Source organism: Oncorhynchus kisutch, linkage group LG14, assembly GCF_002021735.2.
Source record: "Oncorhynchus kisutch isolate 150728-3 linkage group LG14, Okis_V2, whole genome shotgun sequence".
NCBI classification, from domain to species: Eukaryota; Metazoa; Chordata; class Actinopteri; order Salmoniformes; family Salmonidae; genus Oncorhynchus; species Oncorhynchus kisutch.
Window position 1 is genome coordinate 48,402,089 of NC_034187.2, and position 144,179 is coordinate 48,546,267.

General features: G+C 42.7%; 3 protein-coding genes and 1 long non-coding RNA gene across 18 annotated transcripts; all 4 read left to right on the forward strand.

Moving 5' to 3' along the window:
• Positions 1–6,801: 6,801 nt before the first annotated feature.
• Positions 6,802–35,884, forward strand: LOC109903790 (pygopus homolog 2-like). Of its 2 annotated transcripts, none has more exons than XM_020500741.2 (3): positions 6,802–7,771; positions 32,567–32,616; positions 32,985–35,884. In XM_020500741.2, exons 1-3 carry the CDS (start codon positions 7,714–7,716, stop codon positions 34,587–34,589), a joined length of 1,713 nt encoding a protein of 570 aa, XP_020356330.1. In that variant the 5' UTR covers positions 6,802–7,713; the 3' UTR covers positions 34,590–35,884. The 2 variants fall into 2 exon arrangements, with proteins under 2 accessions (XP_020356330.1, XP_020356331.1); XM_020500742.2 differs by having other exon boundaries at positions 6,802–7,030.
• A 5,041-nt stretch (positions 35,885–40,925) lies between these two features.
• On the forward strand, positions 40,926–53,634 carry LOC109903797 (uncharacterized). 2 transcript variants are annotated; one of them, XR_004202816.1, is made up of 6 exons: positions 40,926–41,556; positions 42,035–42,095; positions 45,157–45,222; positions 49,681–49,871; positions 50,298–52,554; positions 52,861–53,634. It is a non-coding gene; the product is annotated as an uncharacterized LOC109903797 (long non-coding RNA). The 2 variants fall into 2 exon arrangements; XR_002257076.2 differs by lacking the exon at positions 52,861–53,634 and having other exon boundaries at positions 49,376–50,460.
• A 6,650-nt stretch (positions 53,635–60,284) lies between these two features.
• LOC109903788 (ubiquitin-associated protein 2-like) lies at positions 60,285–113,115 on the forward strand. 13 transcript variants are annotated; one of them, XM_020500732.2, is made up of 30 exons: positions 60,285–60,369; positions 72,035–72,160; positions 75,491–75,568; positions 77,515–77,625; positions 77,821–77,995; positions 78,251–78,346; positions 79,045–79,099; positions 80,621–80,665; positions 81,739–81,845; positions 83,313–83,375; positions 83,468–83,520; positions 90,728–90,813; positions 92,485–92,653; positions 97,603–97,804; positions 98,065–98,366; positions 98,599–98,768; positions 98,948–99,047; positions 99,254–99,290; positions 99,621–99,810; positions 99,926–99,992; positions 100,119–100,446; positions 100,703–100,803; positions 101,029–101,082; positions 101,305–101,386; positions 101,718–101,938; positions 102,277–102,382; positions 108,408–108,533; positions 109,895–109,965; positions 110,119–110,322; positions 110,430–113,115. In XM_020500732.2, the coding sequence occupies exons 2-30, from the start codon at positions 72,077–72,079 to the stop codon at positions 110,526–110,528; spliced, it is 3,582 nt and encodes a 1,193-aa protein (XP_020356321.2). In that variant the 5' UTR covers positions 60,285–60,369; positions 72,035–72,076; the 3' UTR covers positions 110,529–113,115. The 13 variants fall into 13 exon arrangements, with proteins under 13 accessions (XP_020356321.2, XP_031644331.1, XP_020356320.2 ...); XM_020500731.2 differs by lacking the exon at positions 60,285–60,369 and adding an exon at positions 60,376–60,548; XM_020500733.2 differs by lacking the exon at positions 60,285–60,369 and adding an exon at positions 60,376–60,548 and having other exon boundaries at positions 110,122–110,322.
• A 25,351-nt stretch (positions 113,116–138,466) lies between these two features.
• aqp10b (aquaporin 10b) lies at positions 138,467–141,232 on the forward strand. Its single transcript, XM_020500751.2, has 6 exons — positions 138,467–138,689; positions 139,618–139,744; positions 139,861–139,998; positions 140,087–140,205; positions 140,398–140,615; positions 140,828–141,232. The coding sequence occupies exons 1-6, from the start codon at positions 138,603–138,605 to the stop codon at positions 141,045–141,047; spliced, it is 909 nt and encodes a 302-aa protein (XP_020356340.1). The 5' UTR covers positions 138,467–138,602; the 3' UTR covers positions 141,048–141,232.
• Positions 141,233–144,179: the final 2,947 nt, after the last annotated feature.

Sequence of the window (144,179 nt, forward strand, 5' to 3'; positions counted from 1 at the left end):
CCTGGGATGACAACTGCACCGTCCGCAACCACAGGGCTCTCCAGAAGGTGGTGCGGTCAGCCCAACACATCACCGGGGGCACACTGCCTGCCCTCCAGCACATCTACAGCACCCGATGTCACAGGAAGGCCAAGAAGATCATCAACGCCCCTATCCATCTGAGCCACGGCCTGTTCACCCCGCTACCATCTCGAAGGCGGAGACAGTATAGGTGCATCAAAGCTGGGACCGTGAGACTGAAAAACAGCTTCTATCTCCAGGCCATCAGGCTGTTAAATAGTCACTACTAGCCGGCCTGCGCCCAGTACCCTGCCCTGAACTTTAGTCACTGTTACTAGCCTTTACTCAACTCTGCACCTTAGAGACTGCAGCACTATGTACATAGCCATTGAACACTGGGTTCTTGAATAATGTTTACAACTGTTTACCCATTTCATATGTATATACTGTATTCTAGTCAAGGCTCATCCTATATAACTACTGCTGTACACACATATATGGTCCATAATGTCTATAAACATCATTATATGCATAAATATTTCTATTCCTGCCTCTGACATAGTATTATTTAGACATTTCTTAATTGCTTTATTTTTATTTGTTGGATCTGCGTGTATTGTTTTGTATTGTTAGGCATTACTGCACTGTTAGAGCAAGGAACATAAGCATTTCGCTCCACCCGCGATAACATCTGCAAAATATGTGTACGCGACCAATACAATTTTATTTGATGGAAGAGCATATAATGCGTATGTCTAGCAACCCAAAGGTTGCGTGTTGGAATCTCATTTATGACAACAACATTTTAGCTAACTTTACAACTACTTACTATTTTTTAGCTAATTTGCAACTACTTGGCATGTTAGCTAACCCTTCCCCTGACCTTAACCTAACTCCTAACCCTAAACTTAATCCCTAACCCAACCCCTAGCCACCTAGCTAATGTTAGCCACAACAAATTGGAATCTGTGACATGTCCACGTATTGCAAATTTGTAACATGTATTACGAATTGCATATACGAATTGCAATTCGTTACATGTCATTATTGGTGTGTATTCATGGATGCCAATGGAAGCCAGAGTTCCCCAGAAAATTTACAACAACAAAAAAATACAGATATATCTTTCTTCTGTGTTTCATAATTTTCCTTCAATTCACAAGAGGCTGAACATATCCCACCAGAAAAAGCTAAACTGGAATTGTTCCATCTCATTGTGTTGTTGTCCTAAATTAGCCATGGATGGAGATAGGGATTTGGACTTGTGGTTTTATTTAATTCTCAGTACTTGTCAATGATTATAATGACAATTATGATTCAACCCTAAATTAATTAATTGTGCCTCTGGCCTGAGAGGATGGAAGTTCAATATGTAGCTAGATGTAGTAAGCTAATGTTAACTAGCTGGCTAATTGTTGCCCATGAAAGGAAGTTAGTCTAGCGAGCAAGCATTTTAGCCAGGTAGCCTAGCACAACCAAAACTAAAAGCATATACTATATGGCACAGACATAGACCGTAATGGCAACATGAAAGAGAGGTGGATGGCATTGGTGTTTCTCTACAAGTAGGGTGAGTCCACATGTTTTTTCTACTTACACACACACACACACACACACACACACACACACACACACACACACACACACAAAGGTATGGTTGAATTTATTCTGCCACTGTGTTTTCTTATTGTCTCGGCCTTAGACCTTTATGTCACGGTGGCAAGGCATATGAACTAACAGTATTTATAGAACAAACAATGCAATTATCACAACACATAGATTGTAAAACGGCTTTTCTTTTCTGGCTTGGCTTCCCCAGTGATTTTACCCACTCACCGCTACTGCGTGTCATACAAATTGTAATTAGTAACATATCATACGAAATTGATGATGGACATCCACAAATGGACATCCACAAATTAGTCCATACCATATGATATACTAATATACTAAATATACTAAATGGAGGGAGAGAGATTTACGTGTACTAGGTTACCTCTACCCTTGAGTCCAGCATCACATCCTGTTGAGAATAGAATTAGCCTACAATTTCTAAAGTGCTTCAAAATGTCTTACCATCTCTGTTTTGAGTACCACTGGGCTGCTGTGGAAGTTCGGGTTCTTGTCCTGCTTTTCCACTTTGATCAGACGACTGATCATTTGCAGAACCAGTACTTTTCAGTGGCCAGTGCTCATCAAAAACCGGTGACTCCGCTTTGGAATTGTGCCATTCCTTCCCAATTCTATGGCAGAATTTTGAGAATTGCTATCCACTTTGTGCGCTGGTTGCTTTGGTGCCAATGCCAACTCCCTGTCCAGGTTAACCCTTGATAGGGAGTGTGATTCTGAAGCAGAGAGGATCCTTTTGGTACCGTTCTTTAAATTGATGGGGAATTCTTTGAACCACTTTGCCATGATCTCTGTATAAAGCTAATACTCTCTTTGGTCCAAAAACGATATGTACCATGCACTGTGCCAGCCCCAAAGACGCACATTTAGAAATCACAGTAGACTATTCTGAAACAAAAGACTTCCATTGCTTTAACACAAGGCTCTTTTTTTAGATTCTCTGCATGTAGTCTAAAGCCTCCACTAGATAATATTTTACTTTTTTTAAACAGAGGATATTGTTATTATAGCCAAATTGTCTAATTATAGGTTATAACCAATTCCAAATGAAATAGAATATGATTTTCATTTGATAATCATATATAATATTGATTAGGCTAACTTAATCATAATGTTCAATTTAATTTTCTAATAAAGACCACAAGGTAAAAACGAAATGAAAGAAATAATAAATGCCCTACATGTGATAGCCTATACCAAAATAAAGGCGTACCTGTAGCCTATATTGGAAGATTTCTCCCTACTTTAACCCATTGTTGATTATCTTTAAGTCAGGTCCTATCTCGGCCTCTTCCATTCAGCTGCATGTAACAGTTATTCCTTTTGGGTGAAGAGAAGTCTTTGGAGTGGGAAAACTTGAAAGAATCAAAACTTTTTCTTAGTTCTTATTCGTGATCCCATTCCCAGACTGTCCAATCTTCTTGGCTGTCTATTCTTGTGATGTAGCTCGCTGACTGTGGCACGAAGTTGAGAGGGGTGGGAAAGAAGGGTGGGGAACACACTAGAAACACAGACTAGCGTACAGTGGGAGGTGATTATTTCTAGTGGGGTCTACTATCATGGATGCAAGATGGGGAACAAAGGTAAGGCTACAAAGGTAGCCTGGAACAAAGGTAAGGCTAGGCTATTCATATAATATGTTACGAATTTACAAATCGTGTATGATATGTTACGAATTCCAAATTGTTGTGGCTAATGTTAGCTAGGTGGCTAACGCTGAGGGGTTAGGGGTTAAGGCTAGGGTAGGGTTAAGGTTAGGGGAAGGGTATTGGTCACATACACATGGTTAGCAGATGTTATTGTGTAGCAAAATGCTTGTGCTTCTAGTTCCAACAGTGCAGCAATATCTAGTAAGTAATCTAACAATTCCACAACGACTACCTAAAACACATAAATCTAAGTAAAGGGATGGAATAAGAATATATACATATAAATAAATTGATGAGCAATGACTGAACGGCGTAGGCAAGATGCAATAGATGGTATAAAATACAGTCAACACATGAGATGCGTATCGCAAGATGATGATTTCAAGTCTGTATGTAGGCAGCAGCCTTTCTGTGTTAGTGATGGCTGTTAAACACTCTGATGGCCTTGAGATAGAAGCAATTTTTCAGTCTCTCGGTCCAAAATTTGATGCACCTGTACTGACATCGCCTTCTGGATGGTAGGCAGTGAACAGGCAGTGGCTCGGGTGGTTGTTGTCCTTGATGATCTTTATGGCCTTCTTGTGACATCGGGTGCGGTAGGTACCCTGGAGGGCAGGTAGTCTGCTCGAGGTGATGCGTTGTGCAGACCGTACCACCCTCTGGGAGCCCTGTGGTTGTGGGCGGTGCAGTTTCCGTACCAGGTGGTGGCACAGCCCAACAGGATGCTCTCAATTGTGCATTTGTAAAAGTTTGTGAGGGTTTTAGGTGACAAGCCAAATTTCTTCAGACTCCTGAGGTTGAAGAATGCGAAGGGCGCCTCAACCTCAGGAGTCTGAAGAAATTTGGACCATTTCAGTTTGTCCATGATGTGTACGCCAAGAAAATTAAAGCTTTCCACATTCTCCACTGCTGTCCCATCGATGTGGATAGGGGGGTGCTCCCTCTGCTGTTTTCTGAAGTCCACGATCATCTCCTTTGCTTTGTTGACGTTGATTGAGAGGTTATTTCCTGACACCACACTCAGAGTGCCCTCACCTCCTCCCTATAGGCTGTGTCATCGTTTTTTGGTGATCCAGCCTACTACTGTCGTGTCATCTGCAAACTTGATGATTGAGTTGGAGGCGTGCATGGCCACGTAGTCATGGGTGAACAGGGAGTACGGGAGGGGGGGCAGTGTTGAGGATCAAGTGGAAATGTTTCCTACCTTCACCACCTGGGGGAAGCCCATCAGGAACTCCAGAACCCAATTTCACAGGGTGGGGTCGAGACCCAGGGCCTCAAGCTTAATGATGAGCTTGGAGGGTACTATGGTGTTGAATGCTGACCTGTAGTCAATGAACAGCATTCTTACATAGGTATTCCTCTTGTCCAGATGGGATAGGGCAGTGTGCAGTGCGATGGCATCGTCTGTGGACCTATTGGGGTGGTGTGCAATTTAATGTGGGTCTAGGGTGTCAGGTAAGGTGGAAGTGATATGATCCTTGACTAGTCTCTCAAAGCACTTCATGATGACAGAAGTGAGTGCTACGGGGCAATAGTCATTTAGTTCAGTTACCTTTGCCTTCTTGGGTACAGGAACAATGGTGGCCATCTTGAAGCATGTGGGGACAACAGACTGGGATAGGGAGAGATGGAATATGTCCGTTAACACACCAGCCAGCTGGTCTGCCATGCTCTAGGGATGTGGCTAGGGATGCCGTCTGGGCCAGCAGCCTTGTGAAGGTTAACACGGTTAAATGTCTTGCACTTGAAATTTTCTGGATTGACTGACCTTCATGTCTTAAAGCCATGATGGACTGTCATTTCTCTTTGCTTATTTGAGCTGTTCTTGCCATAATATGGACTTGGTCTTTTACCAACTAGGGCTGTCTTCTGTATACCACCCCTACCTTGTCAAAACACAACTGATTGGCTCAAACGCATTAAGAAGGAAAGAAATTCCACAAATGAACTTTTAACAAGGCACACCTGTTAATTTAAATGCATTCTAGGTAACTACCTCATGAAGCTGGTAGAGAGAATGCCAAGAGTGTGCAAAGCTGTTGTCAAGGCAGAGAGTGGCTACTTTGAAGAATCTCAAATATAACATCTATTTTGATAAGTTTAACACTTATTTGGTTACTACATGATTCCATATGTGTTATTTTATAGTTTTGTTGTCTTCACTATTATTCTACCATGTAGAAAATAGTAAAAATAAAGAAAAACCATTGAATGAGTAGGTGTGTCCAAAGTTTTGACTGGTAGTGTACATCAAATGATAAATCAGTGTCACAAATGTGCCTTATGCGAAGGAGTTGGCTATATGGTAAACTATTTTTTAATGAAGGTGTATGATAGCTGTTGAAATGAAGAAAGGCATTTCCCTCCGTTTCTTTTCTATACGCCATTGCCATCTTTCTTAAACAAAACATCCAAAAAGGAAACATGTCCTTATAGGACAGCCTACTAACATACATTTAATGGACGGCATCCTGGAATTCATGTAGCCTATGTAAAGAATTACTGCGATTTAAGATCATCACCTGACCAAATGAAAAAAATGTAATCAATATATCTCATAAACAATTTAATAAACGTAGAATAGGGATTATTATCATACACGATGTCCAACTCAAATTTCTCTATAAATATATTTGCATAATTGGGCGATCCCATGGCATTTAGGTAATGACATCATAATGTATTTGTAATGCTTGTGTTTATCTTTATTGGATTTTCATGTTTCCCCCACAGCTCCCTCTGCTGGGATCTCTTGATTGAGCCAATACTGACTGTGAATGTATAATTAACTACGCCCAAGAGGGATTGTTGTTGTGACATTGATTGACATTGCCCTTAAACGCTTAAAAAGGGCTAATACCCAAAACGTTCATGAGGATGTATTTACCGAGTGCTGTCCTATTTCTGTTCTTTGGATTATATATGAGGATACAGCACCCGATTTAAGTTTATATAAAGTGGAGTCGAGCATGTTGTTTATCTTTTCAAACACTATTATTACAAACAGAGGGAGTCCATGCAACTAATTATGTCACTTGATAAGCACAGTTTTACTACTGAATTTATTTAGGTTTGCTATAACAAAGGGGTTGAATACTTGACTCAAGAAAGACATTTAAGCTTTACATTTGTTATTGATTTGTAAACATTTCTAAAAACCTATTTTCACTTTGACATTATGGGGTATTGTGTGTAGGCCAGTGACACAAAATTTCCATTTAATCCATTTGAAATACAAACTGTAACACAACATTTGGAAAAAGTAATGGGATGTGATTACTTTTGTGTCCATCCCTACTTCAGCGTTGAAAGTGGTCCGTTCTAGACTGCTCCATAACCTGCTGTTAAATAAAGGTGAGGTAATTCACAAATTACGTAAACAATGTGTGCCATTTCTTGCACAAAATGAATCGGTAAAACTACAGCTAGAAGTATTATGAAATGTAATAACGTTTATTATCAACCTGGATGCAGAGAGTGACTGATTTAGAAATCTCGTTTTAGGACACCCCTACTTTCCCTCTGAGTTGTAATGTTCCCGGGTGCGCGTCTCCTGCCTGGCCCTCTTTGTCCGGCGGCGACAGTAGAGGCCGTGATTAATATGGAAAAATTTGCGTTTTTGTATGAATTATTATTTTAAGCTGTATCACAACATAAAGCATATACCATGTGAGGACTGGTATATCGGCAATGACACACCGGAGATGTTCATATTAACGGACTGCAGAGCAAGCAACGCCGGAGAAAGGGTATAGTTTGCTTCCCAATAATGCTAGCAAGCTAGCTAGCTAGCTTTTCGTAGCTAACTAACTCAAGTAGCTAACATTTTACTAGAGACCGGTTATTTTGTACCGCTTGCTATGAAGGCGAAACTGGTCAATTAACCAAATTGAATGTAGATGATTAATTATTATAAATCATAATCTACATGTTATCTATCACAAACATAGTAACTAGCTAGCGACTAACGTTACCCAAATGCGATAGCAAACGTTGCTATCCAGCTAGCTAGCCAACTATCTTAATTGCTAACTTAACTCATCTGTAACTAAGTTATTATTTTTAGAGCGAGGAAGGTAGTGTTATGCAACTTGCATTCTGGCAAACATTATCCACAGTTTCATTCAGCCCGGCTCTTCATTTTTTGCAAGGTGGCTGCTGAAACTAACCCTGGCTAGCCACAGTTGTTGGCCACCGAACTCCGTGACAGTCAAAGCGTTGTGCGCAATATATCTAGCTGTAAAACGAGTTGTGAATTGCAAGGGGATACACATTACCTATCTAACTATAGAAACCGTCCTCCTATCCAAAGACCGTGTATGACTCTACTTGCGAGTATTGCTCAGGTCCAAATTATCAAGACTTTTCGTCATTAAAAAAAAATCTTACATGATATGAACGGTGAAATTTCACCGCACCGACAGTCATATTAATGGCTGCCGAATCGGGGAGACTACTGGCGGGACAAGGCCAAGGAAAGCGAGGCAAAGGTAGGTATATGATAATTCATTCATCCACCCCCGTCTGTCTCAGATCAGAACTAACCATTAGTTACCACTGCTGAAAATCCACGTGTCTACAGGACTGTAGACAGTTGTTCTGTCATGTAGTTTGTCTGACCTGCTATTCATGTTGGTATTCGCCTGCCTTGTAATAATTTCATTTCTACGTTCTCATGATGTGTCCATTATTTCCCTCTGTGTCTCATAATCAACCAAACCTGTCCCCCTGCTTGGTGATTTGTTGTGGCTGTTCAACACTCAAATTAAATCTAAGTTTATCGGTACATACACAGTTCAGATATTATAGCGGGTGTAGCTCTTGAAAATCCATCTCCATATGTAGTGTTTTCAACCATTAAATTCGCCTCCATGTAAACTACAATTTAGTCATTTAGCAGACTCTCTTATCCAGAGTGACTTAGAGTTGTGAGTGCATACATATTCATTCGTACTGGTTCCCCATGGGAATCAAATCCACAACCCTGGCATTGCATGTGCCATGCTCTACCAACTGAGCCACATGGGACCAATTGTGATGCTGTGTTTTTTAAAGGTCCCAAACAGTCATTCAGATTCCCATGTATAATAGCCTTTTGAGTGACTGAAATATCACCAATAATATTTTTGAGGGGTAGAAATGTATTAACATTTTAGAAATTACTTTCTCTCATGGCTTACTAGCAGGAAGTTTGAAAATACAGGCTGAGTAGGCAAGGAGCTTATATTCATGAGGTCACCTTTACTGACATGTCTTTGACACGCCTATGTCAATAAACTTGGATGCAGTGTTGCAGGAAAATCATCTCAAGCAAATTTGGTGATACACAAAGCAACTCAAACAATATTGAAGTTCCATCAATGGTGTAATTTTTATTTATTTATTCATCTCCCGATTGGCATGTCTCTTGTGATGCAGTTCACAGCAGCACTGATGGATGTGTTGACATGACAACTGTCAGTTTTGACCCCCCCCCCCCCCCCCATCTTCTTGTTCCATGCTGGCTCAAGAACTAACTAGCCAATAACTAGCTAACACCAGACGCAGATGAAAGGGAAGACATGTAAGTATCTTTGCCATAGATGAAGTGTAAACTTTTAAATAATAATGGTATTTGCTGACAACCTACAGTCCCAATTTGGGCACTAGTAGAGTAGCCATCTAGCTATATAAATCACGCCCCTCCGCAAACATGCCTTCTCCCCGATGTTGGTTATAAGGTGGTACTTATTTCAGTTGGGTAAGAGAATATGTTACCATTGGTGTATTAAAATGAGTTAGGGTGACATCCCCCTATCCCCTCAATAATCCCGCCCTGTGAATCCATGTGGGAGAGGACCAACAATTTATGATCAAACTTTATCAATGTAGATGCAAAAGTCATGTTTCATACTTTGGTCATATACTTTGATCTGGTTTCATCCGAATATCATCACATTTAATGAGAAACATAATTTTGACTGTTCATGACCTTTAGAGACGTCAGTCATAGTTTTCTAAACATATTTATCTTTCATGTCACCGAGAAATAATAAAAAAGACACTTACTGTAGCAGTTTTGCACAGATCTTCACTTCCTCCCCAATTAGCTTACACATGGGTGTTTGGAGCATGCTAGATGGCTAATTAGCACAAGTGACGGCCTATGCCTTCCGTAAACAAGCGCTGTAACATGGAGATATGTGACTCGTTTCAGGAAACTAGGTTTATGTCACTACTTCACAGAAGAGCCATTTGAACGTACATTTACATTTTTTATATTTTTTATGTAAATGTTTTTTGGGGGCTGAAATGCTTTCTTGGAAATGATGTGCCTTAATTAAGAGAGATGAGTTTGGATTTGTCTGCCATGTAGCACGCTTCTGTCTATAACGTGAGCTGGTCAGTATGTGTAGGTAATCCTTTCTAACGCAGCTTTTTTGAAAGATATCACGTAGTAGAACTGTGTTGCTCTCCGTTTCTGGAGGACCGAGTTTTGAAATCAGTGGAATTCGTGTAGGATAGCTAAGGAGATGGAGAAAATTCAGGCGTTTGATTGCAAATATGCAGACCGAGTCGAAAAGAGAACATTTATACAACCAGAAGGCTGTTGTATAAAACACCTGTCTCCAGATAACATCTTCAAACTAAGGGAAACCATGGTATCCATGACAGAGAGGGTGAAGCGTCCATCCATGTATACAGGTAAGATAGTCTAGCTAGCTACATTTTCAGATATTACACCTTTCACATTTTGTCAGTCGTTTTCATTTGAAGTTAGTGTACTGTTAGCTAGCTAACGTTACGTGTATGATCTGTGTAGTTTCTTGTATCTCAGAGCCATTTGCGTAACGTTATCCGTTGGGATGATGTCACTGCGACAACTGTCAATAGACGTAGTTGGCAAATACGGTCTGGTGATCTACTCTGATTTCAGAGCACTCTCGTCAGTGTGCCAGAGCGCAGAATAACTGACACATTTACGAATGCTCAACACCAGTTGAATATGGCCGGTGTCAGTTAAAGTTGGCAAAAAAACGTAACTAGATTGTTGCCAGCAGCACAGTTGCAGTCACCAATGCCCTGAATAACATAAAAACAGCCTAACCAGCTCTGCTAGGGTGAGTAAAATGGTCAGTGAGCTGTTCTCTCATTTGTGTCTGGAAGTAGCTAGCCAACGTTAGCCAGTTAGCTTGGGTGCTTGACTGCTGCTGTTAGGTTGGAACGCTCGGATCAACCCTACTCCTCGGCCAGAGCGTCCAGTGTGCACTCAACACTCCTAGAGCAAACCACTGAGTTTACGAACGGACAATCTGACAACGCTCTGAGTTTATGAACGCCCAGAGCGCACTCTGAGCACACTCTGACACTCCAGATTAAATTTACAAACACACCCATAATATAAATCAGCCTTTAGTCTTGAAATCTTTGGTTGTTTAGTACAAGTTCTCACATGTGAATCCTAAAGAGATGGGTTGGGCTAAGGCTTTAGATGGTGTGACCGATACTGAATGGGTGTAGATAAAGAAGGGCTGTTGAGTAGTGTTGCACATTTTGGGGAATATATGGGAATGATCGGTAATATATGGGAATTAATGGAAATGTATGCAAATTATTATTAATAACATTTAAATGTAAATGTATATATTTACTATATCATATGGAGACATAATTGCATGTTATTAAATCCTTCCAATAGAAATAAAAAAAAACTATTTAGTTACGAATTGAACTCTAATTAAATGAGTTGGCTGAACATCAACAAAGGGAATATTGAATGATCCCCAATGATCCATCACATCTCTAAAATGATAGTCTAGAAACCTAAAGCTTTAGTTGTCTTCCTCTCAGGCTTCCATGTCTTCTCCCTGAACCTCATCAATGTCCACCACTTGTACATCAGACGGCTCATTGTCAGGCTCAAAAAGCGACAAGTTTGCCCGGATGGCCACCAATTTTTCAACCCTTGTATTGGTCAGCCTGTTGTATGCTTTGGTGTGTGTGTTCCTAAAACAAGGACAAGTTGCTGGCGGCTGGTGTTTTGGGGATTTGGAGGATGATGGAGGCAACAGGGAAAAGAGCCTCAGATCCACAAAGTCCCTTCCACCAGGTGGCTGATGAGATGTTGGCACGACTGCCATATTGCATCTCCATCCCAAAGCCCTTGCTTGGAAGTGTACTTCGCCAGACTGCCAAGAACCTTGCCCTCATCCAGGCCTAGGTGGCGAGACACAATAGTGATGACACCATAGACCTTATTGATCTCTGCAACAGACAGGATTCTCTTTCCAGCATTCTTGGGGTCCAACATGTACGCTCCGGCGTGTATGGGCTTCAGGCTGAAGTCGTCAGGCTTTGATGTATTTCAGAACTGCAGTTTCCTCTGTTTTGGAGCAACAGTGAAGTGGGCAGGGCAGTTGTTACTGTAATTTAATTATGCCAATGTGCTTTCATGAATTGAAAAACCTTAATCTATTTTATGAGAATTTGTAAGATTCTTGTTTGCATTCAAATAGACGGAGACCAGTCTTTTCAATAATGGGTAACAGAATTTATTCTCGGAGTGCTCTCCCACTTCACCACGAGCAACAGTTTATATACAAATCATGACGTCATTTCATTGCTTTAACAGAATCCCCTCTCGACCGGGACGAAGTGAGGTGAAAAGTTCATTCTAACTTACTAACACACTCCCAGGTAACTTTTGACCCCTCAACATTATCGATCACCACTGAGCTGACAGTTCTAATGAACAGAAATCATTTAAAATGATTTGTTCAGTCATTTAATCATAATTTTACCAACAGCAGTATAGGTTTCTTAAATACATCTGCAAGCAGAGTCTGAACATCAGACAGGATGGCATTGTCTCCATCAATCTGTGCAATGTCTACTCCTATAGGTTTCAGGCTGCTTACCACTCTCTCCCAAAATACATCATCCAGGAGGATCCTCTTGATGGGGCTGTCCATATCAACAGACTGTGATATGGCCATTTTCTTGGAGAGACTCCTTCCCCTCCAGGAGACTGTCAAACATGATGACAACACCACCCCAACGGGTATTGCTGGGCAGCTTCAATGTGGTGCTCTTATTCTTCTCACTTTGCTTGGTGAGGTAGATTGCTGCTATAACTTGATGACCCTTCACATACCTAACCATTTCCCTGGCTCTCTTGTAGAGTGTATCCATTGTTTTCATTGCCATGATGTCCTTGAGCAGATTCAATGCACAACTCCTCCACTTTGGACCATGCAGCCTTCATGTTTGCAGCATTGTCTGTCACCAATGCAAATACCTTCTGTGGTCCAAGGTCATTGATGACTGCCTTCAGCTCATCTGCAATGTAGAGACCACTGTGTCTGCTGTCCCTTGTGTCTGTGCTTTTGTAGAGTACTGGTTGAGGGGTGGAGATGTATTTAATTTTTCCTTTCCCAAGAACATTCGACTACCCATCAGAGATGATTGCGATAGTCTGCTTTCTCTATGATTTGTTTGACCTTCACTTGAACTCTGAACTCTGCATCCAGCAAATGAGTAGGTAAAGCATGTCTGGTTGGAGGGGTTTTATGCTGGGCGAAGAACATTCAGAAATATCTTCCAATACACATTGCCTGTGAGCATCAGAGTTTTTGAATAAGTTGCATACATTTTGAGCAAGACATTCATCAGCATTTTTCTGGCTACATTCCTCCATTGAGTCAAACTTCGGATTCCAGGAGAACCATGAACTGTTGCTATAAGGTGTCTGATTCATCAGTTTCACTTCGAATAGAAGTAGATGGACCTTTGTCAGAGGTTGCTTGTTGTGATCACTGAGGGAACTTTATGCACTTGGCCAAATGATTCTGCATCTTTGTTGCATTCTTCAAATGATTTGAAACGGTATTTGCAAATGTACCCAGATTCTCCTTCTACATTAGCTGCAGTGAAATGTCTCCGCACATCAGAAAGTGCCCGTGGCATTTTCCTTTAAAGATTAGAAAAACAAGTTACAAAAAAAAACATTCCATCTATAGATACATAGTTAAGGGTTTAGATTAAACAACTCCTTTTGTAAGATAAATGTTTTAAAATGAAACATGTAAGGAAAAAGGTGAATTAACAATCCTCCGTTAGCAGGCTCAAACAAGATAAAACCCACATGGTAGCAAAAACTAACTAGCAGAAATTGTTAACAAGTTAGAAATGATTGAACCTTTCTAGGGCAGGCGTTCCGCTAGCGGAACCCCTCAACAACATTCCGCTGAAAAGGCAGCACGCGAAATTCAAAAATATTTTTTTGAAACATGTATCTTTCACACATTGGCCTCTTGTGCCTAGGGGGCAGTATTTTCATTTTTGGAAGCATGATGTTCCCAAAGTAAACAGGATATTTTGTCAGGCCAATATGCTAGAATATGCATATAATTGACAGCTTAGGATAGAAAACACTCTAAAGTTTCCAAAACTGTAAAAATATTGTCTGTGAGTATAACAGAACTGATATTGCAGGCGAAAGCCTGAGAAAAATCCAATCCGGAAGTGCCTCATGTTTCGAAAGCTCTGCGTTCCAATGCGTCCCTATTGAGCAGTGAATGGGCTGTCAACCAGATTACTTTTTCTCCGTATTCCCCAAGGTTTCTACAGCATTGTGACGAAGTTTTATGGCTTTATGTTGAAGAATACCCGTAAGCGGCTACATTGCGTAAGTGGTCACCTGATGGCTCTGAGTGATTCTCGCGTAAAATACAGAGGTAGCCATTTTCCAATCGGTCCTACTGAAAAACCAATTGTCCCAGGGGATATATTATCGAATAGATATTTGAAAAACACCTTGAGGATTGATTATAAACAACGTTTGCTATGTTTCTGACGATATTATGGAGCTAATTTGGAATATTTTCCGGCGTTGTCGTGACCAAAATTTCCGGTCGATTTCTCAGCCAAACGTGAAGAACAAACGGAGCTATTTTGCCTACAAAAATAATATTTTGGGAAAAAAGGAACATTGGCTATCTGGGATGGGGTGTCACTAGAGGTTAACAAGTCCAATACAGCAAATGAAAGAAACGTCTTGTTAATCTACCCATCGTGTCCGATTTCAAAAATGCTTTCCAGCGAAAGCACAGCATATGATTGTTAGGTCATAGCCAAGTCAATAAACCACAGCCAATTTTCCAGCCAAAGATAGGAGTCACAAAAAGCAGAAATATAGATCAAATTCATCACTAACCTTTGATCTTCATCAAATGACACTCATAGGACATCATGTTACACAATACATGTATGTTTTGTTCGATAATGTGCATATTTATATCCAAAAATCTTAGTTTACATTGGCGCGTTACGTGCAGTAATGTTTTGATTCCAAAACATCCAGTGATTTTGCAGAAATTCTCATAAACATTGATAAAAGATACAACTGCTATTCACAGAATTAAAGATAGACTTTGCCTTAATGCAACTGCTGTGTCAGATTTTGAGAACTTCACGGAAAAAGCATCATCTGAGAACGGCGCTCAGAGCCCAATTCAGCCAGATAAATATTTGAGTCAACAGACTCAAACAGGTCTCATGAGCCCCTCCTTTATAGTAGAATCCTCATTCAAGTTTCTAAAGACGGTTGACATCTAGTGGAAGCCGTAGGAAGTGCAACTTTATCCATATCCCACTGTGTATTCGGTAGGCCAAGCTTTGGAAAAACTACAAACCTCAGATTTCCCACTTCTAGGTTGTAGTTTTCTCAGGTTTTCGCCTCCCATATGAGTTCTGTAATACTCACAGACATTATTCAATCAGTTTTAGAAACTTGGGTGTTTTCTTTCCAATACTAATAATAATATGCATATATTAGCATCTGGGACAGAGTAGGATGCAGTTGACTCTGGGCACGCTATTCATCCAAAAGTGAAAATGCTGCCCCCTATCCCAAAAGAGTTAAACACACTTTGCTGTAGGCTACTATTTACTAGTTAACAAAAAAATGATGCATGTCCTCATATAAAAAAAAAAAAACTCGAATGAGTAGGTCTTCAAACCTTTGACTGGTACTAAACTCAGCAGAAAAAGAAACCTCCCCTTTTCACGTCTCTCAAAGATCATTTGTAAAAATCCCAAACTTCACAGATCTTCATTGTAAAGCGTTTAACTTTTTATGGCTGCAGGGGCAGTATTGAGTAGCTTGGATGAAAAGGTGCCCATATCAAACGGCCTGCTCCTCAGTCATAGTTGCTAATATTTGCATATCGTTATTAGTATTGGATAGAAAACACTCAAGTTTCTAAAACGTTTTTAATGATGTCTGTGAGTATAACAGAACTCAATATAGCAGGCTAAAACAAAACAACAATTTATTTCTGGAGGTGGCAGATTTTCAGCCAATGTCTCATTGAAATTACAGCGAGATATGGATGAGTTTTCACTTCCTACGCCTTCCACTAGTTGTCAGCAGTCAATAGAACTTTGTCTGATGACTCTAATGTGAAGGGGGGTCGATTGACACAGAAATAGTCACCACAGCCATGAGTGGACCATGCTTTCATCGGGCTCGTTCACAGATGGACCTGCGTTTCATCGCTCATCTGAAGTCATTCTAATTCTCCGTTTGGAACGTTATTCGAGATGTATGTAAACAACATTCTAAAGATTGATTCAGTACATCGTTTGACATGTTTCTACTGACTGTTACGGAACTTTTGGACATTTCGTCACGTTATAGTGGACGCGCTTTGTGACTTTGGAATTGTTTACCAAACGCGCTAACCAAAGTAGCTAATTGGACATAAATAATGGACATTTTGGAACAAATCAAGCATTTATTGTGGACCCGGGATTTCTAAGATTGCATTCTGATGAAGTTCATCAAAGGTAAGGAAACATTTATCATGTATTTTCTGGTTTCTGTTGACTCCAACATGGAGGCTAATTTGGCTACTGTTCTGAGTGCCGTCTCAGATTATTGCATGTGTTGCTTTTTCCGTAAACTTTTTAAAAATCTGACACAGCTGTTGCATTAAGGAGAGATATCTATAATTCCATGTGTATAACTTGTATTATCATATACAGTTATGATGAGTATTTATGTTGAAACAATGTGGCTATGCAAAATCACTTGATGTTTTTGGAACTAGTGAATCTAAATAGCCAATTTAAACTAAATGTTTTAAATATAAATATGAACTTTATCAAACAACATGCATGTGTTGTGTATAACATGAAGTCCTGTGAGTGTTATCTGATGAAGATAATTCAAGGTTAGTGATTTAATTTTGTCTTTATTTATGCTTTTTGTGAATGCTATATTTAGCTGGAAAATGGCTGTGCATATTGTGGTTTGGTGGAGACCTAACATAATCGTTTGTAGTGCTTTCACTAAAAAGCCTATTTGAAATCGGACACTTTGGTGGGATTAACAACGAGAATAGCTTTAAAATGATATGACACGTATGTTTTAGGAATTGTAATTATGAGATTTCTGTGGATTGAATTTGACGCCCTCTATTTTCAGCGGCAGTGTAGCCTAGTGGTTAGAGCGTTGGACTAGTAACCGGAAGGTTGCAAGTTCAAACCCCCGAGCTGACATGGTACAAATCTGTAGTTCTGCCCCTGAACAGGCAGTTAACCCACTGTTCCTAGGCCGTCATTGAAAATAAGAATTTGTTCTTAACTGACTTGCCTAGTTAAATAAAGGTAAAATAAATAAGAACAATTTCGATCCCGATGTCGGGATTGCAGCCATAACAGGTTAAACACCGTTTCCCAAGCTTGTTCGATGAACCATAAACAATTAATGAACATGCACCTGTGGACCGTCGTTAAGACACTACCAGCTTACAGATGGTAGGCAATTACGGTCACAGTTATGAAAACTTAGGACACCAAAGAGGCCTTTCTACTGACTCTGAAAAACACCAAAAGAAAGATGCCCAGGGTCCCTGCTCATCTGCGTGAATGTGCCTTAGGCATGCTGCAAGGAGGCATGAGGACTACAGGGCAATAAATAGCAGTGTCCGTACTGAGACGACTGACAGCGCTACAGGGAGACAGGATGAACAGCTCACCTGCGGGACAGGTACAGGACAGGTACAGGATGGCAACAACTGCCCGAGTTAAACCAGGAACGCACAATTCCCCCCATCAGTGCTCTGACTGTCTGCAATAGGCAGAGAGAGGTTGGACTTAGGGCTTGTAGGCCTGTTGTAAGGCAGGTCCTCACCAGACATCACCGGCAACAAGTGTGCTTTTGTTAACTTGACGCTACCAATCCCTGTAGCGGGATAATTTCCGTCTGCAACCGCTGAATAGCATAGCGCAACAGTCAAATAATATTACTAGAAAATATTCATATTCATGAAATCACAAGTGCAATATTTTGAAACACAGCTTAGCCTCACCCTGTCGTCTCAGATTTTAAATTTGACTTTACAGCGAAAGCAACCCAAGTGTTTGTAAGTTTATCGATAGCATAGCATTATGTACACTTAGAATCAGGAAGCTTGGTCACGAAAATCAGAAAAGCAATCCAATTAACCGTTTACCTTTGATCTTTGGATGTTTTCACTCACGAGACTCCCAGTTACACAGCAAATGTGCCTTTTTGTTCCATAAAGATTATTTTTATTCCCAAAATACTGATGTTTGTTTGTTTGTTCGCGTTATGTTCAGAAATTCATAGGAAAGAGCGGTCACGACAACGCAGACGGAAATTCCAAATAGTTTCCATAATGTCCACAGAAACATGTCAAACGTTTTTTTATAATCATTCCTCAGGTAGTTTTTAAAATATATATTCGATAATATATCAACCGAGTGTGTAGCCTTTTCTATAACAGCGGGAGGAACAATGGCCGGTTTACTCAATTGCGCACCATCTCACTCGGAGTGCCCCCACCTCTCCACTTACGCAATGTGTTCCTTCACGCTCATTTTTTCAAAATAAAAGCCTGAAACTGTGTCTAAAGACTGACTTTAGGGAAGCCACAGAAAAAGGAATCTGGATGATATCCCTTTAAATGGAGGACAAGCACGCATAGGAACACAGACGTCTCAAAATAAGAGGCTCTTCCTGATTGGATTATCCTCGGGCTTTCGCCTGCAATATCAATTCTGTTATACCCACAGACAATATTTTGCCAGTGTTTTCTATCCTCATCTGTCAATTATATGCATATTTTAGCATCTGCTCATGAGAAATAGGCCGTTTACTTTGGGAACATTATTTTCCCAAACATAAATAGTGCCCCCTAGCTTCAAGAGGTTAATTAAATCATCCCCCAGCGTTGCATCGATTATATGCAACGCAGGACGCGCTAGATAAACGAGTAATATCATCAACCATGTGTAGTTATAACTAGTGATTATGATTGCTTGATTGTTTTTTATAAGTTAAGTTTAATGCTAGCTAACAACTTATCTTGGCTTCTACTGCATTCTCATAATAGGCAGTCTCCTCATGGAGTACAATGTAATCAGGTGGTTAGAGCGTTGGACTAGTTAACTGTAAGGTTGCAAGACAGGAGCTTCCGAGCGGACAAGGTGAAAATCTGTCGTTCTGCCCCTGAACAAGGCAGTTAACCTCTTAAGCCTACGGGGGCGCTATTTCATTTTTGGATAAAAAGACGTTCCCGTTTTAAGCGCAATATATCGTCACAAAAAGATGCTCGACTATGCATGGAATTGGTAGCTTTGGAAAGAAGACACTCTGACGTTTCCAGAACTGCAAAGATTTTCACTGTGAGTGCCCCAGAACTCATGCTACAGGCGAAACCAAGATGTTTCTGCAACCAGGAAATGAACAGGATTTCTGAGGCTCCGATTTGCATCATCTCCTTATATGGCTGTGAATGGGACAGGAATGAGCCTACCCTTTCTATCGTTTCCCCAAGGGGTCTGGAGCATTGTGACGTATTTGCAGGCATATCATTGGAAGATTGACCATAAGAGACTACATTTTCCAAGTGTCCCGCACGGTGTCCTGCGTGGAAATTGATGCGCAAAACTCAGGTGCTGGTATTTTTCCATGGGATTCTGAGAAAAACCATGCTTCCACGAACGGCATATCAATGAAGAGATATGTGAAAAAACACCTTGAGGATTGATTCAAACAACGTTTGCCATGTTTCGGTCGATATTATGGAGTTAATTCAGAAAAAAGTTCGACGTTTTGGTGACTGAATTTTCGGTTCGTTTCGGTAGCCAAATGTGTAGTAACAAAACGGAGCGATTTGTCCTACACAAAGAATCTTTCAGGAAAAACTGGACATCTGCTATGTAACTGAGAGTCTCCTCATTGAAACATCTGAAGTTCTTCAAAGGTAAATTATTTTATTTGATTACTTTGCTGGTTTTTGTGAAAATGTTATGTGCTAAATGCTACGCTAAATGCTAAGGTAGCCATCAACACTCTTACACAAATGATTGATTTTCTATGGTTCAAAAGCATATTTTGAAAATCTGAGATGACAGTGTTGTTAAGAAAAGGCTAAGCTTGAGAGCAGGCATATTTAACGTTAACGTTGAGTTATGGTAATGAGCCTGAGGGTGTAGTCACGCTCCCGGATCCGGTATCGGTAGTTCAGAAAGGTTAACCCACCGTTACTAGGCAGTCATTGACAATAAGAATGTGTTCTTAACTGACTTGCCAAGTTAAATAAAGGAATAAAAAAAATCTGCGCCCAAAAGTACCGATTTCCGATTGTAATGAAAACTTGAAATCGGCCCTAATTAATTGGCCATTCCGATTAATCGGTCGACCTCGAGTCTCAGTGGTTGAATCTTATGTTCATACAAATATTTACACGTTAAGTTTGCTGAAAACCTACGCAGTTGACAGTGAGAGGACGTTTCTATTTTTGCTGAGTTTATATGCATCTACTGTTGGTCCTAGGATACAACAATGAATAATGTGGAACAAATAAATACCTTCAAAGGATACCTTATTACCTTAACATCTTGTGAAACAGCTGTGAAAACCAAACTGGAAATATTTAAGGTTTTAATACATAAACTTTGATATTTTTTTGTACAGTTGTGTCATTAATTTATTTTCACAGATTTTATGTACATTCACATGGCTATCATAGACTAAAATACTGAAATCTGGTGTGTGTGTGTGTGTGGAATATAGAGGAAGTGGTTGCTGTGTGGTTGGGAGGTTCTGCCTGTCACTGGTTCTCAAAAGGCAGCCAGTCTCGAAAGGGGAACTTGAAGAGCAAAAAAAAATGTCTTAGCAGATAATGATTAGCTGTAGATGATGTAATGAAAAGTTGGAGGGGGGGTTGGTAATGGAGGACATCAGGTGGATCCACGTCTGGGTGTTGGGCAGAACCCCTAGCTCCTAGAAAAACCGGTCCAGAGTTAAAGGGAACAGGGTAGGAGACCGAGGCAAACACACAGGTTATACTTTACTGTGAGAGAATTTTATTGATTAGTGGGGTATTATAAATGCGAGATATGTACTTTTCAACACTTTGGAAGAAATAGCCTACCTCAAGCTGGTCCCTCTTTGACTCAAGACTGATCCGAACTCACTGATTCTGGTGGATGGGATACCTCCTGGGGTACTTGGACAGTCAATGGTCCTAAAGTAATTTGGAGAGGTAAATTAAAGAAGTACATTTTTATAAGCTCCGCATAACTAAAATGTATTGCTTTCTCAAATGTCAACCAAAGCTTAACATACTTTGTCTATCGGTCTTCACTGAAGTGAAGGGCTTCAGTGCTTTCAGTGGTCGACCATCCAACTGCTCTAACTGGAGAAGAATGTTGGCTTCCACCGAGGTAACCCTAGAAAAACAAAGGGAAACACATCAATGTTAGGGAAACTAAAACTAGATTCAGGCTTTTTTTTTATGTTAACTTTAACAGATGGTGACCCCAGCCTGGAGCGAATGAGTAGCGAAGTCATCGCCTTTCCCAGGTCTCACCTTCCTTTCGTAAATGCAGTTGTATTACAAATACATTTCTTTAATATCTCTCGGAGGGCCAGAAAATAAATGAACAGCGAACAATCAGTTTTACCTGGTCTAAAACCTCCTCATCCTTAGTGCGTGCCTGAAGGTGGTCCTCGAAGGCGTTCTGATCTGGTTACGACAACTTCCACCACATCAGGTGGGGTTTCAGTGATCTGGAAGTACATTATACATAAACAGCAATAGACAAAAAACAATACAAAATCAATCACAAATTTGAAAGACTACAGTATATGCAATACTTGCATTGTTTACCTCAGCTGCGGCTTCTGTCCGTACTCGGTGGAGGCCTGAATGCTGCTGTTGTGTGCAAAGATAATTACTTAAAGGTTGTTCTCCCACCCTTCCTGGTACCAATCAGGGGACTTGCCCATGGCATTCTTGAGGGTCTGGTTGGCCCATTCACCAAACCTGGAGGAGGGGGTACGAAGCGATATATCTAGTTAAAATGTAAAATATTGAAATATGTCTTATGTACCATGGAAAAACAAATGGTAAAAAATAAAACAAACCATTGGTGACAGAATATAACCTCTAACATCCGTACCTTGTTCCAGCGTTCATGACCTTAGTCACTCAAAATTACCTCGGGAGAACCATGGGCGTTGAAGATGTCCACCATTGCCTTGAAGGTGGCCTCGCCAATCTCGTCCTTGATGGGTATCATACAAAGCGAGAATCTATTTTTGGTTCCAAGCACCTTTTTTAAATTGGTTACAGAGGGGAATTTAGAGATAAGCACGTACTCTTCCTTTACTGACCTTAATGGGTATTGCCTCCATCCACTTGGTAAAGTGTTCGGTCGCTGTCAGACACCAGTTGTTGCCATTCCTTGATTTCGTGACAGGTCCGATGAGTTACACTCCTAACATTTAAAGTGTTAGGGAGAAGATGACTATATTCTTACCTGTATCTGTGTCATATAGTATGCAGATGTTCATATTTGTAAGGATACTGACACACACACGTTCTATAATATTAAACTTTGCTGTGGTCAAAAAAATAAACCATTACAAAACAACAACAGAATTTGAGACACAGATCATGTACCATGGTGAAACAATTTTGATGGGCTTCAACTCTGGTGCCACAGGCTAACCCTCTCAATCATCTGGCAGACTAGACAGGGTAATGAACTTTAAGCAAAAAGTGACCAATTGAAACATGGTGTTCTCTCTGATATGACATTCATTGAAATCATAATATTTCAGATATAATAGAATGATTGATAAACAAAAGGTTATTTCACTTGCCCAGCTGTCCACCTTCTTGACAAGTCTACGTCAGAAGAAGCGTAGGGAAGAAGCGTAGGGTGATTTTGGAAATCATGGGCTTCGCTTCGAAATGGCCAGCATGCATCTCGGTCAGCACGGCATCCCTTCTCCTTAGTAAAAATGTGTGGCTGGCCATCCTTCCCCCATAGGTACATATGATTTCCTAAGGAGTTGGGAGAGAAGAGTTGTTAAAATACTCAGTCTTAAGTTTTTTAAAACATTTTAATTTCACCTTTATTTAACCAGGTAGGCTAGTTGAGAACAAGTTGTCATTTGCAATTGCGACCTGGCCAAGATAAAGCATAGCAATTTGACACATACAACAACAGAGTTAGACATGGAATAAACAAAACACAGTCAATAATACAGTAGAAAAAGGAAACCAAGTCTATATACAGTGAGTGCAAATGAGGTAAGATTAGGGAGTTAAGGCAATAAATAGGCCATGGTGGCGAAGTAATTACAATATAGCAAATTAAACACTGGAATGGTTGATGTGCAGAAGATGAATGTGCAAGTAGAGATACTGGGGTGCAAAGGAGCAAGATAAATACAATATGGGGATGAGGTAGATAGACCATCTGTAAACAGCCCATCTATGTACAGGTGCAGTGATCTGTGAGCTGCTCTGAGAGCTGGTGCTTAAAGCTAGTGAGGGAGATATGAGTCTCCAGCTTCAGTGATTTTTGCAGTTCGTTCCCGTCATTGGCAGCAAAGAACTGGAAGGAAAGGTGACCAAAGGAAGAATTGGCTTTGGGGGTGACCAGTGAGCTATACCTGCTGGAGCGTGTGCTACGAGTGGGTGCTGCTATGGTGAACAGTGAGCTGGGATAAGGCGGGGCTTTACCTAGCAGAGACTTGTAGATGACCTGGAGCCAGTGGGTTTGGCGACGAGTATGAAGCAAGGGCCAACCAACGACATCATACAGGTCGCAGTGGTGGGTAGTATATGGGGCTTTGGTGATAAAACGGATGGTACTGTGAAAGAAGCATCCAATTTGTTGAGTAGAGTGTTGGAGGCTGTTTTATAGATGACATTCCCGAAGTCGAGGATCGGTAGGATGGTCAGTTTTACGAGGGTATGTTTGGCAGCATGAGTGAAGAATGCTTTGTTGCGATAGAGGAAGCCGATTCTAGATTTAATTTTGAATTGTAAATGCTTAATAGTGACTCCCCATCCCGCATGAGGGAGCGTAATCATCGACTGACACTAATTAGCATAACGTAACGGACATAAATATTCCTATTCATGAAAATCACAAGTGAAATATATTGAGACACAGCTTAGTATTTTGTTAATCACCCTGTCATCTCAGATTTTCAAAATATGATTTACAGCCAAAGCTAGACAAGCATTTGTGTAAGTTTATCAATAGCCTAGCATAGCATTTTGTCCAGCTAGCAGCAGGTAACTTGGTCACGTAAATCAGAAAAGCAATCAAATGAAATCGTTTACCTTTGAGCTTCGGATGTTTTCACTCACGAGACTCCCAGTTAGATAGCCAATGTTCCTTTTTTCAAAAAATATTATTTTTGGAGGCGAAATAGCTCCGTTTGTTCTTCACGTTTGGCTGAGAAATCGCCCGGAAACGCCCGAAAAATATTCCAAATTAGCTCCATAATATCGACAGAAACATGGCAAACGTTGTTTATAATCAATCCTCAAGGTGTTTTTCAAATATCTATTCAATAATATATTCACCGGGACAATTGGTTTTTCAGTAGGACCGATTGGAATAATGGCTACCTCCTGTATTTTACGCGAGAATCACTCTGAGAGCATCAGGTGACCACTTGCGCAATGTTGCCGCTTACGGGTATTCTTCAACATAAATGCGTAAAACTCTGTCACAATGCTGTGGGCACCTTGGGGAATACTGAGAAAAAGTAATCTGGTTGATAGCCCATTCACTGCTCAATAGGGACGCATTGGAATGCAGTGCTTTCAAAACATGAGGCACTTCCGGATTGGATTTTTCTCAGGCTTTCGCCTGCAATATCAGTTCTGTTATACTCACAGACAATATTTTTTACAGTTTTGGAAACTTTAGTGTTTTCTATCCTAACCTGTCAATTATATGCGTATTCTAGCATCTTGTCCTGACAAAATATCCCGTTTACTACGGGAACATTTTCCAAAAATGAAAATACTGCCCCCTAGTTACAAAAGGTTAATGTGATTCTGGAAGGGAGAGTTTAGTCTAACCAGACACCTAGGTATTTGTGGTAGTCGACGTATTCTAAGTCAGAGCCGTCCAGAGTAGAGATGCTGGACAGGCGGGCAGGTATCGGTTGAATAGCATGCATTTAGTTTTACTTGCGTTTAAGAGCAGTTGGAGGCCGCGGAAGGAGAGTTGTATGGCATTGAAGCTCGTCTGGAGGTTAGTTAACAGTGTCCAAAGAGGGGCCAGAAGTATACAGAATGGTGTTGTCTGCGTAGCGGTGGACCAGAGAATCACCAGCAGCAAGAGTGACATCATTGATGTATACAGAGAAGACAGTCGGCCTGAGAATTGAACCCTGTGGCACCCCCATAGAGACTGCCAGATGTTCGGATAACAGGCCCTCCGATTTGTCACACCAAACTCTATCAGAGAAGTAGTTGGTAAACCAGGCGAGGCAATCATTTGAGAAACCAAGGCTGTCGAGACTGCCAATAAGAATGTGGTGATTGACAGAGTCGAAAGCCTTGGCCAGGTTGATGAATACAGCTGCACAGTAATGTCTCTTATCGATGGAGATTATGATATCGTTTAGGACCATGAGCGTGGCTGAGGTGCACCCATGACCAGCTCTGAATCCAGATTGCATAGCGGAGAAGGTACGGTGGGATTTGAAATGATCGGTAATCTGTTTGTTAACTTGGCTTTCGAAGACCTTAGAAAGACAGGGTAGGCTAGATATAGGTCTGTTGTAGTTTGGGTCTGGAGTGTCACCCCCTTTTGAAGAGGGGGTTGACCTCGGCAGCTTTACAATCTATGGGAATCTCAGACGATACGAAAGAGAGGTTGAATAGGCTAGTAATAGAGGTTGCAACAATTTTGGCAGATAATTTTAGAAAGAGAGGGTCCAGATTGTCTAGCCCGGCTGATTTGTAGGGGTCCAGATTTTGCAGCTCTTTCAGAACATCAGCTATCTAGATTTGGGTGAAGAAGTGGTGGGGGCTTGGGCGGGTTGCTGTGGAGGGTGCCGGGCAGTTGACCAGGGAAGGGGTAGCATTTGCACTACTCTGGCTTCTCTCTCTCAATCTCTCGGTCAGTCTTCCACTCTCTCCTTTTTCTCACATCCTTTTTCACTCTGTCTAGCAAAGACACCTAGTTAAAGGCATTTGGAATTGCCATAATTGCTTACACCTATCCACTTGATTGATCAGGTTTCATTTATAGCTAGTGTCATGACGTTGCCCTCTTTGGGTACAGTGAGCACCATCCCCCACTCTCTGTTTCTGCAACCAGACTGCTGTGGTCAGTGAGGTCGTAAACGTTTATGTTCCGGAGAAGGTATAAAAGATCGGTGAAGAATCCAGCTACGAACTGGTCCGTTTGTTACAACTTGGGGAAGCTCATGGGAGACGGTGCTTCCACATTACCATAACACTGTTTATATAATAGCCTCAGATATGAGGTTTACATCTAATTGTCGCCTCGTCGCATAAGAATCCATTGTTCTTCCGTTTTCAGGGAATTTGGAGAGGTCGGGTGGATGGAGAGTACCCAGCAATTCGTATTCCAAAAGTTTTAACCGGGTGTGTGTAGTAATGCACGAAACAAACTGATAAAGAAAATGGGAGGGAAGCACTAGTAGAAACCTGCAGTGTTTTATCGGGGCTCAAGATGAGGCGCCATATAGATAATTCTTATTTTATTTATTTTATTTATTTTTTATTTAACCTTTATTTAACCAGGTAGGCTAGTTGAGAACAAGTTCTCATTTGCAACTGCGACCTGGCCAAGATAAAGCATAGCAGTGTGAGCAGACAACAAAGAGTTACACATGGAGTAAACAATTAACAAGTCAATAACACAGTAGAAAACAAAGGGGGAGTCTATATACAATGTGTGCAAAAGGCATGAGGAGGTAGGCAAATAATTACAATTTTGCAGATTAACACTGGAGTGATGAAGGATCAGATGGTCATGTACAGGTAGAGATATTGGTGTGCAAAAGAGCAGATAAGTAAATAAATAAGAACAGTATGGGGATGAGGTAGGTGAAAAAGGGTGGGCTATTTACCAATAGACTATGTACAGCTGCAGCGATCGGTTAGCTGCTCAGATAGCTGATGTTTGAAGTTCGTGAGGGAGATAAAAGTCTCCAACTTCAGCGATTTTTGCAATTCGTTCCAGTCACAGGCAGCAGAGTACTGGAACGAAAGGCGGCCGAATGAGGTGTTGGCTTTAGGGATGATCAGTGAGATACACCTGCTGGAGCGCGTGCTACGGATGGGTGTTGCCATCGTGACCAGTGAGCTGAGATAAGGCGGAGCTTTACCTAGCATGGACTTGTAGATGACCTGGAGCCAGTGGGTCTGGCGACGAATATGTAGCAAGGGCCAGCCGACTAGAGCATACAAGTCGCAGTGGTGGGTGGTATAAGGTGCTTTAGTGACAAAACGGATGGCACTGTGATAAACTGCATCCAGTTTGCTGAGTAGAGTGTTGGAAGCCATTTTGTAGATGACATCGCCGAAGTCGAGGATCGGTAGGATAGTCAGTTTTACTAGGGTAAGTTTGGCGGCGTGAGTGAAGGAGGCTTTGTTGCGGAATAGAAAGCCGACTCTAGATTTGATTTTCGATTGGAGATGTTTGATATGAGTCTGGAAGGAGAGTTTGCAGTCTAGCCAGACACCTAGGTACTTATAGACGTCCACATATTCTAGGTCGGAACCATCCAGGGTGGTGATGCTAGTCGGGCATGCGGGTGCAGGCAGCGACCGGTTGAAAAGCATGCATTTGGTTTTACTAGCGTTTAAGAGCAGTTGGAGGCCACGGAAGGAGTGTTGTATGGCATTGAAGCTTGTTTGGAGGTTAGATAGCACAGTGTCCAAAGACGGGCCGAAAGTATATAGAATGGTGTCGTCTGCGTAGAGGTGGATCAGGGAATCGCCCGCAGCAAGAGCAACATCATTGATATACACAGAGAAAAGAGTCGGCCCGAGAATTGAACCCTGTGGCACCCCCATAGAGACTGCCAGAGGACCAGACAGCATGCCCTCCGATTTGACGCACTGAACTCTGTCTGCAAAGTAATTGGTGAACCAGGCAAGGCAGTCTCCCGATAAGAATATGGTGATTGACAGAGTCGAAAGCCTTGGCAAGGTCGATGAAGACGGCTGCACAGTACTGTCTTTTATCGATGGCGGTTATGATATCGTTGAGTACCTTGAGTGTGGCTGAGGTGCACCCATGACCGGCTCGGAAACCAGATTGCACAGCGGAGAAGGTACGGTGGGATTCGAGATGGTCAGTGACCTGTTTGTTGACTTGGCTTTCGAAGACCTTAGATAGGCAGGGCAGGATGGATATAGGTCTGTAACAGTTTGGGTCCAGGGTGTCTCCCCCTTTGAAGAGGGGGATGACTGCGGCAGCTTTCCAATCCTTGGGGATCTCAGACGATATGAAAGAGAGGTTGAACAGGCTGGTAATAGGGGTTGCGACAATGGTGGCAGATAGTTTCAGAAATAGAGGGTCCAGATTGTCAAGCCCAGCTGATTTGTACGGGTCCAGGTTTTGCAGCTCTTTCAGAATATCTGCTATCTGGATTTGGTTAAAGGAGAACCTGGAGAGGCTTGGGCGAGGAGCTGCGGGGGGGGGGGGGGGGGGGGGGAGCTGTTGGCCGAGGTTGAAGTAGCCAGGCGGAAGGCATGGCCAGCCGTTGAGAAATGCTTATTGAAGTTTTCGATAATCATGGATTTATCAGTGGTGACCGTGTTACCTAGCCTCAGTGCAGTGGGCAGCTGGGAGGAGGTGCTCTTGTTCTCCATGGACTTCACGGTGTCCCAGAACTTTTTGGAGTTGGAGCTACAGGATGCAAACTTCTGCCTGAAGAAGCTGGCCTTAGCTTTCCTGACTGACTGCGTGTATTGGTTCCGGACTTCCCTGAACAGTTGCATATCACGGGGACTATTCGATGCTATTGCAGTCCGCCACAGGATGTTTTTGTGCTGGTCGAGGGCAGTCAGGTCTGGGGTGAACCAAGGGCTGTATCTGTTCTTAGTTCTGCATTTTTTGAACGGAGCATGCTTATCTAAAATGGTGAGGAAGTTACTTTTAAAGAATGACCAGGCATCCTCAACTGACGGGATGATGTCAATGTCCTTCCAGGATACCCGGGCCAGGTCGATTAGAAAGGCCTGCTCACAGCAGTGTTTTAGGGAGCGTTTGACAGTGATGAGGGGTGGTCGTTTGACTGCGGCTCCGTAGCAGATACAGGCAATGAGGCAGTGATCGCTGAGATCCTGGTTGAAGACAGCGGAGGTGTATTTGGAGGGCCAGTTGGTCAGGATGACGTCTATGAGGGTGCCCTTGTTTACAGAGTTAGGGTTGTACCTGGTGGGTTCCTTGATGATTTGTGTGAGATTGAGGGCATCTAGCTTAGATTGTAGGACTGGCGGGGTGTTAAGCATATCCCAGTTTAGGTCACCTAACATAACAAACTCTGAAGCTAGATGGGGGGCGATCAATTCACAAATGGTGTCCAGGGCACAGCTGGGAGATGAGGGGGGTCGGTAGCAGGCGGCAACCGTGAGAGACTTATTTCTGGAGAGAGTAATTTTCTTAGAGCAAGCGTCGAGGCTCTCAAAAAAACTCACCCATTGAGATGATACTAAAGTAGTTCGCATCGATGAATGGGTGTAGCGGGTGCAGCAAAATGCTTATGTTATTAGCTCTTAACAATGCTGTAAAATATCAATCATGAATACAAGTAAAATAAAATGTTGTAACCAATCTAACCCAAATAGCACTAGAACAGTAATCCAAATGCAATCTATGTATGTACACAAATATATATGAATTTATGAGATAAAAAAAGTATGCTATGTACAGCAGTAGATAGTGCCTTCAGAAAGTATTCATACCCTTTGACTTAGTCCACATTTCTTTACAGCCTGATTTGAAAATGAAATGCTGAAATATATTATTTACATAAGTATTCACACCCCTGAGTGAATACTTTGTAGAAGCAACTTTGGCAGCAATTACAGCTTTGAGTCTTTCTGGGTAAGTCTTTAGACAGGGGTACTCAGGAGCCTGCTGGTTTTCTGTTCTACCTGATAATTAATTGCACACACCTGGTGTCCCAGGCCTAAATCAGTCCCTGATTAGAGGGGAACAATGACAAAATGCAGTGGAACTGGCTTTGAGGTCTAGAGTTGAGTTTGAGGGCTCTAGGAGTATTCCACACCTGGGTTGTGCAACATTTGCCCAAAATTCTTTACAATTATTCAAGCTCCGTCAAATTGTTATATTTTCAAGTAGATTTAAGTCCAAACTGTAACTCTGCCACTCAGGAACACTGTCTTCTTGGTTAGCAACTCCAGTATAGATTTGGTTTTGAGGTTATTGTCCTGCTGAATAGTAAATTAATCTCCCAATGTCTGGTGGAAAGAAGACCGAACCATGTTTTCCTCGAGGATTTTCCCTGTGCTTAGTTCCATTTTTATTTTTTTCATCCTGAAAAACTCCACAGTCCTTAATCGATTTACAAGCGTACCCCATAACATGATGCAGCCACCACTATGCTTCAGAATATGCAGATTGGTACTCAGTAATGTGTTATATTGGATTTGCCCCAAACATAACACTATGTATTCAGGAAAAAAGTTAATTGCTTTGCAGTATTACTTTAGTGCCGTGTTGCAAACAGGATGTATGTTTTGGAATATTTATATTATGTACAGGCTTCCTTTTCACTCTGTCAGATTAGTATTGTGGAGTAACTACAGTGTTGATCCATCCTCAGTTGACCTCACCATTGACCTCATTGTGGTTTCCTTCCTCTCCGGCAAGTGAGTTAGGAAGGACGCCTGTCTCGTTGTAGTGACTGGGTATATTGATACATCATCCAAAGTTGAATTAATTACTTCACCATGCTCAAAGGAATATTCAATGTCTGCTTTTATGTTATTTTTTACCATCTACCAATAGGTGCCCTTATAGGCCTTGGAAAACCTCTCTGGTCTTTGTGGTTGAATCTGTGTTTGAAATTCACTGTTGGACTGAGGGACCTTTACAATTCTGTATATGTGTGTGGTACAGAGATTGCGTAGTCATTCAAAAATCATGTTAAACACTATTAGGCCATGTGACTTGTTAAGCACATTTTTACTCCTGTAATTATTTAGGCTTGCCATAACAAAGGGGCGGAATACTTATTCATGAAAGACATTTTAGCTTTACATTTTTTATTAGTTCCACATTGACCAATATTGGGTATTGTGTGAAAGCCAGTGACAAAATCTCAATTTAATCCATTTTAAATTCAGTCTTTACCAACAACAGTGGAAAAGTCAAGGGGTGTGAATACTTTCTGAAGGCACTTTAATATTAGAGTTGGCTACGTCAAGAATCCAGCATATATACAGTACATTCAGAAAGTATCCAGACCCCTTTTTGTTACGTTACAGCCTTATTCTAAACAGGATTAAATAAAAAATCTTCAATCTACACACAATACCCCATAATGACAAAGTGAATACAGGTTTAGACATTTTTGCAAATGTATAATAAAATAAATATAGTATTCATACCTTTTGCTATGAGACTCGAAATTGAGCTCCGGTGCATCCTGGTTCCATTGATCATCCTTGATGTTTCTACAACATGAATGGAGTCCACCTGTGGTAAATTCAATAATTTGGAAAGGTACACACCTGTCTATATAAGGTCCCACCGTTTACAGTAAATGTCAGAGCAAAATCCAAGCCATGAGGTCGAAGGAATTGTCCGTAGAGCTCAGAGACAGCATTGTGTCGAGGCACAGATCTGGGGAAGGGTACCAACAAATGTCTGCAGCATTGAAGGTCCCCAAGAACACCGTGGCCTCCAGAAGTTTAGAACCACCAAGGCTCTTCCTAGAGCTGGCTGCCTGGCCAAACTGAGCAATCGGGGGAGAAGGGCCTTTGCAAGGAGGTGACCAAGAACCCTATGGTCACTCTGACACAGCTGTGGAGATGGAAGAACCTTCCAGAAGGACAACTATCTCTGCAGCACTCCACCAAACAGGCATTTTATGGTAGATGGAAGCCTCTCAGTAAAAGGCACGACAACCCACTTGGAGTTTGTCAAAAGGCACCTAAAGGACTCAGACCATGAGAAACAACATTATCCAAATCGCCAAATATTGAGCGATTTGGCCTGAATACCAAGCATCACATTTGGAGGACACCTGGCACCACCCCTACAGTGAATTATGGTGGTGGCAGCATCTTGCTGTGGGGATATTTTTCAGCAGCAGGGACTGGGGGACTAATCAGGATCGAGGGAAAGATGATGGAGCAAAGTACAGAGAGATCCTTGACGAAAACCTGCTCCAGAGTGCGCAGGATATCTCTGGAGAAACCTGAAAATAGCTGTGCAGCAACGCTCCCCATCCAACCTGATAGGATCTGCAGAGAATAATGGGAGAAACTCCCCAAATACAGGTGTGCCAAGCTTGTAGCATCATACCCAAGAAGACTCAAGGCTGTAATCGCTGCCCAAGGTGCTTCAACAAAGTACTGAGTAAAGGGTCTGAATACTTATGTGATATTTCAGTTTATTTTTAATAAATGTGCAAACATTTCAAAAAATAAAAAAACTATTTTTACTTTGTCTTATTGGGGGATTGTGTGTAGAATGATTTTAATTATTATAATTTTTCATTTTAGGATAGGGCTGAAACAATGTGGAAACGGTCAAGGGGTCTGAATACTTTGTGTGTATAAACAGTAACTAAAATGTAATGTACAGTAGAAGTATTAGAATGAGCTATGTGGGTTACAGGTGTTGGTATAAAAATAGATAATGTATGTTCATCTGTAAACTGGAAAGATAAGGCTAGAATCTCATGTCCCTGCTCCTCTCCCTCTTCCCCTCTTTAGGTGGACAGATGAAGAGTCCAGAAAAGAGGAAGAGAAAATCCAACGCTCAGGTAACTACTGCCTTCAACACATTGCTCTCCATAATGTAAACATTTTCGACGTGTTTGACTGGTGGCTTCTTCTTCTTTGTCCTTTTACTGGTCTTGTTATGATGGTTGCACATTTAAGCATGGTCTAAACACCTCAAGTTAACATTTTACGTTGTAACATGGTTGACGACTTGTTACATCGATCAGTGGACTGCGCAAAAATGCAAATGCTTTCCGTTTGAGTTATATTAGGTTTTATTTTCAACTATTTTCACTAGTTGACTATTCAATCATTCTATACTACATGTAGCTTCTCTGCTCTTATCAAACTCATGTTGTTCAATCTCAAAAATCCATTATCTCCTCTCTCTCCTGATCGTGTGTTTCAGGGGGCCGGTGCCGCGTTCTCCCACCTCTCTGAGTTTGCGCCCCCTCCTACCCCCATGGTGGACCACCTGGTTGCCTCCAACCCTTTTGATGATGACTTTGGCCCCCCATCGTTGCCGTCCCGACCTGGTGGGGCTGGAGTTCCAGGAGGGGGTCCATTCCTCCCGAGCCCCGGGGCAGGTGGAGGAGGGGGGCCTTATGGAGGCAGGATAGGCCCCGGGGGCATGGGCTTCATGGGGGGCCCTGGGGGAGGCCCTGGAGGACCAGGACGGAGACCGCCCTTTGGCCCAGGACCACCCAACGCAGGACCGCACCACCAGCTGGGCTTTGGGGGGATGCCTGGCTTTGGGGGTGGAGGTGGCGGAGGAAGTTTCCCAGGACCCGGGGGTACTTCACAATTTAACATGCCCCCCAATTTCAGTCCGCCCATGCACCCGGGACCGGGGTTCAACCCTATGCTGTCCCCTGGTGGTATCGGGGGTCCTGGAGGAGGGCCACCGCACCCTCGGTTTGGGATGCCCCCGCAGCAACAGCACGGACAGGGTGGGCACCCCTTCAACAGCCCCCCTTTGCCCGGAGGTGGAGGACCCAGGGGACCCCCCCATGGCCCCATGAACCCCATGGGGGGCATGCCTGGTGGGATGAACATGATGGGGGGCATGGGTGTTGGCCCAGGAGGAAGCATGGGAGGGATTCCAGGTTTACCCCCTCAAGGACAGTTCCCTCCCTCACAGGATGGCCCATACCCAGGCCTCAGCCCCCCGGGCCCAGGGAACGATGAGGGGAAGAACTTTGGCGGAGGTGGGCCCCAGTCTGGGCCTCCGCAGCAGCTGCCTAACTTAAACACATCTGGTCCACCGGGTCCCAACAACACTCCCCCCGGGCCCCCCAACTCTGGCCCTTCCCAGCCTGGAGGAGGCTTCCCTGACCAGCAGCCCAACACGCCCGGCCAGCCCCCCTCAGCACCGCCCCAGTCCAACCCCAACTCCTCCCCCACCGGCCCACTCAACGGCTCCCAGCCCCTGCAGCCGCCACCCAATCAGCTGCAGGGGCCCAACTCTGCCAACGCCCCCTCCTCCAATAACCCATCCCAACAGCAGTCAACTCCGCCGAATTCTTCCCTTGGATCCACCCTTTACAACCAGCAAAACAACACCCCTGGTGGAGGCTCCATGCCAAACGCTCCCCCCAACTCTGCCCAGAACAACATGACCAACAACAGCAGTGGGGGTAACACCCCCGGCAGCAACCCCAACCCCCCTTCCAACTCTACCCCCAACACTCAGTCTCCGCTGCCCCCCGGCCCCGCTAACCCCTCCACCGGCCCAGGCTCCGGTCCAGGGAAGCTGGGCGGCCCGGGCATGGTGTTCCCCTGCGGCTTCTGCCTGTCGGAGGTGCACGACGACCAGGATGCCATCTTGTGTGAGGCGTCGTGCCAGCGCTGGTTCCACCGTGACTGCACGGGCCTGACGGAGCCAGCCTACGGTCTGCTGACCCGAGAGAGCTCTGCTGTCTGGGCCTGCGACTTCTGCCTCAAGACCAAGGAGATCCAAGCTGTGTATGTCCGCCAGGGCTTGGGCCAGCTGGTGGCTGCCAACGAGGGCTGAGGAATGGAAGGTGGAGGAGAATAGACTGGGAGGGAGGAAGGGGTGCAGGGGAAGAGGCATTGACTGCTCTGATCTCTCTCGGAATGGCTTTGGACTGGGTTTCCCAAAAGAATCGTAGCGCTAAGATCATCTTAATTCCATTGAAACTCAATGGACGAAAGATTATGTCAGTGCTACATTGCTTTTGGGAAACCCAGCCCTTGTCTACCCACCAGCTACTCACCCAACCTTATCTGACAAGCTTTTTACAATGCTTTATTAAATACATAAACACACACTTACATGAAGCACTTTTAGTGACTCTTTTGGACTGAACAACTGATTTTCCCCTACATGACAAATGTCCACTCCACATGAACCCCCCCAGACATCCGGCCTGCCGACCAGCAAAGCACTGACACCAACACACTACCTCATACTTTGTGACTGACTGGCAAGGGCCCCTCGCACTGACACACTGACTGACTGACCCCTGGTGAGAGCGTGGTCACCACACATACCCCTGGTTCTGACCCAGAGCAGATGAATCCAAAGGTGATCCAAACCGCCCCTCAATGTACTTGACTGCCCTCCCTCCGACACCTCCAGAGAGCAAATGAATGGCGCCACAGAAAAGTGTAGATATACAGCCTGAACATTTGCCCAAAACACGTGTCTGTCGATCTTGGAATGCAGGAGAATCAACCAATGAACGAAAAAAATTAACTATATTATGTCTAGGTTCTGTCAATGGACTTTTTGTTTTTATACATTGAATCAACCATTTTTTTTATATATTTTTTTTCACTGGACATGGAAGTTGTGATATCAGTGCTGTTTGGATGGTGTTGGCATAGCTACAAGTAGTGACGACATGGTCATATCCGATGTGTGTACTAGTCTTTGGGGTTGCATGTGAACCAATGCAGTAACTTTGTCCGATCTGTTTTTATTTGTAATTTGGTCTCTGCTAGAGGCCTCAAAGTAGACCAAATAACGGCGCGAAAATTATCCGTTTTCATATTACTGTCATGGCAGGTGTTTCTAATTTTTCTTAAAAATAAAAAATCTGTTCAATTTGCCTTTTTCTCAACTGTTCCCTTTGCACTGATATGTGCTCTGTAATAATGTGCTCTATTCTGGTGCCCTCTGGCTGGAACCTGGGGGACTGACCAGCAGCCCACACAGTGGGGGAAGGCACTAAACCCTGAAGTAGTAAATTTAATTGTTTTTGTACTCGTCCTCTTCAAAAATATATATATTTGTGGCTTTTTTGGAATTAAACATGGGGATATGCTAAACCCACTAAAAACAGATATGGTGCTATCTTAGTCCAGTTTGTTCAATTTGTCTAATGACCGGAGCAGAGTTGTTTCTTACATTGTTAGCCCACATAATCTTAAGCATTATTACATACAGCCAGGAAGAACTATTGGATATCAGAGCGACGTCAACTTACCAGCACTATGACTTTCCCGAAGCAGATCCTTTGTCCGAAACACCCAGGGCATTTGAACGGATTCCAGAGGCTGACCCAAATGTGTTAATTTAAAAAAATCTATTTAACCTTTATTTAACAAGGCAAGTCAGTTAAGAACAAATTATTATTTACAATGATGGCCTAGGAACAGTGGGTTAACTGCCTTGTTCAGTGGTAGAACGACAGATTTTTACCTTGTCAGCTCAGGGATTCGATCTAGCAACCCTTCGGTTACTGGCCCAATGCTCTAACCACTGGGCTACCTGCCACCGGAAAGAGGAAGACGGAGCGGCCTTCTAGTCAGACTTCAGAGGAGCGCACACCACCCATCACTTCCGAGTATATTACTTGCTAATGTCCAGTCTCTAGATAACAAGGTAGACGAAATTAGGGCAAGTGTTGCTTTCCAGAGACATCGGGGATTGTAACAAACTCTGTTTCATGGAAACATGGCTCTCTCGGGATATGCTGTCGGAGTCGGTACAGCCACCTGGATTCTTTGTGCGTTGCGACAGGTATAAACATCTCTCCAGGAAGAAAAAGGGTGTGGGGGTATGTTTCATGATTAATGACTCATAGTGTAATTGTAACATACAGGAACTTGAGTCCTTTTGTTCACCTGACCTAGAGTTCCTCACAATAAAATGCCGACCTTATAATCTCCCAAAGGAATTCTCCTCGGTTATTGTCACAGCCGTGTATATCCCCCTTCAAGCCGATACCACGACGGCCCTCAATGAACTTTATGCAAACTGGAAACCGTATATCTGGAGGCTGCATTTATTGTAGCTGGGGATATTAACAAAGCAAATTTGAGAACAGGACTATGTACATTTTTATCAGCATAATGACTAGCACTCGCTCTGGAAAAACACTGGATCACCGCTACTCTAAATTTCGCGATGCATACAAGGCCCTCCCCTTGACCTCCTTTCGGCAAATCTGAACACAACTCCATTTTGCTGCTCCCTTCCTAAAGGCAGAAACTCAAACAAGATGTACCCGTGACAAGGACTATTCAATGCTGATCTGTCCAATCGGAATCCACGCTTCAAGATGGTTTTTATCATGAGGACTGGGACATGTTCCGGGTAGCTTCAGAATAATATACACGTCCACGCTGATTCGGTGAGTGAGTTTATAAGGAAGTGTATAGGAGATGTACCTACTGTGACTATTAACCTACCCTAACCAGAAACCGTGGATAGATGGCGGCATTCACTCAGAACTGAAAGCGCAAACCCTGCATTTAACCATGGAGAGGTGAGTTTGAATATTGCCAATACAAACAATGTAGTTATTCCCTCTGCAAGGCAATCAAACAAGCGAAATGTCAGTATTGAGACAATGGAGCCGCAATTCAACGGCTCAGACACTAGGCGTATGTGGCAGGGTCTACAGACCATCACGGGCTACAAAAGAAAAACCAGCCACATCACGGACACAGGAGTCTTGTTTCCAGACAATCAAAACACCTCTGCCCGCTTTGAGGATAATACAGTGCCACCAACGCGGCCCACGATCAAGGACTGTGGTCTCTCCTTCTCTGTGGCTGATGTAAGACATTTAAACGTGTTAACCCTAGCTAGGCTACCAGCCCAGATGGCATCCCTAGCCGCATGCACAGACCAGCTGGCTGGTGTGTTTAAGGACATTATCTCTCCCTATCCCAGTCTGCTGTCCCCACATGCTTCAAGATGGCCACCATTGTTTTTGTACCCAAGAAGGCAAAGGTAACCGAACTAAACAACTATCGTAGCACTCACTTTTGTCATAATGAAGTGCTTTGAGAGACTAGTCAAGGATCATATCACCTTACCCAAAGCGTACTGACCCAATATGTCCACAGACAATACATCGCCAACCCACTGCACACTGCCCTGGGCAAGAGGAATACCTACAGTTGAAGTCGGAAGTTTACATACACTTAGGTTGGAGTCATTAAAACTCATTTTTAAACCACTCCACAAATTTCTTGTTAACAAACTAGTTTTGGAAAGTCGGTTTGGACACCTACTTTGTGCATGACACAAGTAACTCTAGCAGCAATTGTTTACAGACAGATTATTTCACTTATAATTCACTGTATCACAACTCCAGTGGGTCAGACGTTTACATATACTAAGTTGACTGTGCCTTTTAAACAGCTTGGAAAATTCTAGAAAATGATGTCATGTCTTTAGAAGCTTCTGATACGCTAATTGACATCATTTGAGTCAATTGGAGGTGTGCCTGTGGATGTATTTCAAGGCCTACCTTCAAACTCAGTGCCTCTTTTGCTTTTACTCAAGTGTGATTTTACTGGGTGACTAACTTTTACTTGAGTCATATTCTATTAAGGTATTTTTACTTTTGCTCAAGTATGACAATTTGGTTTATTTTTCCACCACTGGGAATTTGTCTATTTCCTGAATTGAGTAGTCTCCCTAGGCCAGGGGTCATCAACTTCATTCAACCAGGGCCCTGGAACATAATTACAAATAATTTGTAGACTGCAAATTGACCGCAAGAAGCCGAAACGGATATATTTTACTAAAACAACCATTTCAAACCTTGCTTACATTTGTATACAATCACATATCTCCATGTGGGAATATTTTGGAAATGTATTTGGAGCTGATTTGCTGGTGTTTTAACAGTCATGTCCAACAACTAAAAAGTATTTTGATCAGAGAACATGGGTGGCCAAATAATATCCCCCATGGGCCAAATTCGTGCCGCGTGCCGCCAGTTGGGGAACCCTGCCCTATGCAGGCAGGTTGCCTCCCACATTAACATTTTGACATACACTGAGTGTACAAAACATTATGAACACCTGCTTTTTTCCATGACATAAACTGACCAGGTGAAAGCTATGATCCCTTATTGATGTCACTTATTAAATCCATTTCAATCAGTTTAGATGAAGGGGAGACCGGTTAAAGAAGGATTTTTCAGCCTTGAGACAATTGAGAGAGTGATTGGATATGTGTGCCATTCAGAGGACAAATGGGCAAGACACAATATTAAAGTGTCTTTAAACGGGGTATGGTAGTAGGTGCCAGTTGCTTCGGTTTGTGTCAAGAACTGCAACACTGCTGCGTTTTTCACACAACAGTTTCTTGTGTGTTTCAAGAATGGTCCACCACCTTAAGGACATCCAGCGAACTTGAGACAACTGTGGGAAGCAATGGAGTCAACATGGCCCAGCATCCATGTGGAATGCTTTTGACACCTTGTAGAGTCTGTGCCCTTACAAATTCAGGTTGTTCTGAGGGCACAAGGGGGAGGGTGGGGTGCAACTCAATATTAGGAAGGTATTCTTAATGTTTTGTACACTGTATAGCGCTGTTGCCCTAGGTCTGGGATTTCCGAGACAGATTTGAGTGAATTGAAATGATTTTGACCCAAATCCCGAATGGTACTGACATGAGCATTGATAACCATTATGCCAATTCCATCTTTCAGTGTCTGTCATGGGGATTATATCCATCTAAATGCATTGTTGATGTCTGAGAAACAGAATTTTGTTCTGCTCTGTAGAAATGTACTGTTGGGGTCCTCATCAAGACTTTCCACTGATACACTGTAACAATCCAACATAACTTGTTTTTGGTCATAGACGAGCAGTGAGCTATGAAGAAAATGTATCTTCTTAAAGAAAATGAGTTATTACCATGGCATGATGCAAGTAGTCTTTCTATGGGCCAGGAGAAACTGCACTCCAACCACTGTATTACCATTCATGACCAAAAACCGAATGGATCCTTGGTTGCATTAATTCACAAATCACCTCAAACCAGTCATCAAACAACATGATCAATCTTATATAGTCACACAGTGGAACTGCAACTTTATATAATTGTGTAGTGTAAACCTATATGTTAGGCTGCCAGATTTCTCTTGTGGTAGTCAACTGTGATATTTAATTACCATATTCATTGTGATCAATCCATGATAATTTATCTCTAGACTATTATTTTATTCTTTTTAGAATAGCCCTAAATTCTATTGAAAAGAAACTGGGTTAATGTACTCAGGTAGCCTATAGCAAACATAGCTATGAAGCGCAAATAATCGTAATCGCTAGACCATTGATTGGCAGCAATGTCCCGCCAATATCGAAAAGACCGTGCCGCCTTCCCCGGTATCCTGCGCCAATTAGCTTGTTTCGAGGGCGGGACGATAGTTATCTGACGTACCCGCTGTCAACAGGTTGCTCTTGTAGCAGTAGTGGGAATTTGTTTGTCTACAGTATAAGTGAAACAATTCAATTCAAGGGGCTTTATTGGCATGGGAAACATATGTTAACATTGCCAAAGCAAGTGAGGTAGATAATTTGTATTGTTTATTTCACTTTGGTATATTAACAGTAAACATTTAGAAGTTTCAAAAGAATAAAGACATTACAAATGTCATATTATGTATATATACAGTGTTGTAACGATGTACAAATGGTTCATGTACAAAATAGAAAATAAATAAGCATAAATATGTGTTGTATTTACAATGGTGTTTGTTCTTCACTGGTTGACCTTTTCTTGTGGCAACAGGTCACAAATCTTGCTGCGGTGATGACACGCTGTGGTTTTTCACCCAGTAGATATGGGAGGTTATCTTAATCGGGGTTGTTTTCGAATTCTTTGGATCTGTGTAATCTGAGGGAAATTTCTCTCTAATATAGTCACACATTGAGGCAGGAGGTTAGGAAGTGCAGCCCAGTTTCCACCTCATTTTGTGGGAAGTGTGCACATAGCCTGTCTTCTCCATCAGTGTTTTGTTCTAGGCAACTACACTGCGAGAGCAAACACACCTCTCGAAAATCAAAGGAGACTTGATACGGCACTTCTGATATCTCGCCTGGAACTTCCTCTTTTATAGCAGGTAGACTACAGTAGGCCATTAACGCGCCTGTATATGTCGTTAACAGCTACTTATTTGCCCCAGTATCTGTGCGCTAGAGATGTCGACGATACACGTAATACTCATCGTCGACATCTCTAACGCACAGATACTGGCGCACTATCCGAGTTATTATTTGCTTATGCTACTCTCTATTTGTTCTTGCCGTTGGTCGGTGTCAGTAAATGATTGCCAAAGGGAATTGTTGAATCGTATTAAATAGCTTCTGCATTTCGCTGAGCCAACGTTTTTTGGGGATATGCTACCTGTGGCTTTGTGGTACGTTGGCAGCAGTTTTACTTATACTCTGCTTTTCCTGGCCACAGTAATAACCTACAGCGTGGTGATATAAAATGTATTATAGCCCTGTAATTGTATGGATATTAACATGTAGCCTTTCAGCGTACCCTGGACATTTTGTATAATATAATAGTAAACACGGGATATCTCATAGTGTCGGTTTATAGATAGAGAAGTAGGTTGCAGATCTGCAGACAGCATTTCGCAGAGGCAGACTTCGCGATGAAGGACATTTCGAGGGTTATGGTGTAGGGGTTACCGACCGACCATCATCAAAAGCGACTGAACGAAGGAGGCCACGCGAGTCAATGCAATGGAGCCCCAGAGGTAACGTTAACCGGTCATAACTGTGGTTGATTAGGCTAGCGTTAGACACTGGACAACTTTGTTGCAACTCCAGTCGAAGGTAACTAGCTAATTACATCTGAAGTGTTTTGTGTAACACCCCCCAGCAAATAAGGTTAGCAAGCAACTCAACTGCAACTAAAATTGCAACAGTTTATCCGTGTACCCCTGTTATTAGGTATCGTTAGTTACTGTAGTTAGCTCCCACCTCAGACAAGTACTGTAATACATTTTGTTGACAGATTTGTTTTTGTAATGTTTTGTTAGCTCCACCTCATTTAGCTAGACTGAAGTTGACATAGCTAATGTTTGCTGATAAATACATGTCCCTGTATTTGCTGTGTGTGTGTGTGTGTGTGTGTGTGTGTGTGTGTGTTGATAAAGCATACAACAGATAGATTGTTAATACCAACTGATATGTGGGTTCAGTTGTCTTAACAAAACGTTTGCTTGTTTTCAGGATGACATTTTCATCCCTGAAAATGTTTTCATCCTGGAGGAGGAGACTGTGCAGGAGGCAGGTGGTACATGCAAATCCATGTTATTTCTAAGGCTATTGTTTATGTCAAGTATATGCAGTGATTCTTGAATATAACTATAGCCAAATAGATTCCTTAATTGTTTTCTACCAAAAGGAAAGAACGGTTCGTACAAGCATGCCGAACTGACCCCTGGGTGCCAGAGTGTTCCTGTGCTGTGGTGGAGAAGAGGTCCACCGGGACCATCACTAAAGAACTCAGGGCCCAGCTAGATTGCGCTCACGACCATCAGTATACAATCGAGTCCTGCCCCTAGTCGCCACAGATGGAGCTGACGGAGAGTGAGATCAGTGAAGACCATAACTCGCTACATCAACCTGAGAGCTCAGAAACACACTCATCACTGTGCGAGCTAAAATATACTATCGATCACTCTGGGGGAGCGGGATGGTGTTCTGAAAATGGAGAAGGAGCAGGCCATTCAACAGCGAATTCAAAGATACACCCATCCATAAAGGGAATTGGAGTGGAATTGTTTTTCCAAATATTTTTTTTTTACCAGTTTCAATGGATGTGCTTCCTTGTCCTGGTTCTGCTGTTTCGACTCTCTCTTTCAACCTATTATTGCTCAGCTATGAAAAGCCAACTGACATTTGCTCATGAGCTGTTGAACTATTACACCCTCTATAACCACTGTGGTTATTATTTTGACGTAAAAAGGGCTTTTGTCTATATATTTGATTGATTGATTGATGTGCTGGATGCTGTGTATTCACTAACTGTCTGAGTGATGGGAAATTTTTATAGTATCTGTAACATATTTTGGTGTGTATATAATGCATTTTAACTTCTTTCCTAATTTTATATTATTTATTGACTGGCTATGGCTTTCCAGATTGCCCAACACTGCTATTTGTAAGGTTAATTTTAAGTGCATGTTGTGATTTCTTTAACCATTCCTGAACCTGTGACCAGAAACAAGCTACATAGGGGCAATACCAGAATAAGTAATCTACTGATTCAGTCTCTTCACAACCAAATCTACAGAGCTGAGATTGTTGTATGCCCCATACATATAGCATTCTGTTGATAGCAATAATTTAAATAATCATTTTAATTGATAAAAAGTGTCATGTCAAGTGTGGTTGTTTGTACCAGTTCATAAACCATGTTCCATGGAATTGGTACATTGAAAATCTCCTCCAGTTTTTTTGCAACCTGTATGGCGCAGCTGTCAACATTTTTTACCCCAGATGAAACACTTATTTGTCTATTTATGCCAGTTCCTTTCATCCAATTTGTATCTTTAATATATGGCAGGCAAACAAGTTCCCTACCTTCTCCCTTTTCCACTTGTCTCCTCCATTGTTGTGGTAGTGCTGCAATCAGTTGGTTGTAAATTTGGATTGAGCAGATATTCCCATATATTTTCGATAACTGCATGTGACATACAGTACTTGTGCATTGATTTTAAGAAAGGCAATGATGTTTATGGTTAGGTACACATTGGTGCAACGACAGTGCTTTTTTCGCGAATTTGTTAAATCATCACCCGATTGGCGAAGTAGGCTGTGATTCGATGATAAATTAACAGGCACCGCATCGATTATATGCAACGCAGGACAAGCTAGTTAAACTAGTAATATCATCATCCATGTGTAGTTAACTAGTGATTATGTTAAGATTGATGGTTTTTTATAAGATAAGTTTAATGCTAGCTAGCAACTTACCTTGGCTCCTTGCTGCACTCGCGTAACAGGTAGTCAGCCTGCCACGCAGTCTCCTCATGGAGTGCAATGTAATCGGCCATAATCAGTGATTTACCGATTGTTATGAACTTGAAAGCGTCCATAATTATTCGGCCATTCCGATTAATCGGTTGACCTCTAGTATGTACGTAGGGTCACTGTGGGGACGATGTTGTCGGTGCACTTATTGATAAAGCCGTTGACTGAGGTGGTATACTCCTCAATGCAATTGGATGAATCCCAGAACATTTTCAAGTCTATGCTAGCAAAACAGTCCTGTAGAGTAGCATCCGCATCATCTGACCAGTTCTATATTGGGCAAGTCGTTGGTACTTCCTGCTTTAGCTTTTGCTTGTAAGCAGGAATAAGGGGGATAGAATTATGGTCAGGTTTAACAAATGGAGGGTGAGGAAGAGCTTTGTATGCGTCTCTATGTGTGGAGTAAAGGTGGTCTAGAGTTTTTTTCCCTCTGGTTGCACATGTGACATGCTGGTAGAAATGAGGTCAAACGGATTTAAGTTTGCTTGCATTAAAGTCCCCTGCCACTAGGAGCACCGCTTCTGATTGAACATTTTCTTGTTTGCTTATAGCCTTATACAGCTCATTGAGTGCAGTTTTAGTGCCAGCATCGGTTTGTGGTGGTAAATTGACGGCTACAAAAAATATAGATGAAAATGATCTTGGTAGATAGTGTGGTCTACAGCTTATCATGAGATACTCTAGCTCAGGCAAGCAATATCTCAAGACTACCTTAATATTAGACATCGCTCACCCTGACCCCTCGTCTTACCGGACGTAGCTGTTTTGTCCTGCAGATGCACGGAAAACCCAGCCAACTGTATATTATCCATGTCGTCGTTCTGCCATGATTCGTGAAACACAAGATATTACCGTTTTTAATGTCCCATTGGTAGGATAGTCTTGAATGGAGCTCATCTAGTTTATTCTCCAGTGATTGCACGTTGGCCAAAATAATGAATGGTTGAGGCGGGTTACCCACTTGCCGACACATTCTCACATTTTCCGCCCCCTGTATTTCCATATTTTCTTCATGTGAATGACAGGGAATTGGACCTGGTCTGGGACCAGCATTATATTCCTCGCTTTAGACTCATTAAAGAAAAATTATTTGTCCAGTTCGAGTTGAGTATTCACTATTCTGATATCCAGAAGCTATTTTAGTTCATAAGAGGCGGTAGCATCAACATTATGAACAAAATAAGTCACAAACAATGCAAAAAAAAGGAGCCCGTATATCGGCAGCCGTTTCCTCCAATTCCATTCCAATCAAAGTATTTCTAGTGTGTGTGTGTATTTTTGATGTCAATTCTTATGTGTGGTGTCTTTCTCTTTAGGTTCGGTACTGTTTGAAGACTTTGAGGGAACAGATGGTCGCCAGACAAAATAATAACAACAATAAGGTAGCTAAGCCAGTCAAGGTGCGTTCACATTACAAATTAGCCCAGGGCTAAGAGCCTCCTTAGCCCTGTGCGAAGGGAGATTTTAGCGCGGAGCCAAGCGAGTGTTCACACTTGCACATTCTGAAGTGTTCACTGTCTGAAGTGTTCACACTTGCACATTCCTAGAATGCTCACTGTCCAATCACAAATGTGACACTTTTACTTAATTGACATAGGCTTGTGATGCCTGTAATGCATTCTGCATGTAAATTCATACTATTTATTCCTTGATTGGAGAGAGAACAACTGTGGTCGAGCGAGCAGAGGACAAGTGCAAGCCAGCGTGTTGCGCACAAATTAAACTTAAGAGGTTGCGAGTGTGACTTTGAGCAAGCAGAACTGAATTTCCACACGCAGTAAATTAGAAAGCAGAGATGTTTGTTTGCCTAAAGAAATACTTACTACATGTCAAGACTCAGAAATTACTGCACTCACAGAAATGTTGTGTCCCATCATGGATGTCTTTTCTCCCTGTCACACCAATTTTTCAGTTTGCTCTCCAAAATCCATTTTGCTCTCACAACTGCTTACTATAATTTTAGAACGGAAATTCTAGCCAATGATCATAGCCTGTAACAGTCTACTGAAAAACGCAATTGGTCAGGTATTTGGACCAATCACAGCTTGACTGCTCTAACTGGATTTTTAACCATAGAGATGAAAGGGGACAGTGAAAGGTGAATGATGGCTGAGAGAAAGGATAGGTGGCAGCAAGACAGCCCGCCTTGCCGCTTTGTGGACAACGACTCCCATTGTTAGGGCGGAGAAACATGTGTCTTGTCAGTATATCTATAATCTTTGGTACTGTCTTAGCCCGCCGATCTAGTTAGAAAGAAAGGCCTCCTGTTGTGTTGGCTTACGAACAGTGAAGAGTTGTATCTGTATGCACTGCAGTGTTTTATATGCCAAAGGATGGGACATGTAGCTGATCAGTGTAAAAGACAGAAAAGATGTGTAGAGTGGATTTTGGTTAACTGGATTTTTAACTGGATTTTTAACCATAGAGATGAAAGGGGACAGTGAAAGGTGAATGATGGCTGAGAGAAAGGATAGGTGGCAGCAAGACAGCCCGCCTTGCCGCTTTGTGGACAACGACTCCCATTGTTAGGGCGGAGAAACATGTGTCTTGTCAGTATATCTATAATCTTTGGTACTGTCTTAGCCCGCCGATCTAGTTAGAAAGAAAGGCCTCCTGTTGTGTTGGCTTACGAACAGTGAAGAGTTGTATCTGTATGCACTGCAGTGTTTTATATGCCAAAGGATGGGACATGTATCTGATCAGTGTAAAATACAGAAAAGATGTGTAGAGGGAAACATGTGTCATGTCTTTGGCTATGCCGGATTAAGTGATATGACATGCTATCCTATAAAATTACTTCTCCGTTATTAATATTACCTGATTGAGCTAATCATGTAAATGTAATTAACTCGAGAGTCGGGGCACCACGAAATAATATTTATAGAGCTGTTATCTTCCGAATAAACTCTTAAAGACCTAGTAATATTTTACATCAATAGCAGTCAATATTAATCATCACCATAATTCAGTCTCATCTGAAAGTTGTAAATTATTGGTTATCTTCATGAACCCTGGCTAACAAGTTGAATCAGCAATACAAAATTGGGTTTAATTATTTATTTACTAAATACCTAACTAATCACACAGAATTACACACACACATAATTAATCATAACTTGATTACAAATTACGTCATAAAGGAAAACGTCCCTAGCGGGCGGAGCAGATATGACAGCTTGTTACACAAAAGAAAAGGGGCTGGGTTTGAGTGAAAGAGCGGGAAGGCTGAGTAACAAAGGAAGAAGCTGTGCTATCGTAAATACAGTATCTTATGCATTCTGAATTACCGGCCATTTGGAAAAGGAAAATGCAATAAATATTTACTCTGAGCTGCGCTTCAGTAGGTTGGTGGTAGATGGAAGACCGTGTTGCCAAACCGAGTCCTTTGAAGAATGTCTCTGGTGGTCAATTGGAAAACGTTGTAGTAACGTTGTTGTGTGATAGACGGATACTCTGTCTGTTCCTTCCTAACCCTCGTTTGCAGCTGCTGTTGCTAACTCAACGGCTAGGAGGTACACCTCTGTAGTGAATAAGAGTTAAAAGTTCATACCATTCGCAACCAAAGCTCACGCTGATGTTGGCTTCGTTCTGTAGTTATTTTCTGAACCATTCTGACATTGGACCGTCATCCTCACATCCTCGGAACAGGAGGTTACATTTTCGTCAAGGCTTTATATAGTGGAGCGAGAAGGGTGTGTCTGAAAAGTTTTATAACCCCTGTCTCTTCACAGGGGCGGGCCACTGATTGAGCAGAGCCCTAACCTTATGAAAACCCAAATCTCACATTTTAGAAGCTAAAATCACATTTCATCCCATCACAAATAATTTCATATTCAAACATTTAAATTCACATTCCATGTGAATCCGATAACTCTGATGTGTAGACTTTCCACTGTAGAGTTGATGTCATCTTATCATTGACTGACATCATATTCATTAAGTACCACCGCATATGTTCAATTGGCCGGATTACCAGAATATAGTTCATTTCCCCCCACCTTCTGATGTTCCCAGAATCTCTATGTTAACCAAGGGGTGTGCAAATGTAACATCAGTAGGGTAGAGAGAGGAAAAATTTGGACTAATTTTTCATTATCGAAACTAGTTAACCAACTACCTAGCTAATCAATTATGATTTTGAAATTGAAGTCGGGGATTATAATGTGATTGGCATGAGGTTGTAAGTAATAAAAAACATTCCCAGGACATTGACATATCTGATATGGGCAGAAAGCTTACATTCTTGTTAATTTAACTGCACTGTCCAATTTACAGCAGCTTTTACAGTGAAATAATACCATGCTATTGTTTGAGGAGAGTGCAAAATTATGAACTTGATCAGTTATTAATAAACAAATTAGGCACACTTGGGCAGTCTTGATACAACATTTATTTTACAGAAATGCAATGGTTCATTGGATCAGTCTAAAATTTGGCAAATACACTGCTGTCAGCTAATGGCCAAAATCTAAATTGCATCTGGGCTGGAATAATACATTATGAACTTTTCGCTTGTATTTCAAAGATGATGGTACAAAAAATGTTTTTTTTTCTTTGTATTATCTTTTACCAGATCTAAAAGGTTATATTCTCCTACATTCTTTTCCCATTTCCACAAACGTTAAAGTGTTTCCTTTCAAATGGTATCAAGAATATGCATATCCTTGCTTCAGGTCCTGAGCTACAGGCAGTTAGATTTGGGTATGTCATTGTAGGTGAAAATTGAAAAAAAAAGGGTCTGATCCTTAAGAGGTGTTATTAAAGCAGGCTATTGATGAGTCAAGCTAGGTGAACGTCAGGTAGCTAGGAAGCTAACTAGATAATGTTAGATAGCGATCTATTGTTTAGCCATGTGGTTTAACCAAAGCTGCTGTCTATCGGTTAGAAAGATGTTTCTGTATTGAATGTATGTGATAGTCATTGCTAAACAATATGAGTAGTGTAGGTAAGGTGAACCTATAGGAGGATAGTTCTCCACGAGCTGGTTGGGCATGAACTGACAGCATACTGTTCAGTACTGAGCCATGCTGACTGACAAGTGGCATGGATAGGTACAGGGTAATTCCATGGTAACGGAGTTATGCGGAGACTAAGATTTTTCACTTTAAAATGCATGTCAGACACACCGATGATGCAAATTGTTAAAAGTAGTCCATGTGCATAGAGTTGTATCGTTTGTTTCACTCTGAAATCATTGGTTTCTTTTTGACATAATCTGAGATCAGAATCACTCTGCTACAGTGGAATTGCCCTATAGCTCAGCTCAGTCCAGTCCCACATCTTGTTATCACCTATTTGGCTAAATGATTAACCATTGTTGCCTCTTTTGATACAGCCAGAGCAGTCTTAAAATAGACTGTTGCCTTGAATGAAACATTAAAATGTTAAAACATTTAAACTCCAATTGAACTCTGTGACATTTCCTGACATCTTATTTTCCTCTCTCACTCACTCACTCACTCACTCACTCACTCACTCACTCACTCACTCACTCACTCACTCACTCACTCACTCACTCACTCCAATTGTTCTCAGGAGACAGGTTAGTGTGTGTAGAGGGAACACATTTGAGCAGGTGGAGTCAGGCTTCTACTTCATCTCCCTGGCCACTACACCAATGAGGCTGAGGACCTCAAGTTTGGACCAGTGGGCCACCAACTCATCTTATGCCTATCACAACGCGGCACATATGTATCGTTCCACCTTCCTCAAACTCTAGTGCCATGCTTTTGATGACCATTTTACCAATGTCTATGGATTGTACAAGGATTTTATGTCAGGACTTCCAACTCCACACTAAATCTAATTCCATCTCCTGTATTGTTCTGCCCTCTCTATAGATTATGCTAACGCCCCACTGTAAGAACCTGGAGATTTTCACTGGTTCTGAGGGAGGTGACGTGGCCACAAACAGTGCATGGGACACCTTCCAGCACTACCTCTGTCTAGAGAACAGCCAGAGAGGGTGGTCAAGACATCTGCCGTAACTTCATCTTTAGTGTGTCAGCTCTGCTGTACCTGGGAGCTAAAGGTATGGCACAGCACTGCCAACAGTCATGTATGCTTAAACATACTAGTATGCTCATTTATCTGTTTTTTAAAGCGGCATTCAGCAGTTGAAACAATAAGAAGTATACTCCCCACCCCTGTTTGATAAAAAACTGAGGGATGGGGCTGGAGAAATGTAACCACTCTCAAATTCATAGACAGAGCTATGGATGCAAGAACTGACCATCACGCCTCCTAAAACACCATTGGAGGAGACGACCCAAGGTTCCTCGCCTTAGACCTCCTCCAATGGGTTTCGAGATGGATGCGAGTGGAGAGGAAGTGAGGAGTTGAGCAGAGATCAATTGTGACAGAGCTCATGTCATCGTTTTAGTTGGAATTTTATGTTGAAGGATACATTCATTCTGTTTGCACTTATATCTTGGTTTTACCTGTGCTCTTTCCACAGATGGCTCTGGCTTGCTGATGTCATCTGATCTGATGAGATTCCTTATGGGATTTGACTCCTGTATCACTCAAATCAAATTTATTTATATAGCCCTTCGTACATCAGCTGATATCTCAAAGTGCTGTACAGAAACCCAGCCTAAAACCCCAAACAGCAAGCAATGCAGGTGTAGAAGCACGGTGGCTAGGAAAAACTCCCTAGAAAGGCCAAAACCTAGGAAGAAACCTAGAGAGGAACCAGGCTATGTGGGGTGGCCAGTCCTCTTCTGGCTGTGCCGGGTGGAGATTATAACAGAACATGGCCAAGATGTTCAAATGTTCATAAATGACCAGCATGGTCGAATAATAATAAGGCAGAACAGTTGAAACTGGAGCAGCAGCACAGTCAGGTGGAAGTTGAAACTGGAGCAGCAGCATGGCCAGGTGGACTGGGGACAGCAAGGAGTCATCATGTCAGGTAGTCCTGGGGCATGGTCCTAGGGCTCAGGTCAGTTGAAACTGGAACAGCAGCATGGCCAGGTGGACTGGGGACAGCAAGGAGTCATCATGTCAGGTAGTCCTGGGGCATGGTCCTAGGGCTCAGGTCCTTCGAGAGAGAGAAAGAAAGAGAAGGAGAGAATTAGAGAACGCACACTTAGATTCACACAGGACACCGAATAGGACAGGAGAAGTACTCCAGATATAACAAACTGACCCCAGCCCCCCGACACATAAACTACTGCAGCATAAATACTGGAGGCTGAGACAGGAGGGGTCAGGAGACACTGTGGCCCCATCCGAGGACTGACTATCACTGACTGTATTAAAAAAGAAAAACATCCAATGACAAATATAATTGATAGTCGATGATGTCAAATCCAATTCAAAAGCATGAGATGGCACGCGCGAGCAAACACTGAGTTAAGAGAGAAGAAATGTGGTCCAGCGAGAGGAGGATGGGTCCCCTGCACAGGCCAGTCAAGAGTGCAATTTAAACTTGCAAGTGTGACTTTGAGCAAGCAAAACATTATTGTCACACATAAAAATAAATCTTAAAAAGTACATAATATGTTAATAAATGTCTTATTACTTGTAACATAGGTTGCGTGTAAGAGAGAGAATGTTGCTCGCATGTTGTTTGTCCGTTAGCCCAAGGCTTTGGAATACAAGTGTGAATCCTTAGCCCAGGGTTAAATCATAGCCCAGCCAGGGTTAACAATGCTTGTGTGAACATAGGCTAAGCTAGCCCAGGGACAAGTATAGCCTGGGGCTAAGAACAATGCAGTGTGAAATGGCCTTCAGAGGCTCATCTCAAGCTCTTTCTAATACTCAAATGCAAACAATCCAGCATCGTCAGTATTTGTATCTGTTTTACTCCACTAACCCCTTCACTCTGCCTCAGTTTCCAGCCAATGTTTACATAGACACCCTGCCTACCAACCAAACATTTGTCACCAATCATAACATTGTTGGGACAGAGTCATACACAAATGTAAGACCATATTTGCATGTCAACACCCTCTAACTTTCGTTATCTAAAATGTTGTGGTTTTTGTTTTGCATCAGTTTCACATTAGTGCTTTTTATATAAAGAAAGTATTAAATTACTGTGGAGACAATTTGAGTATGAATTTGAATTTGAACATGAACTGAAAATTACATTTATATTCAAACTATAAAAGTATTTGCCAAGTCATATGTGTCCACTCACCACATCACTCTGTTCTGTGAAAAGGCTGCTGGTCTCAGTTTCACGCAGACTGTAGTGATACAGACCAAATATATCGAGAGATCTCGCACGCAACACACACACCTTAGCACAACATATCCAATTTCCCACCACATTATCTCAGGCTCTATGACCTGTCTGTGTATGCTAGAGTCCTGTTACACTGGCCTCCATTCTAAGAAGGTGTCATGTTAAAGAAAACGATACATATAGTGTTACATATATGATCTTCTACTGGGAAAACCAGTGTGTATTCAGCTGACAGACACATGACATTCACCTGACGCACCAACCTATTTAGGTGACCTTTTACCTCAGGCAATTACGGAAACACTTATTTGCAAATGGTATGCAAATAGTATGTCAGCACCTAGCACTCTCTATTTGTTTGTTTACTCTATGTCCAGGTTCATTGAGCTTGCTTTTTCTCTCTCGCACATGTCAGGGAGAATTCAGAGGGCAGTGCTAAGTATGGGAGGTGAGCAAGCGCCTGAATGCTCAGCTGAAAGAGTCTGAGAAGAGACACCAGGAGGAGAAGGACTGAATGCAGGTCAGTGTTCACCAGATGATGAAGAATATTCATCCCCCTCTTTCTCTCTCTTTTTCATCTCCCATCCTTTTTTTTACTCAACTTGTCTACTGTCTCATCGGTCTCCCTCTTTCTTTTCCCCATCCCTCTCTCTCTATCATCCTCTATCGTTTTGTTCGTTCGTTCATTAGTTCCAGTGTCATCATGATGCATATGTGTTGCATAATATTACATCCCAGTCCACAATTGAATATGCACTGATTAAGACATTTGAACTATTTCCTGACCATTACTGTAACTAGATGTAATTGGGAACTCCCCCTGCAGACTGAAAGCGGTGAGTTCAGCCGGCGTCTTGACAAGCAGTCGAAGCACCTGCAGCGAGTGGAGTGGAGTGGAGGGGTAGGCGGAGGAGCGAGGTCAGAGGTTGGAGGAGTTGGAGCGGCTGCTGGGGGGAATGGAGCTGGAGGGTGTTGTCCTGAAGGACAAAATGGCCGACAGCGAGGCTGAACTGCTGTAGCTGAGAGCAGCCAAGGGGGGGGGGGGGGCAGGAGAAAAGGCAGAGGTGAGGAGGATCTGTCGCCATAATGACTACAAATCAGTCATACAACTGAAACGTAGACTGTCTGCACATAGTATCTCATATACAACTCTACATGAGTATACAACAATACAGTCCTCAGCAACAGACATTGAAACATTGCTACTCAAGCCTACAACGTTCATGAATTGCCATACTTATAAATCCAAAGTTTGAAAAGAGTATACAGCATATTTTTTAAGATACTAAAAAGGAAACGGTATACTCCCTTTAAAATGTGGACCCATAAATATGGCATGTTCATACACAGTGTAGATATGATGGTAATTCTGTTTATGTAACCACTGGGTTGTGGTGTGAGAACTGAGGAGCTGGAGAAGGAGCTGGCTGTCCTGAAGGAGAAGATCCATCATCTGGACGACATGCTGAAGAGCCAGCAGAGGAAGATCTGCCACATGATCCAACAGCACACACACACACTCGGATGCACGTACACGCATGCGGCAGATACACACACACACACATACAGTGCATTCTGAAAGTATTCAGACCCTTTGACTTTTTCCAAATTTTGTTACGTTACAGCCTTATTGTAAAATTGATTACATTTCCCCCATGAATCCTGGCTTAGGAAGACCACCAAAAATTCTGAAATCTCCATTCCGAACTACAACATTTTCAGACTAGCTAGAACGGCCAAAGGGGGCGGTGTTGCAATCTACTGCAGGGATAGCCTGCAGAGTTCTGTCCTACTATCCAGGTCTGTACCCAAACAATTTGAACTTCTACTTTTAAAAATCCACCTATCTAAAAACAAGTCTCTCACTGTTGCCACCTGCTATAGACCACCCTCTGCCCCCAGCTATGCTCTGGACACCATATGTGAACTGATTGCCCCCCATCTATCTTCAGAGCTCGTGCTGCTAGGCGACCTAAACTGGAACATGCTTAACACCCCAGCCATCCTACAATCTAAGCTTGATGCCCTCAATCTCACACAAATTATCAATGAACCTACCAGGTACCACCCCAAAGCCGTAAACACGGGCACCCTCATAGATATCATCCTAACCAACTTGCCCTCTAAATACACCTCTGCTGTTTTCAACCAAGATCTCAGCGATCACTGCCTCATTGCCTGCATCCGTAATGGGTCAGCGGTCAAACGACCTCCACTCATCACTGTCAAACGCTCCCTGAAACACTTCAGCGAGCAGGCTAATCGACCTCATCCCGTCAGTAGAGGATGCCTGTTTATTTTCTTAAAAATGCCTTCTTCACCATCTTAAATAAGCATGCCCCATTCAAGAAATTTAGAACCAGGAACAGGTATAGCCCCTGGTTCTCTCCAGACCTGACTGCCCTTAACCAACACAAAAACATCCTATGGCGTTCTGCATAAGCATCAAACAGCCCCCGTGATATGCAACTTTTCAGGGAAGCTAGAAAACAATACACGCAGGCAGTTAGAAAAGCCAAGGCTAGCTTTTTCAAGCAGAAATTTGCTTCCTGCAACACTAACTCAAAAAAGTTCTGGGACACTGTAAGGTCCTTGGAGAATAAGAACAACTCCTCCCAGCTGCCCACTGTACTGAGAATAGGAAACACTGTCACTACCGATAAATCCCCTATAATTGAGAATTTCAATAAGCATTTTTCTACGGCTGGCCATGCTTTCCACCTGGCTACCCCTACCCCGGTCAACAGCACTGCACCCCCACAGCAACTCGCCCAAGCCTTCCCCATTTCTCCTCCCAAATCCAGTCAGCTGATGTCCAGAAAGAGCTGCAAAATCTGGACCCCTACAAATCAGCCGGGCTAGACAATCTAGACCCTTTCTTTCTAAAACGAAATTGTTGCAACCCCTATTACTAGCCTGTTCAACCTCTCTTTCGTGTCGTCTGAGATTCCCAAAGATTGGAAAGCAGCTGCGGTCATCCCCCTCTTCAAAGGGGGGGGACACTCTTGACCCAAACTGCTACAGACCTATATCTATCCTACCCTGCCTTTCTAAGGTCTTCGAAAGCCAAGTCAACAAACAGACTCTGTGTTGTTGTTCGTGTCGAACTGCTTTACTTTATCTTGGCCAGGTCACAATTGTAAATGAGAACTTGTTCTCAACTTACCTTCCTGGTTAAATAAAGGTGAAATTAAAAAAACATTTTTTTTTAAATCTACTCACAATACCCCATAATGACAAAGCAAAAACAGGTTAAGAAATTTTTGCAATTGTATTAAAAATAAAAAACTGAAATATGACATCACTGTTCAGACACTTTACCCTTTGTCATTATGGGGTATTGTGTGTAGATTGCAGAGGATAAAAAAAAAATCCATTTTAGAACAGTAACAAAATGTGGAAAAAGTCAAGGTCTCTGAATACTTTCCGAAGGCACTATACAATACAGACACACAAACCCTGCATGCTTTGCAGCCATCAATAGGGAAATGATATCGAGATGGAGGGAGTAGAGGGTTCCTAATTGCTTTGGTTTGTAAAGGTGGTAGGGGAGTTACTGTAATCCACGCAAAACTGTTTGCTGAAACAGACTACTCATCATGAATAAGTGATGATATAGCCTCTTCTGTGAAAGTTACAGTGAATGTTAGTTTTCCTCTGCAGTATCTATAGTGGAAAGAAAAAGTATGTGAACCCTTTGTAAATATTGTACCTGGATTTCTGCATAAATTGGTCAAAACATTTGATCTGATCTTCATCTTAAATTTATTAAACATCTTCAACTCCAACCATCTGCCTCCTATGTCTGCATTTGGGTCTTGCCTAGTGTCATGATATCTACACTGTGAATGTTTAAATGATGTATTCAATAAAGACAATTTCTGTAAAGAGGATATAATATTTGTAAAGAGGAATGGTCCAAAATTCCTCCTGACCGCTGTGCAGGTCTGATCCGCAACTACAGAAGACGTATGGTTGAGGTTATTACTAACACACAATACCCCATAAAGACAAAGCAATTTTTTTGCAAATGTATTACAATTAAAAAAACATAAATCCCTTATTTACATAAGTATTCAGACCCTTTTCTATGAGACTCTAAATTGATTTCAGGTGCATCCTGTTTCTGTTAATCACCCTTGAGATGTTCCTACAACTTGATTGGAGTCCACCTGTGGTAAATTCAATTGAATGGACATGATTTGGAAAGGCTCACACCTGTCTATCTAAGGTCCCACAGTTGACAGTGCATGTCAGCAAAAACCAAGCCATAAGGTCAAAGGAATTGTCTGTAGAGCTCCGAGACAGGATTGTGTCGAGGCACAGATCTGGGGAAGGGTACCAAAAAATGTCTACAGCATTGAAGGTCCACCAAGAGTTTAGAACCACCAAGACTCTTCCTAGAGCTGGCTGCCCGGCAAAACTGTGCAATCGGGGGAGGATGGCCTTGGTCAGGGAGGTGACCAAGAACCGGATTGTCACTCTGACAGAGCTCCAGAGTTCCTCTGTGGAGATTGGAGAAACTTTCAGAAGGACAACCATCCCTGCAGCACTCCAGACTAATGCCACTCCTATGTAAAAGGCACATGACAGCCCTCTTGGAGTTAGTCTTTAGGTGCCTCTTGGCAATCAGGCAATGAGAAACAAGATTCTCTGTTCTGATGAAACCAAGATTGAACTCTTTGGCCTGAATGCCAAGCGTCACATCTGAAGGATTTCTGGCACCATCACGACGGTGAAGCATGGTGGTGGCAGCATCATGCAGTGGGGATGTTTTTCAGCGGCAGGGACTGGGAGACTAGTCAGGATAGAGGGAAATATGAACGGAGCAAAGTATAGAGAGATCCTTGATGAAATCTCCTCCAGAGCGCTCAGGACCTCTGACCAGGGTGAAGGTTCACCTTCCAACAGGACAACGACCCTAAGCACACAGCCAAGACAAAGCCGGAGCGGCCCGGACTTCAACCCGATCATACATCTCTGGAGAGACCTGAAAATAGCTGTGCAGTGATGCTCCCCATTCAACCTGATAGAGCTTGGGAGGATATGCAGAGAAGAATGGGAGAAACTCCCCAAATACAGGTGGGCCAAGTTTGTAGCGTCATACCAAAAAGGACTTGAGGCTGTAATTGCTGCCAAAGGTTCTTCAACAAAGTACTGAGTAAAGGGTCTGAATACTTATGTATATGTTATTTCATTATAAATTATATTTCATTTAAAACATTTTTTTTTAAATAAATTAACAAACATTTCTAAAAAACTGTTTTTTGCTCTTCATTATGTGGTATTGTGTGTAGATTGTTGAGGGGGAAAAACAAATTAATCCATTTTAGAATAAGGCTGTAATGTAACAAAATGTGGAAAAAATCAAGGGATCTGAATACTTTATGAATGCACTATAATAGCTCCAGGGTGCCTATAATTTGTCCATACCATTTGTCTCTATTTTCTGCATTAAAATTGCGAACTTAAAAAAATAAAATAGGTTCTTCCTTGCTGAAAATCCAAGAATAGGGTGTCATACTGATTGATCACCCGGCATACTGTACTTTACAAGCCCCTTTCCTTGAATAAATGCAGTGGACCAAGTCGCTCCCCAACATGCTAATGCCATCTAGTGGAAGAATCAAAACACACCAATGGTGTATTCCATTTGGTCCCATTCCATGTTTTAATCAGAACACAAGAGCACATCACTACATAATTGAAAGAAAAAATAATTGAAATAAATCATGAAATTCATATAAATGTATTTTCTTAATCTATACAAATAATTATTCAACACAAATATATACACACATGTGAAGTTGACAATTGTAAATGAGAACTTGTTCTCAACTTGCCTACCTGGTTAAATAAAGGTAAAATAAATAAATAAATAAAATTCCCCTCTCCACTGGGATTCTCTGCCTCAAACCCCATTACAGAGGCTGAGTCACTGGCTTACTGGTGCTCTTTCATATCGTCCCTAGGCGGGGTGCATCACTTGAGTGGGTTGAGTCACTGATGTGATTTTCCTGTCCGGGTTGGCGCCCCTCCTGGGTTCGTGCCATGGGGGAGATCTTTGTGGGCTATACTCGGCCTTGTCTCAGGATAGTAAGTTGGTGGTTGAAGATATCCCTCTAGTGGTGTAGGGGATGAGCTTTGGCAAAGTGGGTGGGGTTATACCCTGCCTGTTTGGCCCTGTCCGGGGGTATCGTTGGATGGGGCTACAGTGTCTCCCAACCCCTCCTGTCTCAGCCTCCAGTATTTATTCTGCAATAGTTTATGTGTCAGGGGGCTAGGGTCAGTCTGTTAGCTTTACGCCTCACCCTGGGGATTATTAGGTGACCGTGATGGTTTGAGGGCCAGATTGGGAATTTAGCCAGGACACCGGGGTTAACACCCCTACTCTTACGATAAGTGCCATGGGATCTTTAATGACCTCAGAGAGTCAGGACACCGTTTAACGTCCCATCCGAAAGACGGCACCCTACACAGGGCAGTGTCCCCAATCACTGCCATGGGGCATTGGGAAAAAATTTAGACCAGAGGAAAGAGTGCCTCCTACTGGCCCTCCAACACCAAATCCAGTGTCCTGTGTGAATTTAAGTATGCCTGCTCTAATTCTCTCTCTCTCTCTCCCTCTCTCTCTCTCTCTCTCTCTCTCTCTCACTCTCACTCTCTTTCTCTCTGGGGGCCTGAGCCCTAGGACTATGCCTCAGGACTACCTGACCTGATGACTCCATGCTGACCCAGTCCACCTGGTCGTGCTGCTGCTCCAGTTTCAACTGTTCTGCCTGTGGCTATGGAACCCTGACCTGTTCACGTGATACCTTGTCCCAGACCTGCTACTTTCAACTCTCTAGAGACATCAGGAGTAGACTGACATTTACTCCTGAGGTGCTGACTTGTTGCACCCTCTACAACCACTTATTATTTGACCCTGCTGGTCATCTATGAACATATTACATCAAGGCCATGTTCTGTTATAATCTCCACCCGGCACAGACAGAAGAGGACTGGCCACCCCTCATAGCCTGGTTCCTCTCTAGGTTTCTTCCTAGGATCCGGCCTTTCTATGGAGCTTTTCCTAGCCACTGTGCTTCTACACCTGCATTGCTTGCTGTTTGGGGTTTTAGGCTCTGTTTCTGTGCAGCAAATTGTGACATTAGGTGATGTAAAAATGGCTTTATCAATTTAAAAAAACATTGATTGATTGATGGCTACATGCAGCTCTTGATTTGATCTCACAACAAGCGCATCTACTCGACCACAGCTGTAAACACAGTCCAGTTCCAAGTAAATGGCACAGATCCATATATGGCAATAGTCTATCTGCATATAGGCCTACAACAAAATCTCTTGCATAGTACGTTTTGTTTCAGTATGTTGCATTGAAAGTGGCTAATATTGCGTTGGTTCTGTCACAATTTCCACAGTAAAGGGAAACGTTGACAGTGTTAACTAAGAGGGAAAACTCTAGAAAGTTGAATGAAGTTAAATCTAAGAGCAGAAAAAGTTTGTAATCTGAAAATGTGATTCATATTATCACATAGGCAGGAGGCCTATATATTCTCATATTTGTGTTCTGCTGTGGCCTACGTTGATTTATTTAATTTAAAGCTATATTCCGATATTTGTTCTATTCCTACTTTGATGTCTTAAAAATTATATGAAATTCGGGTATTGTAAGCCCCACAGCTGAGTATGTGTGAATATGGCGTTTACTCTGCAGTGTCGTCTAAAAATGTTGCTGAACATTGATGTCTAGAAAATGAGGCAATAAGAAATTCGGACTTGTAAGCCTTGTAGGCATTCTGCAGTGACGTCTAAAATTCTTTGAATGAATTAGCACCTTGGAGAGTGCTGTCCGTTTCACCACCATGTATAGTAGGCTACTTTCCACTACGTTGTGTTTGACACTTTTTTTCTCAATGTGTTCCGGTACCTGAGCACTGATTAAAAGTAATGTCAACTCATCACATATTGTGAATTGGACAGTGGTCCCCAATAGGTTTACAAGATAATTACAATCTAGTGTTAATAGCATTCAGGGCGACTGGCATGCCAATAATGTTTTTTTTTTTAGATAAGATTGAGGTTACCTGGCACACTCCTTAGACACACCATCACTGTCACTGTAGTGCAGCTAATAGTGGTCCTGCTGAACAGCCAGTCACTCTGACAATCTAGGATAGGAAATCACTATAAATATTTTAAAGTTTGTTTATTTATTTGATATGCATTTTTTTTTTTGAGATGGGTGATCACGTGTCCGGGGGTTAGTTACGTTGAAGCGCCCGGTCAACCACGTGACGGAGCTATTTGCGGTGTCAAAGTGGAAAAGACACAGGTAAATGCCGAGTCTCTCGCTTATTGTCTGCGCGAGTCGGTTCGGCATAGTTCCTCATATAAGTGTATTATTTTTTGGGCTTTGAGGTTTCATTTCGTCGAAATCCGATTAGGAGGTCGACAGAGAGACCGCTTGGTCGGTTTTTATAGCAGAATATCTGACATTCATCTGGGTTTCTGGTCAGTATCGCTTGTTATTTATTTTCTTTATTTTGGGCCTACGGGCCTACCTAGAGCCTCGGTGTCGTGTTTATTTAAAGAGACATCGGTAGCGTTTTCAACGGAGGCGCGTTTGCTGGTGCTGTATAGTGCAACATGTAATGTGATTTGTGAGTTAGTTACCACGTTAATGTGCGGCCAATGCGTTTGTGGGCTCAGTAATATGCCTTTCTAGTAACCATGTTTGCCAGTTAGGGTAAAAGTGATGATTTGCAACAATCTAGCTAGCTATCTTCTCTTCGCCATGAGGTTGAGAAGAACGGAATCTCATCGACATCTTCGACCAGGCTGGATGGATGTTCCCTAAAAATGACATCTTAGCTCGCTAACATTTGGACAATGTTATGTTTATGAAGCAAATTGTATTTATTGAAAGCGTTAGCTAGTTAATGGTTGTGGTGAAATAATATTCATGGAGTTTATGTAACGTTGGGTAGCTTAGCTAGAGACGAATCGCTAGCTATCGTTAGCTAAATAAAACCATGTTGTGGATGTCAAATCCAGAGCGATGTGTGTATTACATCGTTCGCTAGTGGACGCCATTACAATCTGCTAAATTAGTTCGCAAACAAGTTACCATAGTAGTTACAGTAGCTTGTTAGCTAGCCTCAGCTAACAAGCTACCATAGTAGCTATATTATCTTGTTAGTTAGCCTCCCAGCAAATGTGTGCCAAATAAATGTAATTTGCCAGATCTCAATTAGCTAAAGTAGCTAAGTAATGTTCGCGAACTCAAATTTCATTGGATACTATTTGGATATACTAAACCTAACGTTAACTACCTAACTAGGTATAGAATTGAAGTTGGACAATTTGCTAGCTAGGACCATTGTTTAAAATTAGGTAACGTTAGCCTAGTTAACCATCTCTTTGGATAGGTCGTTACAACAGCCACAGTCAGAGACCCCGCCTATTTCTACAAAAACTCAAATTAAAATAGATACAAGGCGAGGTGTGGCTTAACATAACTATTAGCTACAAATTAAATGACATTATGAACTGTATAACTGGTGACTGAGGTCAGCATGCATGCGCCTGGCCTGCCAAAAGGAGTCGCTGGAGCGCGATGGGGACAAGGACATTCCGGCTGGCCAAACCCACCCCAACTCTGATGACGCCTGCTCATGGTTCTCCAGATCGCAGCCGGCTGCGGCACAGCCTGGGATCAAACCCGGGTCTGTAGTGACGCCTCTAGCAGTGCCTTACACGGAACCCAAACTGGCTGCACCATCGTGCATACATTTATTTTGTCCCCCTATACCAAACGCAGTTTAAAATATCAAAACAAACTGAACCAATGACATTAATTTGGGGACAGGTCGAAAAGCATTAAACATGTATGGCAATTTAGCTAGTTAGCTTGCACTTGCTAGCTAACGTTAATTTGTCATATTTAGCTAGTTCGCTGTTGCTGGCAAATTTTTCCTGGGATATATAAACATTGAGTTATTTTACCTGAAATGCACAAGGACCTCTACCCCAACAATTAATCCACACAAAACGGCCAACCAAATTGTTTCTAGTCATCTCTCCTCCTTCCAGGCTTTTTCATCTTTGAACTTATATAGTGATTGCATCTAAACTTTCATTGTATTACCACAACAACCGGCAACAAAGTTTCTTTCAATCACCCACGTGGGTATAACCAATGAGGAGATGGCACGTGGGTACCTGCTTCTATAAACCAATGAGGAGATGGGTGAGGCAGGACGTTCAGCGCGATATGCATCAGAAATAGGAATGACTTCTATTTTAGCCCTTGGCAACGCAGATGCTCGCGAGCGCAGTGGGTGCAATAATTGAATAACATGGATTACTAAAATTATTTTGCGACTCCCGCCACTCGGGATGCGGGTGTGATCATTCTACAGTGGTCCCTGCAGTGTACACTCAAACCGGTGTGATTAGAATAATTATTTGCGTACATACAGTTCCTATGGAAAGTATTCAGATTCCTTGACTTTTCCCACATTTTGTTACATTACAGCCTTATTCTAAAATTGGTTGTTTTTCCCCCTCAATCTACACATACTAATGACAAAGCAAAAAAAGGTTGGTAGCATCCTTAGCCAATTTATATCAAATTTTGTATTCAGACCCTTGTTACTCTGTACTTTGTTTAAGCACCTTTGGCAACGATTACAGCCTCAAGTCTTCTTGGGTGTTACGATACAAGCTTGGAACACCTGTATTTGGGGAGTTTCTCCCATTCTTCTCCGCAGATCTTCTCAAGCCCTGTCAGGTCAGATGGGGAGCGTCGCTGCACAGCTATTTTCAGGTCTATCCAGATGTTCGATTGGGTTCAAGTCCGGGCTCTGGCTGGACCACTCAATGCCATTGACTTGTCCTGAAGCCACTCCTGCGTTGTCTTTGCTGTATGCTTAGTGTTGTTGTCCTGTTGGAAGGTGAACCTTTGCCCCAGTTTGAGGTCTTGAGTGCTCTGGAACTGGTTTTCATCAAGGTTCTCTCTCTACTTTGCTCCTTTCATCTTTCCCTTGATCCTGACTGCTGAAAAACATCCCCACAGCATGATGCTGCCACAACCGTGCTTCACAGTAGAGATGGTGCTAGGTTTCCTCCAGACGTGAGGCTGGGCATTTCGGCAAAATCTTGGTTTCATCAGACCAGAGAATCTTGTTTTCTCATGGTCTAAGAGTCCTTTAGGTGCCTGTGGGCAAACTCCAAGAGGACGGTCATGTGCCTTTTAACTGAGTGGCTTCTGTCTGAACACTCTACCTTAAAGGCCTGATTGGTGGAGTGCTGCAGAGATGGGTTGTCCTTCTGGTAGATTCTCCCATCTCCACACAGGAACTCTGGAGCTCTGTCAGTTACCTTCGGGTTCTTGTTAACCTCCCTGGCCAGAGTTCTTCTTCCCATTTGCTCAGTTGATTCCAAGATGGCGTAGCAGTGCAGACGTTGTTTGTCGGTCTCACGTGTACATTTAGTCTTTTTTTGTATACATTTGTATATATTTTCAATCTCAACATTTTAAAAATGAAATATACCTTCCGGCATCCCGCCTCACCCAATGTGATACGGATCTGCTATTTGTAGACCTTATAACCAGAACATCCATCAGAAGCTAGTTATCTACTAGCTATTTAGTCATTGTTCGCCACTGCTAGCAGCCTTTACCTTCAGCACAGATATCAGCTGCTTTTAGCCTGGATAATACTTGCCAGCCTGCCTGCTCAGCGCGTTATCAACCCTGAGCATATCGGAATGTTTTTCTCCACTACAACACCGGATTTCTGCCCTAAGCCCTGGATCATTACTCCAGATCATCATAGCTAGCTAGCTGCCACCGAGTGGCCCAGCCCCGAAGCTAGCCTTGAGCCAGGCCCATCTCCCGTCCTGCTCAGTGGACCCTATGATCACTCGGCTACACAGCAGATGCCTCCCGGACTCTTCACTAACACGACTAGAATCCACTACACCACCAGGTTTCTTGCTGTAAGCTCAGGACCTTTGCATTAGATCATCGCTTCTTCCGAGTGGGTATAGTGGCTAATGCCCCTGTCCTGAAGCTAGCACCAGTTAGCCGCGAGCCAGGTGCGTCTCACGGCTAGCAAACAAAATTACTCCAGCTACAATACCTCTTTTGCCAACTGGCCTAGACCCTTTGTCAATACGGAGCGCCGCCGTTCCATCACAACCGGTTTGCCGACGTTATTCCATCCACTGTGCCCTCAACCGGTCTTTGCCGGACGTCGGAGCAGACGCTTCTACTAGCCCTGGGCCAGCTAACTTTTTTTCTGTGTCTTCCTCTTGCTAGCGTAGTAACGACTACCTAGCGGCTTCCCTGTTTCATCTATTGCTGTTCACTGGACCCTATGATCACTTGGCTACATAGCTGATGCCTGCTGGACTGTTCATTAATCACAGTACTCCATTTTGTTTCTGTCGGCCCCAGCTTCGAATTCAGGCCCTGTGTGTAGTTAACTGACCCTCTGCCCATTCATCGCCATTTTACCTGTTGTTGCTGTCTTAGCTGATTACCCATTGTCTTAGCTAGCTCTCCCAATCAACACCTGTGATTGCTTTATGCCTTGCTTTGTCTCTCTCTAATGTCAATATGCCTTGTATACTGTTGTTTAGAATAGTTATCATTGTTTCAACATGCCTCAGATGCCTCTTTTGTCCCACCTCCCACACATGCGGTGACCTCACCCAGCATAACTAGTGTCCAGAGATGCAACCTCTTATCGTCACTCAATGCCTAGGTTTACCTCCACTGTACCCGCACCCTACTATACCCCTGTCTGTACATTATGCCCTGACTATCCTACCATGCCCAGAAATCTGCTCCTTTTATTCTGTCCCCAACCCATAAGACGACCAGTTTTGATGGTCTTTAGCTGTACCCTCATCATACTCCTCCCTGGCTGATGTGGAGGTTAAAACCTCTTGATACTACCCATCCCGGATCCGGGATCGTGACTACAGGCTCAGCTCATTACCATAACGCAAAATGCGAAAAAATATTCTTAGAAATATTTAACCTCCACGCCTATACAAGTCCAATAGCTCAAATGAAAGATAAACACCTTGTTCATCTACCCAGCAAGTCAGATTTCTAAAATGTTTTATGGCGAAAACACACCACACATTTATATTAGACCACCACCGAAACAAAAGACCTGCGGCGGCCATTTTGTCCCAGAAAATATAAAATTATAAAAGCAGGATTAAAAAATAAATCATTCACTAGCCTTTTGAAAATCTTCATCAGATGACAGTAATAGGACATGTTACACAGTACGTTTTTTTTCCAATAATATGCTATTTATATCCATAAATCTCTGTTTACAATGACGACATTTTCGAAAAATGCTACTCAAATTTCCGGCTTTACATACAGACATAATTTAAACGGTTTTAGAAACTTTAGAGTTTTCTATTCAACAATAATAATTATTATATGCATATATTAGACATTTTTGACAAAATAAATTTCTGTTTACTATGGGCACGCACTTCCTCCAAAGGGGGCAGTATTCAGCCCGATCTCCAAGAGGTTTTAACCCAGGCCCTGTATAATCCCAGGCGCTCTCATTTGTTGATCTCTGTAACCGTAAATGCCTTGGTTTCATGCATGTTAACATCAGAAGCCTCCTCCCTAAGTTTGTTACTCAGTACTTTAGCACACTCCGCCAACCGTGATGTCCTTGACGTGTCTGAATCCTGGCTTGGGAAGGCCACCAAATAATCTGAGATTCCCATCCCCAACTAAAACATTAGCCGTCAAGATAGAACAACCAAAGGGGGAGGAGTTAGCCTGCAAAGTTCTGTCATACTTTCCAAGTCTATGCCCAAACAGCTCGAGCTTCTAATTTTAAAAATTAATCTCCCCCTCAGCTCCCAGCTGTACCCTGGACACCATATGTGAATTGATTGCCACCCATCTATCTTCAGAGCTTGCACTATTAGGTGACCTAAACTGGGATATACTTAACCGGTTATGGCTGCAATCCCGATACCAGGATCAATATGACAACTACCAGTGAAAATAGAGGGCGCCAAAATTCAAACCACAGAAATCTCATAATTAAAATTCCTAAAACATACATGTGTCATCATTTTAAAGCTATTCTCGTTGTTAATCCCACCAAAGTGTCCGATTTCAAATAGGCTTTTCAGCGAAAGCTCGACAAACGATTATGTTAGGTCTCCACCAAATCACAAGCACAGCCATTTTCCAGCAAAATATAACCTTCATAAAAACCAGAAATAAAGAAAATTAATCACTAACCTTGAATTATCTTCATCCGATGACATTCATAGGACTTCATGTTACACAATACATGCATGTTTTGTTTGATAAAGTTCATATTTATATAAAAATAATTTAGTTTAAGTTGGCTATTTAGATTCACTAATTCCAAAAACATCAAGTGATTTTGCATAGCCACATTGTTTCAACATAAATACTCATCATAAATGTAGATGATAATATAGTTATACACATGGAATTATAGATATACCTCTCCTTAATGCGACCGCTGTGTCAGGTTTCAAAAAAACTTTACGGAAAAATAAATGCATGAAATCTGAGACGGCGCTCAATTTAACACCACAGCCGCAAAGATGGCAGGAATCCCAGGTCCACAATAAATGTTTTTGTTCGAAAATGTCTTATCTCCAAATACCTTCTTTTGTTAGAGCGTTTGGTATACATATCCAAATGCTAATTCTGGTCAGCGTTATATCGGACAAACTTCAAAAAGTGATATTACCGGTCGAAGAAACATTTCAAACTAAGTACAGAATCAATCATTAGGATGTTTTTAACATATAGCTTCAATAAAGTTCCAACCGGAGTATTCTTGTCTTCGTGAGCAATGGAACGCAAGTGACTACCATGAGGAAAAAGTGGGATCACAAAATGGCTGCTTGATGGACAGCTGATATATATTCTGCTCTCATTCACTCCCACAACATTATAATTTCTATTGATGGTTGACATCTAGTGGAACCCATAGGCAGTGCAACATCATTCATATCTCAGGGGGATTTCATGAGGTCTGTTATACTCAGACATCATTCAAACAGTTTTAGAAACTTCAGTGTTTTCTATCCAATACTAATAATAATAATATGCGAATATTAGCAACTATGGCTATGAGGAGCAGGTCGTTTGATATGGGCACCTTTTCATCCAAGCTACTCAACACTGCCCCTGCAGCCATAAAAAGTTAACACCCCGGCAGTCCTGCAATCTAAGCTTGATTCCCTCAATCTCACACAAATTATCAAGGAACCCACCAGGTACAACCCCAAATCTGTAAACATGGGCACCGTCATATTATCCTGACCAACTTGCCCTCCAAATAAACCTGCTGTTTTCAATCTGAATCTCAGCGATCACTGCCTCATTGCCTGCATCAGCTAAGGGTCCGTGGTCAAATGACCACACCTCATCACTGTCGAATGTTCCCTAAAACAATTCTGCGAGCAGGCCTTTGTAATCGATTTGGCCCGGGTATGCTGGAAGAATATTGACTATCCCGTCAGTAGACGATGCCTGGTCGTTCATTAAAAGTAATTTCCTCACCATCTTAAATAAGCATGCCCCTTTCAAAAATGTAGAACTAAGAACAGATATAGCCCTTGGTTCACTCCAGACCTGACTGCCCTCGACCAGCACAAAAACATCCTGTGGCGGACTACACTAGCATCGAATAGTCCCTGAGATGTGCCACTTTTCAGGGAAGTCAGGAACCAATACACATTGTCAGTTAGGAAAGCAAAGGCTAGCTTTTTCATAGAAATTTGCATCCTGTAGCCTTAACTCCAAAAAGTTCTGGGACATTGTAAAGTCCATGGAGAATAAGAGCACCTCCTCCCAGCTCCCCACTGCACTGAGGCTAGGAAAAACTGTCACCACTGATAAAACCACAATAATCGAGAATTTCAAGAAGCATTTCTCTACCTCTGGTCATGCTTTCCTCCTGGCTACCCCGGCCAACTGTTCCGTATCCCCCGCAGCTACTTGCACAAGCCTCCCCAGCTTCTCCTTCACCCAAATCCAGATAGCTGATGTTATGAAAGAGCTGTAAAACCTGGACCTGTATAAATCAGCTGGGCTAGACAATCTGGACCCTCTCTTTTTTAAATTATCCACTTCAATTGTTGCAAGTCCTATTACCAGTCTGTTCAACCTCTCTTTCGTATTGTCCGAGATCCCTAATGATTGGAAAGCTGTCGCGGTCATCTCCCTCTTCAAAGGGGGAGACACTCTAGACCCAAACTGTTATAGACTTATATTCAGCCCGCCCTGCCTTTTCTAGTCTTCGAAAGCCAAGTTAACAAACAGATCACTGACCATTTCGAATCCCACCATACCTTCTCTGCTGTGCAGTCCGGTGCACCTCAGCCATGCTCAAGGTACTAAACGATATCATAACCGTCATCGATAAAAGACAGTACTGTGCAGCCTTCTTCATCGACCTGGCCAAGGTTTTTGACTCTGTCAATCACCACATTCTTATCGGCAGACTCAACAGCCTTGGTTTCTCAAATGACTGGTTCACCAACTACTTCTCAGAGTTCAGTATATCAAATCGGAGGGCCTGTTGTCTGGACCTCTGGCAGTCTCTATGGGGGTACCACAGGGTTTAATTCTTGGGCCGACTCTTTTCTCTGTATATATCAACGATGTCGCTCTTGCTGCGGGTGATTCCCTGATCCACCTCTACGCAGACGACACCATTCTGTATACATCTGGCCCTTCTTTGGACACTGTTAACCAACCTCCAAACGAGCTTCAATGCCATACAACACTCCTTCCGTGGTCTCCAACTGCTTTTATACGCCAGTAAAAAACCGAAATGCATGCTCTTCAACCATTCACTACCCGCACCAACCCACCATCACTACTCTGGACGGTTCTGAATTAATTATTGTTATTTACAAAATAGCCTCCAACACTACTCAGCAAATTGGATGCAGTCGATCACAGTGCCATCCATTTTGTCATCAAAACCCCATATACCACCACCACTGCAACCTGTATGCTCTCGTCAGCTGGCCCTCGCTACATATTCGTTGCCAGACCCACTGGCTCCAGGTCATTTAAGTCTTTGCTAGGTATAGCTCCGCCTTGTCTCAGCTCACTGGTCATAACACTCACCCTTGGCATGCGCTCCAGCAGGTATATCTCACTGGTCATCCCCAAAGCCAACACCTCCATTGGCTGCCTTTCCTTCCATTTCTCTGCTGCCAATGACTGGAACAAATTGCTCTCTTGCACACCAGTAGTTCTACTTGCACATCATCTGCACATCTATCACTCCATTGCTAAATTGTAATTACTTTGCTACTATGGCCTATTTATTGCCTTAACAACTTACTCCGTTTGCACACACTGTGTATAGACTTTCTATTGTTATTGACTGTACGTGTGTTTATTCCATGTGTAACTCTGTGTCGCACTGCTTAGCCTTCTTGGCCAGGTCGCAGTTGTAAATTAACTTGTTCTCAACTGGCCTACCTGGTGAAATAAAAAAACAAATCTTTACCTGGGTGGCCAGCACTAGGAAGAGCCTTGGTAGTTCCAAACTTCTTCCTTTTAAAAATGGAGGCCACTGTGTTGGGGACTGCAGACATTGCTGCAGAGATTTGGTACCCTTACCCAGATCTGTGCCTCAACACTACTCTCAGAGCTCTACGGACAATTCTTTTGACCTCATGGCTTGGTTTTGCTCTGAAATGTACTGTCATTTGTGGGACCTTATATAGACAGGTGTGTGCCTTTCCAAATCATGTCCAATCAGTTGAATTTACCACAGGTGGACTCCAATCAAGTTGTAGAAACATCTCAAGGATAATCAATGTACCGTAATTTCCGGACTATAAACCGCTACTTTATTCCCAGGCTTTGAACCTCGCAGTTTATACAATGACGCGGCTAATTTGTGGATTTTTCCCGCTTTCAAAAAAACTGAGCACCGTCACATAATGTGACGCAAACGCTCAAACTTCCCATTATTCTGATTACGGTAGTAATTTGTCACCCTCATCATGGCAAAGACACGGAGAAATGCATATGATGCAGCTTTCAAGTTGAAGGCGATCGATCTGGCTGTTGGAAAAGGAAATAGAGCTGCTGCACGGGAGCTTGGCCTTAATGAGTCGATGATAAGACGTTGGAAACAGCAGCGTGAGGAACTGACTCAGTGCAAAAAGACAACAAAAGCTTTCAGAGGCAAGAAAAGCAGATGGCCCAAAGTATTTGCAGCCACTCGACATCAGTGTAAATCATACATTTAAGGTGGCGCTCCGCTATGATGACATGTGGGGAGAAATCCTTCACTAAAACGGGCTGCATGCGAAGAGCAACTTATGGTCAAGTCTGCCAGTGGGTCCTGACAGCGTGGAGCATTGTCAAAAAATCCACTATCATCAACGGGTTTTGAAAGGCTGGACTTGCTGCGTGTTGAAGGGGCAGCATGAGCTCAGCGGGGAATTTGCCTCCAGATGAAAGTGACGAGAGCGACAATGAAAACGATCCAACATCGGATGAAGCAATTCTGAGGCTATTCAACTCTGACACCGAAGGAGATTACTTTTATTTTTTTATTTTTTATTTAGCCTTTATTTAACTAGGCAAGTCAGTTAAGAACACATTCTTATTTTCAATGACTGCCTAGGAACAGTGGGTTAACTGCCTGTTCAGGGGCAGAACGACAGATTTGTACCGTGTCAGCTCGGGGATATGAACTTGCAACTTGCAACCTTTCGGTTACTAGTCCAACTCTCTAACCACTAGGCTACCCTGCCACCCCACTTCAATGGTTTCTGTCCACAGGAGGAGGAAGATAGTGACCAATGACTTTCTTGGTAGGCTACTGTTGAATTTTTGTTACAAGCTGTGTTTCTTTTAAAGGCTGTGTAAAGTTATTTTGTTTCAATGTACCGGTAGGCACCTGCGGCTTATAGACATGTGCGGCTTATTTATGTACAAAAGACATTAAAAAATTGTTCGGTGTGTGCAGTTTATATTCAGGTGCGCTTAATAGTCCAGAAATTACGGTAAACAGGATACGCCTGAGCTCAATTTCGAGTCTCATAGCAAGGGTCTTAATACTTTTTATATTGTTTTTTGATACATTTGCAAACTTTTCTTAACCGGTTTTCACTTTGTCATTATGGAGTATTGTGTAGATGGAAAAAAAAAAAAAAAAAAAAATATATATATATATATATATATAATTTTACAATAAGGCTGTAATGTAACAATGTGGAGGAAGGGGTCTGAATACTTTTGAAATGCACTGTATGCATGTGTGTATACAGGGGCAATTTGTAAAAGAGACCTTTGTCTTTAAAGTAATTGACGCAGGAGGGCAAAAATGCATCTGATGCACTTAGCTGTTCTATGAGTGGTCTGAGGCAGGCGTTTTAGATTACAATTTAAGTGCAATGTTAATAATTATGGTTTTGGGAAACCAGTATATTTAACAATGCTCCTAAAGAACATTTTAATGATGAACCTAAGCTCCTGGGATCCGGGCCCTTGGCCTTTACGATATCACTATCTATGCTCTATTCCCAGTTCTGGGGTTAAACTCCATGTTTTTTGGGGGGTACTGTTTTTCTAGGTAGTACATTTGATCCCTAACATCGTGTGAAAGATGCGCATTAACAATTTGCTATTGAAAATCAAAATGGTTATTTCTAGATTGTTACCAGGCCACACTCATTTATAGGTTAATTAAGCCACTGATTCTCAGGAACTGCAAAACTTTTTAACTAACCCTGGTCGTACTTTACAATATTCATTCTGTAATTAGTGAATAATTTGCACTTAAATCCGTGGTTATGTTCCCAAACCCTACCTTACTAATTTGTTTCACCTAACCACCAAAAATGCATGGTTTTAGTGTCTGTTGGATTTTCCAAATGGTAATTTGACATTGAACCTCTCTCCCAACTCTCTTTCTCAGGTGTTATTCCTTTGTAAATACTGTTATTTGTATATACTGTAAATGATGACGTCTGTGGGCGGAAACCGAGCCTGCGGCAGTTGGGAGCAGCAGACAGGCCAGACACAGCACAAGCAGAGACCTCAGGTTGGTACCTCGCCCTCGACCCTTCTGCCCACACTGGATGTCATGCACTTACTTACCACACACACAGACCCAACAGCTGATTCTTTGTTTCCAGGGCCTAAAATGAACTTTTTGGTCCACCAGCCACTGTGGCAAGTAGATGGCCAAATCTACCAGACACTCCAATTGTATTTATTTTACCAGCCAAAATAGTTATTTTATATATTTATTTACGTTTGTTTTTACAAAAAAGCATGCTTAATTTTTCTAAAACAAAAAATATTTTAGTAGGAAGTAATGTGATATATTCCTCAATTTATTTGTTACCCAAGTCGCTTGACTAAAATATCTGATGAGACCATTTTTATCTGCCACTTTAAGGGTGGGAGGTTACCATGGTAACAGTGCCACTCAAGTTGTCAAGTGGTGGTGTGCGATTTTGGATCTGACTAGTAGTAGACAGCATCTCTTAAAGCAGCAGATTCAAACTAACATTAAAAATCAACCGACCGTGTCAACAAAACAATGTAAATACTAGAGATGACTATTTAGTCGATTGGTCGACTGAATCTCTTTAGTCAAGCAGTTGCAATTTATTTTTCTTTTCATGGTGCACCTCTCTGATTCGTGCCTGTCTCAGTGGACTAATTCATTGCGGAAGCCACGGGGATGGCACAGTCCATCACTTGAAGGCATGTGATAGTAAAATTGTATATGGTTATTTAAAAAATAATGTCGCTACACTAAAATGTAATATTATTTTATAACAAATGAGCCTTCTCCCGCGTTGGATTGGTGCCTTTCATCATGTTGATACACTATTTACAAAAGTATGTGGACACCCCTTCAAAATTTGGATTCTTATGTTTCAGCCACACCGGTTGCTGCCAGGTGTATAAAATCAAGCACACAGCCATGCAATCCTCATAGACAACATGGAAGAACTGTGACTTTCAATGTGGTACCGTCCTATTACGTATCTTTCCAACTAGTGAGTTCATCAAATGTATGCCCTGCTAGAGCCCCACTCAACTGTAAGTGCTGTTATTTTGAAGTGGAAACGTCAGGAGCAACAAGGCTCAGCCGCAGCGTGGTAGGCTGCCACACAAGCTCACATAACTATGAGTGCTTAAGCATGTAGCGCGTTAAAAAAAAATTGGTTCTTGGTTGCAACACTCTAAGTTACAAACTGTCTCTGGAAGCAACGTTGGCACGATAACTGTTTGTCGGGAGCTTCATGAAGTGGGTTTTCATGAGCAGCCGCACTCATGCCTAAAATCACCATGCGCAATGCCAAGCGTTGGCTGGAGTGGTGTTAAGCTCGCCGCCATTGGTCTCTGGATCAGTGGAAACGTGTTCTCTGGAGTGATGAATCATGCTTCACCCTCTGGCTGTCTGACGGATGAATCTGAGTTTGGTGGATGCCCGACTGGATAGTGTCAACTGTAACGTTTGGTGGAGGAGGAATAAATGTTTGGGGCTGTTTCATGGTTTGGGCCCAGTGAAGGGAAATATTAATGCTAAAGCATACAATGACATTCTAGACTATTCTGTGCAGTTTGGGGAAGGCCCTTTCCTGTTTCAGCATGACATTGCCTCTGTGCACAAAGTGAGGTCCATACAGAACTGGTTTGTCGAGATTGGTGTAGAACTTGACTGGCCTGCACAGAGCCCTGACCTTAACCTCATCGAACACCTTTTGGGATGAATTGGAATGCCGAATGAGCCATGACTAATCGCCCAACATCAGTGCCTCACCTCACTAATGCTCTTGTGGCTGAATGGAAGCAAGTCCCCGCAGCAATGATCCAACATTTAGTGGAACGCCTTCCCAGAAGAGTACAGGCTGTTATAGCAGTATAGGGGGGACCAACTCTATATTAATGCCCATGATTTCTGGAATGAGCAGGTGTCCACATACCTTTGGTCATGTAATGTAGCTACAAATCATAACTCGCACATACTTGGTCATCATTTTTTCAGTTCGCACATTTTAGGTACATGTAAGTACAATTGTTGCACTGCAAGCCTTGAAATTTGACTTGCAGATGAAGCATCATGTTCTCCCCCACCTCTATGTAAAGAAATTAGACTACAACCAGCCACGGGTACCGGGAGGCAGGACAGGCGGCAGACTGTCAAACCAGCATGGCTTCCCTGTCATCGCTCTCTTTGTGACATGTGACCTGTCATATCAGTAGATCACTAGAAGATGCATATCGTTCATTCTAGCAGGAGAGGGCTTTGCAGGCTTTTCTGATTAGTGCATTGAAAATAATCGCCTAGTTAATTTCAGTGAAAAAAGTAGTGGTAGCGCTAGTGGAAGGCACTTGAGTTCTGGACAATTTGATGTTGTCTGAATCACCCACCTGTGGAATTTTATGACGCTGAATCGTTAGATTGCCAATTCTGATTGAATCAACATTCAGCGTTTACTGTAAATGCAGTGTCTACTTTAGAAAGGTAGTGTGTTTTAAGTCTAAAAATGTATGTATTAACTACAGATTGCTCCTTTGTCTATCAATAGTGTGAAAGTTTGAGCATGTGTCCGTTAGGCCTATGGATTTTTCACATCACCATGAATTAGATTCAATAATAAAGGCCTCACTTTAATTCCATAGGCTCAGATTCTCACTATGCAGCTGTTGCAAGAGTGCATTTTTCACTGGCTGTCCACTGGTTTCAAAAACAATGATTGATAGGCAGCTTAAACTCCATTATTGGGTTGAAATACACAATTAGATTTGTAAACAGCCATCCACAACGACCACAATCCGTAAGGTGCAAATAGCTGAAGGAGAGTGCAGCAGTGTGATTCACATCAATGCGCCATGTAGATATCAATAAGTGATTTCCGTATCACCGTGGACTACACTGCTGTCATCCTTAACTCCAAGCGTTTATTCAAGTTGAATAATCTTTGCATGCCGACAGCAGTCGCACCATTGAAAGACAGCTTATTCCTGCTCTTTTACCGCGATCCATCAAACCCATTTGGTATGTCATCATAGTGGTCTCTGACTTGTGGTCAGACTCGCTCAGGTGGAACAAACGTATACTTGCCTTTTTTTTCAATGCTGATTTGAATGTCATTAGGGAAACAAGTGTTAAAAAAGTACTTGTTGCTTGATCGAGTCTCCGTGCTGACATGGTAAAAATCTGTCGTTCTGCCCCTGAACAAGGCAGTTAACCCGCTGTTCCCTGGTAGGCTGTCATTGTAAATAATAATTTGTTCTTAACTGACTTGCCTAGTTAAATTTTAAATAAATAACATTTGAGACGACTGAGTCACTTTTTTTTTTTAAGGCGATTTGTGGTCACTCAGAAGTTGTTCCACCCTTCTCTACACAGGCCACTGCTGAGCAGATCCGACTCGCGCAGATGATTTCGGACCACAATGATGCTGATTTTGAAGAAAAAGTTAAGCAGGTGAGAGCGAACATGGCATCCCAGTGCCCTTTAAGACCCTTTTTGCTGCCTGAAGGGAGAACCGTTACATTAGTGTAAATTCATAGAGATCTAGAAGTGTCTTAGCCTCTCTTGACACTTTTTCTCTGGTCTGGTAGCTAGAGCTTAAAGTAGAATTGTCAAAAAATATTCCATAACCCTTTACACTTGTGGGAATTGGGTAGGGCTAAATTGAAATGTTTCTCACTGAATAAATATGAAAAGCATTACATTCCATTCTGGAAGTATTCTGACCACTTGACTTTTCACATTTGATGTTACAGGCTTATTCTAAAATTAATTAAATACAGAGTGTCTTCAGTCTACACACTACCCCATATTGACAAAGTGAAAACGTTTTTTTTTTTTTTGATGTATTAAACTTATTTACATACGTATTCAGACCCTTAGCTATGATACTTGAAATTGAGCTTTGGTGCATCCTGTTTCCATTGATCATCCTTGTTTCTACAACTTGATTGGAGTCCACCTGTGGTGAATTCAATTGCTTGGACATGATTTGGAAAGGCACACGCCTGTCTGTAAGGTTCCACAGTTGACAGTGCATGTCAGCGCACATGGTCGAAGGAATTGTCCGTTGAGCTCCGAGACAGGATTGTGTCGAGTCACAGATCTGGGGAAAGGTACCAAAGAATTTCTGTAGCGTTGAAGGACTTCAAGAACAGTGGCCTACATCATTCTTAAATGGAAGAAGTTTGGAACCACCAAGACTCTTCCTAGAGCTGGCCGCCCAGCCAAACTGAGCAATCGGTAGAGAATGGCCTTGGTCAGGGATGTGACCAAGAACCCGATGGTCACTGACAACTCCAGAGTTTCTCTGGAGATGGTTGTCCTTCTGAAAGTACATCATGCTGTGGGGATGTTTTACAGTGGCAGGTACTAGAAGACCAGTCCTAAGTAATTACAAAACATTAATGACTAAATATAAAAATGTTTAGCTCTCCTAGCTGTGCCATTGAAACTAGAGCATGCACTTGTAGTTTTGTTTGGGGGACAACCCTACATCCCAGCCAACACTTACTATTTACACAATCCAAAAATGGCCTATTTAAAGAAACATCTATCTGGTTCAGGTGGGTATCATTTGAAGGGTTGTTCTATTGCCAGCATGACTTACTAAGTTATACAATAGTCTGGGTTTTAGGCTTTCACAGGTGTTTGACTTGCTTGTATGACAGTTGTATTTATTATAATCCTCAACATCTCATCTTTCAAAATACGTAGTCGTCTCAAATGTACCCCCAATTTTGTGATTTCCTATTGGTAATTAGTCTTGTGCCATCGCTGCAGCTCCCCGACGGATTCAGGAGAGGTGAAGGTCGAGAGCCATGCATTCTCCGAAACACGACCCTGCCAAGCTGCACTGCTTTGTTACACTATGTTCGCTTAACCCAGAAGCCAGCCGCACCAATGTGTCGGAGGAAACACTATACAACTGGCGACGTGTCAGCTTGCATGCACCCAGCCCACCACAAGGAGTCGCTTGAGTGCGATGGGACAAGAACATGCCGGCCGGCCAAACCCTCCCCTAACCCGGACGATGCTGGGCCAATTGTACATCGCCTCATGGGGGGAGACACTACTCTAGTGACGCTTCAAGCACTGCTGTGCCTTGGACCGCTGTGCTACTCGGGCAGCCAAATGTACAATAGTTGTCCATTTTAGTGGGAGGGATGTTTGCAACTTATTATGTGTGTGGGAGGTGTTAAAAAGGGTCAGTCAAAACCCATGCAGTGCTATAAAGCGCAGAGACTGAGCTGACATTTTATATCATGTTACTTTACAGCCACTGTGTTCCAATTTCAAGTGCTTATTAGTGCCCAAATATGCCGTTTTCAACACGTATGAGGGTAAAGGGCTACGTTGCAATATACTCATCAAAGTTTCTTATCCATTTCCCTGTCCAGCTGATTGACATCACAGGCAAGGACCAGGATGAGTCTATGATTGCATTGCATGACTGCAACGGGGATGTCAACAGAGCCATCAACGTGTTGCTGGAAGGTAGCCCAGATACTGTGAGTTTGGCCTTTGTGTCCGGGCTTAGTTGTTGGCAAAGGGAGGGAGTAAACCAAGTTACCCATCCAGCTCATTACAGGGAAAGTGGAATTTTCACTTTGGTATGCATTCATGTCAGTGGGAGACTAAGCGGAAGTTAAGATTCTCCCCTAACATAATCAAACTGAACCCTGTCACCTCACCTCTCTCCTCAGGACTCTTGGGAGATGGTGGGGAAGAAGAAAGGAGTGTCTGGTCAGAAGGAGCCTGGCCATGCTGAGCCTGGAGAGGAAGGAAAGGAGAACCGGGAGAGGGTAGCAGAGAGGGACGTGGCACGTCGTCGAGGTGGAGCCCCACGCAGGGGTAGAGGGGCTAGTAGGGGACGAGAGTGTGAGTAGAAAGCACATGCCTTTTGCTTTAGGGTCGTGGGATGTGACACTGGCATACAAATAGGCTCTTTGTAGCTCCTGCCCTTGTTGTGGAGGGGACAGTGTGTGCTACCAACATTCTCTCCTTAGATTTCTGGAATAAAAATTGCCATTGTAGCGACTGAACAGACATGTCTAACTTCAAACGTAATTTCTGACTCCACACACACGTCTGTTTTTCTTCCCTACCTCTAATGCGCTCGCCATCTCCTCTCAGTCCGTGTACAGGAGAATGGTCTGGATGGAGGAAAGGCTGCTGGGATAGCAGGCAGGGGCACAGAGCGAGGCCACAGGGGGAGGGGCAGAGGAAGAGGTAAGTCCCTCGATCATTGGCAAGAGCTGTTGGTTGGACTCCTGATACAAGTTCCCAACACAAACTAAGGCTAATGCCCCCTCCTACTGTGTCGGATGTCATAGCATTCCAGTGCTCCGGATGATCCTTTTACCCTGGTGCTACTAACCTTTTCAGTTGGTGCCACCAGTCCATGATTTTGTCAAGAATGCATGATTCAAGATATTTTGATGTGCACCCTATTCTAGTGATTGTCATAAATGTTGGGTTGACAATTAGTTGGTTACTGTCAAAATAGAGCTCTAAAATTATCACTTTTTTCTTGTTGGCTTTGCATACATGTGTGTACTAATATCACATGGGCTAATTCAACTACCTGAGGAAGTAGAAACTCAAAACACGTGTTAGATTGCTAACACTAAATATAATACCTACTGCTAATAGCCATGTATTACCAATCTAACAGTAAACTTGAGTCCTATATGCACTCAATGTGAAGCTTGCACCAATTAGACCAATTAAATGTTTTACACTCAGCCAAGTCAAAGGGTCGCAAAATGCGGCTAAACGGTTGCATTATGGAGCCATGCGTTCTCTGTAGCGCGCTCAATACCATTTTAATGTGCATTCAAGAGGGCAAATGTTCCTCAAGGGACAATGCATTCTATTTTCTGTAGTATTTTTGGGTCAATGGTGTAACTTGTCTGTCCCTCCTCTAGGGGGAGAACGGGAGCGAGGCAGGCGAGGGGGGCGGTTTTCTGCGCAGGGCATGGGGTAAGTGAACACCTGTGCTGCTCACAGAGAAAAATGTCTGTTCCCTTTTGCCATAGTCACCAGAGAGCAGGACCTGGCCCATTTTAAGAATATACATCAGCCAAATCAAGTTGAAATGGGCTGTACATAAACCCTTATGTAACTCAATATGACCACCTCTGTACACTTGTCTGTGAATATGGGATTTGCATTCAAATCTGATATTGGTAGACCCCACACATACATGTAACTCAACGGGTGGGCAGGCATTGAGACTGTTGCACATAGGGTACTGCTCTCGGTGTCTCTGACATGGTGTTCTTGTTCCTTGTCTTTCCCTTTTGGGTTGAATGGAGCACCGGTTTGTGTGTTTGTATTGTCTGTCTGTGTATGCATTGCCTCTTACCCAATCCTGGTCATTGAGCACCCTAGATGTTTATATACAATATATTTTTGATTGTTTTGACGAGGCTCACAGTGACTAGATTGTAAACAGACCTTTTATACCGGCTTTGATAATGAGTAGTATCAAATTCATTCTACATTAGACATATTTCTATCTTGTATGTCACTTTGTATTTAATTATAATTAACACATAGTTTGCTATATAATTCCTCCTAGGTGTCAGGGCTAGCATTTAAGCTCCAGTGAGATGCGTCTACTATTTCTAGGGTTGTCAAAGACCAGGCTTTGTGGGGTTTAGGTGAGTGGGCGCTGCTAGTGTGGGCTCTTTCCCAGGGGTGCAGCAGGTTAAAACGCTTCCTCAAAGATGAACCTGCATGTTAATTTCATCCCTTTGACATAATTAATGGTGATTTTTATGTCTGAATCACCTGGTTTGTGGAACATAAGATTAACTGATCATAAAATGCGAAAATTGTGTTTTAATGGCTACTTCAACTGCATCAGTGCTTTCATTTTAACAAGTTGAAATTATCTTTTAATGTTATTCTACAGTGTATAGGGATACGTTAGAGGAGAGGGCCAATGCGTTGGCTGTGGCAGAACGGCTCCAGTCAGCCGGCGTGTATGTGTGCGCAAGTTTGGCTTGTTCTGATGGTGACTAACCTGGAGAGTGAGTGAGCCAGTGCCATAGGCTTACATAGACTGACAGCCAGGCAGTTTGTGTTGCGTTGTCCCCAACATGTCCCTCTTAAGATGTGTTGCTTCCGCTGCTGCTCTTGTGGCCTTTGGGCGCCTGTGTTTGCATGAGTGTGTTCTGTTGGTTTTAACTGTGCTTCCTCTTCTGATCATAATGCAATTATTGTTACTTATGGAACACAGTCTTCAGTTTGAGTGTTTGTTTGGCAGCCATGTGTTCCCCTTTTTTAGTCTACCAACTACACCTATAGAAAGTGACACTGCCCCAACAATGCAGTGTTGACAGATGTGTGTTGCAGAAGTGTGAGTGTAGTGACTTGTCCATGCATGTGATTTCCCTACATTCCTCTGTAAAATAATGAAGTCTAAAACCACACACTGCATCCCCATCTGTCCCCGTTGTGCTGCTTGTAATCGTTGCTGTTGTTTTTCCTCTAAAGCCAGATTGATAAGGGGCCCAGATATGATTTTTCAGGAGATGAGAGGTGAGTGCACCGCCACTGGTGTGTCAGTGTGTCAATCTTGCTATTTGTTGGGGGGATCATTCTGCCAAATGCCACGAGAGAGGGAAGGATGGAGCTAGACACACAGGGTATCAGGGCAGATGAAACCAATGTCGTGCACCCTGGTAACACGATATGGGGTTAAATGACAGCTGTCTATTGAACATCGAGGGTAAACCTGTTCACCCAAGCCCCATAAGTAATCACATGAATGTTTATTGGTTGCTTACACAGTTTGGCAGGTGTTATAGCGGTGTGTTGAAATGCTTATCTTAACAATGCAGTCAAATATCAATGTGTAGGGAGGATGCAATAAATCAAGAAGGGCAGGACGAATCCAATTAATAACCCAAATAGCACTGTAGCAGTATCAGAATTGAATCTGTACATCTCTACACTGGGGAATTTACACATGCTAAACTAAAATACAATCTACAGTAGTAGCTTATTCTAATAGTTCTATGTCAGGGATACAGTATTTAAATTCTGTTAAATGGGCGTGACCAGTGGTTCAATCAAAAGTCCCTCCCTGCCAATCTACAGCACCCCTGTTATCGTTGGTTCTCACCGGGAGCTAGTCAAACATGAATAGTCTGAATTCCAGTCAGATCCTGAAAATGACTGAAGTCCGTCTACTGTACTGCACTAGGTTGTACTGCACTGTACAACTTGTGCCTGAGCCTGAAAGAAGCAAGAGAATAGTTATTTTAAGGATGCGTGCTTTTCTATAATTGTCTCTGAAGGGTTGCTGTGAAATGATGCGTTGAAAGGCGTTATGTTTTTTGCCACCGCACCGTGCCAGAGAAAGAGTTGAGGAAAAATAAGGCACTTGCCTGGATTATTTTCCCATTCCTTGGTTGTCCTCCAATATTTTTGAATCTGTCATCCTGAGATTTCTCAGATGAATGTTGTCTAACTGCTCCACATCAGATCACTTCCTCGATCTCGCTGCTTACTTCCTCCTTTACAGTATATCTCACCCCAGTCAAATATTCCAGTTGGTAGACTCATAGGAAGGGGTTGTGCTCAAAACCACGGCTTCTTCTCTTTTGTAGAACGTTCAACCCGGCGGACTACGCTGAGCCGACCCAGACAGAGGAGAGCTACAGCGGGGGAAGCACCTGGAACAACACGGGAAACCTGGAGCCAGAGGAAGGACCCAGTAAGGAGCCCAGCTACTGCTCAGCCCCAGTCCAAAACCACCCAGCCTAGACCCTTCATATATCTCTGCAAGATGATGGAAAGTCCATCTAGTTTATCTAGAGCCAAAGGAAGGAACCATTAAGAAACCAAGCTAGTGCCTAGTCCAAAAACACAAAACCTTTACACTTCCTGTAATCCTAAAATAATCAGAAAGATAGGTGTAGGCAAGATGGTGGAAAACCCAGCTGGCTTACCAAAGGGTTAGGTGGAAGTTAGCTTAACATTCCAGCTCAGACTGCTAACTCTAGCAGGCTTGTAATGGGCGTGCATGTGGCTAGTTGAACTCAACTCTTAATTGAGACCATTCTGGCTATGGTGTGAAATAGGCTTTTAGAAGTGTCATCTTTATTTTATGACTTTTTGTTCATAGTCTTTGGTGTACTTATCAATGCAGAAGCACCTTTTCCCCACTCTTATCGATGAAATCATTTAAGTCAAGTTTTACTGTGACGTTTCAAGTGGGTTCTATCATTACTAAATGTGTAATGTGATAGGTATTTTAATAGGGGTGTAACGGTTCTGTATGAAATGCAGTTTTCGGGTCACGTTTTGGTACAGCGGGAAAATTTACAGGCCATTCACAATGTTCAGCTTTCAAAATGGTTGTGAAGTCGTAAAATCAAGTTGAATGCATTCATATGATTTGAACTCGTTGAGAAACCATTTGGCGTCAACGATAAACTAAAAGTACAGCTATATGTGTGAACAAATTAGTTAAAACACATTAATAGATTGTTATAAATATTTTGTATTAACTGCCAATACTGCTCTTCTGGAGGCCATTTCCTTAGGTGACTTCAGAGGTCACCTTGTGGGAGGAGTGGATGATAGCCTAGTTTCCCACAAGTAATAACCAGTTTGAGGGCTGTTCAAGTGGATCTTTCTCATGTCATATGTGGTAAATTTCCACTTAGTTACGAACGCACCATGACACTGTGTCAAGTGTCAATTGCGCACTTGTGACTTATAAAGGGGGTGTATCTTTTTTATGTGTTCATTTGGGTTCACAGGCTGAACCAAAGTCCCCTTATCAAACTGTTTGGTACGAATACGTGTACCGGTACACTATTTTAACGCTATTTTAAAATAAAAAAACATTTGGGTAATAAAATATTGAATCTGTCTTTCTCAAATGAAGGGGATGATGACAAATTCTTAACAAGTGGAGGGAATCTGATTTCATTGCTCAACTCTCAGCTCACGCTTCATTCTAAATAAATGAAGTTAGTCTGCCCTTGAGCAGGTTAGTTCTGAAGGATTCCTTGTCATAGAAATGTACTTTGCTTAAACGTGTGCTATTTTCATGGTCCAGGTTATCCCGAGTTAAACTCAGTTAACTTTGGTCAACTCGCTAACGCCTCAAACCCGGTACGCAGTATACCTCTCTAATCTTACATGTCTCACCTTTCACTTCTGCTTTTTGTAGGGATTGAGTACTCTGCAGGAGGAGAGGGAACAAATTACCAACCCAAGTTTGACTCTGCCCCTTGTAAGATTGAACCTCCATCCTTTTTTTTGTTTGATGCCTGGTTGGTTTGAAACCTATTACTCAGTATAAAAAAAATCTCTGCGTTCCTATAGGTGCCTGGAGGAGTGTGACGGAAGAGTGGGGTACTGAGGACTGGAATGAGGACGTGAGTACATTTTTACTATGCCTATTCATTGATTTGGTGGTGTGCCTATTTGATGTATGACTTATTGATGTACTCCTTATTTTGACAGATCTCATCTTTTGAATGTAAAAATAATGACGTCACATTGTATGTTTCTGCATATAGCACCTTCAAAGTATTCATACACCTTGACTTATTTCAGTCTTTCTGTTACAGCCTGAAAAGGAAATACAGAAATATCTCACAAGTATTCATCCCCCTGAGTCAATACTTGGTAGAACTCCTTCGGTAGCAATTATAGATGAGTCTTTCTGGGTAACTCTAAGAGTTTTCCACAGCAGGATTGTGCAACATTTCTTTTACAATTATTTTAAAAATTCTTCAAGCTTTGTCAAATTGGTTGTTGATCATTGCTAGACAACCATGTTCAGTTCTTGGTGTAGATTTAAGTCCAAACTGTATCTCAGCCACTCAGGAACATTCATTGTCTTGGTAAGCAACTCCAGTGTAGATGTAGCCTTGTGTTGAGGTTCTTGACCTACTGAATAGTGAATTAATCTCCCCAGTGCCTGGTGGCAAGCAGACTGAACCAGGATTTCCTGTAGGATTTTGCATGTGCTTAGTGCCATTTCTTTTTTTATCCTGGAAAAACACCCCAGTCCTTAATGATCACATGCATACCCATAACATGATGCAGCCACCACTATGCTTGAAAATATGGAGAGTGGTACTCCGTAATGTGTTGTATTGAATTTGTCCCTAACACCATGCCACACTTTTTTCAGTATTTAGTGCCTTGTAGCCTAATTGAGACCAGGATCTCTTTCCCAAAACAAGAATGGGAAGAATGGGAAAAACAAGAGTGGGAAAAAACGCACAATTTCAACCATAAAACACTACACTCAATTAGGGCTGGGTGGTATGCCGTATTTTACTATATACCAGTATTTATGCACGGACCGGTTAGGGTTTTCAATTTACCTTCTGTAACGGTATTTTATGTTTGGTTTGTTAAATGTGATGCACTGTGTAATGTCCATTTAAAAAATAATAATAATAGCTTACTCCACTACTTCAGCATGTTTGTGCAACAGTATCTTCTAAATCAGAGGAATAGATGAAGCATGAATAAAGATTTAATGTAGCCGAAGATTATAGGATCCCCTAGGAAATACTGAACATCACTTTGGTTCCTACCCTGTCACAACTCATCCATGGCATTTTCATTCATTGTCATGTCAAACACTGTATTCAAAGTGCCCACTATTTATATTCTAACTATAGAATTATAATAATCATTCAATTTCCGTGATTCCAAAAGTCAACACATGTATTTTGATCTAAATTGCAATTGCAACATTTGGTTAAAAATAAGGCCTGTTATTTTTTCCCGTATCGTGGAAATTATCTCAAATGGGCGCAGGAAAAGCAGAAATGGATGGAAATGCAGGAAATTATTTTAGGTTGGAATTCGAATTGAACAGTATAAAACCATCTGAACGGAGAAAGACCCATTGAAATAAGCAAATTTAGAACATTTATTAATCAAAAACATGTCGAACTGTCAAAATACCATATTTTGGCCATACCGCCCAGGTATACACTCAAACTGCAATCCTCAATGAATTCATTAAATACCAGAGTCCTAAACTGCCTTAACCAAGGAATCAAGATGCAAGGACTTTTGTAGGTTATTACAACAGTGGGGGGCACTAAAACTAAAGGAGGATCTACCTTAATTGGTTGAGACCAGAGGGACCTCGAGTTAACCAGTCCTGTGAGTGGGTTTGGTAGCTCATTTTATATGTTAGCAACAAAGTTAAGTCATTTGGAAGCTTGTGTATTAATGGCTTCGTAATCAAAGAGTAATGAATTGATTTTACGGGACTTTAATGAGGACCAGCCACCCTTTTGGTACAGGATGCAGTGGTGAGTATTAAAAACTGTCACCGGGGATAAAACGAATAGCGCTATGGTAGACCACATCCAGAGGTTTATGAGTAGTGGCTGCTGAAATCTGGTAAATGGTGTCACCATAGTCAACTTTCCTGCCAGTTATTGATTATCTGCTTCTTGCTATATAGGTAGAGGAAAGATATATATTTCTAAAAAAGCCCACTTTTTTAAATCTTAGCTTTTTAACTAGCTCATCCGTATGTTTTTAAAACATTAAGTCTATCAATCCAAATGCCCTGATACTTGTAGGCGGGAACCCAATCAATGGAAGATCCATCCAATTAATAAATATGTAGTCCACCTGAAACGTTCTTGCGAGAACCAGAGAACATAATGTATTCAGTCTTATCCCCATTACGTTAAACCAACCAGGGCTTTCTAAACTCGTCAAAGAAACGTCCCTTTTTCAGGACCCTATCTTTCAAAGAATTGGTAAAAATCCAAATAACGTCACAGAACTTCATTGTAAAGAGTTTAAACAGTTCAATGAACCATAAACAATTAATGAACATGCACCTATGGAACGGTCGTTAAGACACTAACAACTTACAGACGGTAGGAAATTAAGGTCACAGTCCTGAAAACGTAGGACACCAAAGACGCCGTTCTACTGACTCTGAAAAACACACACAAAAAAGGATGCCCAGGATTCCCTGCTCATCTGCGTGAACATGCCTTAGGCATGCTGCAAGGAGGCATGAGGACTGCCGATGTGGCCACGGCAATATATTGCAATGTCCGTACTGAGACGCCTGAGACAGGATGGACAGCTGATCGCCCTCGCAGTGGCAGCCCACTTGTAACCACACCTGCACAGGATCTGTACATCCGAACATCACACCTGCGGACAGGTACAGGATGGCAACGACAACTGCCTGAGTTACACCAGGAATACACAATCCCTCCATCAGTGCTCAGACTGATGGAGGATGGACTGAGGGCTTGTAGGCCTGTTGTAAGGCAGGTCCTCACCAGACCTCACCAGCAACAACGATGCCTGTGGGCACAAACCCACCGTCGCTGGACCAGACAGGACTGGCAAAATGGGCTCTTCACTGACTAGTTGCGGTTTTATCTCACCACGGGTGATGATCTGATTCGTGTTTATTTTCGAAGGAATGAGCGTTACTCCGAGGTCTATACTCTGGAGCGGGCTCGAGGTGGAGGGTCCGTCATGGCCTGGGGTGGTGTCACAGCATTGTCGGACTGAGCTTGTCATTACAGGCAATCTCAACACTGCATTACAGGGAAGACCTCCTGCCTCATGTGGTACCCTTCCTGAAGGCTCATACTAACATGACCCTCCAGCATGACAATGCCACTAGCCATACTGCTCGTTCTGTGCGTGATTTCCTGCAAGACATGAATGTCAGTGTTCTGCCATGGCCCAGCGAAGAGACTGGATCTCAATTCCATTGAGCACATCTGGGACTTTTTGGATCGGAGGGCTAGGGCCATTCCCCCCCATAAATGTCCGGGAACATGCAGGTGCCTTGCAGGACTGGAAAATCTGGTGCAGTCCATGAGGAGGAGATGCACTGCAGTACTTAATGCATACTGTTCCTTTGATTTGAACTCATCTTAAACAACCATAGCAGCTGAAACGGGTCTAAAACCAGATTGGTGCACATTAGGAATATAGTGAATTTAAAGTTCTTAGCTGAAAGGTAGTAAGCGATTCTTAAACATTGGAAAGCAAGATCATTTGGAAATGGAATGGCAGTTAAGTCAGAAGTATGTCTATGTAGGGGGAGGACGTGCCGCTTTCCAGATCGTTTCTGGTGGACAACACCAGAAACGTTTGTCAAATTAAAAATATAGGTCAGGGGTTGCAATAAGTGGGGCAGAGGGCTGCAGTAGGAAGGGATCAAGTGAACCAGCCCCTGTGTTTTTAGCAATGCTCTTAGCACATCATAGACCTCAAGGGGTTCAAATGAAAATAAAGTATGTGTCTGTGCATCATCTTCTCTACAATCTGTTCTGAGGTAACTAAAGGACTCCCTCTAGTGGGATGAGATTAATTTTCAGAGATTATCCTTTCAAACAGGTGGCTAGCTGAAGCGAAAGGGTTATTGAAAGCATAAAACAATTCAGATCCTGCCAGGGCTATGGGGGGTGAGTTTTGTTTCAAAGATTTGACCACTTTCTGGAAGTTGTCTGGATTACTACCACTCTGATACGTAATTCAATAAATGTGTTAATTTAGCTTTTTTATTCAGGGATAACATATATTTCTCAAACGTCTCAAGGACTGGCAATCTAGCCTTAGCGAAATATTTTCTGTAATTTCTCAGAAAAATACAATTATTGGTATTGGTTACATACACATATTTAGCAGATGTTATTGTGGGTGTAGTGAAATGCTTGTGTTCCTAGCTCCAACAGTGCAGTAGTATGTAACAGTTCACAACACACATCTGAAAGTAAAAGGGAATTAAGAAACATACATTTTAGATTGAGGAATGTTGGAGTGGCATTGACTAAAATACAGTAGAATAGAATACAGTATATACATATGAGACGAGTAAAGCAGTATTTAAACATTAACGTGACTAGTGATCCGTTATTAAAGGGGCCAGTGATTCCAAGTCTGTATATGTACGGCAGCAGTCTGTAAGGTGCAGGGTTACATAACCGGGTGGAAGCTGGCTAGTGATGGCTGTTTAACAGCCTGCTGTGTTTCAGTCTCCCGGTCCCAGCTTTGATGCACCTAGATGATAGTGGGGTGAATAGGCTGTGGTTCGCGTGGTTGATGTCCTTCTGTGATGGTTTTGCGACATTGGGTGCTGTAGGTTTCCTGGAGGTGAGGCATGTGCCCCTGGTGATGCGTTGGTTCAGATCGCACCACCCTCTCGAGAGTCCTGCAGTGTTAGGGGGTGCAGTTGCCGTGCAAGGTAGTGGTAGAGCCCGACAGGATGCTCTCAATTGTGCACCTATAAAAGTTTTTAGGGGTCAAGTCAAATTTTCAGCCTCTTCGTGTTGGCTGTTGCACTGCCTTCACCACATTGTCTGTGTGGGTGGACCATTTCATATCAGTGATGTGTACGCCGAGAAACTTGAAGGTTGGAAACAAGCTTCAACACCTGGGTGCGGCCTGTCACGAAGTCCCAGTTGCACACGGCCGGGTTCAGACCCAGGGCCCCGAGCCTAGTGATGATCTTGGAGGGTACTATGATGTTGAATGCTGAGCTATATTCAATGAACAGTATTCTTACATGGGTATTCCTCTTGTCCAGATTGGATCGAACAGTGCGATGGCGATTGCATCATCTGTGGCTCTTGGGGCAGTAAGCAAATTGAAGTGGGTCTAAGGTGTCATGTACGGTAGAGGTAGTATGATCCTTGAATAGCCTCTCAAAGCACTTCATGATGACAGAAGTGAGTGCTATGGGGCGATAGTAATTTTAGTTCCGTTACATTTGCTTTCTTTGGTACAGGAACAATGGTGGAAGTGGGAACAGCAGACTGGAATAGGGAGAGATTGATTATGAAACACTCCCAGCCAGCTGGTCTACGCATGCTCTGAGGATGAGGCTAGGAATGCCGTCTGGGCCGGCAGCCTTACGAGGGTTTACGCCCTTAAATGTCTTACTCATGTCAGCCACGGAGGAGAGCCCACAGTCCTTGGTAGTAGCGGTTATCAAAGCAGGCTGGTTTTTCATTTTGTAGTCTGTCTGTCGACCCTGCCACATACATCTCATGTCTGAGCTGTTGAATTGCGACTCCACTTTGTCTCTGTACTGATGTTTTGCATGTTTGATTCCCATATGGAGGGAATAATTACACAAGAATTCAGTTTTGCTACCATTTGGCCATGGTTTCTGTTTTGGGTAGGTTTTAATTCACACTGGGTACAACTTCTCCAATGCACTTCCTGATGAACGGTCACCGTATCAAAGTATTAAGTCAATGTTATTCTCGGAGGCTACCCAGAACATATCCCAGTCTGCGTGATCAAAACAATCTTGAAGCGTGGATTCCGATTGGTCAGATCAGAGTTGAATAGACTTTAGCATGGGTATTTCCTGTTTGATTTTCTGCCTATAGGAAGGGAGGAGCAAAATGGACTCGTGGTCAGATTTGCCGAAGGGAGGGACTTGTAGACATTTTGAAAAGTTGAGTAGCAGTGGTCCAATGTTTTTCTAGTGTGAGTACTACAGTCAATGTGTTAGAATTTTGGCATTCTTTTTCCTCAAATTTGCTTTGCTTCAATCCCTAGCTACAATAAATGCTGCCTCAGGATATGTGGTTTCCATTTTGCATGAAGTTGTTTGAGGGCCTTCATGGTATTGGCTTGAGGGGGAATATACACGGCTGTAACTATAACCGAAGCGAATTCTCTTGGGAGGTAATACGGTCGGCATGAGGTATTCTAGGTCTGGTGAACAAAATGATGTTATCACAATTCATGTGTTAACCTAGGATTCCATCTTTAACCCTTAGTTGTTTTTTTGACATGTTTATGCGCAACAGAGTTAAACAGGGAAATAAAACAATTATGGGCATGATCTGAGTCGATGCTAGCTGACAATCCCTCAGTCACTTAACCCCAGCTCAGACATAAAAAAAACTGCATAAAAAGTATCTTATGTGCAATGGGACAATGGTCACTAATCTCATTGGCAAATATCCAATTGTCTGTAAATTTGAGATTTTGTTAGAATAATATCTAAGAGGATTTTTCAGTGTTTAGGCGAGTTAGATTTAGGTCAGTACATATCTTTCAGCCCATCCGATACTAGCAATAACCAATCTAGATTTAAAATCACAATCAGTAATTCAGATTGAGCATAGTTATACAGCAGGTCAGACAATTTGCTAAGACCACATATGGATGCTGATAAATTCCCGATGGCGTCAGATGGGCATTTTTTTCTAAGTCTCGCACCCGCTCATTTTTCTCTACAATCAGAAAGCAAATTTGTTAGTCCGGACCTCTACAGTCCGTCTGTCTATACACTAAATAAAATGTAAAATGGTCTGTAAATGAATATAAAATATTGTGTGGAAGAATTTAACTACTCGCACCTTACACAAGTTGCTGGCTCTCCTAGGGCCCGCTCAGCAAGCTGGTGTGTGTGTGAAAGTAAGTATAAATGTCAAGAGAAGATTAACAGAAATCTAGGCCTAGTTTCTATTGGTATTTGTGCTCCACTAGTTACCCTTATCGGAATAGGTCACACACCTAACAGATACGAGAGTTTGTCTATTTGATTTTTCTGTTTTTTTAATATATATTTCAATCGCTCATCTTGCTCTCTTTCTCTTCTAGCTGTCAGAGACCAAGATCTTCACAGCCTCCAGTGTGGTCTCCATGCCACTCCCCCAGGAGAATGTCACCATCACTGCAGGACAGAGGTGGGTGGGCCTGATGCGTAATGCACACACCCACAGCCATTCACAGGAAATCAGTCGATTGAAATAAATGTGTTAGGCCCTAATCTCTGGATTTCACATGACTGGGAACACTGATATGCGTCTGTTAGTCACAGATGGCTTTAAAAAAATAAGTTTGGATCAGAAAAGTATCAGTCAGTATCTAGTGTGACCACCATTTGCTTCATGCAGTACGCCACATCTCCTTCGCAGAGTTGATCAGGCTGTTGAATGTTGTCCCACTCCTTTTCAATGGCTATGCGAGGTTGCTGGATATGGGCAGGAACTGGAACACGCTGTCATACATGTCGATCCAGAGCATCCCAAACATGCTCAATGGGTGATATGTATGAGTATGCAGGCCATGGAAGAACTGAGACAATGGGCCTCAGGAGCTTGTCACGGTATCTCTGCATTCAAATTACCGTAGATAAAATGCAGTTGTGTTCGTTGTTTGTGGCTTATGCCTGCCCATACCATAACCCCACTGCCACCATAGGGCACTCTGTTCACAACGTTGACATCAGCAAATCGCTCGCCCACACGACGCCGTACACGTGCTCTGCGGTTGTGAGGCCAGTGGGACATACTGCTAAATCTAAAACGATAAAGGAAGTTTATGGTAGAGAAATTAACATTCAATACTCTGGCAACAGCTCTGGGACAATCCTAGAGTCAGCATGCCAATTGCACACTCCCTCAATAGTTTAGACATCTGTAGCATTGTGACAAAACTGCACATTTTTAGTGGCCTTTTATTGTCCCCAGCACAAGTTGCACCTGTGTCGTAATTATGCCGTTTAATATATGCCACACCTGTCAGGTGGATGGAATATCTTGGCAAAGAAGTACTCACAAACAGGGTTGTAAACATATACATTTCAGGGATCTTTTATTTCACCTCATGAGACATGGGACCAACACTTTACGTGTTGCTTTTTATATTTTTGTTCAGTTTGTATTATAACGACAACTTAGACTGCCATAAATGCAATGACAGAAGTGTTTTTTTTTTTTTCACAATTTGAACAGCTCTGTCAAGACACCACCATGATGAAGCGTTAAACAGGTTTTAAATTGACTCGTGAATTGTATTGAATATAGCGACGTTCCCCTCTTAAATCTTAATGCAATCACGTAAAAAAAATTGGCAGATTATTATCAATGATGTAATGTAACAAGTTGTCCCGCGTAAGAAACCTTAGTTTATAGGAAGACCCATATACATGCAACCACTTTTCCACTCACTGAAAGCCATGTGTTGTGTATCCTGACTCATGTCCATGTAAAACACTTGTCTTCAACATCACCAAACTCTGCAGTCTAGTCAAATATCCAATGTTTTTTCACCTTTACAGAGTGTAGAACATTCAAATTTGTAATTCAAGCACTTATGGTGTTGACTACGATTTTCAGCTCTGTATTATGTTTCATCCACCCCAAAACGTACTATCACATTTCCAATCAATTAGCTAACGTGAGTCAGAACAACATCCATTTCTCAGACCCTGTGATAGGCTAGTGTCCTGTCTAGGTGTTGTACTTGTACATAAAGCTGCCTCACGCTACAGAAGCAGGAGATGGGCTCCTGCTCTATGGGCTGTTCTGGCTCGGACAAGGCTAATTACTAACTCTGACCTCTGTCCCCTGCAGGATTGACCTGGCAGTGCTGCTGGGGAAGACTTCCCCATCCTCTGAGGCCCCGGGCCCCATAGAGGCCAGCCAGCCCCCCTCCCTCCCTCAGTCACTTGTGTTCAGCAACTCCAAGCAGCCGCTGTCTCAAACCACCTCCAGCAGCACCTCCTACACCCAGCACAGCATGGTGAGCCCACAGGACACACAACTGCCTTCGCCCTATTCTACAGTTTTAGTGACTAAAGTATTGTACCAAAATGTTATGATACCAATTTTTTTAAATATATTTTTGTAGTTTCGTATGATACCACCAACATTTTCCAGCCCTACCAATCCAAAGAACACCTGTTTTAAAATGTTAATGAGGTCAGTTTTGTTTATAAATTTAGTTACATTTTAAGAAAAAGCCACGAGGTCTTGTATGCGCAGGTCCAGTAATATCCACTTCACTTACACGCATATGATATCACGTGTGGGAGCTGTAATCAGCCATCCAGCATCCTCTTCCAGCCATCACTCACCTGCTTCTCCCCGTCCTCTCTTCCTGCACATCTGTTCCTCAATCAGTTTTTCAACTCTAATTTAGCCGGGATGGTGAGCGGGGAAGCAGTCACTGAGTCTTCTGTTACATTTGTGTATTTGATACATTAGAGCAGCGTGCAGAGCGAGCAAAGTTAATGCTTTGTGTAATTTCTTCTCTGACATTACCAAGAGTACAGGCCAGTTTTAGTAGGCTTTGCAAGTACGCTGTCACGCGGCCTTGGCGTGCCAGGGAGGACAAAAGTGTGACAGGCATACTTGCAGCTTTACAGCAAAGATAACGGCTTGTCTCTAGCTCAAACTGTAAAAATAAAGGACCCTTATTATCAACACTTATTTATTTCGCACGCTTTTTATGTAACTTCAAAAACCATGTCGCAGGCTGTTTTTAAATAATCCTGTTTTTGGTAATTATTGGTTTGATCATGAAAGTTATGTTCCTAGCTAACCTGCAGTAGGTCTAAGCAGATTTGATTGGCTGAAGAAAGGAAAACTGTCTGCTTCACTAATTAGATGTGCTTCAAAGGTAGGATTCATATAGGCCTAATGTAAGCCTAAACTAGATTTTTTTTTTTCTGATACCTGTTTTTTAAAGTTGTGAACAGTGTGTGTGAGTGAGTCTGTGGGTTTGTTTACTGAAGAGTAAAGGTTTCATGCAGTGTTTTCCCCTTACTGCCACAATGACATGCAGATCATTATGCATGTATATCCCTTCCCCTCATTCCTCTAGCCATATCACAGGTAGGCATTTACAAATATGAGTAAAGCAGCATTTCTATGATGTATTCTATTATACAGTGTGAAGTTCAATTCTATGAGTAGACGTGTGAATATCAGTGACAAGTTTTTTGTGTAGCACATAACGTTTAGAAAACGGGGGAACGCGCAAACAGGATGCTAGGCCACTTCAAATCTCCACGTGCTATGGCAATACTACTCGGTATCACTTGGCCTGGTATGTGAAGTGTTTCATTTTTTTAGGCGGTAGATCAGCTTTACTATTGCAGATATATTGTGGTTTCCATCAATGTAATTGTCTGCATCATTTCCAGTTCTATCAAAAAAACGTCCTATCACTGCAAACTTAACGTGTTAATATTTGTATGAATATAACAAGACATAGTCACATGTCTGTGGAACTTGTTCAGTTTGTCTAACAGAAGTGGAATAATGTGTCCCTGAACAAAGGGGAGGGGGGGGGGGTCAAAATCAAAAGTAAGTCAGTATCTGGTGTGTCCACGAGCTGCATTTTAAGTACTGCAGTGCATCTCCACCTCATGGACTGTACCAGATTTGCCAGTTCTTGCTGTGAGATGTTACCCCACTCTTCCACCAAGGCACCTGCAAGTTCCCAGACATTTCTGGGTGGAATGGCCCTAGCCCTCACCCTCCAATCCAACAGGTCCCAGACATGCTCGATGTGATTGAGATCCGGGCTCTTCGCCCGCCATGGCAGAACACTGACATTCCTGTCTTGCAGGAAATCGCACACAGAACGAGCAGTATGGTGGCATTGTCATGCTGGAGGGTCATGTCAGAGTGAGCCTGCAGGAAGGGTACCACTTGAGGGAGGAGGTTGTCTTCCCTGTTATGCACAGTGTTGAGAATGCCTGCAATGACAAGCTCAGTCCGATGATACTGTGACACACTGCCCCAGGCCATGACGGACCCTCCACCTCCAAATTGATCCTGCTCCAGAGTACAGGCCTCGGTGTAACGCTCATTCCTTCGACGATAAACGCGAATCCAACCATCACCCCGGGTGAGACGGAACCGTGAATTGTCAGAGAAGACCACTTTTGCCAGTCCAGTCTGGTCCAGTGACGGTGGGTTTGTGCCCATAGGCAATGTTATTGCCGGTGATGTCTGGTGAGGACCTGCCTTACAACAGGCCTACAATCCTCAGTCCAGCGCCTCTCAGCTTATTGCGGACAGTCTGAGCACTGATGGAGGGATTGTGCATTCCTGGTGTAACTCGGGCTGTTAATGCCATCCTGTACCTGTCCCGCAGGTGTGATGTTCGGCTGTACAGATCCTGTGCAGGTGTTGCACGTGGTCTGCCTCTGCGAGGACGATCAGCTGTCTGTCCTGTCTCCCTGTAGCGCTGTCTTAGGCGTCTCACAGTACAGATTGCCATGGTCACATATGCAGTTCTCATGCCTCCTCGCAGCATGCCTTAAGCACGTTCACGCAGATGAGCATGGACCCTGGGCATCTTTCCTTTTGGTGTTTTTCCAGAGTCAGTAGAAAGGCCTCTTTGGTGACTGTAATTGCCTACCATCTGTAAGCTGTTATCTGTCTGTCGAGGAATCTTGTAGCATTGTCTTGGAGTTGGGTTCTCCATTTTTCGTCCCGGTTCCTTTCCGACATGTTTTGGCCTTGACTGTATTTGTAATAGTTATCAATTAACTTCTCTGGCCTTGTGTTTTTTGCTGTTATTATTCAGCTTGAATGTTATTGCCCACAATTAAATACATCGGTGTAGTGCTACTATTTAGTCCGTTTTAGAGATAATGAATATTGTGATTTTGCATAACTCATTTTACACCGCCATCTTCAGTCCATCACTGCCACAACCTTACGAATGTCTAATCAAATTTTATTTGTCACATTCACATGGTTAGCGGATGTTAATGCGAGTGTAGCGAAATGCTTGTGCTTCTGGTTCCGACAATGCAGTAATAACCAGCAAGTAATCTAACAATTCCAAAACTACTGTCTTATACACACAAGTGTAGGGGGATAAAGAATATGTACATAAAGATATATGAATGAGTGATGGTACAGAGCGGCATTGGCAAGATACAGTAGATGGTATTGAGTACAGTATATACATATGAGATGAGTATGTAAACCAAGTGGCATAGTTAAAGTGGCTAGTGATGCATGTATTACATAAAGATGCAGTAGATGATAGAGTACAGTATATACGTATACATATGAGATGAATAATGTAGGGTATGTAAACATTATATTAGGTAGCATTGTCAATTCCCATTATTAAAGTGCCTGGAGTTGCGTCAGTGTGATGGCAGCAGCCACTCGATGTTAGTGGTGGCTGTTTAACAGTCTGATGGCCTTGAGATAGAAGCTGTTTTTCAGTCTCTCGGTCCCAGCTTTGATGCACCTGTACTGACCTCGCCTTCTGGATGATAGCGGGGTGAACAGGCAGTGGCTCGGGTGGTTGTTGTCCTTGAGGATCTTTATGGCCTTCCTGTAACATCGGGTGGTGTAGGTGTCCTGGAGGGCAGGTAGTTTGCCCCCGGTGATGCGTTGTGCAGACCTCACTACCCTCTGGACAGCCTTACGGTTGTGGGCGGAGCAGTTGCCGTACCAGGCGGTGATACAGCCCACCAGGATGCTCTCGATTGTGATCTGTAGAAGTTTGAGTGCTTTTGGTGACAAGCCTCCTGAGGTTGAAGAGGCGCTGCTGCGCCTTCTTCACGATGCTGTCTGTGTGGGTGGACCAATTCAGTTTGTCTGTGATGTGTATGCCGAGGAACTTAAAACTTACTACCCTCTCCACTACTGTTCCATCGATGTGGATAGGGGGGTGTTCCCTCTGCTGTTTCCTGAAGTCCACAATCATCTCCTTAGTTTTGTTGACGTTGAGTGTGAGGTTATTTTCCTGACACCACACTCCGAGGGCCCTCACCTCCTCCCTGTAGGCAGTCTCGTCGTTGTTGGTAATCAAGCCTACCACTGTTGTCGTCCGCAAACTTGATGATTGAGTTGGAGGTGTGCGTGGCCACGCAGTCGTGGGTGAACAGGGAGTACAGGAGAGGGCTCAGAACGCACCCTTGTGGGGCCCCAGTGTTGAGGATCAGCGGGGTGGAGATGTTGTTGCCTACCCTCACCACCTGGGGACGGCCCGTCAGGAAGTCCAGTACCCAGTTGCACAGGGCGGGGTCGAGACCCAGGGTCTCGAGCTTGATGACGAGTTTGCAGGGTACTATGATGTTAAATGCCGAGTTGTAGTCGATGAACAGCATTCTCACAGGTGTCTCTCATTCTCTTGTCCAGATGGGTTAGGGCAGTGTGGTTGAGATTGCATCGTCTGTGGACCTATTTGGGCGGTAAGCAAATTGGAGTGGGTCTAGGGTGTCAGGTAGGGTGGAGGTGATATGGTCCTTGACTAGTCTCTCAAAGCACTTCATGATGACGGAAGTGAGTACTACGGGGCGGTAGTCGTTTAGCTCAGTTACCTTAGCTTTCTTGGGTACAGGAACAATGGTGGCCCTCTTGAAGCATGTGGGAACCGCAGACTGGGATAGGGATTGATTGAATATGTCCGTAAACACACCAGCCAGCTGGTCTGCGCATGCTCTGAGGGCGTGGCTGGGGATGCCGTCTGGGCCTGCAGCCCTGCGAGGGTTAACACGTTTAAATGTTTTACTCACCTCGGCTGCAGTGAAGGAGAGGCCGCATGTTTTTGTTGCAGGCCGTGTCAGTGGCACTTTGCATTTCCTCGTTAGTAAAATGTTGGTATCGTGACAACACTAGTTCTAGCAATAAACCAGTACAGCTGTTATATTCTGTTCGACGCTCATTCCTGAAACTTGCAGGATTTCAGTTCCTCTTTTGTTCCCATTGCAGGTGAACATGCTGCGTAAGGGCTTTGGGGAGGTGGGGGACCCTAAAGGAGGCAGCACAGGGACGACCAGCGGCTCCCAGTTCTTGGAGCAGTTTAAGACTGCACAAGCTTTGGCCCAGCTGGCTGCCCAGCAGTCCCAGACAGGACAGCCCAACCCCACCCCTTCTTCCTGGGACACCAACTCCGCAGAGCTGGGCCACTATGGTAAGAGGAGATATATATATATATATATATATATATATATATATATAGGGACAGTTGGACAGTTGGTATGGTTAAGTAAAGCAGGGGGTGTACATAGTGGCTAGACTAACTTGGGTTTACAGAGATTTTGAAAAATGCCTACATGACAAGTTATGAAGAGAAGACATCTTAAATGCCCTTATGCATGTTTCAGAATTGGATGTTTTATAGCGGTCAGGTGCAGCCCCTATATTCCTTTCTCCCATCCTATCTCCCCCCAGACATCAAGGCCCAGCCAGAGCCTCCGGTCCACAGCCCCTTCACCAAGCGCCATCCCTACCAGCCCACCACCTCCGTGTTGGACGCTTTCCTCCCCCCTTCCTCAGTTTCCTCCTCCCTGCCCTCACAGAGCAGCCCCTCGTCCCACATGGCGCCCCCTGTGTCTGTCCTCCCCAAGATGGTGGTGCCCCCCTTGGGGCACCAGGTGTCCCCTGACTCATCGGATGTTCAGGGTTCCAGCCCTCTGCCACTGCAGCAGCACAAGCTCAAGCAACAGAAGAAGAGGACCTCCATCACCACCAAGGTTAACAGCTCAACACTGATATAAGGACAATGTAAAATGGCTGGTCATGCTGCGCCTAATTTCTAATTATTTTCGATAGGTAAAAGTTGCTCACTCACAGCCAACAGTGTGCACACATTCACTTTACTGTTAGCCTAACCATTGTTTCCCTCCCTACCTCTGCTTACCTTTTCATAAATAATTACTTTGCTTTCCCAGATGTCAACCATATCTTTATTATATTTGATTCCAGATCCCAGCGATGGCGGTGGAGATGCCTGGCTCGGCAGACATCTCTGGGCTGAACCTGCAGTTTGGAGCACTGCAGTTTGGCTCTGAACCTGTGCTCCAGGAGTATGACAGCGCCAACACCACCACACCAGGAAGCCAGGTTCAAAACAGCCTCTACACAAGCCCCAGCTGGTGAGCACACCGGTCATACCAGACACTGCAAAATTGGTGTACGATATAAGTTGTATACCGCTATAACGCCACACACGCATGTGTGGGGCACCAGCGTCAAAGTGGGCCCACTTTGACCCCTTCTCTTTTCTCAAAGTAACCCATGGCTCTATCTAATCTCTCTGCTTCTTGTCCTCCAGTGAGGCGATTCCCTCCAACCCCAGTCAGATTGACATGTACGACCAGAGGGCTCCCCAGGCCCGGCGCTTCCCCACCCCTGTCTCCTCCCCGCAGAAAGAGGTGAGCTTCCATTCCTATTGCTCTACCTCCTTGAGATTAATTCCTCTATTCATATTGCTTTGATTCTTAGAGAAATACAAAATAAAGCAATTTCTCTGTTTTTCACTTTTCTTTGATTGGCTCCCTCTGTTATTGAATAGCATGTTGCTATGGAAACGACCTAAATTTGTGTACCGTAACAAGCCCACCTGAACTTGTTTTTTCAGAATGGATTCAATTCAATACAGACGCATTCTGTGGAAGGTGAGTGATGTTGGTAGCGGTGAGGGTTTGCAGTGAAGGAAGTCTAATATGTGGTGTTTATGGCCGGCGTGGAAACCGTGTGAGTCGTAATCCGCTAACATGCATTATAATGCATTTCCTGGATGTAGGTTAAGTACTCGGGAACCATGCCTGTTATTTTGTGGTCCTATTAGTATTTTACAGCTATTCGCCCAGTGTCCCTAAAAGTTAATACCGTTTAGAATGGCAATCTGCCCTATTAGACAGTGTGTTCTAGAGCTGTCGTCTATCTGGGTTGACACTAATCCCAGACTCTTTCTCTCCCTCTCTGTACTTTCTGTTTCTGTCCAGCTGCAGCAGGCTCTGCAGTGTCTGTGAAGTCGGCCTCTGATTCGGCCACGCCTGCGTCAGTCTCCATGGCTACATTGACAGACAGTGGCTCAGGGCCCGTGTCCTTGTTGACCACATCCAATCAGTTGTCGCACAGCGCTCTGGGGCACAATGAAGACCTGCCCCCGAATACCATGCCTCAGCACAGCAAGTAAGATGCCACTCTTGAAGGGCTTGAGTAATTTGAAGAGTTTGGATTGTAGGAGTGCCAGTGGATAATGGTTCTTTATTCAACTAAATTGATGGACGATCGTTTGTTCTTTCAGTTCCCTTTCTACACAGCAGAAAGGTCTCGCGCCATCCCAAGTCCGCACATCCAACACCAGTCTAATGGTGAGTGTGTGAGAGATTGCATTTCCTGTGATGGATGCATCAAATACTACTTAATCTAACCTAGTGGGTATTTAATCATGTTTATCATAACCATCTCCTCTTCTCTCCATTCATCCATCCTTATAGCACCAGAGCATAGAGGACTCTAGCTTGCACTCTTCCTCCTTCACTTCCTCTGTCTCGGCGGTCCCCTCTTCCTCTGTCCTCTCTTCCTCGTCGGTGGTTGCAGCAGCTCAGCAGGTCTCCATGGGGGCCCCTCAGCCCTCTTCAGTGAACACAGTGTCTCAGTCAGCCCCCTCGGGCTTGGCCCCTGTGAGCAACCTAGCGGCCATGGGCCTCCACACAGTAGCCTCCATGGGACCTCCAGCCGTTGCCTCCGCAGCCATGTCCACAGGAGCACCAGCCCAGGCTATCGCTTCCTCCACCTCCTCACGCAGCTCTGCAGTCTCCTCAGGTTAGACATGGATTGTTGGTAAAGGTTTGCGTCACAAATGGCACTGTTTCCTATATAGTGCACTACTTTTGACTGGAGCCCTATGGGCCCTGTTCTAAGGTAGTGCACTATATAGGGAATAGGTTGCCATTTGGGATGTAAATGGGGTCTGGTTTAGATTTGAGTTGTGATGTGATGAAGTGTGTTGTAAGTTTTTTTTCTTTCTAATACTATTTCCATCCTATTATTTCACATGTTTTTTGTCTTGTTTTTGCTGGTCTCTTTACAGGGAAAGCACCTCCTAACCTGCCCCCTGGAGTGCCCCCTCTGCTTCCCAACCCATACATTATGGCTCCCGGACTACTGCATGCTTACCCTGTAAGTACTCCTCACGGTCTCTGTCAACTAAACCTGCCTTTAGGTCATGGAAATCATGAGGTCTATCGACGTATGACTGACTGCTTATATCTGCGCATATCGTCATTCTATGTTCTGTTTTTTTACACTTTCTAAAAGTTCAGATTTAGTGCTTCATAATGGTATACTGCAATTGGAGGGAAATTCCCAAAGTAATTTTCCCCCCCTTTTTGTCTTGTTTCTCAGCCTCAGGTGTATGGCTATGATGACCTACAGATGCTCCAGACAAGAATACCATTGGTGAGTCTAAGCTATCTGGATATAACCCATCCATGCGTGGACTGGCCAAATATGACTTTGCTAGTAACTCTAGCAACCGCTGGTTATTTAAAGACGTGAACAACTGTTCTTGGAACTCATTTGTTTCCAGGAACTTTGCGATGTGATGCAATTGGATATATATATATATAGTCTCATAATCCTTTCGTACAAGTCAAAACTGAGCCTCTTCTGTCATCTCAGGATTACTACAGCATCCCATTTGCCACCCCCAGCACAGCACTGACTGGCAGAGATGGCAGCCTGAGCAACAACCCGTACTCTGGTAAAGCACCGTTCTAACCTCTGTCTCTGTCTGACTCTACTTTCCTATTCTACGGTCTATGTACAGAGTGCTAACACAGTGACGGGAGCGGTTTGGTGTTGGGAACAAACACGCATCAGTTGACCCTGACCTGTGTCTCATGTCTATGCAAGGGGAACAGTGGTGCTAGAACAGTGTGCAGCTGGCACCAGATAGTCTAACCTTAATCGCCGTGACTAACTGATCTCAATGACTCACCCGCCCATTGCTTGAACACAATGGAAGGTGTCACTTTTTCTCACTCATCTCTCCCTCATCCCCCTTTCACTCACTCCTTCCCCCCCCCGGGCAGGTGACTTATCAAAGTTTGGTCGAGGTGATGCGTCGTCCCCGGCGCCGGCCACCACTTTGGCCCAGCAGACGCAGCAGAACCAGAGCCAGACGCACCACACCACGCAACAGCCTTTCCTCAACCCAGCGCTGCCCCCAGGCTACAGCTACACCAGCCTGCCCTATTACACTGGCGTGCCAGGCCTGCCCAACACCTTCCAGTATGGCCCCGCTATGTTCCCGGTGAGGCTTCACATGATTTGTCTGGATGTAGTTTTGGATGTTTAAAAAAATATATATATTATGAAGTTTACAAGTCAACGAGAGCATGTTCTCCTGATACATGTACAAATGCATTTTGTAATATGAATTGTGAACTGTCCTAATTTATAATCGGGACACAAATGTACTGTAAACAGTTTCTCGCTTTTAATTGAGAGAATCCAGTATGCTGTAAAAGGAATTTTAAATGGCATGTTAGTGTTACGCCCCTGAAAAGGAAGACTTTATTTTTTTATTTTTTGACATATGTTAGTCAACAAATTATATTAGTTTCACCTCTAACCTGTGTTGGTTTCTAGGTGGCTCCTACCTCGTCGAAGCAGCACGGTGTGAACGTTGGAGTCAATGCCTCGGCAACTGCCTTCCAGCAGGCCAGCGGCTACGGTACCCATGGTTACAACACTGGTAAGATTCACCCTGTGTAACAGCATCTGTTCAGGGGTCATTCAGTACACTGTACATGCTGATATAAATGCTATCTACACTACATGCAACTAAAAGTCAGTTTAGTTGACAATGTGTGCTTTCACTTTTATATTTAGTAGGCCTCTCACATTCAAAGGTTTGTTGGATTTGATGCAACACTTGCCTGTGCCTAAGGCTGACATTGCCCACATTACCGGTCAACATCAAATGTTCTTCAACATGGCTAGTGGATGAAACGGCATGAACTCCAACCTTTCTAATCAAGCATGCATAGCCACAGCAGGGTTTCCGTTAGCCAGTAATAGCCGGCTTTAGGCTGTTAAAAAATATGGAAAAAAATTGCGCCGCCCATTTGTTTGGGAGAAGAAAAATCCCACTGTGAAGTAACGTGTTTTTTTAGCCTATTCATTGATGGAAATGTCAGTTGATGGAAATTTGACCGGTCATGCTTTTTGGTCTGTTAATTTGCATAAGTATGTGGAATTGGCATGTCAGTGTATATTCATTATGTATCACATGCATACAGAGCCTTTGGGTGTAAAATCTGTCAGGCAGCTCTTTTATAAGCCCACTCATTGCGCAACAATTCTAAATGCAATCGTGTGTTAAAAATAGTTTTTGGCCCACGATTTAAGAGCTATTTTTATTTCTCAACTGGCAATTGAAACACGCTTTTCATTCACCATTCAAATGCATAGGCAACCACTTAGCATTGAGCTGGAGGCCGTATGCATTTTGAAAACATAGCTACTTAATTGTTTGAAATGTGAACATTTTGCTGCAAATTGAGGTATGTTTTACCTCCAAAGTAGCAAAGCCAAAATCAAACCATATCTGTAGAGGCAATTTATTTCAATACTTCCATATGCCATTGAAACCAGTAGCCTATTTCTCTCATGTTCTACTGGTTTTCAACTATCTTTCATTGTCTGGTAACCAAATGCACATTTGTACGTTGCCTACTGCCATGTGCGCATTGCTGCTCTAATAATGTTAAGAAATAGTTTATCAACATTTTAAGCTAATAGTTCTGACCTGTTGCATCAGATTCATTGCTTTAAAGAACATCTAATGTGCCTTAGCCTACTGGTTGTACGAATTGTCCCAGGGTCTGTCTGGGCTATTTCTTTCTAGACAAGCTGACCAATAGAATAAGTACACGTTACTACTATGGGGGATAGTAGTTAGACATATGCTCATAAGCGGCACGTCCATATACCTAAAGGAAAAGTCAACTTAATTGAGAGAACAACACCTTAATGGCACCAGTGGAGAGCATTCTTGTTCAACTAAATGTTTTTTTTTGGGGGGGGGGGGGGAAACAATCATTTCCTCGAGTTCAGATGGATGTCATATTCTATTCTATTTCTCTTCTCCTTGTAGGCCAATTATATGGTCAAAGTTGTGCTAATTATGTTTTCCAGTGTTAGCAGAGTAGGCTATCCTTTAATTTGTCATATTAAAAAATATTTTGAATGTCTCAAAGTGTAGGAGAATTGCATGAAATGTTTTTCCTGTGCAAAGAAAGGAACATATCTGCTATAGCACATGCTCAGCCATGCATTCATTGAGCAGTCTTTTTTTTGAGAACAGTGAGTTATATTATTAGCCGAAATAATGACTGTCCAATCTACTCATCACATTACAAATAGTAGGCCATCTTACATAAGTCTGTAAATACGATGACGCATGGAATGCTTTATTAAAGGTGTATTTTTATGGTGAAAATTTGCTTCCCCAAACTTGGAACTCACACGCACCTATGCATAGGCTAGTGATTTTGCTGTTTGTTGGCTGAGGAAAAGTAAACGTGGACAGTTGTTCTAACATGTTCAAAGTGCGCGGTAAGGACACGCGTCATTGCGTCTTTGACTTGAATATTATGTTGAGATTATTTGGCATAATCTTGTCATTTTGAGCACTTTAAAAATATATATGTATGTATATAATACAGTGCCTTGCGAAAGTATTCGGCCCCCTTGAACTTTGCGACCTTTTGCCACATTTCAGGCTTCAAACATAAAGATATAAAACTGTATTTTTTTGTGAAGAATCAACAACAAGTGGGACACAATCATGAAGTGGAACGACTTTTATTGGATAATTCAAACTTTTTTAACAAATCAAAAACTGAGAAATTGGGCGTGCAAAATTATTCAGCCCCTTTACTTTCAGTGCAGCAAACTCTCTCCAGAAGTTCAGTGAGGATCTCTGAATGATCCAATGTTGACCTAAATGACTAATGATGATAAATACAATCCACCTGTGTGTAATAAAGTCTCCGTATAAATGCACCTGCACTGTGAGTCTCAGAGGTCTGTTAAAAGCGCAGAGAGCATCATGAAGAACAAGGAACACACCAGGCAGGTCCGAGATACTGTTGGGAAGAAGTTTAAAGCCGGATTTGGATACAAAAAGATTTCCCAAGCTTAAAAACATCCCAAGGAGCACTGTGCAAGTGATAATATTGAAATGGAAGGAGTATCAGACACTGCAAATCTACCAAGACCTGGCCGTCCCTCTAAACTTTCAGCTCATACAAGGAGAAGACTGATCAGAGATGCAGCCAAGAGGCCCATGATCACTCTGGATGAACTGCAGAGATCTACAGCTGAGGTGGGAGACTCTGTCCATAGGACAACAATCAGTCGTATATTGCACAAATCTGGCCTTTATGGAAGAGTGGCAAGAAAGCCATTTCTTAAAGATATCCATAAAAAGTGTCGTTTAAAGTTTGCCACAAGCCACCTGGGAGACACACCAAACATGTGGAAGAAGGTGCTCTGGTCAGATGAAACCAAAATTGAACTTTTTGGCGTAAAAGCAACACAGCTCACACCCTCCCCACTGTCAAACATGGTGGTGGCAGCATCATGGTTTGGGCCTGCTTTTCTTCAGCAGGGACCGGGAAGATGGTTAAAATTGCTGGGAAGATGGATGGAGCCAAATACAGGACCATTCTGGAAGAAAACCTGATGGAGTCTGCAAAAGACCTGAGACTGGGACGGAGATTTGTCTTCCAACAAGACTGATCCAAAACATAAAGCAAAATCTACAATGGAATGGTTCAAAAATAAACATATCCAGGTGTTAGAATGGCCAAGTCAAAGTCCAGACCTGAATCCAATGGAGAATCTGTGGAAAGAACTGAAAACTGCTGTTCACAAATGCTCTCCATCCAACCTCACTGAGCTCGAGCTGTTTTGCAAGGAGGAATGGGAAAAAATGTCAGTCTCTCGATGTGCAAAACTGATAGAGACATACCCCAAGCGACTTACAGCTGTAATCGCAGCATAAGGTGGCGCTACAAAGTATTAACTTAAGGGGGTTGAATAATTTTGCATGCCCAATTTTTCAGTTTTTGATTTGTTAAAAAAGTTTGAAATATCCAAAAAATGTCGTTCCACTTCATGATTGTGTCCCACTTGTTGTTGATTCTTCACAAAAAAATAGTTTTATATCTTTGTTTGAAGCCTGAAATGTGGCAAAAGGTCGCAAAGTTCAAGGGGGCCGAATACTTTCGCAATGCACTGTATATGTAGATATGTATATATAATTACAAAAAAAACACAAGGAAGGGGTAACATTAAGGTATTAGAACATGAAGGACAAACAATACAGCATCAAAACACTATCAAACATGCATCAATCTTTCCGCAACAAAATATACACTGCTCAAAAAAATAAAGGGAACACTTAAACAACACAATGTAACTCCAGGTCAATCAAACTGTCCACTTAGGAAGCAACACTGATTTGACAATAAATTTCACATGCTGTTGTGCAAATGGAATAGACAACAGGTGGAAATTATAGGTGACTAGCAAGACACCCCCAATAAAGGAGTGGTTCTGCAGGTGGTGACCAGACCACTTCTCAGTTCCTATGCTTCCTGGCTGATGTTTTGGTCACTTTTGAATGCTGGCGGTGCTTTTACTCTAGTGGTAGCATGAGACGGAGTCTACAACCCACACAAGTGGCTCAGGTAGTGCAGCTCATCCAGGATGGCACATCAATGCGAGCTGTGGCAAGAAGCTTTGCTGTGTCTGTCAGCGTAGTGTCCAGAGCATGGAGGCGCTACCAGGAGACAGGCCAGTACATCAGGAGACGTGGAGGAGGCCGTAGGAGGGCAACATCCCAGCAGCAGGACCGCTACCTCCGCCTTTGTGCAAGGAGGAGCACTGCCAGAGCCCTGCAAAATGACCTCCAGCAGGCCACAAATGTGCATGTGTCTGCTCAAATGGTCAGAAAGACTCCATCAGGGCCCGACGTCCACAGGTGGGGGTTGTGCTTACAGCCCAACTCCATGCAGGACGTTTGGCATTTGCCAGAGAACACCAAGATTGGCAAATTCGCCACTGGCGCCCTGTGCTCTTCACAAATGAAAGCAGGTTCACACTGAGCACATGTGACAGACGTGACACAGTCTGGAGACGCCGTGGAGACGTTGCCTGACTGCCATTAGGTACCGAGATGAGATCCTCAGACCCCTTGTGAGACCATATGCTGGTGCGGTTGGCCCTGGGTTCCTCCTAATGCTAGACCTCATGTGGCTGGAGTGTGTCAGCAGTTCCTGCAAGAGGAAGGCATTGATACTATGGACTGGCCCGCCAATTCCCCAGACCTGAATCCAATTGAGCACATCTGGGACATCATGTCTCGCTCCATCCACCAACGCCACGTTGCACCACAGACTGTCCAGGAGCTGGCGGATGCTTTAGTCCAGGTCTGGGAGGAGATCCCTCAGGAGACCATCCGCCACCTCATCAGGAGCATGCCCAGGCGTTGTAGGGAGGTCATACAGGCACGTGGAGGCCACACACACTACTGAGCCTCATTTTGACTTGTTTTAAGGACATTACATCAAAGTTGAATCAGCCTGTAGTGTGGTTTTCCACTTTAATTTTGATTGTGACTCCAAATCCAGACCTCCATGGGTTGATAAATTTGATTTTTGTGTGATTTTGTTGTCAGCACATTCAACTATGTAAAGAAAAAAGTATTTAATAAGAATATTTTGTTCATTCAGATCTAGGATGTGTTATTTTAGTGTTCCCTATTTTTTTGAGCAGTGTATGTCATAGTTTCCTTTTTCATGATCACAACCTTGTGAAACTCGAAACCTCCAAGAACCCCCCCCCCCCCCCCCACTGTTGGTGGATGCCTAATCAGGTTATGCACCCAATGCATACGTGGCCATCTGAATTTCTCAAATGTCTGGTAAATTTCAAATGCTCCTGGTCAAATGTCCGGCACCACATTTTCATAACGGAAACCCTGAGCCACAGTCACTGTTGTTGACCAGCTGGTATGGAGTTGTTTCTGTTACTTGGAGACAAACCGCCTGCTGCCACCGTTACCATCAAACCATTCGACCGACACCAACCCTGAGTGCTGTCTGGTATGGGCCAGCTATAGTGATCTGGGACCAATACTGATTATTAGTTGAATGCTCTTTGTGGTTTGTCTTTTTTTTGCAGGGTGTGCGTTTTGTAAGACTTCAAAAGTTTCTAACACTTTTCTGAAATTGGAGTTGTATGATTCTGAAACTTACATTATTATTTTGAATGGGGAAGGATATATAGTTTACCCTTGTACTTTTTTTCCCTGTACGTTCATTTGTTCTATTTTAGTAGTTTTGGAGTTGAAAAGTGGACTGTATCGATGGCCCTTCTACTACATATATTTCGTGGGAGTAGGGTGGTGGGTGTTCTGTTGCTTTTGCCTGTCATTGCTTGCTTCTGCTCATTCAAAAAACTGGAGTTGGTCTTCCGGCTACACCCTCCACCTTCCACCCCCTCCCACATGGAGGTCATCTTAAAACTTCACCTCTCTCCACCTCTATCCTTCCATCATCCTATCTCTCTCCCTCTATCCGCTTGGTCACACAGCACCTTCTGCTATCTGCACCACCTTCTGCTTCCTGCCTCCACCCCGCCCCGCCTGACACTCCCTAACCCTGCCTGGTGTGTCTAATGCTGTGGGCTGCGTCTGACTGTTTCAGGCTATGAGGATATGGGCCAGGCTTCAGGGAGTGGGGATTTCTGTAAGGGTGGATACGGCACTGCCGTGGCCGCCGCCGCTTCTGCACAAAACAAGCAAGCCAGCTCTGTCAGCGGGCCTGGAGTCGGTGAGTGCCGCCACACGCCAACCCTCACTTCCTCGCGCCGTCATCACCTCATCCTCTCACTCATCGCTGCTTACCGTCTGCACCACACAAATGCCCGTTATGCAGTCAACCGCCACCCTCTGCCTCCATGCCCCAATACTACCACTTAACAGTTGAGTAGCCCTGGTCCATGCACACTCTGCTGCCAGCTTTCCACCAACGTGTGCTTGCTTAAATGTATGTGTCAGCAGTACCTCTCTGCCTGTTGTCCTGTGTGGTTGACACAGGATACACACACCAAGGGTGGTGAACGAGTGACAAAATGGAGGCCCTGCCTGTTGAACTGCCATGCTCTCAAATGGGGACAGGAGACTGGGGTGTGATGGTATCATGTTTACAAAGTGATACTCTCCCTCAAACTCTATATTTTGTCTCAACTATTAAAAGGGATTGTGTTTTTTTTATGTAGTTAAAGTGAATTTCCTGAGTTTTGATGCTAGGTAACGGTAAACTGGAGTCGTCGTTTGAGTGACCGCCTGAGGTTAGAATCTCTGGTTTTAGTCTGTTTACTCTTTACTCTGTGCCGCACATTTGTTGACCCTGTCCTTCGTCTCCAATGGCGATACCGGGGGACTAACCTAACACAGCAGACGTAAAAGAAACGCCTGAGCAGGTTGGAAGAAACTGGAAGCATCGGGGGTTTCAGGCTTTGCCTCTTCTCTGGCTTTTCCCTTGAAATGGATGCTTCTGACCTCCGAGTGCAGTGGGACAGTGGTCTGCCAGAACAATACGTAGCTGCCACCAGATAGTCAGACCCTCATCGCCATGCCCGACTGGAACTGATACATTGCCACATCTTTCTTTGCATCTTTTTTTATTTATTTTTAACTCTCATTCTTTCATTCTCCTGCTGCCTTTTTTTCACTCTCCTTCTCTTACATTGAATCATCTGATACTGTGTATTAGCATCTAGTGACCATCTTAAGTCCTGTATTGCTCCTATACAGCCTTGTACTGAGTTTTGATCCAAGGTGTATAGATAGAGATGGGTTACCTGGCAACGTCACAAAATCAATGCGCATGCTTCAATGGGGCAGTCTGAGTTGTAGGAGGAAATCAAACCATGTACTAGGAGTCCTATAGGATCGATAATGGTGTAGGAGCAAATCATGTACAAGCCTTAATGTTTCTGTGTGGAGTTTCTCACCCTGCACCTAATTAGAATGTGATGCATGTTTGACAAATTATTTGAAACTGCTGCCTTAATCCTGGACCACTCTGTGGATCTGACTCCCAGGGGTTTTCTTGCCTCTCCTGCAGGGGTTGTAACCTGGTGAACATGATGAAGTAAATGTGTCCAAACCCCTTTGTTTCCTGTGCAGGAGTCTCGGTGACATCAAGCAACACCGGGGTCCCAGACATTTCAGGGTCTGTTTACACAAAGACACAGCAGGTGAGAATAATGCTATAAACACTAGAATAAAATATTATGTTCTGAAACATACGGAAAGGTTATGAAAACCAGTGTCTGTATGCAGGAAAACAAGTGTAAAATCTGCAGACTAGAAAAGACGGGCGTCCGACTTTGTTGTGTTGGTCCCTTCAGCAGCAGTCTTATGAGAAGCAGCAGGGTTTCCACGCTGGTACACCGGCAGCTTCCTTCAGCCTGCCCTCGGCCCTGGGCGGCGGGGGTCCCATCAATCCCCCAGCTGCGGCTGGTTATGCTCCAGCCCCCTTCATGCACATCCTGGCACCGCACCAGCAGCCCCACTCGCAGATCCTGCACCACCATCTGCAGCAGGACGGACAGGTACTGTGTGTGTGTGACGGCGTGTGTGTCACACTATCTTGGGAGAGAAATAGTTTGCACAGAATACCTTGCCTATGGCCTCTTCCTATCTTCTCTCCTTCTAACAGAGCGGTGGCACTGGACAGCGCAGCCAGAATGCTTCGCTTCAACAGAAGACCCAGATCAACAAGTCTGCATACAACAGCTACAACTGGGGGGCCAACTAACATCCGCCCTTCATCATGCCCCCTGTCCCGAAGTCTGACAAAGGGGGACATCCTTCCCCACAAATGGTCTCCATATAACCCCCTCTCTCCTACAGTGATCCCATTCTCTTGGCTCAGCACTGAGGGAAAGCACTAGTGTGGCGAGGAGAGCATGGGGGCAGTCTTAAAAAGAGAGTGGGGTGGAGTTAAATGGTTATAGTAACAGTTTGTTAAGAGCTGATTATTGAGTGTTTGGAATTTTGTATCGTGTTCAACCCCCCCCTCCTTTTCACTCTGTTGTATGTAACATAGAACTGTTTTCTAAAAGAAATAATGTTTTTGTTTTTACTGATGGGAGGAGCAAAGAAAAATCTGAAGGTGGGGGACAGGCTGGCTTTCTATTTCTCCCCTCACCCCCTTATACTTGGTCAAAATGTACTGTTCCCACCCTAAACCCAAACGCAGATGAACTTCTCCTTGGTTTCCCATTTGGTTTTTACAACATTTTAGTTTCACTAATGGTTTCTCTAAATTGACAGGAGTTGTGAAGTTTATTTTTTACCATAGATATATATATATATATATATATCAGTCTAGATATAGATATCTATATTGTGTGTGTACACTGGTGGTCCCTCAAACTGATACCAATTGATTTCCCATTTTATGTTGCAAATTAGCTTTACCCATGATTTAATTTAATTTTAACATTTTGTAGATTCTGCAGTACAAAATTGATGTACGGGAGGCCAGGGCACACCCTTACCTATGTGTTTGAGTTACTTTTCTAATCCCCTACATGCTCACTCCACCTGTCCCCCCCAATATATTATTAGGAAACCTGCAGCAATGATTACTGATGGACAAAATGTTACTTTTTTTGTCAGTGATTTTCTTTTTGTACTGTGTTTTTTAAATGGATGGATGAGTGTGTGTGTGTGTGTGTGTGTGTGTGTACCTATACACTACATGGCCAAAAGTATGTGGACACCTATTCATATTAGTCTATTTAGCTATTTCTGGTGTATAAAATTGAGCACACAGCCATCACTCCATGAACAACCATTGACCGTAGAATGGCCTGTACAGAAGAGCTCATTGACTTTCAAAGTGGCACCGTCGTAGGATGTCACCTTTCCAACAAGTCAATTCATAACATTTCTGCCCAGATAGCGCAGCCCCAGTCAACTGTAAGTGCTGTTATTGTGACGTGGAAATGTTTAGGAGCAACGACGGCTCAGCCGCAAAGTAGGAGGCCTCACGGGACGGGACCACCGAGTGCTGTAGCACGTAAAAGTCGTCTGTCCTCAGTTCCCACACTCACTACGGAGTTCCAAACTGCCCTTGGAAGCAACGTCAGCAGAACTGTTTGTCGGTGCATCATGAAATGGGTTTCCATGTTCGAGCAGCCGCACACAAGCCTAAGATCACCATGCGCAATGCCAAGTGTCGGCTGGAGTGGTGCTAAGCTCACCACCATTGGACTCCGGAGCAGTGGAAACGTGTTCTCTGGAGTGATGAATTACACTTTGCTCTCTGGCGGTCTGACGGACGAATCTAAGATTGGCGGCTGCCAGGCGAATGCTACCTGCCCAAATGCATAGTGCCATTTACAAAGTTTGGCGGAGAAATAATGGTCTGGGGCTGTTTTTCATGGTTCGGGCCCCTTAATTCCAGTGAAGGGAAATGTTAACGCTACAGCATACAACGACATTCTAGATGTTTCTGTGCTTCCAACTTTGTGGCAACAGTTTGGGGAAGGCCCTTTCCTGTTTCAGCATGACAATGCCCCTGTACACAAAGCGAGGTCCATACAGAAATGAATGGTTTGTTGAGATCGGTGTGGTAGAACTTAACTGGCCTGCACAGAGACCTGACCTCAACCCCATCGAACACCTTTAGGATGAATTGGAATACCGACTGCGAGCCAGGCCTAATTGCCCAACATCAATGCCCGACCTCACTAATGCTCTTGTGGCTGAATGGAAGTAAGTCTCCTCAGCAATGTTCTAGAATGTAGTGGACAACCTTCCCAGAAGAGTGAAGGCTGTTGTAGCAGCAAAGGTGCGACCAACTCCATATGAATGCCCATGATTTTGGAATGAGATGTTCGAGCAGGTGTCCACACATACTTTTGGCCATGTAGTGTATATCACACACACACACACACACACACACACAAGTACTGTAGTCCTTGTTTGTTCAATGGCTTTCCCCCTTCTCAAATCAGACTTATTAGCTTTTTTGTTTCATGTTTTTTATTTTGTAAAAAATATATAAATATTAATTAAATAAACAGGAAAAATGCATTTTCATCATTTTGGCTTGTATCGTGTGGCTTGTAAATACAGTAGTGTCTTTCAATTTAGTCAACTGAACACAGCCTTGGTCTTGGGGCTGTCATTCTGCAAGTTTCCCTTTTTAACTAATTTATTTTTAGTATAATTTGGTTGAATACAGTACTTAGTTCAAAAGACATGAATTGAAGGGAACCCTCAAGTACAGCCTTATATTAACAGGATTGGACGTCTCTGCTCTGTAGTCATCCAAGGGGGTGTGCAGGGCTGGGTTGTTACAGCAGTATCAAATAAAACATTTCTCTGTAGAACTCTGCATGGTGCATACTTGGTGCTACGGCTGTTATGGTGACCTTATTACCGCCACACCGGCGGTCACGAATCATGACTGTTGTCAAATTCCACGTGACATTTGAGTCACGATAATTTGACTTCTCCAAGCTCGGATGCTGCTGATGGTCATTAGTAGCCTACCACACTTGCTATTTGTCTGGTACTCAGCACTGTTGTCTCTAATCCCTCTAACAGCAATGCAAATGTAATCGAAACATGAGAGCGAGCTCATGTTGAGAAACATTTTTATAGGCTATGCAATTGATTGAGAACCGTGATGGCCTCTTAAGAGGATTGCATCAGCTTTGTAGGCTTTCCTACTTTCCTAATATTAAGCACATTGCTTCTCTTTTGCAACAGGGGTATAGCCTGCCTACCTGGCTGGCATGAAAATGAAGCACGGGAAAAGTGTCCTCCATTCGCTGTTTTAAGTGCATGGATATATATATATATATATCAGTGTTGCTTCCTTGCTTCCTAAGTGGACAGTTTGATTTCACAGAAGTGTGATTGACCTGGAGTTACATTGTGTTGTATAAGTGTTCCCTTTATTTTTTTTGAGCAATATATATATATATATATATATATATATATATATATATATATATATATATATATATATTGCTCAAAAAAAATAAAAGGGAACACTTATACAACACAATGTAACTCCAGGTCAATCACACTTCTGTGAAATCAAACTGTCCACTTAGGAAGCAAGGAAGCAACACTGATTGACAATACATTTCACATGCTGTTGTGCAAATGGAATAGACAACAGGTGGACATTATAGGCAATTAGCAAGACACCCCCAATAAAGGAGTGGTTCTGCAGGTGGTGACCACAGACCACTTCTCAGTTCCTATGCTTCCTGGCTGATGTTTTGGTCACTTTTGAATGCTGGCGGTGCTTTCACTCTAGTGGTAGCGTGAGACTGAGTCTACAACTCACACAAGTGGCTCAGGTAGTGCAGATCATCCAGGATGACACATCAATGTGAGTTGTGGCAAGAAGGTTTGCTGTGTCTGTCAGCGTAGTGTCCAGAGCATTTTTTTTTTTTTTATGCTAGTGGTTGTAGCCAAGTTATACATCTAACGTTTGATTTAAATGAGTGGATTTGATCTGTTTCATGGTACCTGGAGGGCCGAAGGTGATATACAGTGGGGCAAAAAAGTATTTAGTCAGCCACCAATTATGCAAGTTCTCCCACTTAAAAAGATGAGAGAGACCTGCAATTTTCATCATAGGTACACTTCAACTATGACAGACAAAATGAGGGAGAAAAATCATGAAAATCACATTGTAGGATTTTTAATGAATTTATTTGCAAATTATGGTGGAAAATAAGTATTTGGTCAATAACAAAAGTTTCTCAATACTTTTATATACCCTTTGGCAATGACAGAGGTCAAACATTTTCTGTAAATCTTCACAAGGTTTTCACACACTGTTGCTGGTATTTTGGCCCATTCCTCCATGCAGATCTCCTCTAGAGCAGTGATGTTTTGGGGCTGTTGCTGGGCAACACGGACTTTCAACTCCCTCTAAAGATTTTCTATGGGGTTGAGATCTGGAGACTGGCTAGGCCACTCAAGGACCTTGAAATGCTTCTTACGAAGCCACTCCTTCGTTGCCCGGGCGGGGTGTTTGGGATCATTGTCATGCTGAAAGACCCAGCCACGTTTTATATTCAATGCCCTTGCTGATGGAAGGAGGTTTTCACTCAAAATCTCACGATACATGGCCCCATTCATTATTTCCTTTACACGGATCAGTCGTCCTGGTCCCTTTGCAGAAAAACAGCCCCAAAGCATGATGTTTCCACCCCCATGCTTCACAGTAGGTATGGTGTTCTTTGGATGCAACTCAGCATTCTTTGTCCTCCAAACACAACGAGTTGAGTCTTTACCAAAAAGTTCTATTTTGGTTTCAATTGACCAAATGACGTTCTCCCAATCTTCTTCTGGATCATCCAAATGCTCTCTAGCAAACTTCAGACAGGCCTGGACATGTACTGGCTTAAGCAGGGGGACACGTCTGGCACGGCAGGATTTGTTACTTTGGTCCCAGCTCTCTGCAGGTCATTCACTAGGTCCCCCCCCCCCCCCCCCGTGTGGTTCTGGGATTTTTGCTCACCGTTCTTGTGATCAATTTTGACCCCATGGGGTGAGATCTTGCGTGGAGCCCCAGATCGAGGGAGGTTATCAGTGGTCTTGTATGACTTTTATTTCCTAATAATTTCTCCCACAGTTGATTTCTTCAAACCAAGCTGCTTACCTATTGCAGATTCAGTCTTCCCAGCCTGGTGCAGGTTTGTTTCTGGTGTCCTTTGACAGCTCTTTGGTCTTGGCTATAGTGGAGTTTGGAGTGTAACTGTTTGAGGTTGTGGACAGGTGTCTTTTATACTGATAACAAGTTCAAACAGGTGCCATTAATACAGGTAATGAGTGGAGGACATAGGAGCCTCTTAAAGAAGTTGTTACAGGTCTGTGAGAGCCAGAAATCTTGCTTGTTTGTAGGTGACCAAATACTTATTTTCCACCATAATTTGCAAATAAATTCATAAAAAACCAACAATGTGATTTTCCTGATTTTATTTTTATTTTTTGTCTGCATAGTTGAAGTGTATCTATGATGATAAATTACAGGCCTCATCTTTTTAAGTGGGAGAACTTGCACAATTGGTGGCTGACTAAATACTTGTTTGCCCCACTGTACCTGAAGCATTACTTCAGGCTGGATTGCAAGAACAGTGGCCAGTTACTTGCTCGCTAGCAAAATTAGCCACTTGGCTGGCTAACTATTATGAACACAAATATAAACTGAACATGTAAAGTCTTGGGCCAGTGTTTCATGTGCTGAAATAATAGATCTTACAAACTTTACATATGAAAAATATTTTTTCCAATTTTGAGCACAAATCTGTTAGTGAGCATTTCTCCTTTGCCAAGCTAATCCATCCATCTGACAGGTGTGGCATATCAACAAAACTGATTAAAAGGATGATCTTTACACAGGTGCACCTTGTGCTGGGGGACATTAAAAGGCCACTCTAAAATGTGCAGTTTTGTCAACACATTCCACCGATGTCTAAACTATTGAGGGAGAATGCTATTGGGATGCTGACTGCAAGAATGTCCACCAGAGCTGTTAATGAATGTTAATTTCTCTACCATAAGCCGCCTCAAGTCATTTTAGAAAATTTGGCAGGACGTCAAGGAAGTTGGTTGTCCTCACCAGGGTCTTGACCCGACTGCAGTTCGGGGTGGTAACCGATTTCAGTGGGCAAATGCTCAATTTCGATGGCCACTGGCACTCTGGAGAAGTGTGCTCTTCATGGTTTCAACTGTACCGGGCAGATGGCAGACAGCATCGCGTAGCGTCATATTGGCCAGCAGTTTCCGGATGTCAACTTTCTTAACCAAATCCCCCATGATGCTGTTATGGTATGGGCAGGCATTTGCTACGGACAACTAACACAATTCCATTTGACCTATGGCAATTTTAATGCAGAGATACCGTGATGAGATTCTGAGGCCCGTTTGTCGTGCCATTCATTCGCCGCCATTGCATGTTTTCAGCATGATAATGTCACAAGGATCTGAACACAATTTCTGGAAGCTGAAAATGTCCCAGTTCTTCCATGTCCTGCATACTCACCAGACATGTCACCCATTGAGCATATTTAGGATGCTCTGGATCGCCATGCACGACAGCATGTTCCAGTTCCAGCCAATATCCAGAAACCTCGCATAACCATTGAAGAGGAGTGGGACAACATTCCACAGGCCACAATCAACAGCCTGATCAACTCTATGCAAAGGAGATGTGTTGTGCTGAATGTGGCAAATGGTGGTCACCAGATACTGATTGGTTTTCTGATCCAGGCCCTTAACCTTTTTTTAAGGTAGCTGTGATCAACATATGCATATCTGTATTTCCAGTTGTGAAATCCATTGATCAGTACTAATCATTTTTTTCAATTGACTGATTTCCTTTACTGACTTTCTTATATAACTCAGTAAAACCTTTGAAATTGTTGCATTTTATATTATTGTTCAGTGTAGATTGCTAATAACATGAATGGCACTGCATAACCCCTGTCTTGAAGCCAATTAAACCAGCGCCCTAACTAGTTGAGCTGACTAGCTATATGTTTAGCAAGCTATTTAATGATAAGTATTTTATTGGCTTGTCTTCTACCACAAAATAAGTATTTCGTGCTAGAAGATTTAACAGAAGGTGGGGCTAAAGTGTAGGTTGTGATGTAGCTGTGTCCCCCCAAAACAAGCAAAATGCTATTACTTCTTTGTACAAGCGCAACTGCTTAGATGCAACATTACATCTCCTTAAAGTTTCTCCTTGCTCACTTCTCCTAATCTTGCTCAGAGACCACTTATTTGATGGCATGACACATGATGAAGATGAAAAGTAGGATGGAATGTACTTTGATGGTTCTTAAGGTGGCGGTGGCCAGCAGGACCCGTTTGATGATCAGTGGGGGTTTGGGTTCAGCTTGGGCCCAAACTGAGTGATGATCCAGGAGTCTGAGGTATTTGGCCAGGTTTTCAAAGAGATGTAAGAGTTCTTCTCACCGCTAGGCTGATTCGATGGCCAGTTTTGACCAGGACAGTTGGGTAGGAGCACTCAGCCATCCTTGGCCTGGTCACTGGCCTTTTTTCTTTGGCATGACAAGGTGTTTGTATGATGGCAAAAACACAACACAACCCTCGGACATACCAATACAAAGTTGATATTGACAGGGCAGTGCTGATTCTAATGTGTAGTCATCATTCTCAAATTACAGCATTATACATTTTGCATATATACTCTCTTCAATCTCTTCTCTTCAGTAATCATGTCCTTTGATTCTTTCTTTTCTCTGGTTCAATGATATTTGGAGAGAAGGGTTACAAAGGGGTCAAGAGCAGGGGCCAAAAGTGTACAGAGGTATGGGCATGTAATTGTCAAATGGCCAAGTTATTTAGATTTAGACGTAAGGTCCTGTAAGTGCTTCAGGGTTGGGTTCAAATATAACTCCTCATATTAGCAAATAGCGGAATTTGCAACGCTCCAGTTTGATAAAGATGTTGTAACAAAGGTAGATATTCTTGTTCTCATTTCCCAAACACCATCTCCTCAGATCTGGACTCGCAAGTCTCCGCTTGAGGGCTGGATCAGATTCTAGCTCCACCTGCTCGGTCTCCCACTCAGCCAAAGACGAGCTCTTTCTTCCGAAGTTGTGAAGCCTGAGGCACAGTTCACCTCAAAATGATAGACCGTAGAAGTTTGTCTACTTACTTTTGAAAGTTGTATCTTGGTCCACAATAAAGTGCTCCCTGTTTTTCCCCAAGATGGTCAAAATGACACCCAATTCCCTATATAGTGCACTACATTTGACCAGAGCCATTCACTACATAGGGGATAGGTGCCTTATTATGGCAGATCATATTTAGGACTGCAATCGTATTAATTTGCATACAATTGTGTCTAATCATAGGTCTGTATGTGAAAATAACCTGACACTGAGAACTGTACATGGTCATGGTTTAGGTCATAGTTGGTAGCCATGTATTTATTACTGAATATGGGGGAGAACGTATTATGTGATACGTAAAATACCATATCAACCTCCAACAGAACTTTGTGCAATGGACTTACCAGTATATTAAGCAAATGTTTTCCCCAGGTGGCAACACACATTTTTGGACATGCACAAATTATTTGGAGGCGGGAGATATACCTATTGATTTGGAGCTCGGAAGGTCATCATTTTTAGACATTATTTCACTGTATTGTGGCACATGGCAGTAAAGTAATGTTAAGGGTTGGTTGTATATTCGGGAAGGATTTAATGAAGCCTGTTTATATTGCCTCGCTCTATGGGCAGGCTGGATCAACTTAGCCTGGTTCCAGATCTGATTGTGCTCTTGCCAATGCCATTGAGTTGGCATGATGGTGCAACAGACTGGCACTCAGGCTAGAACCAACTTTGATGACCAAAAACCCAGAGTATTTATGTATTGTAAAACGTATAGCATGGCAGTGTGATTCTTAATCGACCACTGATAAGCTAAGCAGGAAACGGTATGGACTAAACTTAAGTCAAGCAACCCTTTTGTGAATAGCAAGTTTGTTTGCAGAAAGAGCTCAGCTTAAATCAGGCACCAGAAAATTCTCAATGTGTATATATATTTTTTTTTAAGTCCTTTTCAGATTCTGCAATGTGAATTTATGACTGAACAATAGAGGTGTGATAGTGTTTTATGAAATTTTGATGCTTGTTTGAATTTGAAAAACAACCTGTCGAGGGTCCTCGTCAAAATTTGTGCACTATATAAGGAATAGGGTGCCATTTGGGATGAAGTCACACTCACAAGAGGAACTCTGTACCTCTTTTGCCTCAATAAGCATCACACTAAGAAGCTTTTGATTTTTGTGTGGATCACACACAAAATAATGCTTGTGATGCCATTTCTATGAACTAAGATGAAGTATGCTGAACTAAAGCATTGCTACATGTACTCTAAAATATGGGTTAACTTTCATGTGATCTTCATGATTGCCAAATACTTCTGTAGGTGTGGTGTTAATGGCCTGTGTAGCAACAGTCCAAGGCTTCTGATTTTAAAATGTACTTCATGTCATACTTATTTCTTGAGATGCAATAGAGACAGCATGGATATCTTATCATAATTGAGATAAACGCTTACCTCTGGCCTCATCTGTTCTAATACACTGCTGGTTTCCGTTATGAAAATGTGGTGCCGGACATTTGACCAGGAGCATTTGAAATTTACCAGACATTTGAGAAATTCAGATGGCCACGTATGCATTGGGTGCATAACCTGATTAGGCATCCACCAACAGTGGGGGGGATCTTGGAGGTTTCGGGTTTCACAAGGTTGTGATCATGAAAAAGGAAACGATGACATACACTGCTCAAAAAAATAGGGAACACTAAAATAACACATCCTAGATCTGAATGAACGAAATATTCTTATTAAATACTTTTTTCTTTACATAGTTGAATGTGCTGACAACAAAATCACACAAAAATCAAATTTATCAACCCATGGAGGTCTGGATTTGGAGTCACAATCAAAATTAAAGTGGAAAACCACACTACAGGCTGATTCAACTTTGATGTAATGTCCTTAAAACAAGTCAAAATGAGGCTCAGTAGTGTGTGTGGCCTCCACGTGCCTGTATGACCTCCCTACAACGCCTGGGCATGCTCCTGATGAGGTGGCGGATGGTCTCCTGAGGGATCTCCTCCCAGACCTGGACTAAAGCATCCGCCAGCTCCTGTACAGTCTGTGTTGCAACGTGGCGTTGGTGGATGGAGCGAGACATGATGTCCCAGATGTGCTCAATTGGATTCAGGTCTGGGGAACGGGCGGGCCAGTCCATAGCATCAATGCCTTCCTCTTGCAGGAACTGCTGACACACTCCAGCCACATGAGGTCTAGCATTGTCTTGCATTAGGAGGAACCCAGGGCCAACCGCACCAGCATATGGTCTCACAAGGGGTCTGAGGATCTCATCTCGGTACCTAATAGCAGTCAGGCTACCTCTGGCGAGCACATGGAGGGCTGTGCGGCCCCCCAAAGAAATACCACCCCACACCATGACTGACCCACCGCCAAACCGGTCATGCTGGAGGATGTTGCAGGCAGCAGAACGTTCTCCACGGCGTATCCAGACTGTCACGTCTCAGTGTGAACCTGCTTTCATCTGTGAAGAGCACAGGGAGCCAGTGGTGTTCTCTGGAAAATGCCAAACGTCCTGCACGGTGTTGGGCTGTAAGCACAACCCCCACCTGTAGACATCGGGCCCTCATACCACCCTGTCTGTTTCTGACCGTTTGAGCAGACCCATGCACATTTGTGGCCTGCTGGAGGTCATTTTGCAGGGCTCTGGTAGTGCTCCTCCTTGCACAAAGGCGGAGGTAGCGGTCCTGCTGCTGGGTTGTTGCCCTCCTACGGCCTCCTCCACGTCTCCTGATGTACTGGCCTGTCTCCTGGTAGCGCCTCCATGCTCTGGACACTACGCTGACAGACAGAGCAAAGCTTCTTGCCACAGCTCGCATTGATGTGCCATCCTGGATGAGCTGCACTACCTGAGCCACTTGTGTGGGTTGTAGACTCCGTCTCATGCTACCACTAGAGTGAAAGCAGCGCCAGCATTCAAAAGTGACTAAAACATCAGCCAGGAAGCATAGGAACTGAGAAGTGGTCTGTGGTCCCCACCTGCAGAACCACTCCTTTATTGGGGGTGTCTTGCTAATTGCCTATAATTTCCACCTGTTGTCTATTCCATTTGCACAAATCAAATCAAATTTATTTATATAGCCCTTCGTACATCAGCTGATATCTCAAAGTGCTTTACAGAAACCCAGCCTAAAACCCCAAACAGCAAGCAATGCAGGTGTAGAAGCACGGTGGCTAGGAAAAACTCCCTAGAAAGGCCAAAACCTAGGAAGAAACCTAGAGAGGAACCAGGCTATGTGGGGTGGCCAGTCCTCTTCTGGCTGTGCCGGGTGGAGATTATAACAGAACATGACCAAGATGTTCAAATGTTCATAAATGACCAGCATGGTCGAATAATAATAAGGCAGAACAGTTGAAACTGGAGCAGCAGCACAGTCAGGTGGAAGTTGAAACTGGAGCAGCAGCATGGCCAGGTGGACTGGGGACAGCAAGGAGTCATCATGTCAGGTAGTCCTGGGGCATGGTCCTAGGGCTCAGGTCCTCTGAGAGAGAGAAAGAAAGAGAGAAGGAGAGAATTAGAGAACGCACACTTAGATTCACACAGGACACCGAATAGGACAGGAGAAGTACTCCAGATATAACAAACTGACCCCAGCCCCCCGACACATAAACTACTGCAGCATAAATACTGGAGGCTGAGACAGCACAACAGCATGTGAAATGTATTGTCAATCAGTGTTGCTTGCTAAGTGGACAGTTTGATTTCACAGAAGTGCGATTGACTTGGAGTTACATTGTGTTGTATAAGTGTTCCCTTTATTTTTTTGAGCAGTGTATATATATTGTCAGAGACTGAACTGTTTTAAGAAATAAACATGAATGAAATGTATCAGCAGTTTGTTTTTGACCTCATTCTCACTTGCTTAGCTACCGTAGTGTCAATTGTTCTACTGGAAGCAGTTTATCTAACATGGTTGTAGACTGTTGTTCCAAACAGAGTAGTTGCTCGTTTGTCCTACTCCCCGTGACATACTTATTGCGTTAATAGAGGGGTCATACAGGACGGACAAGCTGAGTTACCTGGACAGAGCCTCTGCAAACAGATAGTTTAACCACTGATGACCACTTTAGTTGTAAGTATTTTGGGTTTGACGCAGGACTATCAGGTAATATTGATCGAGAACAATTGGGAGACTTAGAAATTGAAACAATTGATTTAGTTGGTACAGATGGGTAGAAAGGATGGAGGGACTGAAGAGACAGGTGAGGTATACGACCTTGGCTACGTTCATCCTTATGGTGAGTACTTTATCCCAAAATGTATTTCTTTCTCAAGGGTTGTTAATGTTTTATGCATTCTTACATCTCCTAGGAATTTGTTTATTCTGTGTTTGAAAGTGCTTGGGAGCAAAAACTACCTCACCACAATGTTGAGCATAATCGAAATGCTCTACAGAGTAGCTGTTCTGAAAGAATCCATTGACCTTTTATTTTTATTGAACCTTTATTTAACTTGGCAAGTCAGTGAAAGATTTGTTTTGACATGGTAGTCAAGACTTGAGAGTTGGAGTGCGATCCAGAAACATTCAACTGAACAGAGCAACCCTGGGTTAAAATGGAATGTTCTCGATTAGAAAGTACTTCACTCTTCCATCACCTCCATTGCAAGTCTCTACATGCTGCTTTTAGTTCTCGCCAATCTCCGTCTTTTTCTCTTGCTTTTTCTCCGTCTTTTTCTCTTGCTTTTTCTCTTGCTTTTTCTCTTGCTTTTTCTCTTGCTTTTTCTCTTGCTTCATTCCCTTATCAGTGTGCTTTCTATTGAAGACGTTTGTCTAGCATGCATGTTGACTGTACTAACTTGACCGTGGAACATTGCTCTCCCCCATGCCTCTCCCGCTCTTTCTCCTCTATCCCCATTCCGTCCCTCTCTCTCTCTACCTCAGATGTTTGGCTGTGCGGTAATAGCCCAGACGAAGTTGACTCTGGGGACCAAGGGTCAATATTGCCTTTTCAGTGGGTGTCAGGTACCTCTGGTAAGTGGTAATTCAAGACAACTACCAGTAGCCTCATTTATGCTTCACCCCTCCAAGTATAAAACAGAGATAATCCAAATTGTGGTATTTATCAAGTCAAAGCAGTGTGAATGTTATAATTTGTAACTCTCATGGAATCCTACTGTCGTAGCCCGATCAAACTTTTCGTATTTATGCTGCAATGGTGTTGTAACAGAGAGCTCTATCAACAGTACAGAGCCATATATAGTAAAAAAATATACAGCTTTTGAGCAATCTATACATCATTCCATTTACACTCCATTCATTAATACTGTTGTGTGATACCACCTGGCAAGATACTGTTGTTTACAACAGTATGAACCATAGAGCTGGCAACCGGCATTAATGAGATGTAATACAGGGGTCGTTTCACAAATAGAGTGCATTTTGGGTAGTATAAACGATTCACCTAATTTTAACATTGCCATAAAGAGCACATGTTCAACTTAATAAAAAACTATATTTTACCATCTCAAGGGGTAAAGAATAAAATTGATATAGTAAGTGACTTTAAAGTAACAGGGTTGAATTTTCATTCTTAAATCAGCCATGAATCCCCTTGTGACAGGGGGAATGGAAGCTTGTTGTGTGCAGCAGGGAGGGGCAGTTGAATGCAAGCTTAACAATTGTTGTATTTTTAAAACACTTCTAGCTATGGGTAACGGGGTTGACATGTTATTCTCAACATGCTCAGTTTTCCATCACAAACCCTCAGAAAATGGCTAAAAAAGAGTAGAACAAGCTCACCTGCTTTACCAGAGATATGACTATGTTCAATGTTTCTTTTATAAAAAATAATTACCTCAATATGAGAGTTAATTTCAAATTCAATATCTATAGTCATTATAGATAAAAATTCGCTTAACATGTGGACTGAGTAACTTATCTGTGTGGTAGTGTAGAAAACCCCAGTTCTATCCCCGTATACAGGTAGTAGAATAGGATGATATACCCAACCCAGTTCTATTTTCTATAACCCCTCTTCTTTAGTTTCACTACATTTATTCACAAACTACGCTCCTGTAAATGGTTCCACATATGTGTGGTAAATAACCATAATTGGTTTCAATTGTATTTTAACTTCAGTATGGGGGTCTCCCTCTCTCCTCTCTTGTGGATGTCATGGAAGAGTAAACTCACAACATGTCTTTCACAAAACACGCAATTCGCAAATGTGTCCCTTCTTGTACTAGTCTTAATACCAGTCTAGATTTATTTCAGTACATAGAAATTCTTGATATTGACTAGCATATATCCATTCACTGTTATCAAATACACAATTCATACAACAATTGTCCCACACCAAATCTATAATCCTACCAATTATACATATATCAAAACAAAACCAGTGTATTCCCTCAGGTAACAACACCATACATAAAACCAGTATATTCCCTCAGGTAACAACACCATACATAAAACCAGTATATTCCCTCAGGTAACAACACCATACATAAAACCAGTGTATTCCCTCAGGTAACAACACCATACATAAAACCAGTGTATTCCCTCAGGTAACAACACCATACATAAAACCAGTGTATTCCCTCAGGTAAGAACACCATACATAAAACCAGTGTATTCCCTCAGGTAAGAACACCATACATAAAACCAGTGTATTCCCTCAGGTAAGAACACCATACATAAAACCAGTGTATTCCCTCAGGTAACAACACCATACATAAAACCAGTATATTCCCTCAGGTAACAACACCATACATAAAACCAGTGTATTCCCTCAGGTAACAACACCATACATAAAACCAGTGTATTCCCTCAGGTAACAACACCATACATAAAACCAGTGTATTCCCTCAGGTAAGAACACCATACATAAAACCAGTGTATTCCCTCAGGTAAGAACACCATACATAAAACCAGTGTATTCCCTCAGGTAAGAACACCATACATAAAACCAGTGTATTCCCTCAGGTAAGAACACCATACATAAAACCAGTGTATTCCCTCAGGTAACAACACCATACATAAAACCAGTGTATTCCCTCAGGTAACAACACCATACATAAAACCAGTGTATTCCCTCAGGTAACAACACCATACATAAAACCAGTGTATTCCCTCAGGTAACAACACCATACATAAAACCAGTGTATTCCCTCAGGTAACAACACCATACATAAAACCAGTGTATTCCCTCAGGTAAGAACACCATACATAAAACCAGTGTATTCCCTCAGGTAAGAACACCATACATAAAACCAGTGTATTCCCTCAGGTAAGAACACCATACATAAAACCAGTGTATTCCCTCAGGTAAGAACACCATACATAAAACCAGTGTATTCCCTCAGGTAAGAACACCATACATAAAACCAGTGTATTCCCTCAGGTAAGAACACCATACATAAAACCAGTGTATTCCCTCAGGTAAGAACACCATACATAAAACCAGTGTATTCCCTCAGGTAAGAACACCATACATAAAACCAGTGTATTCCCTCAGGTAACAACACCATACATAAAACCAGTGTATTCCCTCAGGTAAGAACACCATACATAAAACCAGTGTATTCCCTCAGGTAAGAACACCATACATAAAACCAGTGTATTCCCTCAGGTAAGAACACCATACATAAAACCAGTGTATTCCCTCAGGTAAGAACACCATACATAAAACCAGTGTATTCCCTCAGGTAACAACACCATACATAAAACCAGTATATTCCCTCAGGTAAGAACACCATACATAAAACCAGTGTATTCCCTCAGGTAACAACACCATACATAAAACCAGTGTATTCCCTCAGGTAAGAACACCATACATAAAACCAGTGTATTCCCTCAGGTAACAACACCATACATAAAACCAGTGTAGTCCCTCAGGTAACAACACCATACATAAAACCAGTGTATTCCCTCAGGTAACAACACCATACATAAAACCAGTGTATTCCCTCAGGTAACAACACCATACATAAAACCAGTATATTCCCTCAGGTAAGAACACCATACATAAAACCAGTGTATTCTCTCAGGTAACAACACCATACATAAAACCAGTGTATTCCCTCAGGTAAGAACACCATACATAAAACCAGTGTATTCCCTCAGGTAACAACACCATACATAAAACCAGTGTAGTCCCTCAGGTAACAACACCATACATAAAACCAGTGTATTCCCTCAGGTAACAACACCATACATAAAACCAGTGTATTCCCTCAGGTAACAACACCATACATAAAACCAGTGTATTCCCTCAGGTAAGAACACCATACATAAAACCAGTATATTCCCTCAGGTAAGAACACCATACATAAAACCAGTGTATTCCCTCAGGTAAGAACACCATACATAAAACCAGTGTATTCCCTCAGGTAACAACACCATACATAAAACCAGTGTATTCCCTCAGGTAAGAACACCATACATAAAACCAGTGTATTCCCTCAGGTAACAACACCATACATAAAACCAGTGTATTCCCTCAGGTAAGAACACCATACATAAAACCAGTGTATTCCCTCAGGTAACAACACCATACATAAAACCAGTGTATTCCCTCAGGTAAGAACACCATACATAAAACCAGTGTATTCCCTCAGGTAACAACACCATACATAAAACCAGTGTATTCCCTCAGGTAAGAACACCATACATAAAACCAGTGTATTCCCTCAGGTAAGAACACCATACATAAAACCAGTATATTCCCTCAGGTAAGAACACCATACATAAAACCAGTGTAGTCCCTCAGGTAAGAACACCATACATAAAACCAGTGTATTCCCTCAGGTAAGAACACCATACATAAAACCAGTGTATTCCCTCAGGTAAGAACACCATACATAAAACCAGTGTATTCCCTCAGGTAAGAACACCATACATAAAACCAGTATATTCCCTCAGGTAAGAACACCATACATAAAACCAGTGTATTCCCTCAGGTAAGAACACCATACATAAAACCAGTGTATTCCCTCAGGTAAGAACACCATACATAAAACCAGTGTAGTCCCTCAGGTAAGAACACCATACATAAAACCAGTGTATTCCCTCAGGTAAGAACACCATACATAAAACCAGTGTATTCCCTCAGGTAAGAACACCATACATAGAACCAGTGTATTCCCTCAGGTAAGAACACCATACATAAAACCAGTGTATTCCCTCAGGTAAGAACACCATAGATAAAACCAGTATATTCCCTCAGGGAAGAACACCATACATAAAACCAGTGTATTCCCTCAGGTAAGAACACCATACATAAAACCAGTGTATTCCCTCAGGGAAGAACACCATACATAAAACCAGTGTATTCCCTCAGGTAAGAACACCATACATAAAACCAGTATATTCCCTCAGGTAAGAACACCAATCACAACAATTCTTTAAAAACCCATAACTTCCCTCAGGTAAGGACACCATGCGCATATAACATATTCAATCACTTGTCACCCAGTACTGACTTGGTTCATCCTAATCTATAACCAAGTTCCTCACACAAGGTTCCATTAGACACTCAGGAATTTCTAACTATTACACCTGGGATTCTGTGTCATTTATCACATATACATCCTATTACGGGCTTGTACATAAATGTAGGTATTGACTGTTCCTGTAATTATCAACCCCATGAGTGAGATGCCACTTACATACTGGAATGAGTCCTCAACCACACAGTGCTTTTCTAATTTAAGACCTTTGGTTTAACAGGCGTCTGCTTACCTTATCATTTGAGCTGCAGAGTGGGACGAAGATCATCCAGACGCAGTGGTCACTCACTCATGGCAAGCTCGCCAAATGTTAGGTGGTCCTTTGCATGGGGGTGTGTGTGTGTGTGTGTGTGTGTGTGTGTGTGTCTGTATGTGTATGTGTATATTTCCTTTACCAATCAGTCTTCCAGATAGATGACACAGGAACCTTGGTATAAAACTCTTTAGTAATAAAACACAATTGCAGACAGAGATTCACATACAGAATACCTCAGTAGTCTATAGTAAAGATCTGTGCGGCGAAACAGGAGACAACGCTCTTTATACAAGTGGTGTGGACAACCTACCCTCAATCATACCTTAACATTGTTGCATTGGATTAGATACAAAGTATCTGAAATGAGAAAAACACGTCTAAAGCAGTACATCTCCATTTACCCAGTACTTTCCCACCATTGCTCATTGCAAGCATATAAAGGTTATCACATATATACAGTAATCATGGCACTGGTGTAGCCACAACCGACCCCCAGGGTAACCTCCAACAGTCCCAGTCTTTCAAACGCCCTAAGATCCAGATGGACGACAACCCGACTTGGGAAGGTTTTAGCGAGTGGAATAGTGGAGAACAATGGGAGGTTTACTCGGTAGCAGTGCAAATATCATGCCACAGCTACTGTATATGGATACTCAATCATCATGGTACTTTTTAATGGCAAGCTTACAAACATATGTTAAATGGAATTGAAACTTGTACTGTATCTCATTATGGCAAATGGAGTATTTACCTGGCTAAAAGAGAAGGAATATAATATAATTTACAGGAAACTCATTGAACAATCTTTGATGAAAAGGACAGGTTGGGCAAAATATACTACACCCATGGGCAAAGAAACTCAAAAAGGGGTGACGATATTAACTATGCAAATTGTCCAAACAGATCCACAAGGTAGATGGATTCTTTTAAATATGTTATTGGACCAGAAACAGATTTGGCTCATTATTCTATACGGTCCAAATAATGATGATCCACTCTTTTTTGAATATATATGGATTATTTTTTTCAAAACTACAAGCAATAAAATACTATTATTATGGAGGGTGATTATAATACGGTTTTAAATACCTCAATGGTTTGTAAAGGTAATAACATTAAACTATCACCCACATGCACTTAAGTACATCAAGAATATCATGGAAATGTTGGAACTAGGCTTAAATATTCCGACCTAAAAAAAACAAGAAAATGTCTAAGTGATACAGTGCCTTCGGAAGATATTAAGATCCCTTGACTTCATCCAAATGTAGTTACTTTTCAGCCTTATTCTAAAATTGATTAAAAAAATACAAATCCTCAGCAATCTACACACAATATCACATAATGACAAAGCGAAAACAGGTTTTTAGAAATGTTTGCACATTTATTACAAATGAAAACCAGCTTATTTGCTTAAGTATTCAGACCCTTTGCTTTGAGACTTGAAATTGAGCTCAGGTGCATCCTTTTTCCATGGATCATCCTTGAGATGGACTCCAAGTTGTAGAAGCATCTATTATGATTGGAACATATTTGGAAAGGCACACACCCGTCTATATAAGGTCCCACAGTTGACAGTGCATGTCAGAGCAAAAACAAAGCCATGAGGCCAAAGGAATTGTCCGTAGAGCTCAGAGACAAGGCACACATCTGGGGAAGGGTACCAAAACATTTCTGCAGCATTGAAGGTCCCCAAGAACACAGTGGCCTCCATTATTGAATGGAAGAAGTTTGGAACCACCAAGACTCTCTTCAGCACTCCACTAATCAGGTCTTTATGGTAGTGGCAAGACAGAAGCCACTCCTCAGTAAAAGGCACAATGATATCCTGCTTGGAGTTTGCCAAAAGGTACCTAAAGACTCTCAGACCATGAGAAACAAGATTCTCTGATGAAACCAAGATTGAACTCTTTGGCCTGAATGCCAAGTGTCACGTCTGGAGGAAACCTGCCACCATCTCTACAGCGAAGCATGGTGGTGGCAGCATCATGCTGTGTGGATGTTTTTCAGCGGCAGGGACTGAGAGACAAGTCAGAACCGAGGGAAAGATGAACGGCGCAAAGTAGAGATCCTTGATGAAAACCTGCTCCAGAACACACAGGACCTCAGACTGGGATGAGGTCAGGACAAACAGGACAATGACCTTAAGTACACAGCCAAGACAACGAAAGAGTGCCTTTTGGACAAGTCTCTGAATATCCTTGAGTGGCCCGGCCAGAGCCCAGACTTAAACCCGATCTAACGTCTCTGGAGAGACCTAAAAATAGCTGTGCAGCGACACTCCACATCCAACCTGACAGAGCTTGAGAGGATCTGCAGAGAAGGGAGAAACTCCCCAAATACAGATGTGCCAAGCTTGTGGTGTCATACCGAAGAAGACGCGAATACTTATGTAAATGTGATATCAGTTTTATTTTTTATACATTTGCACAAATGTCCCAAAAACTGTTTTTGCTTCGTCATTATGGGGTATTGTGTGTGTGAGTGAGGGGGAAAAACAATGTCATCCATTTTAGAATAAGGCTGTAGCGTAACAAAATGTGGAAAAATCCAGGGGTCTGAATACTTTTCGAATGCACTGTACATTACTCTTACAGAATTTCCACGTGGACGAGGATATTGGACATTTTATCAAAGCCTATTGGATGACAACTTGTTTTTAACCAGGACAGAAGAATTTATAACTGACTTTTTCCAACATAGCAGATCCCCTTATTGTATTGGACATTTTTAAATGTGCCTTTAGAGTCCATGCAATTCAATACTCATCTTTAAAACAGAAGCAATTTAGGTCAAAAGAGTTCAGACTAACAATACAGATAGCAATAAAAAACTGTACCATAGAGGCACAGAATAACAAAAAGAACTGGAGGAACTTATTCAACAAAGATAAAGTCTAATATATTATTAAGTTCTTTGTTTCTGACCATTTTGAGCCTGTAATCAAACCAACAAATGCTGATGCTCCAGATACTCAACTAGTCTAAAGAAGGCCAGTTGTATTGCTGCTTTAAGCAGCAAAACAGTTTTCAGCTCTGCTAACATAATTTATTTTTTTTTAAACTGCGTTGTTGGTTAGGGGCTCGTAAGTAAGCATTTCACTGTAAGGTCTACCTGTTGTATTCGTCGCATGTGATTCATACAATCTGATGGTTGCTGATAATGGGCCTCTGTACGCCTATGTAGATATTCCATTAAAACAAATCTGCCGTTTCCAGCTACAATAGTCATTAACAATGTCTACACTGTATTTCTGATCAATCTGATGTTATTTTAATGGAAAAAAAGGTGCTTTTCTTTCAAAAACAATGAAATGTCTAAGAGACCCCAAACTTTTCAACGGTTGTGTATGTACAAATGCAACATTTCAATTTGAGAATCTCTGTTATACAATGGGTTAAAGTTATGTACAGTTGAAGTCGGAAGTTTACATACACTTAGGTTGGAGTCGTTAAAACTAGTTTTTCAACCACTCCACAAAATTCTTGTTAACAAACTATAGTTTTGGCAAGTCGGTTTGGACATCTACTTTGTGCGTGACACAACAATTGTTGGAAAAATTACTTAACAGACAGATTATTTCACTAATTATTCACTGTATCACAATTCCAGTGGATCAGAAGTTTACATACACTAAGTTGACTATGCTTTTAAACAGCTTGGAAAATTACCGAAAATGTCATGGCTTTAGAAGCTTTTGATAGGCTTATTGACATCATTTGAGTCAATTGGAGGTGTACTTGTGGATGTATTTCAAGGCCTACCTTCAAACTCCGTGCCTCTTTGCTTGACATCATGGGGAAATCAGCCAAGGCCTCAGAAACAAAATTGTAGACCTCCACATGTCTGGTTCATCCTTGGGAGCAATTTCCAAACGCCTGGGAATGTGATGAAAGACTTCAACTGTATAGTAACCCTAGGTGTAAAATAATAAATCATGTTTACTTCTCAAAGTATTAAACTGTCAAGAGGAGTAAAACAATGTTTTCCACTATCGGCATATCTATTATTGCCATTGAAATGTTGGCTATTAAAATCATATCCAACTATAATATCAAGGGGCTAGAAATCCAGGGCTTAAAAACAAAGGTGTCATTGTACGCTGATGATACATGTTTTCTTTTGGATCCTTCCATAGCCTCAGAGGATCTAGATTTTTTTCATAACCTCTCTAGATTACAACCAAATTATGATAAGTGTAACATAATACCTATTGGATCACAAAAAAAATAATAACTTTTACATTACCGTGTAGTTTACCAACACAATTATCTGGCGGCGAAGTGGACACACTCGGTATTCATATCCCAAAGAGAGAAATTCTCACAACAATACATTTTTATACAAAGTTAGAAAAAAATAGACAAGATCTGGCTACCATGGTGTTGGGGTTCATTTCCTTGTTCATTGCTGAAATTAGCATTATGACTATCTTTAATTAAATAATTCAAAAACCTTTATTAATGCAATTGCAGACAGAAGTTGACAACAGGAACATAACTCATGTTTCCGAGTTAGTTCTGCATAAAAGAAAAGGTCCCAAGTTATTTTATTAAACCCAAAGTCCAGCCCTAGATACGTCATTATCTTCTACTTATGAGACCAAACCATGCCTACTCAACACTAAAACTCTTGTTTATATAGCTATCTAAAAGCTTAGCAGTTTGTCCAAATTGATTTATAGTGGAATGTCTGACTAATCTCTTATCTCTTACACTCCCCTGCAGAGTTCTGTCTTCACAGTCACACATTTCTCAGACAGAAGAAGCAGAGAGACTATAAAAGTACTGTGGAACGATATTAAACCTCATAATGTGTATATATATTGTTCATCTGTAGTCTTGGACCCTATACATGTAAGGAGGGAGGGGTCTTATAACCACTCCCCTTTTATTAATACAACATAATCATAATCAATTATTATAATACATCAAACATTTGGTATGACCCCTAGGTGAACCCCTTTCATTTCCCCCTTTGAGACTAATTAGTCTCACAGCTTCAATCATAATATTCTCCTCTGAAATCAAACAGAGTTGGCAAATCCCCCGGATCCATTTGATCACAGTGATGGCCTTCTAAAGGGAGAAACAACTCCTGAGGTTCCTGGAATGCTGGTGGGGGTGGAATGATTTCCTCTTGAGTCCTTGGAAGAATCACACGAGTTGAAAAAATAATGAGATTACGAGAAACCAGAAATAAACCAGTCTCACCTTCAGCACGATTTGTATCAGCTTCCACCAACACCATCATTCCAGCATGTTCAAGAGCAGTTAGTCATTTTCTTACAAATATAAACGGTAACCAAAATCGCCAAACCTCCTACAAGCATAGGAGTAAACCATTAAAACAAAGTCAACAACTTTTTCCATCACATTTCCAAAATTAGCATTACATTTTTCAGATTTGATTAAAACCCTGTACTTTCAAACTAGTAAGGGCCTGCATGGAGTATGTCAAATTGTTAATCCTCTTTACTACAACTCCTGCACCTAGAAAGATGACTAGGGCTGCCATCTCTACCTGAGACGACACATGTCCATTAGCTTCATTATTTTGAGCCACTGCTCTTTTAGCTCTGCCATTCGATCTGAAACTAATTTGCAAAGAACTGTTCAGCAACTCAGAAGCAAGTAATGTTGCTACTGTCAGTTCAGTTTCCCCCAGATAATAACACCATTTCCATCCCATGGGGAGGAACATGTAGCCATTACCCCCTCAGATCCAGAGATGATCTGGAGGTGTACCCATGCCTTTGCCTATGTCTGACATATTTACCCTAGTTATCAACTGTTGCCTATCCAGTACATCAAAACTACTGGTATCTGTTTTTAGGCCTGTGTAAGACAGGCAATTAGTGGTGTTTCCTACAATTCCCTGAGTTGCAGATACAAACAGGGGGAGTTATTTTTTATTTTAATCCTGCCAACACAACATCTCCTTTATCATTTAGGGGCTTTACACTACCAGTCAGATACTCTCCCCATTGTACTTCTGGAGGTCCTATGCATTTAATCAACTGGGAATTGTTACCTGGTTGTACGCTAGGAACCTTCTTCTACCTTGGCCATTTAGTCTCAATGGGCCCACCCTCCTTAAATTATTTAGCTGCATCTGAACTATAACCTATTGTCTTGTTGGATAATCCTGACAAAATTAAACGGGCCTATTTATAAAATGAATTTGAATTTGGGGGGTAGAAATGATTCAATACTAAAGGCTTCAGTCATACAAAAGCTTTACTTAAATCCAAACTGGTTCTCTAGCAGATTAGTAAAGAATGGCCATTTCCCCTCTATTCAGGTTACAACCTCCGACTTTCGGTTATTTGAAAATGAAATAATCTCCAAAGTATCGCTATTTTTAAAACAACCCATAGAAATGTGGTTGCAAATTTCTGTTTAATCCACCAGAAAAGACAGAACTTTATATTACAGCAAATATTATGGTGAAACTCAAATGCAAACTTGGCGCCGACAGATACGGCAGCTCTTAAGCAACTTCACAGCATTTAGTTTTTTATTAGCCCAGGAAATGTTTTGTGTTATTACATAAACCTGGAAATAACTTTTGGATATCGGAGCGGCGGTAACTCACCAGCAATACGACTTTCCCGAGTTTCCGTTGTTCCTAACCCCCAGGGCAATTGAACTGATTCCAGAGGCTTATCCAAAACATCGCCAGTGGAGAAGAGGTATTCGGAGTGGTCTTCTAGTCCGACTCAGGAGGTGTGCACACCACCCACCGCTTCTGAGTATATTACTCGCTTATGTTCAGTCTCTGGATAATAAAGTGGTCGAGAATCTCCTTCCAGAGAGACATCAGGGATTGTAACATACTGTTTCACAGAAACATGGCACTCTCTGGATATACTGTCCCTGTCCATACAGCCAGCTGGGTTCTCAGTATATCGCACAGACAGGAAAGAAAAACTCTCCGGGAAGAAAAAAGGTGGGGGTTTATGTTTCGTGATTGTGACAACATACAGAAACCCATGTCCTTTTGTTCACCCGACCTAGAATATCTCACAATCAAATGCCGACCATATTACCTCCCAAGAGAATTATCTTCGGTTATAGAACAGCGGTGTATATTCCCCCTCAAGCCGATACCACGACTGCCCTCAAAGGTCTTCACTGGACCTTTTGCAAACTGGAAACCACATATTGTGACGGCCCTGAATTTTTCTGAACCGTCTCAGTGCTTCTCCTTCCAATAGGGTGCTTTCCCTTTAATTCCCAATTAAATAGCCAGCATCAGCTGCGCAAAAGTGGGGGTTGTGATGGAGACGTGAATGAGGGCGTGTTCAACCCTCAGTTCCGAAGCTTCTCTATTCCGTTGGTTTTGTTGCCGTTAAACGTGTGTTTTGTAGCCCAATAGAGTTTACCCAGGATCGGATCCACTCTTTGCCTCCGTGGCCTTTCTCCGCTGGAGATCTGTTGGCGGATTGGATTGTCTGTCTGACTGACTGACTACAACCTTTTTGTATACGGTATTTTAAAACCTAGCCTAACCAGAAACCGTGGATAGATGGCAGCATTCACGCAAAACTGAAAGTGCGAACCACTGAAAGGTGACTGGGAATATGGCTGAATAGAAAGTATAGTTATTCTTTCCGTGAGGCAAGCAAACAGGCAAAACGTCAGTATAGAGACAAAGTGGAGTCATAATTCAATGGCTCCGACACGAGACGTATGTGGCAGGGTCAACAGACAATCACAAACTACAAAGGGAAAACCAGCCATGTCGCGGACACTGTCGTCTTGCTTCCGGACAAGCTAAACCCCTCCGCCGGCTTTGAGGATAACACAGTGTCACGGACCTGGACCGCTACCAAGAACTGTGGGCTCTCCTTCTCCGTGGCAAACGTGAGTAAGACATGTAAGCATGTTAGCCCTCGCAAGGCTGCCGGCCCAGACGGCATCCCTAGCCGCGTCGTCAGAGCATGGGCAGACCAGCTGGCTGGAGTGTTTATGGACATATTCAATCTCTCCCTATCCCAGTCTGCTGTTCCCACATGCTTCAAGAGGGCCACCATTGTTCCTGTACCCAAGAAAGCAAAGGTAACTGAACTAAATGACTATCGCCCCGAAGCACTCACCTTCTGTCATCATGAAGTGCTTTGATAGGCTAATTAATGATCATAATACCTCTATCTTACCTGACACCCTAGACCCACTTCAATTTGCTTACCGTCTCAAAAGATCTACAGACGATGCAATCGCACTGCACACTGCCCTATCCCATCTGGACAAAAGGAATACCTATGTAAAAATGCTGTTCATTGACTATAGCTCAGCATTCAACACCATAGTACCCTCCAAGCTCATCATTAAGCTCAGCCCCCTGCTGTACTCCCTGTTCATCTATTACTGCGTGGCCACACACGCCTCCGACTCAACAGTATTAGGCCTGATTACCAACAATGACGAGACAGCCTACAGTAGAGGAGGTGAGGACCCTGAGAGTGTGGTGCCAGGAAATAACCTCCCACTCAATGTCGACAAAACAAAGGAGCTGATCGTGGACTTCAGGAAACACCAGAGGATCCACATCGACGGGACCGCAGAGGAGCAGGTGGAAAGCTTTAAGTTCCTCGACGAACACATCACTGACAATCTGAAATGGTCCACCCACACAGACAGTGTGGTGAAAGCACAAAAGCCCCTCTTAAACCTCAGGAGACTTAAGAAATTTGGCTTGGCACCTAAACACCTCACAAACTTTTACAGATGCACAATTGAGAGCATCCTGTCGGGCTGTATCACCGCCTGGTATGGCAACTGCACCACCCGCAACCGCAGGGCACTACAGAGTCAGTCTGCTGTCGTGGAAATTCAGTACTGAGACTGTCATTTCTTCAAACAATCATCTTTATTTAAAATCAATTCATTATTGCAATAATGAAACCGGTCAACTCAACAGTCTTGACTGTTGGGCTGAGCAGCCTTTACAGACAATGCACAGTTTTTAAAAAATATAGCTGATACCAAGTATGTTTGGTTCCACCCTTCCCATATAGATAGGGGGGCACCATAAGCCACTTTGGGTTCATCCTGTTGTCATCTGCCTCTGGTGTTGTCTCCCAGATGCCAGGATAATTAGACACAATAAGTATTATGTTCTACTCCCCCAGGCTCTATTTATCTCGGTTACACCCACCTCATCTTATCTAGGGAATGCCAGCTGTAGGTCTTTACCTGGTCATCATTAATCAGTTGCTAGGCCAAGCTTCAAAAGACTCCTCTCAGTTCACTCAGAATGAAGGAGAGAAATGTCTCACTATTAGTTAAGTGTATATAATCGTTAATTATTCATGTCATACAAATCAGGTAAATATATCATTTATCTATCACACTGCCCAACGCATCACCCGGGGCAAACTCCCTGCTCTCCAGAACACCTACAGCATCCGATGTCACAGGTAGGCTAAAAAGAGCATCAAGGACAACAACCACCCGAGCCACTGCCTGTTCACACCACTATCATCCAGAAGGCGAGGTCAGTACAGGTGCATCAAAGCTGGGACCGGGAGACTGAAAAACAGCTTCTATCTCAAGGCCATCAGACTGTTAAATAGCCATCACTAGGCGGCTTTGACCCGGTTACGTAACCCTGCACCTTAGAGGCTGCTGCCCCATATACATAGACTTTAAATGTAATAATGGAACGAGTCATTCTAACAATGTTTACATATTTTTGCTTTACTCATCTCATATGTATATACAGCATTTTAGTCTATGCCACTGACATTGCTCATCCTAATATTTATATATTCCTTAGTTCCATTATTTTACTTTTAGGTTGTGTGTATTGTTGGTAATTGTTAGATATTACTGCACTGTTGGAGCTAGATCAACAAATTTACAGCTGTGCCATACAGATTGCAAAATATTTTCGATGCACCAATTCCAAGGCACATGGTTTAAGAACTGATACACAAAACAACGCTGGATTCAAAACATAGCGTTTTTTCTACTTAAATTATGATACAAAATTCTTGGAACCAATAGATTGTTAGGGGAAAGTGGTAGGGTTAAGGAAAAATATATATTTCAAATAATATATAGTTATACAATAAATATGGGGGATTGGAAATGATGTAGACAATTACATTACAATCTAGTTCCAATATTAAAGCTATTAAACCCCCAAAATTTTAAAAATATCGGGGTTGTTTTAAAGGGCTCTTCATTTAATATAAAAAACAAATGTAATATTGGTGCACAATTCCTACTTAAAAAGAACACAGAAACTACTCTATTCGTGGAATGACCCACAGATTGATAACCCTTCTACATACACAAGCCTCAGTCATGCCATAAAACAAGTGACGTAGAGGATTGCGGGTATGAGTGCAAGCCTTCTCAGTCGTGAACGTGTTAATAGTCAGCCGGAGAGGAAAAGTTCACTGTCCAAGTTACGTAGTACTACTGATGAGGACATTATATTAGCTTCCTTTTTGGTGTCCAAAACACGCTACAGGGATGGAACGACTGCTAAATAAATTTCGAATCAGGAGTAGCCTTGCCAGAGAGTGTTTGGCTGAGTGCCTGGGGGTCTACATCATGATTGTGAGTGCCTTTCTGATACTGGGCAGAATAGTACATGCTGCTCTGTAGGAATGGTTGGAGAGACTTGTCCTTCTAGTACCTCAGTTGTAAGGGTTGAGGTTAGGCAGAGGGAGATGATTGTAGTATTTCAAGGATTGTATATGTGTGTGGGTGTGTATCCTTCAGGTTGAGCCTTATTCCTCAAGACATCTGTCCATTGGTCGGTCTGTCAAAGTACAGTGAATGGTGGAAGGGACAGCGCAGGTGCAATCCAACTAAGGATAACTTTGGCATTTAATGTATCTATTATTCTAATTTGAATCTCCAGTCCTTCCACACGCTATCTCGCTCTGATCTTGTTTTGAATTGTAAGTGCTTGCAAAACCCCATTTGTGCTATTGGTGGATCGTTACAATGGCTAACCAAGGACTTTGACCTCTGAGAAAGAGCGAAAGAGAGCATGAGTGGAAGGAGAGGTGTGGGAGGGAATTCCTAAATCAGTAGAGTTTGAGTAATTTGGAAAAGAGAATGTTTGTACATTTCGGTTTGCAATATTATAAACGTTCTGCCCTATTGAACATGCCCCAAGCCTTGAGATTAATGCCTTGTTGCTCTTGCCAGGGTCAATAAAAAATTATAGCGCACAACAAAATCATAAAGCGATACACTTCCTAAGAACAGTGGACTGTAAAGACTGGCTTATCAGCCAAACATGCCTAATCTTGGTTGGTACTCTGAGGTTACCCCACTATTTGAGTAAAAGACAATGGGGAACCACTTTCAATTGATATTTGATATAGGCCTTCCTGGTTACCTGATTTATTACCCATGACAGTAAATTCTGAGATTATTTGACATCTCAATTCAAGCAGTAGTTTTGAAAAATGGTGATACGATGCATTAGGGATGTAACTCCTCTGATACAGGCCTTGTTTTGTTGTGACTGCAGCTGTTTGGATGTGGCTCCGTTGCCCAGGTAACGACATCTGAAAACAGTAACGGTCACTACCTGTCAATCAATCTGGGTTTCGCTCTGGGAACTACCTTTGGAGTCTATGTTTCCCGTGGGGTGTCAGGTAAAGTCTATGAGTGTAAATCTATACATGTGGATGAGGGAGAGGAAAGAAAGAGGCCATATCTTGATAAAATAGTTGATACATGATCAAATAATGGTTGTTTTGTTCTCTCAAAGGTGCTCACCTGAACCCTGCAGTGTCTCTCAGCCTCTGCTTTCTGGGCAGGCATCCTTGGACACGCCTGCCTTTCTACGTCTTGTTCCAGATTCTGGGGGCCTTTATGGCTGCTGCCACCGTAGCCTTGCAGTACTATGGTAAGGGGAAAATGTAGAATATCAACCTTGAATACTAGAAAATCAAAAGTTATGGCTGGAGCATGATTGTGCGTGTTTCCATTCACAGATGCTATACAGTTCTACAGCGGTGGTCACCTGACCGTGAGTGGTCCCAAAGCCACAGCAGGCATCTTCTCCACATACCCTGCTGACTACCTGAGCCTGTGGGGGGGCATCATGGACCAGGTTGGAACCCCCTTTTACATGAATATAGGATAACTAACATAAACACATTGGAAATGTATTTGTACCTGGAAGACTCAATCAGGTATTTTACTAAGGGCTGATTTGTTATCAATCATTTGGGAGAGGTTGAATGGCGCCTAAGCCATCATGGTGTCACTGCTCTGTAGTGGTTAACCGGCTCACCACCTCCAGGTGGTTGGCACGGCTGCTCTCATGGTGTGTATCCTGGCTCTGGGGGACAGCAGGAACAGCCCGGCGCCTGCAGGTCTGCAGCCGGTGCTGGTGGGGGCTGTGGTGTTGGTGATCGGAGTCTCCATGGGCTCCAACAGCGGCTACGCCCTGAACCCAGCCAGAGACATTGGGCCTAGACTGTTCACATACATTGCTGGCTGGGGGGATGAGGTGTTTAAGTAAGTCCGTTCTGCTACATATTTTGACACTCTTAATGCCCTTGTTTAAGTAAACAAAACAAGTACTTTAATATGTTAAGCATTTTTAGGGGGGATCTTGAAATTCACATGAGGATCTTAAGCTGAACGCAAAGTATTGTACTTTGACATTGTGTATACGCTGATACAGATAGCAGGTAAGAGATGTTACTGTTTCTTTCTTTCCCTCTCAGGGCGGGACGTGGTTGGTGGTGGGTGCCTTTAGTGGCCACTTGTGCCGGCGCTCTGGTAGGCACACTGATCTACGAGCTCCTCATTGAGGTCCACCATCCAGAGAAGGGGCTCATCTCGGAGTCCTCAGCCCAAGGACAGGCCACTGAGAGCAGGCAGGCAGTGGAGCTACATCCAGAAAAAAAAGACCCTAAGGATGGACTTGATGGAACCATCATGTGAAATGGGAGAATCTAATAGTGGGATTTTAAACGGTTATATCCTAAAGGGCTATACGATTACACTCTTTGCAAGACACTAGTGTATGTGTCACAATTATAAACAGAGGAATGATTATCTATCTGTATAAAATACTGTAGTTGTAAATGTGCCTAAATTAAAAATACAATACTATCCCTAAACAGTTATATAAAGCTTCTTCAATGACTGGACAGAAGTAAAGGCTTTATAAAGCAAAGTTCTTCCGTTCACATTTATTTTGAAATGGCACATAAAATGTATGGCAATTCAGCACACAGACCACAATACAGATGGAAAATAAAAGCGGAATCATTATTTATCTATAGTACCTTCGGAAAGTATTCAGACCCCTTCCCTTTTTCCACATTTTATGTTACAGCCTTATTCTAAAATGGATGAAATAAAAATGTTTCCTCAATCTACACACATTTTTGCTAATATCTAAAAAATAAACATACCTTAGTTACATAAGTATTCAGACCCTTTGCTGTGAGACTCGAAATTGAGCTCAGGTGCATCCTGTTTCCAATGATCATCCTTGAATGTTTCTACAACTTGGAGTCCATCTGTGGTCAATTAAATTGATTGGACGTGATTTGAAAAGGAACACACGTCTATATAAAGGTCCCACAGTTGACAGTGCATGTCAGAGCAAAAACCAAGCCATTAGGCCGAATGGATTTTCCGTAGAGCCTTGGTCAGGGAGGTGACCAAGAACCCGGTGGTCACTGACAGAGCTCCAGAGTTCCTCTGTGGAAATGGGAGAACCTTCCAGAAGGACAACCATCTCTGCAGCACCCCACCAATCAGGGCTTTATGGTAGTAGCCAGATGGAAGCCACTCCTCAGTAAAAGGCACATGACAGCCTGCTTGGAGTTTGCCAAAAGGAACCTAAAGGACTGACCATGAGAAACAAAATGCTGTGGTGTTATGAAACCAAGATTGAACTCTGCAGTCTGAATGCCAAGTGTCACATCTGAAGGAAACCTGCCACCATCCCTACCGCGATGGTAGAAAAATAAAATGAAAATAAAATGAAAATGATAAAATAGAAACATTTTAGGGAGCAAGACAAAATATCAGCCAACTCTTTCTTTCATATTCATACAGCTGCAGGAAGTCTCAAACACTAAGAATGAGCTGTCCTCATCTGGATGCTCAGCGACTACTCCCGGAAACTCCAGGTGGCCAAGCTCCGGAACAACCATGAGTTCTTCAGCCCGCCCTTCTCTAAAACCGGTGGTGGCGGTTTTTAGCGGCAGGGACTGGGAGACTAGTTAGGATCAAGTGAAAGATGAACAGAGCAAAGTACAGAGATCCTTGATGAAAACCTGCTTGCTTCAGAGCACTCAGGACCTCAGACTGGGGCGAAGGTTCACCTTCCAACAAGATAACGACCCTAAGCACACAGCCAAGACAATGCAGGAGTGGCTTCGGGACAAGTCTCTGAATGTACTTGGAGTGGCCCAGCCAGAGCCTGGACTGAACCCGATCGAACATCTCTGGAGAGACCTGAAAATAGCTGTGCAGCGACGATCCCCATCCAACCCGACAGACCTTGAGGATCTGCAGAGAAAAATGGGTAATATATATATATTTTTTAATTTAACCTATATTTGACTAGGTAAGTCAGTTACTAACAAATTCTTATTTTACAATGACGGCCTACCCAGACTAAATACAGGTGTGCTAAGAATACTCGAGGCTGTAATCACTGCCTCGACTTTTATACATTTGCTTACATTTAAAAAAAACAGTTTTTAAATTTATCAATATGGGTTATTGTGTGTAGATTGATAAAGAAAAAAACTATTTAATACATTTTAGAATACGGCTAGAACGTAACAAAATGTAGGAAAATACAGTACCAGTCAAAAGTTGACACCAATTTTCTACATTGTCGAATAATAGTTTAAATATCAAAACTACTGTATGAAATAACTCATATGGAATCATGTTGTAACCCAAAAAGTGTCAAACATCAAAATATATTTGCGATTCTTCAAAGTAGCCACCCTCTGCCTTGATAACAGCTTTGCACACTCTTGGCATTCTCTCAACCAGCTTCATGAGGTAGTCACCTGGAGGTGTTAAAAGTACATTTGTGGAATTTCTTTCCTCAATGCATTTCTGACAAGGTAGGGGTGGTATACAGAAGATGGTCTTTTACCAAATAGGGATAAGTCCATATTGGCAAGAACAGCTCAAATAAACAAAGAGAAATGACAGTCCATCATTACTTTAATGTGGAACATTTATTTGAAAGTTTCTTCAAGTGCAGTCGCAAAAACCATCAAGCGCTATGATGAAACTGGCTCATGAGTACGGGCACAGGAAAGGAAGACCCAGAGTTACCCCTGCTGCAGAGGATAAGTTCATTAGAGTTACCAGCCTCAGAAATTGCAGCCCAAATAAATGCTTCAGTTAGGTATTACTACACTGTTGGAGCTAGAAACAAGGATTTTCCACTACACACACAATAACATCTGCTATGTTACAGATCAAATTTGATTTGAAGATGATAAGTTCATTAGAGTAACAGACACATCTCAACATCAACTGTTCAGAGGAGACTCGGTGAACCAGACCTTCATGGTCGATTTGCTGCAAAGAAACCACACCAATAAGAAGAAGAGACATGCTTGGGTCAAGAAATACGAGAAATGGACATTAAACCGGTGGAAATCTGTCCTTTTGGTCGGTTGAGTCCAAATGTAAGATTTTTGGATCCAACACAGTGTCTTTGGGACGCAGAGTAGGTGAATGGATGATCTCTGCATTTGTGTGGTTCTCACCGTGAAGCTTGGAGGAGGAGTTGTGTTGGTGTGGGGGTGCTTTGCTGGTGACACTTATTTAGAATTCAAGGCACCCTTAACAAGCATGGCTACCACAGCATTTTGCAGCGAAACGCCATCCAATCTGGTTTGCTCTTCATGGGACTATAATTTGTTTTTCAACAGGACAATGACCTAACACAACTCCCAGGCTGTGTAAGGGCTATTTGACCAAGAAGGAGAGTGATGGGAGTGCTGTATCAGTTGAACTGGCTTCCACAATCACCCGACCTCAACCCAATTAAGAAGGTTTGGGATGAGTTGAACCGCAGAGTGAAGG

Bases quoted from the DNA above. Each gene is read 5' to 3' on its own strand.
- LOC109903788 (XM_020500732.2), top strand. From the start codon at position 72,077: ATGATGACGTCTGTGGGCGGAAACCGAGCCTGCGGCAGTTGGGAGCAG. The intron at 102,383-108,407 runs GTAAGATTCACC...TGACTGTTTCAG, and splicing joins TACCCATGGTTACAACACTG to GCTATGAGGATATGGGCCAG. The intron at 110,323-110,429 runs GTACTGTGTGTG...TCCTTCTAACAG, and splicing joins ATCTGCAGCAGGACGGACAG to AGCGGTGGCACTGGACAGCG.
- LOC109903790 (XM_020500741.2), top strand. From the start codon at position 7,714: ATGGCTGCCGAATCGGGGAGACTACTGGCGGGACAAGGCCAAGGAAAG. The intron at 7,772-32,566 runs GTAGGTATATGA...TCCCCTCTTTAG, and splicing joins CCAAGGAAAGCGAGGCAAAG to GTGGACAGATGAAGAGTCCA. The intron at 32,617-32,984 runs GTAACTACTGCC...CGTGTGTTTCAG, and splicing joins AGAGAAAATCCAACGCTCAG to GGGGCCGGTGCCGCGTTCTC.
- aqp10b (XM_020500751.2), top strand. From the start codon at position 138,603: ATGGAACGACTGCTAAATAAATTTCGAATCAGGAGTAGCCTTGCCAGA. The intron at 138,690-139,617 runs GTGAGTGCCTTT...TTGTGACTGCAG, and splicing joins TGGGGGTCTACATCATGATT to CTGTTTGGATGTGGCTCCGT. The intron at 140,616-140,827 runs GTAAGTCCGTTC...TTTCCCTCTCAG, and splicing joins TGGGGGGATGAGGTGTTTAA to GGCGGGACGTGGTTGGTGGT.